Source organism: Aulonocara sp. 'chitande type north' Nkhata Bay, linkage group LG22 (genome assembly GCF_057382095.1).
Source record: "Aulonocara sp. 'chitande type north' Nkhata Bay isolate Kocher_YH1m ecotype deep benthic linkage group LG22, A_spYH_male_GT1.1, whole genome shotgun sequence".
Lineage (NCBI taxonomy): Eukaryota > Metazoa > Chordata > Actinopteri > Cichliformes > Cichlidae > Aulonocara > Aulonocara sp. 'chitande type north' Nkhata Bay.
Window position 1 is genome coordinate 21444342 of NC_141364.1, and position 102264 is coordinate 21546605.

A 102264-nucleotide genomic window follows, 5' to 3' on the forward strand; every position below is an offset into this window, starting at 1 on the left:
TGCATATTATTTAATAATGCAAACTGCACTATTATAATGCACAATATCGGTCTTACTTTTTGAATAACCTCGTTTTATTTTTATTTTATTTTTGTTGTTTATGTAAAACATGTGGCAGTGTCTCAGTATAAGGATCTATCTAACCACTCCCAAAGACCATTCGTTGCAATGTTTGCATTGTCCACAAGGGGGCAGCAGAGTACCTCATATTTCATGAACAGCCACCACACAGAAAGTTTCTCCATCTTCAGAAAACAGTACTGCATGATTTGTTGTATCCTATTTATTAAGGATTAGAAACACTGAAAAAGACACTCAAAACACCTATGAAAACATGAAAAAATACACATCGAATAGCAAAAGATTTGTATAAACCGCTGATAACACTAATACTAAGGCTATGAAACCTTTTATTGACAATATCGTCAGCTGTCGCTGATGTTGGCACCATGCTAAGATAGTGTTGTTCACATATAAGAGTTTATTCTGTGAGCAGAAACCTGAGCCTTGAGATGTTGGGCCTTTTTTTTTTACAGAGAGGTGTGAATATGCAGCTGCAGCAACCATGCAGTGATTTATTGGTGTATTTTTGGTCCATCCATGTTTCAATTTCAGTGAATGTGGTCTGTGCAGGGTTGTCCCAGTTATTTAGTTTCCTAGAACAGGTTTAGGTGCCTTCCTTATCCTAAGGGTATAAAAGTGGGGAAACAGGGTGCAAAGATGGACAGGTGGATGAAAAAACTATAAATAGCTAATTTAAAAAAAAAAAAGTTAGAGACATGATGGACACAGATCACTGGACAGAGTAAATCATGACAGATGTTTGTACGTTTAAAGGGCTGGACTGAGCAAAGGCCTGGTCAGGAGAGTGGTGGCAGGGATCGGGTACTGACCGGGCAGTACTTCCCCCTGGATGGTGATGGAGGAGGCTGGGTAAGATGTGGTGATGATGGGAATGGGCGGATGTGTCCTCCATAGTACTCTCGCCCAGTCTCTGAGGCCTCAGCTTCCGGATCCTGAGACCGACCTCTGGGCCTGCGTAGCTGAGGGGGAGTGGGTGAGCAGGTGGGCATGCACCGGAAATGAGAGGGAGAGTGGTGGGAAGACATACGGCAGATAGGGGAAGAATAACACCCGGGAGCTGAGTGGCGACTTGGTGATGGATGGCGACCGGGTGAGCGGTGCCGGCCAGGTGAAGAGTGCCTCCCTCTCAGCGGTTCCTTGGTCTGTTTGGGGGATTTGTTTGACTTAGGAACCTTGGATGTCTTAGGTGTATTGGGTGATCTGGGAATGGGATGAGTGGTGGGGTAAGAACTGGATGAGTGAGAGGTGAGGCCTTGGCTGGGAGAGGCAGGGTCTCCATTGTTGGCAATCTTGTAGAGGAAGACATCATACTGAAGGGGCGGGTTGTTCTCTGGGTGAAGCTTGGCCTCTTTGGGGAGAAGCACTTCCAGGCCAATAGTCACTCCATCCTGATGTTGAAATATGGTAAGTGGAGAAGATTGCAACAATGCAGGAAGAGTCATGAAGGCAAAAACATGAAATCAAATTACATTGACAAGCACAGGGGTGACAGTGGGCCCCTGGGATAGCTGAAAGCTACAGTATTGATTTTTAGATTCTTGGTGTAATTAGCTTTTGGGGGAAAATGATGAGAAATACCAAATAACAAATACTGTGCTGATTTACATGTCCGGCAACTACAGAGCAACATTCAATTAATATTCACTCTCAAACTCCTGTGGCTCTTGTTCTCGATAACTCCAGAATAAGATCAGTGTCTGTTTGCTGAAGAAGGATGTAAGAGGCAGTAGCTCCAAAGAGTTACAGACTAGCTAGCTAAGCAGCGAGCTGAGAGACGCTTTGAGCTTCGTGGAGTTAAGGGAAACTGCACAGTTAGGTAATAATTTCCATTAGATACATAATAGAAATATAATGATTATAGCTTAAACTGTAATAAAATTTGGGACTAAGTGGCTATAAATGTTGAGAATTTATTTTAAACTGTTCTGAATATCAATATTCTTTTTCATAATGATGACATATATACTCACTGGCCACTTTATACAGGTACACTGCAGCAGCTCAGTGCATTTATGCATGAAGACAAGGTCTGCTGAGTTTCAAACAGAGCATCAGAATGGGGATGAACAGAAGTTTAAGTGACTTTGAATGTGGCATTGTTTGTTGGTGAACTGGTCTGACTCTTTTACAAACTGATGATTTGCTGGGATTTTCACATACAACCATCCTTGTTGATGTTCTCGGATGTTGGAGGAGAATTGCGACACCGCTTTGAACTTACATGAAGATAAAAGTAATTCAAATAACCACCCGTTACCACCCATTATCTCTGAACTTTATGTTAAAGCTTGAAGCAGGTGGGTCAGCAGAAGACCACACTGGGTGCCACTCCTGTCACCTAAGAACAGGATACTGAAGCTACAATTCAAAGAGCTCACCATTATTGGACAACAGAAGATTAGACCAGCGTTGTCTGGTCTGATGAGTCTTTCTGGTGCGACATTCAGATTAGAGGGTCAAAATTTTGTGTAATCAACATGAAAGCATTGCTCTATCCTGCCTTGAATCAATAGCTGAGGCTGGTGGTGGTGCTGTAACAGTGTGGGAGATTTACTTTTGGTTGCTGACCATGTCCATCCTTGTTATCCTGAAGTGTAACACACCATGTCACAAAGCTCAATCATCTCTAACTGGTTTCTTGAACATGACATGAGTTCGCAAATAGTTGCCACAGTCACCAGATCTGAATACAACAGAGCACCTTAGGGATGCTGTCATTTCAATATGGACCAAAATCTCTGAGAAATGTTTCAGCACCTCGTTGAATCTATACGACGAAGAATTAAAGCAGGGGCTCCAACCTGGCACTAGCAAGGTGTACCTAAAAAACTGTCAGGTGAGTGTATATGATACTTAAAAACACTGCTGTCAGAAGAGGTGTTTAGCGTAGATGAATAAAAATAACTATGGCGAATTACATTCTCATCAGTGTAAGTACAGAGTGGAAGTTGGAATTTGGGGGGTATTCAAACAGGAACATGTGTACTTCTTAATACATGGAAAGTACAGATAAAGGAGCATACTACATCAAAAATTAAAAAAAACAAAAGAAAACTCAGAAATCCTGTTTCCCTCTGCCAGTCTGGTTAAAAAGCCTGCGTTAAATTTCTTCATATTGAACAAAACATGTTTCATTTGAACCTTTTATTGCGGTTTCTATTCATTTGAGGGAGCTGTCCATGGTTCTGAATGGGCAATCACTATTGTGTGTGCAGACGGTGCAATCTGTGAGGAGCCTACTGTAGCACAAAAGCAGGGTCAGCCGAGCATTCAGTTATTATTAGCGGGAGAGCAGCTGGGCAGTAGTTAGCTTCATCATAGGCAGACATGCAGAGAAAGAAAGAAAGAAAGAGAAGAAAAAGAAAGAGCTGGACAGAGAGATACAGTCTGGAGGAAAGCTCACAACAACACACGGGGACAAGCTGGGTAAATTAAAAAGATTTATTCCAACAACCGTGAACTGCAATCCTCCATGTATACCAAAAAAAGTACAAAAGAATAGCAAGGTACATTAAAGCATTATAAATCACACTGAAAATCAAGACACAGCGTGTGTAATATATCTATTGTATATAGTATATCAACTCCGAGCAGTTACTTTGACCTCATGTAATCTAGACATATCCACTTATTAGCAAAGATTAATATTTCGCAAATACAGATCCACTTAATTTCCACGTACTTCTTTTTATTTTATTTTTTGTTGCAAATATTATGTTTTCAGACACTTTTCATTGATAACACCAATGCATGCGGGCAGAGAGCGACAGTAAGGCGGGGCAAGCAGAGGTAAGGGGAAGGAGGGGCTGGGGAAATGTGAGAAAAGACAGCAAAGGATTTCATTGGCCAAAGACCAAGGCAGGGCATCAGCAGAAAGGAAAGTCAGTCAATAGTTGGTCCAAGCCAGAGGTTTTAGTCCAGCATAAGGGGCGGATATGAAAGGAAGGAGGAGGCGGCACCACTATGTGATCAGTGTTGGCATGGTAGCCTTGTAAACAAGACTATTGTGCTTTTCAAGTTGTATCTTTAATTCATGTTGTGCTTACTTTTTACATTAGGTCTCATCAGACTGCTAGAAATGCACAGTATGCACTTTGCATGGTGTAAACGATGTTAGCCTCGGCGCTATGTCGTTTGTGTGTGTGTGTGTGAGTGTGTGTGCACACTTTAACAGAAGGTGAAGCTTTATACCAGGTTGTTCTGGAGCATGTTTACCTCGGCTTTTTCCTCCGTGTTGTTAGGAGTGAGGCCGTGGTCGTGGACGGCGGAGGCCGGGCGGTTGTTCTCGTGCTTTGGGGAGTGAGAGTTGAGGATGTTCATAGACCCCTCCTCCTTGGGCTGCGGGGACTTGGCTTGGTTCTCCTGCTTCTGCGGCTCATCCTGCAGAGAAAGTTGGTTACGCTTCACAGATGCTTCATATGCAGAGAAAACGAAATTTTAATGACGAGGTACAAAACTATTCTGGGAAATACAACAACACTTCCATGGTGCCAGTCTTACAACTTACAACTCAAAGCTTTATCCATCTCACATCTGCACCTACAGGCACCTTAAAATCCCCAATTAACCTGACGCACATGTATTTGGACTGTGGGAGGACAATCCAGCATGCAAGGTGAGAACAAAAGCCTCTGGAAACTTCCAAACCAGACTTTTTCTTTGCTGTAAGAGAAAACCTTTACACCAGTGTGCAGCTAATATGCAAGACATGCACAGAGAGACTTACCAGAATGTAGTAAATGTGTTTTATCTAACTTAAATCATCAAGTAATTAGTGGAACCTTAAAAATCTACAAGTTCTTTTTATTTTGGGGGGAATTTGGTGAAACATTTGAACAATTTTGGAAGATTTGCTTTTAAAAAAGTTATGTCAAGTGGTTCCATACAACTCTTTTAGGTAGCTCCTAAGAAACTGTTTAAGTTTATCTGAGTCATTTGCTTGTGAAATACTTGTCTTATGTAGATACATTTTTTTGAGTGCACAGTATTTTGTTGAAAAATCACAAACACACTCAAGTACATTTTTTAAAAAACTATTTTGGTCAGTAAATCCAGCTAAACAGAATTCTTGTAAAATAATAATAGTGAGATTTCCTTTTTAAATTACTCTTTTTACTCTCTTAGCTGTGCAGATATGCATCTTTTACTGCTTGGGAATATAGATATGTGTACACTTTTTCCCCTGGCGAAGGTAAAGTTATGTTGAGGTCTAATAATCATCCTCAGGGGGGTCTATTTTGTGTAAGATTGCACCTTTAATTACAGAACTGAACTTTTACTGTACTGTTGTTTGCAAGAGTGTGCAATCACTTGCTCAGGCAGTCATTTAACAGGGAAAAACTGCTTAGTGTGTGCTGGGGAAAGATCTAATATAGTGGCGCATCGCTGTGCATTACGATTTTGCAGAGACAACTTAATCTGAACTGGCAGAAATACACTGCCAGACTAGGAGAGACAGACATCGCAGAGTAACTGGCCTAACTGAACTTAAAGATGACATTTATAACTGGTTAAAACAAAAAACACACAAAAAACCCTTCCAGAAAACCCTTCCCCTCTTGCTTGCTCAAGATAATCATTCTTGAAAATCACGGAAAAACCACCACCACCACCTTCACATCCAGGCCTTTATCTAATCAGCTAATCATACCGCAGCATAAAAAAAAAAACCTGTTGGACCTATGACATTTAAAAGAAATTGCAATACAGGACATGTACCTGCAGGGGCTTTTTAACCCCCCGACCTGACATTTAGAGGATCCGGAAGATACCGAAAAGTAGCTATAATCACTACACTGAAATGCCAGCACCGCTCTCAGAGCAGCAGCTTATTTTTAAAAAAAAAAATCCTAATTTGATCACTTCAGGTAGTTCAGCTAAGTGTCGCTAATGGACTGAGAATCAGAATTCATTTCTGCAGATCAAATGTGAAGTCAGTCCCAGAGACTTGTTTTTGTAAGATGCAAATCCATTGTGTTTCGTGTCCGTGTGTCAGGCTCGTAATTGTTCAAGCTATCCATTGATTGGCTTTTCACTAACATCTGAAGGTCAAAGTCACATCAGGCGGTAAGTAGGGCACAATCGATCAGTTTCACTGGCTACTGTTGTACGCAATTCGCCGAACGCCCTTTCACATCAAAACAGGTTCCGAAAATTTAAAGTCGTGCTGTTGCTGTTGATCTCCTACACCCCCTACGCCGTTTAGGTTATTCTCCTATTATATCCGTCTTTATTCACAAGAATCCACACTGAATTTTAAGTATGAATTTACTCATGCATCAGTAACCTTCTCTATTGCCTTAGTAACCCAGCAGGCGATTGATGGATGTAAACAGGGGAACAAACACATCTTCCTGCAAACACAACACCCCCACAACACACACGCACACACACACAAAAGAATTGTGGACAGAAATGAATGCATTACTGCATGCTACAGAATGCACAACCTGTGGAGGGGTACTGGGGAGAAAAGAGGAAACCTGCTGCAGGGGGACCCAAAATGGCTGTTTGAGCTGCATGAAGAGCAAGCAGCTGAGACAAAATGGTGGCTCAATTTCCTCAGCGAGCTTCTCAGGAAGCTGCAGAGGCGCAGGTAGGAGAGGCAGCAAATGTATGAACTCGCTGTTTCTCCACACAGCGATGCCTACATATCTGAACAACTGGCTGCAGGACGCCTGGCAGGGTGTGATTAATCATTACAGCTACATGGAATTCAGCTGATACGAGATCAGGTGCGGGAAGAGGTCGTGGAAGTGACAGCTTGCAGCGTATAAAGTGCAAAAGATTTACAGTACTGTGCAAAAGTCTTGAGCCGCATCTCTTTTCTTGATATTTTGCTGAGATAATGAGAAATAGATGTGGCGATTTATTAAAATGTGCAAGTATTCATGCATATAAGGCAAAAAAAGGAGTTTGTATAATTCTACCTTTAATCCACCTTTATTGTTCAACACAGCCTGAACTCTTTTAGTCAAGCGTTCTTGTAATTTCTTTAACTAATCTTCAGAAATAGTTCTCTAGGTTTCTTGAAGGACATTCAAAGCTTTTCTTTGGAAGAGAGTTATTTAGGGAGGCCAATCCATGACTGATAGTTCTTCACCGTGTGTTTGTCTATTTCAGGCATTTACTGCATTGGAAGTGTGGTCATTGTCATGGTAAAAAAAAAAAAATGAAGCTGTTGCCGATCTAATGCTTTCCAGATGGTTTTGCATGATGAATTCTGTGTTTGGAATTTCATCAGTTTTGACAACAATTCCAACACCACTGGCTGAAATTAATATGCAACCCCTGACGGAGCCTCCACCATGATTTACAGATGGCTGTAGACATTGTTGTACCTCTCTCCTGACCTACTCTGTACATGCTGATGAAGGTTTGAACCCCCCAAAAAATGCAATTGATCCAACATGATGGGTTTTGTGACAGGCTGCTAGTAACAAAGTGCTCATACAGATACAATTTAAAACTGGTTCTTTGCTAATTGTCTATGTGTTGAATCAGGTGTCTTTTTTACACTTGAATGCCTCTGAAAATGGTCAGATCCAAGGACTGGACTGAAAATGGGTGAAAACGCAGCCAAATGGAAAAACTCTGAATGACCCTCACAAAGCCTGAGGAACTATTGTTCAAGAAAACTTTAAAACACATGGGAATGTCTGGCTACTTGAAACAAAATATAAAGGAGTAATGGGTGGTTCGAGATTTTTGCACAATACTGTAAGTTTCTGGCAGTTTCACAGTTGGGGACTTTAAAGCAAAGCCAGGGAGGAAGACTAATGTAGGCAATGTGGGCATCTCCTTTGTGCTTACCTGGAGCTGATTATAAGAATTTCTGGGTTTATAGTCCCAGGTAAAGCTGGCTGTTGATGGCCTCTGAGGGGAATTGGTCAGGGTGAAAAACATTAAACACAGACATACGCTACATTTTCATCTATGTCTTGATATAACAGGACAACATTATGGTGTGTTTTGGTGTGCCTGCAAACTTCAGATGGCAGTTTAATAACAAGAACAGTGCAGCAGAAACATACAGTAGACTGAATCATCAAGCGAAGCTGGCAGGGAGACAACACAGGAGAGAACACAATGAGGTGGGAAGGGGGAAAAATATATAGAAAAATGAAATAAAACCTAAGAAAAAGGGGGGAAAGGGGCCAAACATGAGGAGAGCTGGGCATACCTGACAGATAATGTTGTCATAGTACGCCAGGTTGTGAGTATGAGCTTGGGGAGCGGGCGGAGGGGTGTCACACAGTTTCCTTACGTTTGGCTGTGAGCCGTCAGCTGTTGTGGAAACTGAGAGGCCGTCCGTCTGTGGCTCGCTGCTCTGTGGGCGGTACTTACTGCAGGATGGCAGAGAGAGAGATTTGTGTGGTAAATATTTGGAGTAATATGGTTGTTTTTTGCATTCATATCTTTAAGAGCTGCATTTTTTCTCCACTACGTATACCAGCTCGCACAAAACACATGTCACTTCTGTGAAAACCAAATAATTTAGCAGACTGACTATAGACTTCCTTTCACATGTGCTCTGCTTTGACTGCCATGTGCTTGTAATAAGGTTGTCACCTCGCTTTGCACCGACCAAACTGTGAGTCACAGCTCTCTTTTCAAAAATATTTTCTCACTTCCCGGTCAAACGCACACACCTGCGTTTGCGAAGGCGCTTGTTCTCGTTCTTGAGGTGGTGCAGCCTCTTGGCAAAGAATACGATGATCATAAAAAGCAGCAGGAGGACCACGGAGGACACGCCCACCACCACGCACAGCACCTGGAACTCGGTGACGGCCCAGTCGCAACGCGCACCTTTGTTCCACACGTAGTCCTGCACATTGCACCTGGATTAAGAAGGAATATAAAGAGACCATATTAATTTATTATTATTAACTTTCTGTCTTTCTTTCTATCCTCAAAATAAAAAAGCCAAATGCCCAAGAAGGTGTGTGCCTGTGTGCCAGAATTATGCCTACAATGTGTAAGTGTAAACTTGTACTCAGAGCTATTGACATGCTGTCCTGAGGTCTTTCCAGCAAAGCAGGGATTTGGCCTGCAGCCTAGCCCCTTAATGAGATCAAAGGATCAGAACACGTGTGTGTGTGTGTGTGTGTGTGTGTGCGTGCGTGCGTGCGTGCGTGCGTTTTCCATATTCCTGATCTTTTTCTGTCAAACTACTTACAACTTTTTCACTGCTGTTTGAGCATATGTAAGTGTGTGTGTCCATATGCATGTGTGTGTGTGTGTGTGTGTGCATATTACTCAGCAGGTATGATAAGATAAGCAACAGTTTGCCTCCAGGCTTACAGAGAGGCTGCAGGAGAGGGCAGATGGTGCCATCAAGGCGTGAATGAATGCTTGTGCATTTGCATGAGCAGTGTGCGAGCGCGCGAGTTTGTGTGACCTCAGTGTATTGTCATCTTTCTCGTACTTTCTATTTGTGCATGCTGTGTGTCTCCGTCAGCTGCCAGCAGCCTAACAACACACACACCCTCTTTTACGCCCTGCCTCCAAAACCCAAAACTGAGATTATCTCTTGGGGACCCTGCTGTGATCTTGACAAACCCTTGTGACACATCAGGCCAGCCTTCTGTTTCCGTGTTTGTGCGTGCGTGTGTGTGTCTGTGTTTCCAGTGTTCATGCTACATCTTTTCAATTGTGTGGGAGAACAAGCATATTGGAAATTATCCCAAGAAGACAAATTAAAAAGGGGAATATTTTAGCACCCAACGACCCTCTCGGGCACCCCTGCTGCCTTGCACATAATGTGCACACACAAATGCCAGTTGCTCACCAAAAAGTCACATCCTGCCTTTAAATTACTATGCATGATGGAAAAAGGAAGACTGTATGATCCTGTGTTTGCATAGCTCTCACCTGCAGAAGGCTCCCATTCCTGGCACTACGGTGCACACCCCTTGATTGAAGCAGAAATTGGGTTTGACGTCACACTGAGATACACACACCCCAGGCCCAGACTGCACAAAGCCCAGCCTGCAGCCACCCTCCCCCATGGCACCTCCTAAGCCTAGCCCCTCATCCTGGTCTTGCCCTGACATGGGAGGAGCTGGTAAGGGTGGCCTGCTGTCCACGTTAGGCTTGACCTTGTCGGGAACAGCAGGAGAACCAGACAGGAGCGGATTCTCATCCTCCATTTCTGCTGGAGGTGACGGGGAGGGTTCGGGTTCTGGGGTTGTATCGACTGCCGAGGGGTCGTCATCATCGGGGGATAGATAGTCGTAAAAATCAGAAAGGGTCCATGATGTAGGGTCGCCTGGCTTCTGCTTTTGGGGCTTGGGGGCTTTTGCCCATCCCAGAGCAGCATCGGAGGGCACGACGTCGGGGGCAGGACTGTGAAACTCCACGGTGATGACGTCATCGGATAAGGGGTTCCCGGGCTGATCTGGACCCCCACCTCCTGCGGTTAGCTCCTCCGCCACAGGTGGGTCCTCCTCTACAAAATCCAAGTGGACGCGCTTATGTGAGTGGTGGTGTTTGGTGGAGCTGAGTGGGAGTTTGGCACCAAACACAAGGCCTGCTCCAATCAGATGGTCTCTCTCTGCTGAGTCATCACTTAGCACCATCCTGGTGTTCAAGGCCTCCTTGTTGACAGATGAATGGTTGTGATGATGGTGGTGTTTGCCAATTGAATGCCTCCCTGTCAATCACACACAACAAGGGTTAAGAGCTCAACTTTTGACTTTTAACTCTGGAAACTGTGAAGCATGCAGTTCATGCTTTCCATTAAAATCTGTAGCCTCTAGACCCAAGCCATCGCAGCAGCCAAAGAAGACATTAAACAGCTGCTTTAAAAGCCTTTTATTGGGTGAACCTACTTTGATGTGTGAAACTGAGGAACCCTGACATATTTACAAATCATAACACCAAAGAATAACAGAAAACTGAATTGTTTTGGCTTTTATTTGCTGTGGTCTTACTCTTCACAAAAAGTACACACAAAGGTTTTTATAGATAGATTTAACCAGTCCGAAGGTGCTGAGTCTAGTTTTGTATGATAAAGACTGAGGCCCAAGGATAAAGTGTGAATGGCTTTGGTAGATCCACTGCAGTCTCCACCACAGCCTTGTGCAGAGGTGCTTTAGAGTTGTATTAGCCTGGTTTTCTAAGAGAATTCACCATCTCCCTGACTATTAACTCCTCTGAGCTTTAAAATATTATTCAATTATAAACCAAAAAATACAAAATCTATTCAGTGTGAGTGAAAGTGTTACTAAAAACTTGGCTCCACTTTCCCTTTGAAAAGCCAACTGATTACTTGTCAAAGAAATGTCAACAAGAGCTGAAGACTGCATGATGTAGGATTAGCGCCTGAGTCATGTGCTCTAGTGACCGAGACCGGGTGAGGATTAGATTAGGGGTTAGAGTTGTAGGTTAGAAGCCGCCTGGCTGGAAACTTCTCTTGCTTTTAGCAGTCTACAGAGAAAGACGCACACTCATAGGCAGAAAGGCGAAGATATCACCAGAAAAGTCTTAAAATCTTCCAGCAGGCAGCAGACTGCTAATTGGCCCCTCACTGCATGCTCATTCTCGGCAGCCACACATAATTAAAACCCACAGAACTCTCTTTTAAATTCAAGCGGAGACACGTATTTCCAAAAGAATTTGGTAACACTGCAAAAAAAATGCACTTGATATCTTGACAAATTTCCACTTGGTGAAATGGTGCAGCTATAAAACGCAGAGTCTCTGTGATTTAAGCCAGCGTGAGCATTATATCACCTCAGTAAATCTGGCAAATAGTTTAAGCAAGATAAGGAAATAACAGGATACTATCAAAGGCAGTTTCAGCCTCCTACTTTTGGGCATCTAGGAATAATAAGTGGGTAAAAAGGAAGGTAGGTGTAGTAATAGCTCAGAGGTTAGGAAAGCAGGCTTTTAGTTTGAAGATTAGAGGCCAGCTGCTGGGATCTCCTCCTGCCTGTGAGATTCAGTTTGGGGTTGGGGGTTTTTTGTACATGATGTCTGACTAGACTAAGGTTATTACACAAAAACTTAATTTAGACATTACAAGATTAATTTGTTTTATTCCATAAAAGTTGGAGTGATTTTTAGAGTGCAGTATGACTGTGTGTGGAGTCCACTTCAGAGCTGTCTTTCTAAAACACAGTGAAACTATAGGGTGGGCACTGGATGTGTGGAAGGTGGGTTGCAGGCTACCCAGTACTACTTCTTCTTTCTAAGTGATTCCCTGGCTCCTGCTAAGAAATTAGAAACAGCACGGTGCTATTTTTCCATTGGCTGAAAAAATTTCACTTTTTGATTGGGTGAGGAGCACACATGCCTGAGTGAGCTCAGCTACTCCCTGTCTGGCATATGATGCTGTGTTCATACATTTAGATTTTCTTTCTTGCCAGGACTCAAATGATACCCCTCCCACACTGAAGACACTCGGGCCAAATTTTAAGGATATCTGTTTAAACTGAAACATTTTTAAAGCATTATTTATACTAAATTGTAACGTTGTCAGCTTGGCATTCATTTGGGCACAGGGAGAGAAATCAAGCCTGACATCTAAACGCAAAAATTCCCCAAATGTGAAATTCACAAATTAGCACATAACAAGGAGGCGCTGCTGATTGCTGCTGGAAACACACCTGACCAAGAACTGTTTGAGCACTTTAAAAAAACACAACATATCGTTTTTACACATATGTTTTACTGCAATTAAACAAACGAGATACCGTAATTTGTTCCCAGAGTTCATAAATGTGTATTTTTTCTGCAGCTGAACAATAACAGATGAGCTGATGTTTATCATTTTTGTTCTGAGTTAAACTAAAAGCTTTAGCTTTTAAGTTTTAAACAGACATAAAAGAGCACTAAACGAATCCTGAAGCATATCAGAGGATTGTGCAACAGCATTAATGATGTAGAAGTATAACTTTTACAGAATTAAAAAAAAAACACTTTTCTGGATGTAAAGCAAAAAAACTTTTTAAGTGGTTTTCCTGAGATTTTACTGGTGATCCTGTATATAAAGTTTATATGTGTTGGACACAACTAAAGTTAATGTAGATGGTGGTTCAAAGTATTTCTTTCATTAAAGAAAGAAAGAAAGAACTGGCTGCAGTGTTCCCACAGTTCACTACATTTCAAGAAGCCACTTCTTCACACTTTTCCACTGGCTCGTACATCTGCAAATGGCCAAACATGGCTGGGCTGGACAGCTTCTCTCCCACCAGCACCCTGAGATCAACGTGTCCAATGAGATCCCTGCTTTCAGTGTCTGGCACTTCATTCGGGACTAATACAAAAACCATCTGAACGTGCCTCGAGTCACGGAGACTAGCGGTGGCTGAGGAACCATGAGATTCACCTCACACACACATACACACACACACACAGTGCAGTTGCCATGGTGAGATGTAAAGAGGTGCCAGGTTGAAAGGAGGAATGGAGCGAGGGAGTTGCAGTGGAAACAGAGAATCTAGTGTTGGTGCTCTCTCTTGTTTTTCGATCAATCAGCCAAGCAGTCACTCTGCGTTTTATGCCAGCTCCATCTCTGGGAAAACTCAGGTGGCAAGGATTGCAATGCCTCACACTTTGGAGGAGAGACAGGCTCCACCGGCTAAATCTGATTACAATGAATTCTGCTTTCATTTAAAGGTTCAGTCTGCCGATTTGTTCTCTGTTGAGATGCGGATGCTGCGTATCCTGTTAGCAGCTGGCAGTCTTCGTGGAGATTACAAGAGCAAAGGGGCACAGGAAGAGATTACAAGGGCAAGATGATCAAATTGAATGCACGAGCCCCAGCTTGCTTAGCAGTCTTAGAAACAGTGCGATTTGTGCCTTTAGCTGCCGCTCGGCTCTTAACCTCTGGCATCACACGGAGCATGTCACCATGGTAACAAGTTTTACCTGAGGTCACTGTGATTGGTTGGAGTGCAGACTCCCAGCGGCCTTACCATCAGGGCACAGTGGGAAGGAACCCTGCACACAAGTACATTGTAACCACCTTTGACCACCAATATAAACCTAAAAGATGCTGACTACAGCTATTATTTTCACAGTCAGCAGTCAGGTAAAGGTGCCTACTGAGCAAAACTGCAACATCCAAATGTAAGAATGTATTAATACTTGAGCCTTATTGATTTATTTTACAATCAAACATTCATTTATGATGAAAACCTGCAGCCTCCGCCCATTGATCCGTGGGCATTCAAGATTTTTTTCCTCCTCCCCATCTCTGCGAAGGAAAGAAAATCAAGGAGATGCTGATGATCTGATGTATTCTGACATATTATGAGCTTTCTGGGGCTACGGGGCAGATGGACCTCACATTATGTACTGGATACACAGAAGCACACACATACTCACATGGAGGAACACTGGGGTTCTGGATTCAGTCCACATTGTTTTACCGGCATGGCCAACAAGAGAAATCTATTCCCGCAGGAATGTTTGTGTGTGTGTGGATTGACTAGCTTTGAGCTCAAAATGATTAGCCAATTAATCAATCAGCTGACTGCAAGAATAATCTCCAGTTTATATTTGATAATTTATTAAAATCAAGTAAAAGTGACAGATTTTTTTGGGGTGTGACTTTGTATCTTATGATGGTAACTCACCACCACATCACCGTTAGACAAAAATACCTTGACTAAAGGCAGCACTGAACTTGTGAACATTTTATAGACTAAATAAATAAAAACCAATGAAGTCAAATTACCCAGTCATGAAAAAAAAAACGTATATTATAAAGACATTAGTCTGCTGAAGCAAACCTCTCTGCGTGAGTAAAAGAACGTATTAAATTTGAGCTGAAAATGACGTTATGACAGCAGGTGCTGCATGTTAAGGGACTCTGCAGGAATACTAAAGCAGTAGTGAATCACTTTACTTGTTTCTTCGTTTTATGTGATGAGCAGGTTACTGTTTAGTGAAAAGCAAAATATCTAAAAGATTTGCATCTCCCCAGGCAGCCAGTGAAATAAGAATCCCCTGTAGGCCCCTGCTACTCTTAATTAAACAAATATCCCCTGGCAAGTGGTCTGCGGGCTTTAAACATGGGGGACAGGATGCCAGGCATATATTTACCGGTCAGTAGATTAGATTAGATTAGATAGAACTTTATTAATCCCTCGGGTGGGTTCCTCTGGGTATGACATTAACGCCTCGCTATCCACTGAGGGCGCGAGACAAGGCTGATGCGCGTGCTCGTGTGAACCCCAACGACCCTCTGCGTGCACAACCCACCCTGTTGCTGGGCAGCGACAGCAGTAGCGCTCATTTTTTATATTTCCAGGATTTTTCACATTTCCACCACTCGGGGGGAGCACGCGGGCGCGTGTCTATGCCACACAGATACACAGACAGACACACGCACAGAGCAGGAACCGTCTGTGTCAGATTTGTGTTCCCACAAATCCCAGGGGATGGACAGTAAACGAGAAGGAGGAGAGGGGAGCGGGGTTGGCCTGTCCAGTCGTCTCGCCCCCCACCCCTCCTTCTCCTCAATGTCTAGAGGAATTCAGTCCTTTCAGCACCATGAATGGGCCTCCTGTAGCCCGGCCACGGTGCACCTAATCCCGCCTTTGTCTGGGGAACGCACCGGCACGGCGGGTCGCAGCTGCAGTGCTGAACTGTAAAATGTGTCTGTCGCTGTGATCGTCCACAGACATCTCATTATTTTTCATTAAAAAAAATGTGCAGCCGGGTAGTAGATCTTACATCTTTGAATTAACATAATTACAGGCAGGGGGAGGTCCGCCCCCCCTCCTACCCGCCTTTCACACGCTTAATGAACCTGATACTGGCTGAACCCTGCCCACAGCCACTGGTTCAAGTGTCACTAGTGATCAGTACATATAGCAGCCAATAGGATGAGAGACAAAAAATATAAGGTTTATCTGCAGAATGTAGTGATTGGTTGGACTGAGAATCCAATTTTGTTCGTGCTATAAAAATGTGGACATTTGGGCATTTCTAATGGCGAATGGCCAAACTAATCAATGCATTGATAAATGTGTCCTCACAAAACAGAATTACCAAGCAAAGGCTTAATAATCATAATGGATAATGCCAACAGTGCCCACATTTTAAATGGCATCTATATTTCCATGGCGCATGCACGGACAATTGGATTTGTCATTATTTCTAATCTATGCCAAAGCAAGTGTGATTTGGATTCACGCACGTGCGCGTGCTTCCTTACAGAAATAATTAAAGGCAGCACGCACGCACAGGGTGGGACACGGTAGATCCGCGGACTTACCGTGAGCAGACACAGGGAGGATGACCATTGAGATGGTCAGGAGCACCTGCCAGGTCCCCAAACGGCTGTCAGCGCGCGCCATAACGTGGGCTTATTCCCTTGGATACAGTGATGCAAACTCTGGTCCTCGTTTCGCCGGTCAGACCGTGGACTGTACAATAATCCTCACAGAACTTCAGAGCTTGTCTGTTTTCGCCATGTCGCCTTTATCCTTCCAAACGCCTGATCTCTCTCTCAGCTGCAGTGTGTGCGCGCGCGTGCGTGTGTGTCAACTGTTTAACGGCTAGGGTTCGGTTCCATTGTCCCGGGCGGGTGTCCTCTTCTCCACAGCTTTTGCGCGTGTGCCACTCCGTCGACAGCTGAAGCGTCACCGCGAGGAGTTGTAGTAGTAAAATGCGCGCGACCAGCGAAGGGTCTGCAGACTAGATTCTAATGAGACTGGGTCGTCGAACTGATACGCCTTTTCCCAGCTTTTGGTTACACCGGCGAAGAACGCGCGCGCACAGTGCGCCTCGGTGTCAGAGTGCCAGGCCGCACGCGCACAGACAATCACTCGAGCAAATGCTCCCGGTGTCCAGTCTCTCGTGCAGAATGGGGGTGAGTGGGGGATTTAAACAGCGTCTGCTGTCACTGGAAGTCAATATGCTCCAGTTTACGCCACAGCTAATGTGTGTGTGAGCTTCGGTCCAAGAGTCTCTCTCTCTCTCTCTCTCTCTCTCTCTCTCTCTCTCTCTCTCCCCGTGTGGTTTTTATATGTCACCGGGTTATTTGGGCACATAATGCCTTTGGCCAACAGACAGAGAGAGGTTTGCTCTTCTTTAAGAGTGTGCGTTTAGATAATCCTCTTAGTCTTATATTGAGATATAGACTCCAGACAATAGCAGCTGCTGGTGAACAGCCGCCCCCCCCCCCCCCCCCCCCCCCCCCAACACACACACACACTCTGACCAAGCCAACATACCCCCTTTGGATCTCCTAAAGTATGATTTTCATAATCCCTCCCCAATTGTATCGCTTTCCCCCTCTATCTTCCTAAATCAGTTGCTTCCTAAAACAGTGTAATCACTGCTCTGTCACACGAATCCCTTCTCCCATCTCTGTGTCTGCACTACAGTCACCAACAGCTCACGAAATGGCCTGCGGAGGGCAGAGTATCTGCTCTACTCCTAAATGGGATTATGTCAAATACATTATGAAATAATTAGGACCAAATGCTCTGTTCCTAGTGAACAAATTACACTTTTCCTCATTACTCATTAAATCAGGAGTGAATTGATCCCAGCCAACACTGTGCGCTCCCTCCTGCTGTTCACTATCAATTACCCTAAAAAACACTAAAATCTAAAGAGTCCAAACACAATCAGTCTACACTCCTGACAACAGAACAGTAGAGTTTTTTTTTTTGTTTATTTATTTTTATTTTTTTATTTTTTTATATGAGATGGTGCTAGCAGGGTGGAGGGACAGCCACACAAGAGGATGACAGAGAAAGAGAGAGACATGAGGATTCAGGGGCTGGACAGAGATGTGTGTGCATAGAAAAGGGGTGAACCTTTGGTGGTGGAAATCGAGAAACAGAAAAATGTTCACAGATGCACTGCCAAACAGAGCAGAACAAAATTGCTTCCGCACCCAACTACTGCCCCTGCAAACACACACACACACACACACACACACACACACACACACACACACACACACACACACACACACAGAGAGATAGATAGATAGATAGATAGATAGATAGATAGATAGATAGATAGATAGATAGATAGATAGATAGATAGATAGATAGATAGATAGATAGATAGATAGATAGATCAAAATAAATGTACACAAGCACATGCATGTCATCTTTCAGTTGTCCCTCTTTCTTTGGTGATTGAATTCATTCGACTGTTTGGATATTTGCAGGGAGAGCTGTTTGGGGACCAAAAGGAAAGGAGTGTATTACTGTGCAGGGTGAACAGATGGATCTTACTGAGAAACAGAATGGAAGAATAACACACCTTAGTCGACGCCAAGCTCTGTGCGTGCATGTTGCGTTCGCTCCACGTTGCTTTTTCCATCCTGTTCCTGGGCTGAACAGTGAGGGGTGAACAGGATGTCCAAAACACCCTCCAAGTGCATATTCTGCGTGTCACTGTAGATGCTGCAACAACCAGTCTACACAGGGTGAAGACAAGACTGCTTTTTGAATTGCATCCACACCCATAAAGCCTTGGGCTTGGTAAGTAACAGTGTGTGGTCCTTTCAGTGAAGCAGTGTTTTTGTCCTATAGAAACTCATCTATTCAAAAAAACTGGGACCTTCATTATATTACCAACACCTTTGTCATCCATGTTATGATCTGGCTCAAAGAAGTTTCACAAAGAAGAGGTTTTATTTTAAATTACATAATAAATTTGCTAAAACTGTTGGTACCGACAAGAGCATAATGAAAAAATCTGGTGTGCCTCTCCAAAGTCAGCCTCAGACATGCATTTATCTACGCCACACCAGGTGTGGTCAGTTTAGCCCAGTAACACCTGCAGACTCTTGCACTGCCACTGCAAAGAGAATAGGGGTTTCAGAGGGTTGTAAAATCCATAATCCATTAAATTGTATCACAAAAAGAAGAAAGCTCTAACTTTTACCACATTTCCAATGTTTATTGACCTTGACACGGATAGCCAGCTAAGTCATTCAATGCGAAATCAGTAAAATCTGACAGTTCCCACCTGAACTTTGCACACGTTGTGCATTTGTATAAGGCTCACTTGTTTTATTGTACAAAAATCAGCTGACTCTGCAGGGGCTAGGAAGGAGGCACTCATTTGTTTTGCTTGGAACATCCCAGCTCTGTAACCTGAATGCACTAATAACAATGCAGAGATACAGAAACGTGTCTCATGAATACCACCGAACGGGCAGTGAAGGCTGCCCAGCGACATCCTTTAATTGGGTGGCTTTCTTGCTAAGCTGGAGTCCTGGACTTTACATTTTGGCTTGCTTTTCATTTTTTATTTCTCCTACCTTGAGAAACAGCTTATGCCAAATCAAATCACGTCGCATACCCAGGAACTCATTAGCGCCCCTCCTTTTGCTCCAACAAATTGTTCTTCTGATGCATCGTGCTGAGCGTAAGGGGAATAGGAACATGAGGTGAACAAGCTACACATTTTACAGCTCAGTATGCAAAGCTTATAATTTGTGGCCCAGCATAACCGTCACAGTGTGATGAATATTGTTTGAAGGGATAAGAGATAATAAAGGGTAACAACAGGCGTAGTAAATAAAAAAGCACTCACTGACCTGGTTTCTGTGCATAATGATTGGCTTTAAACGACTTCTTAAACAATGTTGTCAAGAATTTATTAGAGATGAGTTTGAATAATATTGGAAAAATGATTTCTATCATGGCATAAACAGTGTACAACCGCTATAACCTTATAGATTTATCAAGATCTATAAAAATATACATACAAACCACTTCTGATGCTCATACTTAGTAACACAGGCCTCTTTCCCGCTGATGCAGTGCAGGTGCCAGTTCTGCCCTGTTGCCTGGCTCTGCCCTAGACTGGTTTTCTTCCTACTTATCAGACAGGACCTTCTCTGTTAGGACTGATAGGTTCTCCTCTAACACTGCTGCCCTGACCTGTGGTGTCCCACAGGGCTCAGTTTTAGGTCCATTACTATTTTCTTTTTATATGCTTCCTTTAGCTAGTATCATTCAATCTTTTAGCAACCTGTCTTATCATTTTTATGCTGATGACATTCAGCTCCATATGTCCTTTAAGCCTCATCAGCTGGATAGGCTGTCCACCCTAGTCCAGTGCTTAACCCAGGTTTCTGATTGGCTTTCAAGCAACTACCTTGTTCTAAATACTAACAAGACCGAGACCATGATCATAGCTCCTCCTGAGCTACATTCTAAAATCAGTCAGGTTCTTGCCTCTTTCTGTCCATCTGTCAAGTCAAATATTCGAAATCTTGGAGTAATATTTGACTCTTCTCTGGGCCTTGACTCTCATGTAAAATCTTTGTCTCGTTCCTGTTTCTATCATTTAAGAAACATATCTAAACTGCGACATATGGTTTCCTCAGCTGAACTGGAAAAACTCATTCATGCATTTGTGTCATCACGCTTAGATTACTGTAATTCCCTGTTTACTAGCTTGGATAAATCATCTCTCTCTCGCCTCCAGACAATACAAAACGCAGCAGCCAGATTACTAACTCGCTCTACCAAGCGTGTTCACATCACTCCCATCTTATATTCTTTACATTGGCTCCCAATAGAGTTTAGAATTCGCTTTAAAATTCTTGTTTTAACATACAGAGCACTAAATGGCCAGGCTCCAGATTACTTATCCAAGCTTCTTTTAAAATACACTGCTGCTCGTCATCTCCGCTCACAGACTCAGAGTCTCTTAGTTGTTCCCCGTACACGATTGAAGACAAAAGGGGACAGAGCCTTTCAGTCTGTTGCACCAAGGCTGTGGAACAGTTTACCACTACAATTACGTTTGCTTGACTCTGTGGATTCTTTTAAAAAACAGTTAAAAACTCTTCTGTTCAAACAAGCCTTTTGTTGATCTACATATTTTATTTTATTTTTTTTACATTATTTACATTTGATTTTTTACATTGTATATAATGTCTATTGATTTTATTGTTTATTTTAATATTTTAATATTTGTGTACAGCGCTTTGTGATTGCCTGTCTGCGAAAAGCGCTTAATAAATAAAGTTTACTTACTTACTTACTTACTTACTTACTTACTAATAATACATAAAGTATTTGTTCGCTTTAGTGTAAATGTTTATGATTTTGAAAGTATGTGGTTCTATGCATTATATGGGTTACATATGAAACTGATGTACAAGGTCATCCTGAGGCTTTTAATTAGGAAGATTCGGTTATACAACATTGCAGTGTTGTTGCTCATCTTGATTTTAGTAGCTTGCCATTTGTGTTGATGTGGCCTGTTTGGGTTCATTGGTGGAGTTCACTTGTTCCCTATTATTGGAATTTTTGTCCTGTATAAAATATTAAAATGAAATTTTATTTTAAAAAAAAAAGGCATGAGAAAGATTTGAAAGGTTTTTGTTAACACGATCTTTTTGAAACTTTGCTCTCGGTTTCTAGTTTAAAGGGATAACACAGGTGTAGCCTAAAATGAAATTAGGACACCTGATATGTCATATGTTTACAGACTAATAAGCAGTAAGCAAACTACAACTGTCACTAGTTCATGACCAAAGCTATCTACCAAGCAGCTGAAACATTTCTCAGAATAATGCAGTCAATTCAGCTGAGAGTTCAGTCACTTACGTCACTATTGTTACTGACATGAAGCTATTCTGTGTGTGGATAATAGCCTGCTGCCACAGTCTTAAATCTTTAAATGTTTTGTTTTTACTGCCTTGTGGGAATGCAAGTCTGAATTTATTATTATCTTTTGGTTGTTTTTTATGTTGTCATTTTTGGACAGTTATAGCTCTTACTTTTGGAGGCATGACTGTGGAAGTAGCATGTGAGACAGTTCCAACGTTTGAAGCTGTGGCCGTAACAGCAATAACCTCCCTGGTCTTCCTTGGTTACTGCGAGGTGACTGAAGGCATGAAGAGTGAGTCTACATCTGTACACATTTTTAACCATTTAGTTTAGTTTTTGTTTTTTCTCATTGACCCTCGTATGGGGTCAAAGGGCAGCCTCCCTCTGCCAATACCTTGCTGATCAGTTGTTATTTTCTTATTTTATAGAGTGATGACCTGATGCAGGTGTTAAACTGTAGTTTTCTTTCCCGTCTGCCTGAAAGGCCCTGTGATTTGCTTGTTATAAAATCTCCCCATGTAATCATTTTATCTTATTAGACATTTGAGTGAACATTTATTTAATTCACATAATCCCTCACTGGTGACTTTAGTATGTAGACCTCTTCAACTAATCGCCCAATGGCAGCAGCTCAGTGCATTTAGGCATGCAGACATGGTCAAGATGATCTCCTGAAGTTCAAACTGAGCATCAAAATGAGAAAGAAACTGAACTGAGTATTTCAGAAACTGCTGATCTGCTGGGATTGGGCTGATACGAAGACTATGGTCGCTCAAATAACCACTTGTTGCATACCATGCTATACAGAAGAGCAACTCTGAATGTGCAACATGTTGCACCTTGAAGCAGATGAGCTACAGCAGTAGAAAACCACACTGGGTGCTGCTGCTGTCAGCTAAAAACAGGAAACTGAGGCTATTTAATGTGGTTTATAATGCATTATAAAAACACAGAAAATAGAATTTAAAATTAATTCACTTTTTTAAAAAAATTGTCATGAAATTGTTAATAAAAATCTATGACAAGAAAATCTAAAGCATTAAATTCACCACTGATCTGAGCCTCTGACTCACATTTTTTTTACTGGGTCATGACTCAATCAGTTAACTTGAAATGATGAACGTACTCTTTGCCACAGGACAACAATCGTGTCAGTTAACATTAAGAATATTGCTTAAAGAAAAAGGAGAAAATGAGAATATAGAATTTCTTTCTCTTGCTACTTTGTAAAAAAAAAGATTTAGTCTGTGTGGGTTCTCTCCAGGTACTCCAGCTTCCTCCCACATTGCAAAGACCTACAGTTAGTGGGGTTAAGTTAAGGTCTGGTATAGGCTCCAGACCCACCGCGACCCTGAATAGGATAAGTGGAAGAGGATGGATATATCCTTTATTTAACCAGATAGAAGCCTCACTGAGATTACAAAATTCATTTTTCCAAGAGAGACCTGGCAGCAGAAATTACAAGTATACCACATAACAATATAAAAAGTAAACGAACAAATACACCTGACATATATTACAAATTACAAGGCAAGTGAATGCAAACATCCGACTCCTACGCACTAACAAAACATCGCAAGAGAAACAGCAAAAGCAGTTTCACTGATCGAGAGAATTATTTTCTCTAAATGCAAAGAGAGAAAAAAGGTCGCAGCCACTGCAGTGTTGTTAGAGAACTCCTATAGGCTGCATCATTTCTACCATGCAGATGCCTTTAATTGGAAGAGGACGTGTGCACTTTCTTTATGATACACATGAACACAGAACAGCCATCACTGACTCTCAAAGCTCTGCCAGGATTACGGGACTGTAGAATTCAGGTGATCAGGTTTAATTAATACACACATAATTTGATCCAGCTTTTTCATAATTATCAATCATATAAAAACATGTAACATATTTACCTAAGGGTTCCTGAAAAGGGTATGCATTCACTGGACACTTTAATAGGCACACCTTGCTAATGCCTGGGTTGGACCCGCTTTCACCTTCAGAACTGCTTAAATTCTTCATGGCAGATTCAACAAGGGGCTGGAAACATTCCTCAGGGATTTTGGTTCATGTTTATATGACAACATCACACAGTTGCTGCAGATTTGTTTGCTGCACATCCATAATGTGAGTCTCCTGTTCCACCACATCCACAAGGTGCTCTGTTAAACTGAAATCTGGTGCCTGTGGGGGCCGGTTGAGTGAACTGAACTGATTTTAGAAACCAGCTGAATTAAACTTTGTGATCTATCATATGTACAGTGGGGCAAAAAAGTATTTAGTCAGCCACCGATTGTGCAAGTTCCCCCACCTAAAATGATGACAGAGGTCAGTAATTTGCACCAGAGGTACACTTCAACTGTGAGAGACAGAATGTGGGAAAAAATAAAAAAAATAAAAAAAATAAAAAGAAAATCCATGAATCCACATGGTAGGATTTGTAAAGAATTTATTCGTAAATCAGGGTGGAAAATAAGTATTTGGTCAATAACAAAAATACAACTCAATACTTTGTAACATAACCTTTGTTGGCAATAACAGAGGTCAAACGTTTACTATAGGTCTTTACCAGGTTTGCACACACAGTAGCTGGTATTTTGGCCCATTCCTCCATGCAGATCTTCTCGAGAGCAGTGATGTTTTGGGGCTGTCGCCGAGCAACACGGACTTTCAACTCCCGCCACAGATTTTCTATGGGGTTGAGGTCTGGAGACTGGCTAGGCCACTCCAGGACTTTCAAATGCTTCTTACGGAGCCACTCCTTTGTTGCCCGGGCGGTGTGTTTTGGATCATTGTCATGTTGGAAGACCCAGCCTCGTTTCATCTTCAAAGTTCTCACTGATGGAAGGAGGTTTTGGCTCAAAATCTCACGATACATGGCCCCATTCATTCTGTCCTTAACACGGATCAGTCGTCCTGTCCCCTTGGCAGAAAAACAGCCCCATAGCATGATGTTTCCACCCCCATGCTTCACAGTAGGTATGGTGTTCTTGGGATGCAACTCAGTATTCTTCTTCCTCCAAACACGACGAGTTGAGTTTATACCAAAAAGTTATACTTTGGTTTCATCTGACCACATGACATTCTCCCAATCCTCTGCTGTATCATCCATGTGCTCTCTGGCAAACTTCAGACGGGCCTGGACATGCACTGGCTTCAGCAGCGGAACACGTCTGGCACTGCGGGATTTGATTCCCTGCCGTTGTAGTGTGTTACTGATGGTGACCTTTGTTACTTTGGTCCCAGCTCTCTGCAGGTCATTCACCAGGTCCCCCCGTGTGGTTCTGGGATCTTTGCTCACCGTTCTCATGATCATTTTGACCCCACGGGATGAGATCTTGCGTGGAGCCCCAGATCGAGGGAGATTATCAGTGGTCTTGTATGTCTTCCATTTTCTGATGATTGCTCCCACAGTTGATTTTTTCACACCAAGCTGCTTGCCTATTGTAGATTCACTCTTCCCAGTCTAGTGCAGGTCTACAATACTTTTCCTGGTGTCCTTCGAAAGCTCTTTGGTCTTGGCCATGGCGGAGTTTGGAGTCTGACTGTTTGAGGCTGTGGACAGGTGTCTTTTATACAGATGATGAGTTCAAACAGGTGCCATTCATACAGGTAACGAGTGGGGGACAGAAAAGCTTCTTACAGAAGACGTTACAGGTCTGTGAGAGCCAGAGATTTTCCTTGTTTGAGGTGACCAAATACTTATTTTCCACCCTAATTTACGAATAAATTCTTTACAAATCCTACCATGTGGATTCATCGATTTTTTTTTCACATTCTGTCTCTCACAGTTGAAGTGTACCTCTGGTGCAAATTACTGACCTCTGTCATCATTTTAAGTGGGGGAACTTGCACAATCGGTGGCTGACTACATCCAGAAATGCATATACTATTATATATTGTACATATATTTATTAGTTTCAGATGTAGCCATTCTTGTATCTTGCTTGTTTACATTATTGTATTTTCCACAACTCTGTTGCTTGTGAAGCTCGCACACAAGAATTTCACTCACATGTGCTGTACCAATGTACCTGCACATGTGATGTGACAATAAAAGTGATTTGATTTGATTTGATTTTGATTTGACTAAACACTTTTTTTGCCACATTGTAGCTTCAGTTTCCTGTTCTTGTCTGGCAGGAGTGGAACCTGGTGTGGTCTTCTGCTGCTGTAGCCCCTCTGCCTCAAGATTCAACATGTGTATTCAGTGACGCTCTTCTGTATAACTTTGTTGTAGTGAGTAATTTGAGCTGCATCCTTCCTGTAAGCTTGAATCAGTCTGGCCATTTTCTTCATTATTACCTCATTATTCAAAGCAGATGAGGCGTTTCCACCCAGAGAACTGCCACTCAATGGAATTTTTTTTTTTTAACCATTTTTTGTTAACTCTAGAGACGGCTGTGTGGGAAGACTACCGCCCCCCCCCCCCCAAATTCACTTTAAACTTCAGCAGATCCTCTTGACGATTAGGTGTTTGCGTTAACAAGCCATACACATAATGATAATGATTTCAAAGCTCAAATCACAGGCTGTAATTTAATTTGAAATGATATTCTGGCACATGTGTACCGCCAACATGCCAATCAATGGATTGGAAGGTGGACCCCTGCAAATAGCACAAAGTCACAAAGAAACCAGCTGAATGAGGATAAAAGCAACAAAACTGTTTCATAAAAAAGAACCTTTAATGAGCAGAGTTCAGTCTACAGATTTCTCAACTCTGACATCAGAGCACAAACAGTTCACAAAGAGTGGATGAGCTGCACTGTTGAACAAATACACATCAACTGTGTCTACCTGTTTGCGAATCCTTCAGTGTTGAAATGAAACTACTGAAGCGTTGCAGAGTTTAATTGTGAGCAGCTGTTCCAGATGCTTGGTTTAGATTGAAAGACGAGTGATGTATTCACACCTGCACGTGCTGTTTTCTGATTAGTTCAGCTGTGACTGGATGATGGAGGACCAGTGGGAGCTGGTGCTATCCCATCAGGTTGTGAGGGTGGATCTGAGATAGTGACAGAAGAACTTTGTGTCAGTACACTCCGAAATAATATAAAATAATAAATCTAGGACAACAGCGGAAAACACTCACACATGCCATTTGGAGCTCCAGGGTGTCGAGGAGCCATCGTTTGGGCATTTCCTCCTGCAGGCATCATTCGGTTAGGAATGGACTGGCCTAGGGAGGAAAAGGGATTAAAATTCATTGGCAGACTAACAAACAGCACTGAACCGATTTCTGTGACAGTGGATGCACCTTACAATGTGATCATGTTATGGGTTTTATATTAAGAATTGAAGGGTTAACCATATTTATAGACTGATAGGATGCTTTCAGTGTCCATGTTCAGACCTGAATGCTGCATTGTGTAACCCGGCTGCCCCTGCTGCTCCCTCTGCTGGCGAACCTTCATCTCCACCTGCTTCAGCTGCTCAGTGTGGAAAGTCTGTCTTTCCGTCAGCAGCTGTTGCCGCTGCTGCTCTAACTGCATGGGACACGCATATGCACAGGTGTTAAATACTGTTTTTGGTTTCTATGTGGACACAAACCTTTCAGAGATCTACTGGAGTGTGGAATTATAGCTCACAAATGAGCAACAAGACATGGAGTAGTTAAGTAAAGTTTCCCTGTATAATAGAAGACATCGTTATCACTCACAGCCTCTTTCTCGCGGTCCATGATGGTTTCAAGTTCTTCGAAGTGTCTCAACTTGATCTCCAGCTTCTTCATCTGGGTCTCCACCAGCAGAGCAACCAGCGACTTGATCTTTCTCTCTTCTACTGCTGCCAAATGCTTCAAATACAGAGTAAAAAAAGCCAGTGATAGAAGACAACAGTAGTTGGTATAGTGGTTGTAATAGCTAAGAATGTAGCACAGGTAAAACAACCACAGGAAGCGGAGACAAACACTGGGAAGTATACAGTATATTCTTCATATATCCCCAATCAATTATATGCAAAGTGGGAGAGTTTCCTTCAAGTAACCTTCAAGATATTTTACATCTGTTTTGGTTGCTAGGAAACCTGTGGAATAAATGGAGAAAAAAAAACCCCCAAACCCTCCACTTAAGCATTTCTTTAGTTTATATATGCGCGATTGGTTGGATTTTAAGCCAGTGGGTGGGCTTTACCTTGGCCTTCGTGGCAGCCGAGGACAGAGCTGCTGCTGCTGCCGTGGCAACGCTGCCCTCCACCAGCTCCAGCTCCATCACTCTCCTCCCGTCGTCCCCATCCCCCTCCCGCCGGCCTGCGTTCTCGTCGCCATCTCCCCTTACTGAAGCGCACACGAGAAAATTTCGTTATTAGAGCCGCTGATGCGTATATGCATACATACGATGCAAATTCACTGTAGCGCACATATTGATGTACCATCTCTCTCCTCAGCAAGTATATTTTCAGCATTTTCTCTTTTGACTCCCTCCACTTTTGGCAAGCTGGGTTCCACCTGGAGCCCGTCAGTCCTGACAGTAACCTGAAATGCAAACACACGCTCAAGTTAAGCAGCATACTCCACCAGCACACACAATAAACTCTCTGAGCTCCTACTGGTACATTACCTGATGAAGGTTAGAATTTGGCTCCAGTTTTTCTGCATCTACCGCTTCTATAAGATACAAAGCAATGAAATGTTAGATTATGACAGCACAGTGAGAGAGTAATGTGCAATTTTGCCTTTCTATATTTCAGCATTACCATTCTTTTCTGGCTGGTTCAACATTTCAGAGGCTTTTTCCGTCGATTCCTCCTGCACTTTAGAAAACTCCTCTGAAAGCAGAAAGCAACAGTCACAACACACATTTCCCCTGTTTTGCAAACATTGTGTATACGATATACTATCTCAGAGGTACTTAAAAACTTAGATTACACAGAAATGAACCTTCTTCCCTCTGTAGTCTTACCCAATGCTGCCTTAGCTGCGGCTGATGCTACACGAGGATCCACCACAGATGCCAGAAAGGCCACGGTGCTCATAACAGGGTTCTCTGATTGGCTGAAAGGCACAGGCTGAAATGCCAGTGGACCAAGAGAGGCCGAAGAGTCTTCTAGGTAAGGGTCTTCTATCGGCAGACGGAGGAAGTGGAGGATACATTCGTCCTGCGTTCTGGAGCCCACGTGCTCTGAAACTTTGTTCCAGTCATCTCGGTAAACCTCTAAGGCCTGAGAAACGTAGAGGTGGTAATAGAGAGACCAAGACGAACAAGGCTTAAGGGCTTGGGTAAAAGATCTCATTACATAAAAGATCTCATAAATAAAAAATGCAAAATGCATGTGACGATAAAGTTACTGGTCTTACCTCTAACAGCAAAAGAGTCTCCTGCTCTGTCCACTCTCTTCCTGCGCTCGCTCCTTTAGTCTGAGACAAGTATCACAAATATGACAATAATTTAAGAATAAAGCTTGTATGACACTGTTAAATAAAACACATTCTGGTCTATTCTATGAGACACAGTGGAAGAGTGTCTCTTTTAAGGAATTTTGAGACTTGCTGTTAAACAAACCTCTCAAATTAAGACGTATCTTCAAGATTCATAACACTCCGCAAAAGTCTTGAGCTACACTTTAATACTTTGCTAGAAAAAATGGGATGTGGATGCAGCGATTTATTAAAACATGTACACATGCATGGAAAAACTGACTTTGTACAATTATGATGAGCTTCGAAGTTTATATTCGGTATGACCACCTTTATTCTTTAACACACCCTGAACAGTGTGTGAATGTGAGAGTGAATGAATAGTGGAATTGTAAAGCACTTTGAATGTCTAGAAAAGCGCTATATAAATGCAATCCATTAACTCTCTTAGGCAGCTTTCTTGCAGTTTCTTTAAGTAGTCTTAAAGAATAATTCTCCAGGCTTCTTGAAGGACGTTTAAAGCTCTTCTTTGGATGTTTGCTGCATTTCATTCTGTTCTCTATCAGGCCTCCACTTGTCCGGTTTGCTCAATTTCTTTAAGGACACACTGCACACCATGCTTTGAAACGCCAATTCATCAGCTAAAAGCTCTTTCAGAATCACCTTGTTAGTGTAAAAACACTATTTTATGCCTGTCAAGCTGTGTTAACTTTAGCATTTTTCACAGATTCGACTAAAGAAATGAGAACAAATTCTGTATTTTTGCGTCAGGCTGCAAGACACAAAGTGCCTGAAGATACTGGTTGTGTCAGACACAACACTGGTTCATCCCATGAGTTTGGTGCCTTTTTATTATTCATATGTCAAGTGGTTTAAGTGCCTTAAAATGCTCTAAAAATAATCAGGTAAGAGGACTGGACTGAAAATTGTTGAAAAAGTATCCACTTTCCAAAGAGAACTTTGGACAGAAAGTCTGGAGAACTATTTCTCAAGACTTGGCACCATGGAAGCACAACATAAAGAAATGAAAACTGGATCAAGACTTGTACTGAGCTGTAGTTGCTCTTTACTGTAAGCACCATTATAAACTATTTTTTTAACTTTTTGTATTAACAGTGTAAGACCTTAGGGTGTTTCTTGGCATAGATGTCAGTACGCAGACCAAAGTTTTGGCAGTCTGAAGGTTTCTCTCTGCTCTTTTCTGGGAAATACAACATGTGCTGTGAAGCTGACACCTGCGGAAATAAGTAAGAGTTTGTCAGAAGATGTTTCACATGACAAAAACTGCGTTTTAAACTTGTCTGTGCTGAGAGCTTTGCGCAACAGCATCACGACAAACCTGTAGCGGTTTGTGTTGCAGGGGGGCCAGCCCAGATGGCGTGTCAGCGAGTACGTTGAAGTGAGGGGTGGGTGGAGGTCCCATAGGGAGAGGCCTGCTCTCTGCATCCACTTGGTAGTTAATCAAACCCCACTGCTCCAAGAATGCATGAACCCTGGACACAAACATTTGTTTCATATTAATTCTAATCTGCTGTAGCTGGAACAGCCCCCATAGCTCAAACACATGTAAATACATTAACAAACTCAACATGTTTTAGACACAAATACTTATTAACTACAGAATCATTAACGACACATATACCACCTACTGCTCCTTTCCAGCATTAACAGATTTCATTTACTAACACATTCACAGATAAACACCTACACACTAAACCTAATTTAGCAGATGCAGCAGACACACATGACAGCAAACACCCACACGCACAAAGTTATACCTTATGAGGGCACAAACGTCTCCAGTCAGGTTGCGTCTACAGGATGTTGAACTGAGGTATTCCTGGGGGTTCAGCCGGTATGTGTCGATCATGAAGTTACGATATGCCAGGTAGCTGCGAAGGTGTAAAGAAAGCTATACTGAGGCCTTCTCGATCATCTGTAATAGCGGTAAAGTCTAAACATCAGCAGTACTCACATTTCAGGAGTTTTTGACTTGTTCTTCCCATTGAAGAATTCAGGGAGTGCACGTTTCTCTATCGAGTGAATGCTGGACAAGATGCACAGGGAGCTTTTAGGTCTTTTGAATAAAATTAAGAGGTTCAGCATACAGGTAAATGCAAATACATATTCTTACCAGTTGTAATTGAACCATGATGTGTAGCTCGGTATTATTATGTGATGTGTTTGTTCTGTGATGTTTTCCTCTCCCTCTAATAGGCGTGGGATCTCTGCTCTTCCATCCTCATCTTCCTAAATAGAGATGAGCAATACACAGAGAAATATTACTTTTTGCAAATCTGGAAACTAAACCCAAAATTCCTACAATTAGAAAAGTTTTAAGTGAGAGAAATGACATCATATTTACCCGTCCTGGGAAATCATCCTCCTGGTCATCTGAAAAAAAGACAGTGGTTACAAGGATGTAAAAAAAACAAAAATCACACATAAACATACGAATGACATATTTAAAAAAATTTATTTTAATGTTTCGAGACTTCTCTGTATGCATTTACGATGGCACAAGCATGCCTACCTAGGTCAGCCATGATCCCTCCTTTCACTGGAGTGTTCTCACTGTCCTTCTTAAGGTTGACTACATAGATCGGATAAGAAAATATTAAACACATTTAAACACTTTAGAGGAAATGTACACATTTTTAATGAGTTTTGGACACTGTCTTCAAGAGTTTCACCATTCTTGGGTAGTATGACCTCCTCCATGTTAGGCACAGGAATCGGGTCTTCCATGTCTTTGGTCAGGTCCTCTTCTGGCTCCTCGTCCTGTTGTCCACGCCTTCTCCTGTGTGTGAGCACACAAATCAACAGTGATACCTTTTGTGACAACCCAAAAGCACAGCCCCGTATTAAAAGAAACACCTATGTCTTACCCTTTCTTTCCTTTCTTCCTGCCTTCAGAGGAGGGAGGGGACGGGGAGCGCCTTCTCTTTTTGGAGGGTGTAGACTTTGGATCCTGTAACAAAAAGTTAAAGGCAGATGGAGAAAAACTAAAAATGGAATAGAGACTATTTTGAAACAAAAGAGCAGGATTTGCAACTTTGTGTCTGACAGCTGTTTTTCATCTCTAGGAGAATTGTCTGAAATGGGAAAAGAAGCGTGTCTGCTTACAATTCTGAGAACAAAAGAATCACACAACAGGATCACACCTGCTTTTTGCAGTTGATTAAACTGTTAAAACGTAAGCATGCATTAATAACAGGGGAACTCCTTCCTAAGCCTACAGACCAGTGCCATTTTTTACTACTTCACACAAACCTGGTCGTCTTGGAGGTGAATACGCTGCCGGAGGATGACTGGCACATTCCTTTCGTCCACACAGTAGTCTTCCTCATTCATCCATTCGTTGAAAACATCCGTGTCCAGAATCCAACCAGCATGGACCTGGAGAACACGCACGCACACACACACACCCACACAAATTGAATATTAATGAGTGATGCATACTTCGGTATCTCATCAAGTGTAAGAAAGGAATACAGAGCATGCTAAATGAATAGGATTCAGTCAGCTGTAAAATTTCTGTAAATTTTTTAGACATTATATAAAATCATCTATTATTTATAGTACGCGTGGTTCCTTAATGTCCCCGCTGACAATCACATTCTGTCTGACAAAGAAAACTGAAGACAAACATCACTCAGTAACTGCAGCAGTAACTAACTCCTGACAGCGTGATGTATGTGGTGCCACACTAACCCTCCAGGGCCTTTCTGGATGTGGCAGCTCTTCAACCTCTCCCTCAACATCACTCGATGACAGCCAACTATCATAACTGTAAGAGACAAGAGACGTTGTCACTTCATGCTGGTCAAGTGTTGTGTGTGTGTTTGTGCTTGCTTTACCTGTCAGGGTGCATGCCCCAGTGTACCAAGACATGCTTGTCTTTCCGCATGACAGGACGCATCCATTCATCTAAAAACAGATGTGTATACAAAATGTATTTAAGCTAAGTGGTAGGCATCATAACATCAGCAAACACATATACACATACAAACTTTAACTAACCTTCCTCTGTCGAGGGAGGGCAGGGGTATATGTGATGACTGGCAAGCGTTCTGTCCTCTGTAACAGTACCCTGCAGGGGGACAAACTGTGAATCAGTAGCACTGAAATCCAACTACTGTATCAGAGCTACATACATTTAGTCTCACTCTGAGCTACAAATAATCTTCTACTTATTTGCAGTACTTTACCTGATGTTTGGTGATGATGCCAGTTAGTCTGCCGACCAGATCCTGATCCAGTGTAGGGTCCAGATATACGACAGGCAATGACATGCAGTTGTTCTGTTGTGACAAATATTCAAGTTCGTGAAGGAACAGTCCTTGGTGTGTATGTGTGTGCAGTTGTGTGTATTGAGATTTGCAGTTTTCACCTGGATCAGTGCTTTTTCAATTGTACCAAACATCTCCACGTTCCTCTCAGTCCTTGATGGATTCTGTAAGTCAAACCTTCGCCTGTGTGAAAATAGGTAGAGAACAAAGAGATATTAAGGACACAGGTGGAAGCAAATGAGATCTGTTAGGGATCATATTAGGAAACTACCCACCAGCCCTGATCAAACTTGAACTTGTAAGCTGTGCCAAGAATGTGGCAGAGTCCATCACCTGGTCGCAAGTCAAGGAAGCACTGTGCCTGTAGAGAAATCAACAAGGTTTTCTTGTGGGTTTGGGTCATGGACATGAACAACTTTCATTATTTGGGTGTTGTTGTTGTTTTTAATCCTCTTCACTATTAAGTGTCACGCATACTTAGAGGCAAGCATTTGCTTCCACAGTTTTAAACTCATCAATCAATAATCAGTCTACTACTACTTTAATAGTGAAAGTACACTACAAAGTGAGGCACTTACAGCGACTTACAAGCCAATTCTATCAGGCATTTTAAAGTCACTTGTGACGACAATTAGATAGACAGTGAGAGATAGACTCACAGGCAGCTTGGTGAGTGCAGGGCTGGTAGCTTGTCGGCCAAATGCATCCTCTTGGAACTGGAGAAGCTGCAGGGTGACTGCAGCCAGGACCTGGCAAGATGGGGCATCCGCCAGAACATACTAACAAATAGAGAGGGTTTGAAATTAGATAGGAGTAGAATTTTTATTTATCGTGCCACTCAATACTCTATTATATACACAAGCTTAGGGCTGTATTTACATGTGATACGACTGCGCTAGATTTGCACTTCACGTTTGTATATCTTTCCTTTTGTGCAGGGTCCGCTGACTTAATTTCTCTATATCTAGACAGCCAGTGTGAACACGTAACCGTATGTTTACGCTGTAACCCACTGGGCTTGCTAACAGGGAGGGGGAGCGGCTAGCATCTTGCTTAGCTTCCTGGTCGGCTAACTACCTTTTTGTAGTGCTTCCCGATCCACTGTCTCACCACTTCCAGCTGGGCTAAAGTATCCGGACTCTCCCAAAACCTAGCGGACGGGCTGCTGTCTTTTTTTCGGTGTGCAAATGCACCGGGGGTGGCTTGGCTTGTCCCGGGAATCCCGAGGTTTGTTCCTCCGGACATTGTGATCGTAATAAAACGTAATTATTTTTCAAACGTGAGAACAAAACTGGCTAGCGCCCTCGCTAGCGTTTGCGTTCTCGTGTTCCCTCGCGAGAACGCAAACGCAATTTAGCGTAAGGCTTTTCAAATTAATTAAAATTTAACTGTCATTATTCAGTGTTGTGGCTTTATTTGCGCGTGTTCTTTGCTGATTTTTTATATAGAGGAAAATTAGATATTATCGTGTTTACAGAGGAATACACACGTTTGTTACTAGCCGGGAACTTTATTTTGAAGTACAAGGACGGAACTGCGCAAGACAGAAAAACACTCGAGCAAGTAAAGAGAAGAAAGTGTCATTGGTTAGTAAAACTCGTAAACATTTACTGCTCTACTAAATACGGCTGATTCTGGATGTCATTTGTCGTCAGTTACTCATAGTTTTATGTTGCAATAACTTCCGATGAGTCTTAATTTTCCAGCCGACAGTCTCTGTGTCTCTTACTTCACATTGGAGCGAACTGTGACTCCTGTCATTTTCTGGCAGTTACCTTCCGTTTATTGCATGATTGCACAGAAACTGTCTTTCGTGCATTTTAACCATCGTGAGTACCATTATCTTATACATCATCTCACTCTAGGAACTCGTCCACGCCCTGAGATGTAATGGGTGTCCATGGTCTGACGACCTTTGTAGAGGGGAACAGACACTTCCTACAAGATGTGAAGTTTAGGGACAGTCGGCTCGTTATCGATGGCTGCAGTCTTTATTTCCGCCTGTACTTTAGCCACGGATTGGATCAGCTGCACGGAGGGGACTACGATGCCTTTGCTTCCCTGCTCGCCCAGTTCCTCACTGCACTGGCAACCTGTAACATCCAGCCATATGTGGTTCTGGATGGAGGTAAAGATGCTTTATACAAGGCCGTCAAGTTAGGATGTTTCAAGTATGTACTTTTCTAGACATTTAAAAAAGGGGACAGCTTACATTATTTCTTTTTCTTTTTATTCTTTTTCTTTTTTTTTTTTAAAGTTCTCTGTATTTGGGTACAACATCATCTAATATCTTCAATTTAAGTACTCACCTCATTTAGTAAACATTCCCCTTAATTTCAATAGGACATCTTAACTTCAGTCATCTTTATATTGCTTTTCATTGTAATAACAAATAGGTCTGCTTATTAAATCATTATATCATTGAACTATATTAGATTTTTTTATCCTTTACCTTTTCATGAATGCTTTTGTTGCTTATATCTTTAATCTGCACAAACCTAAAGCAAAAACCACTTTTCACATTAAATAATGCTATAACACCTGCAAACATCTGTTTTCCTATCTTTTTATTATTATTAGGGATGGACCCCAGTAACAAGAAGTTTGATACTCTACGCCAGCGCCTGCAGTCCAAGATAAAAGAGGCAGACAACCTCTCTCACGGCCGCAATGGCTCTGTTCTCCCCATTCTTACAAGAGACGTCTTCATTCAGGTCCTCATCCAGAGTGGAGTCCCGCTCATCCAGTGTCCAGCTGAGGCTGACTGGGAGATTGCGTGCTTGGCACAAGAGTGGAAATGCCCAGTGCTGACAAATGACAGTGACTTTTATATCTTTGACCTTCCAGGTGTGGATAGTCTCTGGACTTTAACATAGATGCAAAATAGCTCTTTGGTGGTAACAGTATTTTGCAGTATGTATTTTCTCATGTGGTATCTATCTCAATTGTTTTCTGATCTTAGGAGGTTATCTGCCATTCCGTTTTTTCCAGTGGACCAACCTTAACGGTAAAGCCTCGCAACGCTACATCTTAGCTCGCTGCTACACCACTGCAGGCCTGTGTCGCATGTTCGGGGGCATGAACCCCGAGTTGCTCCCTTTATGTGCTGTTCTGACTGGAAATGACTACGGAACTCCAAAAGATACTGAAACCCTTCTTTCTCTGTTAGATGCAAGTCTGTTAAGGAGAGGTGGCGGCAGGGGTAAAGGTAGATCACCCCCTTCTCGTATTGAAGGCCTCCTTCTTTGGCTGTCCTCTTTTAAAACTGTGACTGAGGCCTTAGAAGAAGTGAGCAGCCTAATGGGGGAGGAAGCTTGTAAGGGCAAAAGAGGGCAGAAGGGTGGTCTCGCATCCAGGCTGCTGGCATGTATGCAGGAGTACCATATCAAGGCTCCGAGCTCTGTGGCCCGCTGGTTTTCTGGAGGTAAGGCATTTCAGGGAGGGCAGACCTCTGGGCCGGCACAGCTGCCGGAGTGCCTGTCGACAGCAGCACTTCAGGGTCGGCTTCCTCCCTTGGTGCTTGATGCTTTGGTGATGCGCAGGGTCCTTCTCATCCCGCAGGTGGAGAACAGTAAACTAGCTAGCAGCCACTGTAGTTCTAGAGCCATTCGGCAGGCTGTATATGGGATATTACTGCACAGATCTCAAGATAATGTAACTGAAGGAAGAGTTGGTGGTACACAGTCAATGAAGGGGCCAGGAGGTGAAATACAAGATATGAGGATGCAAGAAAACAGACAGGGAATGAGAGGTGGGAGAGGACGAGGAGGAAGGGGGTGTGGAGGTAGGGGTCAGAGCATAAATGCAGCATTCAGCAAGGAACAAGCAGCTGGGTCATCAACAGTCCAGGCTCAGGGCGCTCCCATTTCTGTGGAAGAGTATGATCGCTTGGACCTGAACTTGAAGAAGATGGAAGTGGAGGCAGTCCCACTCAGAAACCATGTACACCTGGCTGGACTTGGTCAGGTAAACATTTTTCAGAATCAGTATTTGTTTTGCATTTGTCTGGAGTTAGAAGTTTTCCACATGATCTGATTGTATTTTTCAATATTTTTGTTCCAGGCTCCTGCAGCAGTCCGACTTGGTGCCCTGTTACAAGTTTTGGGCGTGAACCAGTCAGCCTTAGTTTCCGTTCCTTTCCACCTGCAGCTGCCTGTAGCTGTGACAGGATTCTGGTTTCGAGAGGCCACACCGACACCCTCACAGCCCCAGGTGCAAGCTTTGGTCCTAGGCATGGTTTATGGAGAGGTCTTCTTGAACACACAGCTTGGAGCTATCCACTATCAACACACTGGTTAGTTGGATTGTATCCCTCCTGGTTTCTTCGACATGGTTAAAAAGACTAATATGCCTTAGTAACATGCCAACCTTTCATTTTTCTTGCCATTACCTAAAAGCTTGTATTTGCTTTCAACACTGCAGTCCCGCAGCCAAACTGGGCTCTGGAACATAAAGTGTGTGCAGGGCTGGATCGACAACGTGTGAGACCAGGTGAGAGACGGGGAGTAGATATTGGAATGGCTCACAGTTTCAGCCAATGGCAGGCCTGCCTTTGGAGTGCACTTTGTCTAAATCAGCTACTGCTGCTGCCGCTGCCAGAACCTCATCTCTCATGGTAAGTACTGTATGTCAGGGACATACAGTAAAAGAAAATGGTACTCTGTATGCATTAGAACTAGAGGTGCAACCAACAAACAGGAGCTGGCAAGGAAAAAGAGAATTATCTCTAGATTTACATGTAGAAAGCTTTAATTACATTTGAAGTGAGTTTGGGGTTTTTCTGCTAAGCTTACACAAATGGGATGATAATAATTATATGTGATATCTGTCCACAGTTATACCACGATGGTAAAGAGTATTTTTTTAGAGTACATTTTTGCATCTTTGTTGCCTTGTTCTCACTCCCTCTGTCTCTCAGGTTGTTCAGTGGTACGCTGGTGCACGGCCTCGTCAGGTATCTGAAAGGAGGCCGAAATGCTGAGTCTCTGCTGCCTGGGGGATCTTTGTCTGCGCAGCTCTACTCCTCCCTGCTGAATGCTATGAGGAACTGCAGTTCCAAAGCCACTCACTCATCCTCAGAATCAGGAAGGAGGGGGAGAGGCAGAGGGCAGGGAGGGAGAGGAAGAGGAAGAGGAAGAAGAGGGAGAGGTGGAAGAGGAAGAGGAGCTCAGGGAGGGGGGAGAGATGCTAATGAGATAAACAACCGGTTTGCTCTCCTTATGAGCGAGGAAGAGTCTGATGATGACGATGAGGATTATTGATAGGGAGACAGAAAAATTAACAGATGGATAAAAAACACTTGCTCGGGGGCCAAATTAAGGAAGGCCAGTCAGTGGTTTACAACAGTTGCTCAGGGAAAAATGACAGCTCTTAATGTTTACCACTGTGTATGTTGCACTAATTTAACTTCCTCTAGTCATAATGTTTAATTGTGCATTGCCATCTTGAGTAATGTCTGTAAAGACATACGTTCATATCAGAACATCAGTTTTTCCACAAATTACACAATTTTAGCATCATTATGCATCATGAGCTTTTATCAAAGTAATCTTACTCTAATGAATGCACTTGTTTTCAGCTTCCCAGTTTTATTTACATATTCGAGCACAACATTTAAACAGTTGTCAGTAACATGAGCAGAAAGTTGTATGGCAGCTAATGAAAAAGTCTGGAGCATTTTATAAAATCTTACATTTTCTTCATTTCATTGCAGCTGCCTTATGTTTCACTAACTTGGTGCTCTTATATTTTTAATCATATTTGTATTTGAAAAGGAATGGAAACGTGTTTTGTAAACCATCACATTGAGCTATGTGTTTTAATTGTAACTGCTTATAGCTAAGAATAAAATGTTAACGCTTTCTCTTTAAAGGCACAACACAAAGCTACTGAACAGTAAGATGCTACACTAGTGTTAAATCAGCACACAGCCAAGAGTTAAGTACTTACAGATGCTGTATCTACACTTTGACACAGAATATTTTACAGCCTATAAAAAAATCTAATTTTACAGTGTTTTGTATAAGGACCAAACCAAATAAAATAAAATATAAACCCAGCCAATATTTGACTGGTTTTTCTTTCACAAACTGATTTACACACATTAAATTCAAACAGCAAAAAAGTTACATCGTAACAAGAAAATGACGTGAATATACAATATGAAATGCTCACACAGCAGTTCAATGGCTAGCACTGTCCCCTCACAGCAAGAAGGTCCTGGGTTTGAATTGACAGGACCTTCCTGTAAGCAGACAAACTACAGAAGTGATAAAAAGATAAGCGAACAGAGTAAACCACATAAACTAAGAAAAACATTAAAAAGCATAAGAACTTTTTTTTTCGATGAATTTGGGAAAACTTCCCGCTGGCCCTTGAAAATTTGCACATGTCCCTCAAATGCTATTTTCTGAGCACTGAAAAAGAAAGAAAAGTGTTTAAAATTACAGTTAGGTCCATAATTTGTTGGATAAAGAAACAATTTATGTACTTTTGCTCCTGCACACCACTACCACCACATAAATCAAATAATCAAGATGTGACTGAGGCTCAAGCCTTCAGGTTTAATTCAGGGGGTTTAACAAAAAGTTTGCATTAACTGTTTTGGTATTGCATTTTTTTTTTTTTTTTGCGCAGTCCCCCATTTTTTTAGAGGTTCAAAAAGTAATTGGACAATTGGCGATCATCTAGTTTCATCACTAGATGAGCCCTGTTCCATTTCAATTTCATGACATGTGACACAGTCATTATATCTAAAGTTGATTCAAAGTCTCAACATTTGTATTTTATAACTCTTCACTGTTTTTACATAATGAGGCCCAAAGAGATGTTCATACTAGTGAAGTATCCAGAAACACCAAAATACACCTATCAGAGAGATGGCAGAAACTTTAGGAGTAAAGTTTCTGCCATCTGCCATTTACGGTAACTAGCATTTGTTGCTGCTGTCACACCTGAAAAAGCATCACTAAAAGACGTTAATTACTTAGGCTGCCATTTTCAGAGGCTCCAATGTATGAAAATGTAAACCCCTCTGAATTATAGCTGCCAGTCTGATCATCTTGATTGTCTAATTCAAAAAATACTGGAGTTATGTACGGAGGCACGGTTACAGTTTGTCCAATGAATTACTGGATCCATCCATCCATACAACATCAAACAAAAATGACCTTACATAAACCCACGTATTTCAGCTACGTTTATATGTCAATTAAAACATTCAAAGACCAAAGTTAGAAGCAACATTTCTCTCATCCAGAACACAGAGCCTGTCTGGGCAACAAGATGCAAACAAAAACTACCCACAGCTCATCACCGAGTCCTGCTGCTCTCTCACTGTTGCTGCCATTCACTGAGCAGTAGGTAGAGACAGGTCAACAGTGTGACAGCAGTAGAGTTGTTGGCAGGCTTTTTAACAGGCCTTCAGATGAATATCTAAATCCCAAATTTTAAATCCTACTACCTATCCAGAGAATGGATAGATGAAACTAGTGTCCAGCCCAAAGAATTAGGACATAAAATTTTGGAGTAGCCAAAAGGAAACTGCCTACTTCACTGGTTAAAGAACATAACCACTTTACAGCCTAACCCTTACTATGAGCTCCTTTCTGAAAAACAAGCCCACAGAAATCAGTTGACTGGCTGTCAGAACTGTCGACAAGCATCACAACTCAATATACGAGTACGCTTAAACTACCTCTACTGCTATGAGGATGATGAGGCTGAGGAAGATGATGCGGCAGTGGCTGCAGCATGTGGCTGAGAGTCTATGAGGTCCATGTCTTCGTCTTCGTTGACTCCGCAGGTGTCGACCACACAAATCAGGCAGCTTGTGACGGGAAACGCTCGCACCTTGTTGCAAGTCACCCACCTGAGCGAAGAAGAAAATCAGAATATTTCGATTCAGCGTTTAAACAAGTTACTACTTAACTGTATAGATTTACAGCCTGCGTTGCCCAGGTGACTGAATTGAACAATGTTTTGTGAAGAAATGCAACTCAAATGGTTTGACAGCATGTTTATGAGTATTTTTTTACTAGTATGATTATTAGCTAATACGCTATTACACCTATTAGCAATATATACCCAGCTACAGTAACCACCAAAAACAACTAAGGAATTAATGAATGAAATAGCCAGACCTGAAAATTTAATGAAAATGTCAATGAAGAAGGTGGTCATGCGGTGTTCACATACTACTGATAAAGACTCTTCAGCAGTATCAATCAAATTGTATTATTTGGGTAGTATTCAGTTAATAACCCAACCTGTCAGTATCAGTGTGGTATTCCAGGGCGTGTCCAAGGCGTCCCACTCCTTGGAATCCTGCCAGCACATAGATGATATCACCAACTGCCGCACACTTCACAGTTACACCTCGCCACGGCATAGGTGAAGCGCCACGCCACTCGTTAGTTGCAATATCATAGTATTCAACCGAGTCCAGTCCACCTAGAAACACACACACAGACAGTTGTGCATATGATTGCATATTAGGGCCACTGAAGGTAGGAAAAAAATGACGGGGAGTGGATGGGCGGTATAAAAATCTGGGGGGACGATGAATTACCTATTGCTCCCTGCCCTCCAACAGCATATATCCTGTTGTTTACAACCACCAGTCCGTGGTTCTTCCTGGCCTCTCTCATCCCACATAACTCCCTCCATCTGTGAAAGGCAAAAATTGAGTGGAACAGGCCAATGGCACTTTAAATGGGCACATTAAGAAGCGTTGTATGTTAAATGTTTGTTGACTCACTGTTGCGTGTTGGGGTCGTAGACCTCACAGTTGTTGAGCACTCTGCCAGAGACATTGTTCCCCACCGTTCCTCCACAAACATAAATGAGCCCGTTGGCCTCCACGGATCCATGGCTGCAGCGCGCCATCAGCATACTTGTTTTAATCTGCCATGACTCTGTCCTGGTGTCGTAGCATTCGAAAAGGTCCAGGGCTGAGCTGCCTGTAGGCACATGTTGGTGGTCGGTCAACCGTGAAGAAATCATTATCTATGCTTTAACAAGACATCTTTACTATTTAAATGTTCCTACTTTTTTAGAGAATGTAATAATAGTAGCACAAACCAGCTTACTTTCCCCATCACATGTCTGCATCTCTTTGGGTAGTTGCACAAGATCCCAGAGTCTCTCATTTTTAAATCTTTTCTCCCCTCACTTCATGCTTACCTACTTCTGATCCCCCAGATGTATAGATCTTTCCCTGGGCAGCGCAGGCAGCCAGACTGTCGCGAGGTGTGGGTGGACCCAGCTTGGAGTACCAGCTGTCCTTCAGGACGTTGTAGCAGTCCATACGCTTGATGGGAAAGAGCTGTGAGCCACCCAAAATGTAAACCACATTGTCCCAGAAGATAGCTGTGGCGTCACGGCGCTTTTCAAAGGGGCAGCGGATGTCAGTCCAGCTAGAGTCCTGTATGGAAAACCATTGTAAACATTCCCAAATATGATTTCAACAGACCTGACTAAACTCAAGTCTCATAGAGTGTTTTGTGAACCAAAGAACAGATTAGGTGCCTGTAAAATTAAAACCTTAAAAAAAACAAAAACAAACAATCTTATCTTTAGCTTATTAATTATACTGTAATACTCAAGAGCACATATCTGCACTCCCTTTAATTGTTCTTTGGTGTGATTGCCCCTGTGACTATAACTCATTAGCATTTGCAGCCCGGTACCTTCGGGTTAAAGTAGCGGCAGGACTGAGGCTGTGAGCCGCCAAACAGAGCAATGCGGTAGTCGTGCTTCTTGCGTCGTGGCCGACTGCTCTCTCCCAGGTCTTCACGGTCTTCCAGGGAGAGCAAGTGGTAACGCATCCCACCTTGGAGAAAAGCACTGGTTATTTTGTTTTGTGTGCGTGCTCAAGTAAAGCGAGCAGCCCTTTGAGGTAATGAAATACCCAATATATGTTATACATCTATCTTTTGCTATCATAATAATGTCGAATGTAGATCATTTAGATTAAGATTCAGCACTTCTACGACTCCAGGGCAAGTCTTTCAAGTATTTCACATTTTGTTTTAGAGGGTGTTAGACTTGGATAAAATTGGAGTGAATTTATTTTCCACAATTAATCAAAATGCAATAATCCACAATGACAAAGTAAAAGGAAAGAGTTACGAAATTTCCCATTTACCGAAGTATTCAGATCCCGTATTATGAGCTCTGGTGCAATCTACCTGTTAGTGGTTTATACAGTTTAACTCGTCCCTCTACAACCAATATAATAATTGGACTGGACACAATTACTAAAGACTCACACCCATCTGAAAACAAAGAGGTGAAGTTGAGTTGAACTTTCCGCAGACCTGTGAGACAGGACTGTGCCAAAGTATAGATCTGGGGATGGATTACAAATATTTTTAAAGCACTAAAAGCAGCCTCAGCCATGCTTAAATTGAAGAAATTTGGAATAACTAACAGGCTTCCTGAGTAATGTGAAACAGAGCGTCTTAGTTAAACAGGTGGCTAAGACCTCAAGAGTAGGCCTGCAGGGAGTTCACCAAAAAGCACCAGATACAGTAAGTGCAGTGTTTTGGGGAAAGAAGTCACTGAGCAACTAACCTTCTGAACAATTCTGCTGAGAAAAATTAGAGAAACTTCCAAAAGCAAGGGCTCTAGGATAATTCCAAGTAGACTGGACCCAAGGGTGCCGCACGAGAAGTCTAAATACTTACATATAAATGAGATATTACTCCTTTAATGCATTTATAAAACATCCTTAAAACCTTTTTTTTGCCAGTGTGAACTGCTTGTGCTTTTTTTGTCCATCGACATGAACGAGACAGTTACCGGTAACTTTGTCTGCTCATTTTGTTCACTTGAAATGTAGAATTTGTACATGCGTGCACGTGTTTTTGACTCTTCCTGCTCACCGATGACCATCTTGAGGCACTGTGGATTGTCCTGGATGAGGGGCTCGGCCTGGACAGTCTTGGAGAGGAATGTTTTGGAAACCAGTGGAAAGCGAACACACCCCAACACCTCCACCATGTACTGCTTTCTGTTACACACATCATACTTCAGCCAGCGCACTGCAGCATCATAAATCTGAGCACAACGCAACAGAAGAACATGTTAACAAATTTTTGGTGACAGACGTCTTCTTTGGCACAAATATATTTAAAGGATGTATACACGCGTACCTGGGCCTCAGCACGGACGGTGAGTTTGTCCTGGTGCAGCAGATGTGTGAGCTGCGCAACATCCAGTTGCAGAAATTCATCCAATTTATAGACTTCAGTGAAGTGAATCTGAAAAAAATCATCTGCAGCCACCTTCAGCTCTGGACAGTCCATGCAGTCTGCAAGGGCTGAAATGCCTACAGGAGAACAGAACAAGAGTAAGTAAATATCATGTGTAACACAAATGGAAGGTCTGTATTTGTATTTGTGCAATCACCTAGGCAGTTTGTTGCATCAATCTGTCCTTTAAGGAATTCCACACACATCCTCTTCACAGGTTCAATCTGATACTGATTGGCTGCATCCAGCAGTGACTGGACATTACTGCTGTTCACGGAGATTCTGACACACACACAAACAAAAAACAAACATGCCTCTCTCAATAAAAATGCTTCTGTTTTTTTTATCTGTAATAATTAATTTGATACACAATTCTTACCTTGCAGTGTAGATAAATTCAATCAGCAGCTCAATAATCTCAGGCTCAGCACTCCTGAGCTCCACCTCGTGGGACATTGACTCCATCATTCTGGCTAGAAGTGAAGAAAATATAACAAACACAAATATAACAAGTGTACTAGCACTATATGACAACATCACTGTCGGTGTGTCAAGATGGGAAGCAGTAATAAATAGATTATGCATAAAAATACATAGTAATCGTTATAGGGGTGGTTATAAACTTTCAGCTTTTGTGCCATCTTTATTGAGAAACACACAATCAATGTAATTACTTAAATAGACTAATTCCTATGTTTGCCTTTATTAGATTAGGAGTGGGCAGATGACACTAAGTAAAATATTCAGTTTTTCTGCAGTGAGGACACAGCCTTTGGGGTGTGGAGATGCAGTACATGCTCGCCTGGCATATACTTTTACATTTAAATTTCTTTCCTTTTGCTCATTCAACTTTTAAAAGCCAAAAACAGGAATCCACAATTCTCATTATTTATGCAACATACATCTGCATCTACTACCTTCTAAAATATAATAAGAAATCACACTCTTGCTCCCCCAATATGCCGCCATTGGTCTTGATTTGTGTTTGTCAGACTTACTGGTGAACATGAGGCTAAAGAAGTGGCTGGCAGCAGCAAGCACCACTCGGTGGGCTGGGAAGTGCTTTCCCTGAACCACCAGGGTCACATCACAGAGAGTACCCTGCAAATCACACGCAGTAATCAGGTGTCAGAACAGAGGAAATGCCTAATGTAAAGCCCTCTTAAAGATATTCAGCCTGGTACTTTTGGTTCGTGTTCCCTCTCTCTCTCCCGCACACACACTCACACCTGTTTTCTCAAATTGTTCATGACTCCCATGATGCTGGACAGTTGCCTGTACTCCTCTTTGGTGGCACACTTTCTCTCGCCCTTCTTTTTTGAGCTTGACGCCTTCTCTGGAGAAGCCATCCCCGTCATGTCAGTCTGACTACTTGACGGAAAACGAAGGAAAAAATGAAGGATTTTGGCACCAACGCTAACAGTATGACTACAGCGTACAGCTGTAGTCTCTTTGTTGTCGCTTAGCTACAGGCAGTTTGCCTGCAAACCCCGACAGCAGCTTGTTGTGAATGTATGAATTTAAAGGCCGACAACTTCACGGCGGCTTCTACATATGGATAAATTAATTTGTCTGCCAGGGGTTAAAAAACAAAACAAATAAGCACAACGTGTTAGCTTAATTGTTCATTCGTGTAGCTAGAACTCAATTTTTTTCTGGTTGTTGTGATGCTCTTCTTCTGCTTCTTCTTTTTCCGTCTTTTTCGCCTTCTTCTGTGGTCTGCACAGAATGTCGTAATGCTGCCCCCTGTAGCCTGGACATAAATTGTATTACAACTCTGAGACCAAGAAGAGTTGTGAAATAAGCCCAGCAGTTCCCTTTGGTTTTCATAAACAGCAGGTGTGAATAAAACATAAAAGTTTCTCTATAGCTCTATAGTACAGTTGGGATACAGCTAATTTCACCTGGATGAATAATATGTCAGTGTCTCCGAGTGACTGTAGAAAAGGCTGTTTCTTACAGTCATCGGTGTCTCCAGAATAGGTGGGACGATATATATAGGTTATAATAGGTTGTGGACTAATTATAATATAGGGTTGTTTTTTTTTAGTCAGGGTGTTTGTTTACTGCACTAGTTATTGCTCTGGTTGGACTTTAGCTGTATATTAACTGTATATTTCTGCGAACTCTGTTATTCAGAACAAAACTGTAGTTTTATATCCTATCGGACAGGCATATCAAAGCTGCTTCAGCTTTGCGGCATGCAAAGCACCGCAAAGCGCATGCGCTGTAGTAGCTCACCTGTCTTTGCACCTGTTGAATTCTTATCTGTACAACAATGTAAAATACAAAACCAGGAAGCTTTTCTTTCCTCGACTCTCATGACGCTGACGTCACGGAGAATGCGGACTACAATTGCCTTGTTAGAAATAAGTGACCTGAAAACAAACTGAGAGGCCACAGAGCCGCAGAAAATGTTCCGTTTATGCTGTTGCTGCTTCTCTGGCGATAACTCCAACAACAATGAGGTATGTGTTTATGCGCTGCACTGGGTTTTATGGTGTCTTTATAAGAGCGTAAAGTGGCTTCCTTAGAGTTTAGCAAGGAAACTATACAGCTTCGCTTCGCTCGATTTTTCCATTGCAAGTAAAATGATGGGATCCTCTTAACTGCTGTAATGTAGCATTACTGGGTCTTCACCTAATAATCTACTTTTGTTGGGGATTTGAAACATAATTATTATAATATTGAAGCTGAGTTTATGATCACATCGTTGCACTGGTACACGTGATCAAATATGCCTAATATTTGTGGCACAAGAAGAAGAAAAGAAAAACACTATGTAAATAAAACCAACTTTCGCTGTTTCAGAGACGGCCTCTCCTGGATTCCCGACGCTCTGAAGTCAATAGTGCTGAATCCGCCAGGCTGAGCCGTTCATCAGCGGACAGCGGCAAGTCATCTCAGACTTTTTTTTAATACTTATAAAAATGACAGATGAATTTGATCCACCTGTTTTTCTTGCTGTGTTACTCGTGCTTTCTTTTTTTCTACTCAGATGCACAGACTGTGAGAAGGATTGGACGGCTGGTGATGAGGCGAGTGTGCGTGCCTGAGCTGGATCAGAGGTTTTTGGAGATGGCTGAGACCTTCAACAAGCAGCAGGAAGGCTACGAGGCCATGGTGCAGCATATAAGAAACCTCCAGCAGAGCTGTGACTGTTCCCATGATGACACCCTTGCTTTTGTTCAGTGTTTGGGGAAGATTAGAGAGGAGCAGGGTGAGTGACACATACTTTTTAACACACGCTTCATGGTAGCTGATGCCTCACTCCCTCCCCCATTTTTTAAAAACTCATGTACTTCCAGAACCAACATACCAGGTCTCTCTTAAGATGAAGGGCTACGACTTCTTCCTCAGTGCGGTTCCTGTGTGGTCTGAGGGCGCAGGTGAGGGGAAACCGCTTCCTCCACGTCTGCAGAGGGCTCAGAACGAACTGAAGGGTGCTTCTGACAGCACCAGGATGACCATTTCAAAGGGGACCACCCTTCAAGAGCTTATCGGCTGGTTGCTCCGTAGCCATGATAAAATGGCTGAGCAAGTGAAGAAGGCAGCAGAAACTTACCAAGAACAAGGGAGACTTAGTGAGAACCTGGAGGAGAACATGAGGGAAGTGAGGAGGGCCAAAGAGTTGTCTCAAGGATACAGACAACAGGCCACGGCAGTTCTCACTGAGGCTGCACAGATAGCAGGGGCTCAACTGTAGTGCACATATCTTTCTAAAAGTTTTGTTTTAACCGACAGCAATGCGGAAGTACAGCATTTCCATGGGTTATCTCCATAAATATCCCCACCAATCGTATCAAGACTGTCATATCTCCTTTTATTATTTGATTATAATAGAAACGTATTCTAACACTTTAAATAGGTTTAAAGTGGGTTTTTTTATTTTGCGTCATTACATTCTGTCATATGTATTGTTAGAGTGGTAGATGCTCATACTTAACCTGGTTTAAGGTTCTAATAATGAACTCTCGATGTGTGTAACTGTGTAAAAGCCAAAAGCTCAAGCTTCAAACTGTGTTAAATATTCCATTTTAGAATTTTTTTTCTTTTAGATTTAGCTTTGATGATGTTCTTCAATGTAAATTGTGAAGACTTTGAATATATCTGTGTATCTACAGTGCATAATGCCATCAAAGGTTTCAGAGAATCTGGACAAATCTCTGTGCACAAGAGACAAGGCTGAAAATCTGAATGCACGGGATTAAACGCACAGTCCTGTCATGGAAATCACTACATGGGCTCATGAAACACTTCTAGAAATTATTGTCTGTAAACATGCGTTGCCATGTCATTCACAAATTTAAGTTAAAGGCGTATCATGCAAAGAAGAAGCCATATGTGAACATGATCAAAAAACCCTGCTGTCTTCCCTGAGGCACTTAACCTGGACTGAGGCAATGTGGTCAGACAAATCAAATCAAAAACAGGAAAGCTCCATCCTCTGGACTAAAGAGACAATTGTTACCAGTGCTCAGTTCAAAAGTCTGCATCTCTGGTGGTATGAGGATGTATGAGTGCTGTGGAATTGGCAACTTGTGCAGTTGAAAATGAGCACTGCAGGTCCCCTTTTCTCGAATACATGTAATTTCCCTAGCCAACATTAGGGGGCAATGCCGCTTCACTTTTATCTAACAACCGCTCATCGTTTCATCCTCATCAGACTTTTAGAAATAGCACCGCAATGACAAAGCTTGTCTGAACTCCAGAATTAAATTTATAAACGTGCCACTACTTTGTGTGTGTGTGTGACTTTTACCAGAATAGGTTCACTGATTTCTGCGAAGCTTTCCCACAACTCTGCCTGGACTCTGCTTTAACAGATTGCGAACTTCATGGCTGGTATGTTTCCCAGACATGACAGAGCTGACATGATATGACATGAAAGCTCACTGCAACAGCAGCTGAAAACTAAACTGGAGGTTTGTCGTGATTGTGCGTGGGATGTTTTACTGTTTCAATATACAGACTTCTATTAACTGATTAAAAACCGCAACTTTCCCACTGTTATTAACCTAAAAGCCCACCAACACATGGTCATATGCCATGTTGATAATTAATTTCCAAAAATCCATTGTTCTAAAGGCTATTGTCACATGGTCATTTATTGTTTACCAGAGAGGGACAGTTTTGGAGCAGTGTTTCTGTCTTTGGCTTTGGATTAATTAGGTGTAAAGTGTGATGTAAAAGAGAAGCAACACCAACACTTCCTTTTTTATGAAAATACTCGGCAAATAAAAAGAACGAGGATCAAATAGAGCAAAATCTTGAATATAGGCCGTGGACCCAATTTTAGTGAAATATAATGGTTAAAAATGGTAACTGAATATTTTTATAGTTTACTCATTAACATTCATATATTTAGTAAATAATCAAAATCGATAATTAATATCCTGCAAACTGTATGTTTTCTTATACATACAAATCTTCATTAATAGCAGATTTGACAAATCACTTGACTGTCAGAGAGCGGCGACTGACTGGGACAACCTACCGTGATCGTGGAAATTATTAACTTGCGGTCCTCGTGTCTAATTTGATTGGATGGTTTAGTTGGGCGTGCGGCAATTGGATTATATACTTCTCTCTTATTGGCTGAGAAGCCTGGCATTCAGTGTAGAGCGCGTCCTCTTCTCTAAAAGGTAGTCTGAGTGGAGAAAGTAATGAAGATGGAAGGAGGTGATGTTGTTGAATTATTGAGGAGATTTATGGAGTAGCGAAGTGATAGCCGTTTACTCGTCCTAGCGGAACGACGGAGGACGGTGATAGCAGGAAGCTGACAGATAGCATGCCAGTAAGTAAACAGCAACTTCCTCAGTTTGCCTAGAGTCGCCCCTTAGCTGAGCCAGCTAACTAGCTAATCTGTAAGCAACCGTAGTGACAGCTCGAAGTCATTCAGCAAGGCGATATAGAGAGAGTGTGACGGCTCGGGATTAATTTTAGGTCTCTGGCTCATACGGGCTAAAAAATGCTCTGAAGTGAACGGCGGGAGAAAGCTAATGTAATTTTTCCATTGCGCTAACAGTTCACCGGGACAGAAATTCTCGGGGTTTTTTTGTTTTGTTTTTAAAAAAAAAAGAAGGTGTATAACCAGTATTGAGGGTGTGAGACTAGCTGGTTAGCAGCGCCCAGGAACAGGTAGGATCCTACTTAAATCAACTAAATAATATGATATGACACAGCAGGCGGGGGGGCTTTCCAACTTATCATAGTAACGACATATTCTTTGCTACCATTTTGCTTCTGTCCCATCAGTCGTGGAGGCAGACTTTGTACCTGTCTTTATCCTGTTTGGTAGCAGGTGTGTGCACTTGTTATTCCTCAGGTGATTTGTGTTCGTGACAGGGGAAGAGAAACCACCACAGACGGGCATATTGGATAATGCGTTGTTGGGATTTTTCTAATAGCTGTCATGTGATGCAGCTTTTCTCCACACCACTCGTCCTGTTCTGGGGCTTCCTGTATAGGGGGGGGGGGGGCTGGTGTGAAGCCACAGAGCCTTGCGAGTACGTGCTCGAAGTACTCGAAGTTTAAAGCTGCTCGTTTTACTTCTCTGTGACCTTCGCAAAAAAAGGCTTCTGCTGTTGTGGCAGTTTTTTGTTTTACCGTTTAATTCGTTGTTGTCCTTTGCTTACCATATGTGTGTGTGTGTTTACCTTTGACCTTAGGCGGAGGCTGTGCCTAGGGTTTGTTGGTTGGGTGCCCTGTCAGTGTAGTGTGTGTGTGTGTGTGTGTGTGTGTGTGTGTGTGTGTGTGTGTGCGCGCGCGCGCAGACACAAGTTTAGGCTTGTTGATGTGTGGCACCCATGGCTGCAAGTGTCTTAGGGCTCTTAATGCTTTTTGACAATGAAGCACAGCAGGTCATGGAGCAGAAAGATCGTGCAGGCTCTGCTGGCATCATGGACAGTCGTTTGTGCCAGAGGGCTCATGAAATTTCCTGGCAATTTGAGTGGTGAAAACTGTTGCAGTCTCTTCCATTTTTTTTTATTCTGTATCTTTTGCACACACAGGCATGGCATGGGTTAAGCTGTATTTTGTACTTATAAATGCCATTATATGTAGCACTTGAAAATCAAGCTAATTGTATGCAGGAGGCTACAAGTGAGTTGCCTAACTGTAACAGGATGAGCTGAAACAAAGCATGTGGTGGGAAAAGAAAAGGAAGTGTTAAAAATGGAAGGAAAAACAAAACCCTTATTTTAATCACTTGCTGCGGGAGGATGGAGAATTGGAGGGGCAAGATGAGGGATACATCACTAGCTTAGAGGCAAGAGAGGAGAGCGTAGGCTGCTATAAGAGGATTCCTCGCTGTTGGGTCTCTCTCTCTCTCCCTCAGCAGTGAAAACCACACACAAACCACACACTCTGTTGTCATTTCTACTTAGCTATATGTTTGCATGGATGAAAGAAAATAGAAGCAGAAAAACAGACCTCCGCCTATCCCCTTTCCCCCAAAGCTACACGAAACCTCCTATTGAAGAAGACTTTAGGGGGAGAGCAAGGTGGGAGTCAGTGATGCAACAGAGTTAAGGTAGTCCAAATAAAGAAGATGCCAACAGACAGTGTAAAAGAGAAGTGATATAAACTGAAGAGAGATGTCAAAATAAAATGTTAAAGTCTTCTGAATGGTGTAAATTACTCTTAGCGGGAGGTGGGGTCAAACTGTGAGCTCTGGGCATGATGGAGGCTCTTTCCTGTCTTCCCCTTTTTTGACCACAGTTGCACAACCCTGCCTTTAACTTTGCTTTTACAAACCACAGTGTAGATTAAAGTAGTTCCTTAATAACTTCTGTTTCTGTTCTTGTTTTTTAGTTCCTCTTTTTGATACTAGTTGCTTAGTATAACAGTTAAAGTGTATCTGAAGTCAGGTGTGGGTAATTTGCTACTGTAGGTTTTATTTTACTTTATTACATTCATTTTTATAGTTGTCTTTCATTCCTTTAGCTTTTCTTCCTTGGTGTAGCAGTGTAAGTAGGATTCTCATTGTTTTGCTAAGCAGCAGTTTCTGTAACTAAACCCTGTACCACAGGAAAAAGCAGCTGGGGCAGCTCAGTCACTCTTAAAACCACCCGCTTCGTCATTCTCTTTTCTTCTCCCTTCCATTTAAACGTCCACTCCCATTGGCCTAAACAACTTCCACCAAAAAAAAAGAAGAAAAAAAAAAAAGGAGGTTCCGATTCCGAAGTATGTGTGTAATGGGAAATGATGTAATCAACAGGCAGATATGTATACACGTGTGTGGGTGTCAGCCTAATTCATTCTCACACTTGGACATGCTTCATCTCTCTCACTCTCTCTGCTCCAGCTCTCCCAGACAGGGGGGGGGGGGGGGGGGGGTGTGTGTGTGTGTGTGTGTGTGTGTGTGTGTGTGTTCCTTTTCTTTTAAATGTGGCTTTTGTATGAAACCATGTGAAGGAAATACTGGGCTATTGTATGTCTGCCTCAGGTGTTGTGCATCAACGCTGTAAGATCATCAAGCTCACAGCAAGGATTAGAAATGTAAACTCAAAGCCTTTGTTTTGAAAGAAGTCCTTGGAAGGAGGAGTCACAAATAAGCTCATTTAGACTGGCAGCCCAGTGTGTGTCCGTGTGTGTGTTTGTTAGTTCAAGACAGTAGTGTAGGTGTAAAAATCACAGGGAATGAGCTGTCAACTTCTGCTAGCTCACAGGAACAGGTTTTGTCAAACCAGACTTTGAATAAACACACTTGCACAGGCACACTTGTACAATCCATGACACATCCTCTGCTGCTTTCTGCCATGTAGCTGGCTCTGTCAGCTTTTTGCATTTCTATGGTTAAACTACTTAACATGTAGGATATTCCTTGAGCTCGTCTAGGTCACAGGGACATAGCTGTGTATGTACCGTATGTGTGACAGTATCCTTCCTTATCTCATGTGTTTCTCAGAGGCTGAGAGGTTGCCAGGGGCAACAAACATCGACCCCTGATGAAATCTCTGCTTTTATAACCCCCACCAAGGAAGTTTGGCAGTTGGCATGACTGAGTAAAATCTAGCTGTTTCTTATGAAGCTTAGTGAGAAAACTTTCACTGGGTATATTATTTTTAGTTAGTCAGTTTGCAAATAATCCATTGCTGTGCCTCCACATTTCCATGTGAGGAAGTATTGTAATGTTGTAATGAGCATTGTTGTCACAGAGTAATATTTTAAATTACTAATGTTAGATCAGAGGTGTCTGCTCTCTGAATGTGCTTCTAGTGCACCCTGGTGTCGCACTTGTCTTGAGTTATTCACCCCTTGAGATTTCTTTCATACCAAATCACAGATGTCACTATCCCGCTTTTAATTTAGTCATTGATTTCTGCTCTATTTATCTTCCTGGACTGCCCATCTGCAACTCTTCTCCCTTTATCTCACATCTACTTCTTTAGCACATCATCGATTTGTTGCTGTTGCTTGTCAAGCCTGCTCTGCCGCCTTATCTTTGACGCTGGTTTATTCATGTGTTTACTGGTCAGCGTGATTGAGTTGCACAGAGAAAACTCATCAGCTACTGCATCATTTTTGTTCAAGGGTGCTCCCTCCAGTTTGTATTGATTTCTGTCTTGATTAGGGAGCCTGTAATGACACAGAGACCACTAACAAGTTAGCCAGACCTAGATGGAAGGTAAACACCTGCTTAATGACATAATTATGCTCAATAGTGTACTCCCAAGACAATTGCATTTCTATTTTCCTCCACCAGATGATTGAGTCTGCCTGCAGTTTGTCAATAGAGGCTAGAAGTCTTTGAAACAGGTTATTATTTCCTGTGTGCATCTCTGTCTCTTGTGGTTTTAACGTAGTTTCAGATTGAGTTATCATTATATCTGTGTGTGTGCGTCGCTATAGCATAATATTATATGTTGCTTTGCAATATTATATCAATAAAGGGACATCAAATATCAATATTTTATAAAATAAATAAAATTACTCTAAAAATACCCATCTCATGCCAACCATCCTGAGATAACATTAGCCAAGCAAAGTTGCATTAAGTCAGCTCAGCTGAAAAGTAGGGCTGAACGATTATGGAAAATAATCTAATTGCGATTTTTTTTTTGCCCCAATATTGCGATTGCGATGCGATATGCGATTATTTTTTTTAAGGTCTTTGTCTTCTGTATTATTAAACAAAGACAAGCAATACATCATATAGTATGGCCAATACTATATTACATTAATTTTAAACTGTTCTTTCCTGGAAGACAGACCTCTGTTATGATGACATGAGGTGATGCATGAATTGATGACTGACATTTTTATTTAACTTCTTCAATCACAACAGTATATTTGAACATACACAATAGTTTATTTTTAGCTTACAAACATCTGAGCATAAAGTGCTGACAAGGAACCCTGGTGTAAACATTAAAATGAAAGTCAGTACAATGTGCAGATTGCAGAAATATACATAAACAAAATCAGTGGCTTTACCACACTCAGTTTTTCGACATCTGTGAACTACTAGACAGTCATTCAATTAAAAAATAATATTAAATAAATAAAACTAATAAATAAAAAATACACACATCTTACTGATCTCTGCAGTCAGTAACATTACACATAAAGTGCAAACATAATAGCAATTGTATAAACACACACACAAACACGCCTTTAAAATTTAAAGGCGTGAAATTGGACGGTCTAGCCTTCTGATTAGCGTCACCGCTGTCTCGGTGGAGTTTAATAAACTCGGCCGTCTGCTTCTTGCTATCTAAAATATAACCAGACACTGGTGTAAATTCTCGACTGTCTCATACTTCTGTTTAATAAGTTTTCTGTTTGACGTTTAGTCAGCTGTGTGAAAACCAAGGAGGAACCCACCCGGGGGATTAATAAAGTTTTATTTTATCTAATCTAATAACTTTAATCTCAGCCAAACCGATTTACTCACGAACAAACAAAACACTGAAAAAAGCCCAACAATAAAATTTTTAGGTTGTCTAAGTGACTTATATATTACGTTTAACCCGAGCAGCGAAACTCCGCGGTGATCTGAAAATGATGTGCCGGGAGTTGTGCCGTTCTCGGCCGCATCAGTAACCCTCGAGCTCCCGGCTAGCTGTCGAGCTGGTGGGTAGCAGACGCCTCTGAAAACGTCGAAGCACTTTTGCAAATATGGGATATCTTGATAAACCGAGCAGATATTTGATGTTTACACAACTACTTTCTCGCCTGAAAATATGTTAAAAGTTTATTTTGTGACCCAGAAAGATTAGTATGAGTAATTTTAAAACTTAGTAGCGGCCGCCATTGCTGGAAACTGGAGTTTGGCTGGGCCGCGCTATGAATTCTGGGATATGGTAGTAATTTGGACAGCCTTCGGCGCGTCGCTGTGACGTAATCGGTCTACAAATGCGGCCTCAGGAGGATGCAGCCCATGAATTTGGACATGTCCAGAGTATAATCGCAGCCTTTGCGGTTAGAAAATTGCACTTGATCATGTCGCGATATTATCGCAAATGCGATATATCGTTCAGCCCTACTGAAAAGCCAACACACTTAACTTGACAAAGCTACCTCCTAATTCAGAGCAAGGTAATAGCTGAGTCACATGAGCAAAAGATAAGATGGCAACCTCTTTGCATCTAGAAAAACAATCTTGTCTTTGTTTTTGTTTTTCCCTATATTCTCCGACCTGTTGCAGTTTGTGTTAAGTAAACGGTTATCCAGAGCTTATGAGCGTTTCACATCCACTACCACTTATGATCGCAACTAGGGCAGGGCAATATGGCCAAAAATATTTATCACTATATATATTTGAAAATTTGCGATAATGATATAATTGATGCAAGACAAAATACTTTACAACTCCACAACTTTATTAGTGCAAAAAAAAACCCCATTAATTTATTTTCACTTAAACAAGCAGCTGTTTTTATGTGCATTAAAGCTGTATAAAAATGTAATGGTACAAATACAAATTCCTTGCTGACAGTTTAACCAAAAGGCATTTCCAGTGGAAATGGGCTGACATATCCTGAGCCTAACCATGTATAACAGGGGTGTCAAACTCAAATACACAGTGGGCCAAAATTCAAAACTAGAACAAGGTCGCAGGCTAAAATTAATATTTATTGAAAAATATCTTCCTCCAGATTTAAGAATGAATCTCTTCTTATGGACTCAAACAAGTTTTGCTGAAAAACTGAATGTGGAACAAGCAAAGCTTAATACTAAACAATGTATATATTAGCTGTATAATACCAGTAGGCCAGCTCTAATAGTAATTTGGTATGGCTTCGCGGGCCAAATGTAATTAGGCTGCGGGCCAAATTTGGCCCGCGGGCCAGAGTTTGACACCTATCATGTATAATATCCACAAAAGTTAAAAAGAGGTGCTTTGCAACATGAAACTCCACAGTGCCAAATAAATAAGTCAAATACATATCTTTCGGACCATAAGGTGCACGGGATTATAAGGCGCATTAAGCAAAATAAAGCAGTCAGATAAGTCTACCTTTACTCAACTCATTCTTCTTGCTTCCTCCACTTCTGTACCATTGACTCATTAATGCTGAATTCTCTCACAGCTGCTCTCTTCCCATGTTCTACTGCGTGACTGACTGATAGCCTTGTGTTTAAAATCGGCTTCATACGCATGTCTCTTAACAGGTGCCATTTTGGAGTCCTTATACACATACAATACGGTTATATTATGTTGAAGCGCAGTACGTATTACTCTGTGAGGCTCTTGACTATGGTAGCCGTAATGCTCCGACAATCCATCAAGCGGTGCAGCATTGTAGCTTACCAAAGTTGTACTAAAACATTTTTTGACAGATTTCTGAGCGCTGTGTACCACATAAAATCGGTTTGAGGTCAGTAAGCAAAACAGAATTCATACATAAAGCCCACCAGATTATAAGGTGCACTGTCAATTTTTGAGAAAATTAAAGGCTTTTAAGAGTGCCGTATAGTCCGGAAAATACGGTAATAGCGACGGTCCACTTGCATGTTCTACAAAAAAAATGTGCTTTGGTGGCTATCTGACGGACAAAAACCAAACCAGTTCCACGTATCTGAAGTTGCACGTTTTTACAAACCAATTCTGGTTCATCCGTTTCATTCACTGATCCGCTTTTTCACTTCTCATTCTCCGTAGCCGCTATGCTTTTTCCACCATGTGCGTACCAAAACAAAAGCACTGCGCATGTGCATTTTACCCATATTCTATCGTGATATTTAATTTTCTTGTCATTGTAGCTTGGCTGATAGGAGGCAACCTTTCTGCAAACAGTTGCTGTCTGACTTGGATTGACTAAAATCACTCTCAGAGAGATTGTTTAAGGTTTGAAAATAATTGCTGTCTAATGTATAAATGCAGATGGATATCCAACATGTTGTCATTAGTCTGAATGAGTCTTTGTTAGTGAGCACAACTTGAAGGGACTTGACGCAACAGGCTGTCAGCTGGTTGCATTCTGATTGTATTCCTATAGAACATTAAGGTTGTTGAGCACAAATGTAATCATTAAATATCAATGTCTGCCTACGCAGACAGCAACATATGTCTGATTTCTGATGATTTATCATAATTAATTGTTACATTATCAGAGAAATTGCATGTAATTGCCATCTTGACGCCATTTATTTGCATGATGATATCAGATTGATTTAGTGAAATGTTGGTATTCCTGGCAATCTCATTATATCGTGATAAATATTTTTGGTCATATCGCCCTGCTCTACTGATAGGTCAGTACTGTAGATTTCTGGATCACTGTTATAAAATGGCAAGAAATAATAAGCCATGTTGTGAACATGACCCATGTTCACGTTTGTGCATGAAGATGAGAGAAGCACAGGGAGGATTTTAAAGCACAGGCTTTTAATAAAAAAAAAAAAAAACAGACAAAGGGAGCTTGAAAAGGTCTTTCATATACAGTTTATGAAATAACTGAATTAAAAGCCTGTCACGTCTTCATCACACTGGTTAAATGACACAGACGCAACAGAAAAATGGTGATCAACAAGGCCGATATCGGCTGATGCCAATGTTCACCTGGCGCGTCCATGAGTCCTTGGTATGCTGATCCTATCTTGAACTACGTGAGTCATAAAGTTGAAAAGATTAACAATGTATGACTGATGCGTCATTTGACTGGAAAAAAAATTGACCTGAGTGTTGATTTGAACATGTTATTCATTCATGTTTTGTTTTGTTTTTTTCCAGCCTCCTGTTTTGTAACAGTTTCTGTCACATGTTTCTGCGAAGGCTACTTGTAAGTTGAGCTGGCTACTTCCTTATTTGGCTCTTTGGAAATTATAAATGGCCTCTGTTCTCCATTTCTAACTGGTTATTAGACATATTTATTGATGTGGTTTCAATGACAAGAATAATCTGCATATTAAGGGTGGTCTGACTTCTTCCTCTTAGTATTACTTAATTGCGTGTATCCTTCAATGTTGAGCTGATTTGACTCTTAACCCTTTTCCATTGTCTCTACATTATTATTCTTTCTGTGTATCTTGTTACTGACCATGCATCAAACTTTGTCACTGCAGTTTCTTCCTGCTGCTGGGATTGAAGGCAAATATATCACATAGATAGGCAGCAAGGCTGGCAGCTGGTGATTGTAGCTTTCACGTGTCTTTTTCTGGAGCCATATGATGCAGATGACATGCCCCAGACGCCAGTGTGGACACAGTAGTTGGGTTAAAAGTGATTCTGTAGGAGGAGGAAGAAGTCCTCTGACAAGTCTGACTCATCCTCAGTGTAATCACACTCTTTATTTTGTTACTCAAGTTAGTCTGCCATTAAACAGCATATGCTGGCTGTCCTCGTTGTCCTCATCAGTGTTAAAGAGCAGAACAACAGGCTACCACAAAGGACTAATTTCTGTAAATGGAGGCTATTCTGCGTTATAATCCTTCCACATTTTATGAGTCACTGGCTCCCCTCCCCCCTCGTCATCCCTGTCATTGGTGGAGTCCATAAATAGACACCTGGCTGCCATGAAGGGACCAAGCACTGAAGTAATACAAAAAGAAGCATTTGAATGGATGAAAAAGGCATCTGGAGGCAGAGAGCATGAGGAAAGAGAAATGATGTGTGGGAGGATAAGTGGATGGGTAAAAGAGGGACAGGGAAAGGAAGGCACAAAAATCAAATAACTATTTTTTTTAAATTACCATTTTATGCTATTTGTGCTTGTTGGGAGATTTTCTGATTAATATCTGTCCAATAATCTATAGAATGTGGGTTTTGTATTTATTTTAAAGAGTATTTTCTTTAACAGAATATGTTGCGTAATGTTACCTTTCAAAGCCAGCCTTCTACCTGAGGTGAAAGTAAAGACATTTTTAATAACCGCTTGTGTATCTTTTAATCTAAGAAGTGAAACATTGGAGTAGTGTTAAATTGAAAATATGCCATCTTCCCTGCACCAAATTTTAGCACATTTTTCTGTGTGACGGGTATGAGCATAAAAGGACTCTTTCCTTCCCTGTTTTTCTTTTTCCTCAGCCTCTTTCACCAGACATACCAAACATGGAATTTGAGTCTGCATTCAACAGTCAATTTAGCCTTGTACTTGCAGTCTCAGAGTGCGCACACAACACAGGCACCATTCACTGAAAACACAGGATTCATCAGAGAGGCACAGAGGTGGTATCTGGCCTGCCATGGTCTTACAGTGATAGTCACACTGTAGATTTGGTTAAGGGGTCGTCAACATGTACATATGTGTTGCTCCAGTGATACAAAAAAAATGTGACATTTAAGAAGTAAATATTTAAATGTGATTTATGCAGATGCCTCTAAAGAGGATGGTGTTAGGCAGACTCTCACTATTGGTTCATTAGAAAACTGCTGCAGGGATTTCCATCACATTAATGGTCATTGTTAAAATTGAGTTTTTCCTTCCCACTGTCACCAAGTGCTTGCTCAATGAGGCTATCTCATTGTTGGGGTTTCCTCTATTATTGGAGGGTCTTGAAGCAACTGACTGTTGAATTGAAGTCCATGATTTTCACTTACAATGCCCTACAGATATATCAGCGAATATTATGTATTTGTTGATAATAGGGCATCAGCATTTAGAACAGCCAATAAATGAAAATTCAAAGTAAAGAAGACGCATGTAATTAACAATGTTTTGAGTGCTTATGTTGAATAGTTTGTCCACCAAAGGGCATTCGGTGACTTCCCTGTTTGGCAGCACACGTTTGGAATGCCACAAACCTGCTGATCTGAACAGAGTTGGGCAGAGGCTAGACAAATTTGTGACACTAAAAGAAGTTTATTTTTTAAACTTCATTCTCATGTTTTTTTTTTTTTTTTTCACACAGACTCTTAAAAACATTTGTTATGTGCTGCTATTTATGGTTCATGTGTAAAGAGGAAAAAATATCTGCTGATTTATCAAATTTTTAATTGGCAGATATTGATTTTAGTCTTCTATTAGTCAGGGTCTACTTGAATAGATTGTGTGTTTGTTTGTGTGAACAACGATGCCAGTGATTTTAAAAAACAAACAAACAAAAAAAATCTAATTTATAGTAAAACTAACAATTAACCAGTTCCTACTGTATAAGCATGCACATGTGACTTTATTTATATAAAAAGTGAATTAAAACTGGTAATAGGATGTAGTTAGTTTGTGACAGTTCTCATTACTCTGACCTAAATTTACTTCTCTTGTATTGAAGCTTGTGTCTTTTGCATATGATTAGGTAGAGTGAAGATTTAAGATTGGATGGGCCCCATGGGATTTTCTGGTCTTTAAGTGGGCTGCAGTACTCTTGATTTTGGGGGTGGTTGTACTAAACTATTAATAGAACAACACAATCGGACTCACATGTACCTATGGAAGCATTAACATCTAGCATTCATAGTTAAATAGAGGTGTTTCTCCATAGAGACGTGTGTGTGTTAGACACACACACTGATGTAGATATGATCCTTGAGGAGTCTTATACACTTTTACTTTTCTTTTTCTTTTTCTTTTTTTTTTTTTTTAATTAAACTTAATTAAAATTTGTGAAATTGAGTGAACAAATACTACTGCGTTTTAATTACACCCAAACTGCAGTAGATTTAGAATTGTGGTTAAACTGTCTTTTTAATTTTTCTACAAGTGACTGCAGGTCTTATAGGATGAAAAGGCCATAAATAGGAGTGTGCAGTAGGAGCCATCTGCTACTGTTTCTCAACAAAGTGAGAATTAAAATGACAACAAAGGAGGCAATAAGTGAAGAAAGAAAAGGTGCCATTGGAGTTTCAATAGAAAAGAAGCCACATGCATGGCGTACAGGGTGCTCAGAGTGTGAATACTGTGATGGACTGGAACCGATATCAAAAATAACAAACAGGAATGGAGGAAGCGGAGATTTCATTGCATCATGAAAATGTCAGCTGAAGTAGGAGAGGAACCTGTCTGTCTGTTTATGGACATATAAACTGTAGCGCCTGTTCAGCAAGTATCTGCATTCAGCCATGCCATATTTCTTATTCTCGTCAGTGCTTGAAAAGAGAAGCCAGCCAGGTTTCTCTGTGTGGGTGATTTATGATTTTTATTTATTTATTTATTTCGATTTGTAAGCCTAAGTTGAGAAGGCGGCGCCTGCAGAGGTGTGCGTCTGGAGAGCAGTGAGCGGGAAGGAGAGACTTACTGTTTGATGTGTAACAGAATTTTTCTTTTTTTTTTTTTCTTTTTTTTTCTGAAAGTTACCAAAAATAAAAAAGAAGGCTGATAGATTTAGTGGAGCTTTGTTCAAGTGTGGACTGTTTGTATGTGTTCTGTATATTTGCGGTCATAAATGTTAACATTTATTATGCAGAGTGTGTGTTTTTGTTTGTTTTTGTTTTAATCAGGGTTTCTTTTTCCTTTTTATTTTATTTTCTTTTATTTTTTTTAGGTAGAGGTAACTCCACTGCAGATGAAGGAACATGTTGGCTATGGACCAAGGAGTGGTGGAGGAATGGCTGTCAGAATTTAAGGTAAAGCTTCATTTTCTGTATGAAAGTGTTTGTTTGGGCAGGGAAAAAAATACTAAAAAAGTCATTTACCTGTGATCTGTATACAGTACATACTCTGCTTCTTATTATTGACAGGATTTATTTCACACATAAACAAACACACTTTGAAGTGCTTCGCTACCAGAAAATTGCACGCTCCTACTCAAATATGAGCATTTGCTGTTAGGTGACCAGTACTAGAGCTGCGGCTTAGTGACGAATATTAATGAAGGAGCAGATGAGATTTTTTTTTTTTTTTTTCTCCTGTGTGAATGTGTGAGGACCAATCTGCTGTCATGTCTGTAAAGTTGACCTAATATAACCAGCTCAGTGTGACAGACAGTGATTGTGGTTAAAGAAGCTGTCAGGGTCTCTGCAGGATTTCACTGCTATTAAAACGTCATTTCAGAAGCAGCAAAACCAGACTATCAGTCTGCTTTGCTGCTAAATGGCAGATTTTATTAATAAAAATAAAAAAAGCAATGATATATATATTTTCTTTTTTTTGCAAATCAGTGTAAATAATATGAATTTGTGTTTGTCTTTTCAGTGTTTGCTTTTCAAACTGAAATGCTGTAAGACCTAAATGTGTAGCATGTTAAACTTTAGCTGGTTACATATGTGTTTCAGACCCTTCCTGACAGTGCCGTCTCCACCTATGCTGCCTCACTAAAAGACAAAGGTGCCCTGGTCCCTGCACTTTACAAGGTCATCAGAGAGAACTACAGTGACGTATGTAGATATAAATCTTTTATTAACTTGAAAATTAGATTGTAAAAGTTTGACCACCCAACCTTTAACCAGTACTTAGTATTTAGTCATGTGTTCAGTCCGACCATTTACCTGCTTTGTTTTTGTTATTGTTATATTTTTGCTCAGGCTTGATAATCTTGTGTTTATGGATGTGTCAGATTTGCAAACACACTGCGTCCCTCAAGCAGTGCTGTGTTTATACCCTGATCTTATCGTTGAACCGTAGATGCTAGTTGCAAAATTTGTTGCAAATGAGTTGGCAGTTCTTGTCTCGTGATTTTTACTTTGTTTTTTATTTTAAATGTTGTGGCCTAATTGTATGCCATGTGTTTTTTCTCTTTTGGATATGTGTCCCATGCAGTTACTAGAGCCAGTGTGTCACCAGTTGTTTGAGTTTTACCGGAGCGGTGAGCCGCAGCTGCAGCGTTTCACGCTACAGTTCCTGCCAGAGCTCCTGTGGAGCCTCCTGTCCGTCAGCGCAGCCAGAGACCCCCACACCTCCGGCTGCATCGAGGCCCTGCTGCTAGGCATTTACAACCTGGTGAGGGAGAGGGTGAAGCACTTGTTGCAGTTGTTTTCTAGTTGCAGAGATGAAGCTCACGGGTGATCGGTTTTATTTATTTTTTACTAGAGGTGAGCTGCTCTGGTTGACGGCAATAAAATGTATCTAGTGTTTTAAGTGCACAGTAAGGAAAAACACTAGAAAAGTCCTTGATCCTTACCAAGTGGAAATTATCATGCAATTTGCCAACAAAGAGGACTTAACTGCTCAACTATTTCAGGGATCTGCGTCATGAGTTTTGAAAGATTACTTTCTGCCATGTTAGACAGCCGTGACAGGAAATACGGGGGAGGAGTGGTGGAAACAGTGACTTTGCACATATACACTGATGGACAGCACCTTGCAAATGCCTTTTTTCATTTGCAGATAGATGGGAGTATTAGAAGTGATTAAAGTTTGAGTTGTATTTCATCCTTTTCAGCTCCGAGTGATCTATCAGCAAACTCCACTGTCTCCTCACTTCCTCTCTGAATACCAGAATAGGTCAGCTGTCACTCAACATACTGGCTGGTTCCCATTAATCTGTTTGACATTAACATGCACATAGAGGGGCACCAAAACCCCGCGGTTTGTGCCTGTGTGAGCACGCATGCATACATATGAGTGCACACCAACAAAGTGTCAGTAGGGAAATGAGACCCTCAGGTTTATACACAGCCACCCACACATGACGGATGACTGTGCTCGAAGAGATCAGCACACGCTCTTTAGAGGTTTGAGGGCAGACGCAGATGGAAAAAGGGCTTTTTTATTTTTGCTTTCGCCCACATAAGTTTTCCCTCTTCCTGTCTTTCTCTTTTACAGGAAATAGTTGATAAGGATGGACAGAGTAAGGTGTTATCTTTTACCGTCCCTTCCCTCTCCAAACCCTCAGTTTACCATGAGGTGAGTGTGTCCTTCATTCAAAGTTGTGCCAGGGTTGTTTCTGCAGAAATGTACTTACATAAACTGTATCCACCTCTAGCCTTCAACTATTGGCTCCATGGCCCTTACCGAAGGAGCTTTGGCTAACCATGGGCTGAGCAGAGTGGTGTACAGCGGGCCTCACCTCCAGAGAGAAACCTTCACAGCACAGAACAGGTAAGACAGTCATGTTGGTTTTAAAATGTGCTTTACCTGTAGCAGGATGGCAGTCTGTTCGTTTTCAAAGTGGCAGCAAACACCAGCTAATTAACAAAATAAGAATGCACATAAAGGAAGATGGAAAATCTGATCAAAAAAGGTACTTTTACTTATTCATTTGTGAATGCATGCTTTGTATTATAGCCTAAAAAGGACATATTACCTTTAATAACAAACTGGCTAAAACAGATTCATGATGACTTGTGTACTGATGGGGAATTAAGCTGCTGCCATGGTTTTTATTTTAGGGTAGCTTCAGCTGTGGCCTGTGGCAGTTGTCTCTGCCTTGTTACATTTAAACTTGTTATATTGCCATTAGGGTTTCTTAAATTATTCTAACTGAGATGAAAGACTGGCGGCCATGTTGGCCTGAACTGAACGTCCTCTGCCTTAACCATTTTTAATTTTAACAAATCGCTTGTTTTCCAGTAGGAGAATTCTTATTAGACAAAAAAGTGGTGCATTTAAAGATCCCACACAAATATTATGAATGTTTTGGTTCTTGTTATCCTAATCCTATCATATCCTGTACAGATGGAATTTCAGGTTTTAAGATTTTGGTGTGTCTTGCGTAACGTGCCATTTCAAGGGTTTGTTTGTGTTATTGAGATTTGAGGTGCTGACCTTCCTCCTGCTTTGCTACAACGCCGCTCTCAGCTACATGTCCTCCACCTCCCTGCAGTCCCTCTGCCAGCTCAGCTCCAGGTAAAATATATAAACACACACACGCCCACGAGCATTAGCATTTGTGGGTCACTACAGCTGGGTCAGACGCACACAAACTGCTTTCCAACTTTATAGCTTGTGTTGCTGAAGTTCTAGGTAATATTTTATGGAGGCAACTTACAAACACACACCCACACACGCATGCGCGCACACGCGCGCACACACATACACACACGTTTGCAAGTTGCTGCTTATCTGATCCTCTTATAGACTTTGCTGCCAGAGAGAGCCAAGATATCGCTATTTGGCAAAGAGCTGCAGTGTACACACATCCCAGCTCAGTAATCTGAGCATTGGTCTGCTGAGCTAAAGAGAAGTCATCGGCCTCGATTTCTGCCTAACTGTTTGCTGTGTTAGCAGCGCTGTACAATGCATAAAGCTTCTAATATACGGTACAGGTGTTACCTCATGCTTTTTGACTCCTCTGAAGCTTGTTAGATGCATGGTGTGTGGGGGTGTGGGTGTGGTTTAACTTAGAATCTTGCTTGGTGAGGTGCTGCAGCTAAGTGGCCCACTGGAGTGGTTTCTCTGCTTCCATTCTTACTCATCTAAACCTCTCTAATGTGTTTTTATTGGTTATCTACCAGGGTGTGTATTTGTGGTTACCCACGGCAACAGATGCGGCGGTACAAAGGCATTAACGCACGGCTCACAGTCACATCAGAGTTCCTGGTTCAGCTCATCACAGGGATCCACTACGCCTTGTGAGTACAAACGCACACGCCAGCACACAGTGAAAGTTCTCATGGCGTCACAATGTCAAAGTTGCGTTGTTAAAAAGATTCCACAGAGATTGGGTACAGGAAGCTCCTGATACTCGTTAAGATAATTAGTGCAGACAGTTTATGTTCCAAGCTTACATTTTATAAGTGATGTGAAAACGTAATTACAATCTTTTCTGTTGTCTCAGCTAATTTCTTTAAATTGTACTTATTTCAGCATGTCAGATTAAAATAAAATGATAATAACAATAATCCCTTAATCTGTTTTAGACTAACAAACTGTGTGTGTGTGCGTGTGCGCATGTGTGCGCACATTTCTGCTCCTGTGTAGGTGTAATGGTGAAGTTGACCTGGGATCCAAAGCACTGGATGACGTTCTGTATCGAGCCCAGCTAGAGTTGTTCCCCGAAGCCCTGTTGGTGGGTGCAATGATATTTTTCTGCCACTATCACACCTCCTCTAAGTGTGTGTCTGTGTCTTTAAGTGTAAGAGAGAGGGGAGAGCATGTGATGGTTGTGCACATGCTGGCTTCTGGTTTTGTTTCATGCACGGCACAGTATACGGCATTGTCTTGGTGTGTGTGTGTGTGTGTGTGTGTGTGTGTGTGTGTGTGTGTGTGTGTCAGTCAGAGTGCAAGCAGAGTGTAATCCCACGAGATTATTTACATGCTTTCCACTCTGCTCCGTTAAGCTATAATCCTTGCGGCCCAGGGAGTAGAGGATTGAACCCGCACTTACAGTATTACTACACAGTTCAAGGTGTGCTCCTTCACAACAATCAAAACAAACAGCATTTACACTCATATTAGTAACAGTGGTGATGGTTTATTTAATTTTTTTCCCGTGTAAAGGAGTTGCACATGTGATACTGTGGAAAGTTTAAAATGTCAATTTTGTGTTGTCGGTTTCTGTGTTGCAAGTGGAATACACCAGGTGGCTGCTAGCTTAGCGTGCCGTGGTGGCGTGTCCCTCATGAGACCAGTGTGCCGAAGCCTCACAGACAAAAGACATGTTGTGTTGTGATTATGAGTCTTTCTGCCGTGTGTTACGTGCTCGGCTGTTAGGAGATTATTAGTGCAAGTGCCCCGTGAGGAGCACTAGGAACAAAGATTATTGTATAAAGACTTGTGAAATCCATTTCAGTGTGACACACAAGTCTTTGTTTTCCTTCTTTTTATTTTGCTTCTTCCGTTACTTAATTCCTGCATGTCTACTATGTGCAAGTGAAATTATTGATGAGATGTTGTTGGATTAGCCACTTGACAGAACATCAGCGTGTACTTCATGTCCATCCTGTGCTTGGTTGATGGGGTCAATTTTCTAATGTGGTTGAAGCAGGGATGCTCTGACATAGTGTCTGAATATCATATGTTGGCTGATATTGGTCACCAGGAGCAGAGCTTCTCCTGTTTCACATCAGGTTTTTGTTGGCTAAGTGAAATACTTAAAACTGATTTATTATTATTATTATTATTATTATTATTATCATTATTATTACTATTATTATTATGTTAAGTAGAATAAGTTAGTATCAACATCAGCTATCAGCCCAATTGAAGGCTCGGTGTGTATACATCCTAAGTTGTGCTTGCTATACATTGGTACTGTTTTATTTTTTTGGTTTTTGGTTGTTGTTGTTGTTGTTGTTGTTTTGTTTTTTTTTGTTTTGTTTTTTTTTTGTTCCCAATAAGGGAAAAAAGATATGGAAATGAAAGTAGAAACTTTCTGTAATTTTTGGAGCTGTAAAATGGCATACACTTATAATATCGACAGCTTTGTAACTTAGCTTAAACTCTAAATTTGGCAGTGCACAGTAAATCCTCGGCACTTGATCTTGCATAAAAACATAATTATAGTAAACACTTTTAAAATGGTAAAAATTCTGCTTATGTTATTTTTGCACTAATGCAAATTCGCACTAGCTTTCGATAACAGTTAGTTGTAGTAAAGCTGCTTCAGAGTTTTATGCCACCTGAGCCTGAATGCAACATGAGACTGCTGTATTCTTCCATCAGTCTCAGTTCACTTCATACTAAGATTAGTGTGTGTAAAGATGTTGGGGCATAAATCCTTTTTTTTTTTTTTTTTTTTTTTTTTTTTTTTTTTTTTTTTTTTTTTATAATATAAAAAAATGTCTGAATATAGCTGGTGTTAAGTGTAACAGGTGTCTGACTAATGGTTAACCATGACCTGGGACATAAATTTACCATTGCCTTCATAAACCATAACTCTCTTTAAACCCAGAAATTTTAAACATTACCTAAAAATAAAACTTGAACTTTGAAACCTAAAAGAGCAAACATAGACAACAGGCTGTAGTTTGTCTATGAACTTTATTACATTGTTAGATGATTGTAATAATATAACGACATCTGCTGTGCAGCTAAGGAAGCTTTCTGGCAGAATTGGAATCAATTGAACTATAATTAAATTTAAATTTAAAATCTATAATAAAATTATTGGTTTTTGGGTTATTTTTCCATCTTGATGGGTGCATAATTTCAGTGTGGCCTTCATCTGTGTGCTGGCTTCTTGAACTATGCACTCAGTCATCAGAACTTTGAGAACCCCCATGATCTAAGGCTCAATGTCTTTCTCCTAAAATGTGTTACAGAGTAATAGACTGAACTGTGAAGCAGTAAATGTGTGATTCTTGTTATCTCCAGGTGGGTAACGCCATTAAGTCATCACTGCACAGTGCAGCACTGAAAAGCAACAATAAGGAGGGTGCGCGGAGTATTCAGGTGGAGATCACACCTACCTCCTCGAGGATCTCCCGCAACGCTGTTACCTCCCTCTCGATCAGGGGACACCGCTGGAAGAGACATGGTGAGACGCATACACAGGCCTAACGCAAACTTGCCAAACAAGAGTTCCTACACGCTTCTCTCATGTTTTAAAAGAAAAAGGTAAAACCAACAAATGAATTTAACACCAAAGGAGAGAGCAAGAGGTTTAGATCTCATCATGCGCTTTCCCCTTTTTCACTGTGTGACAGTCGACGTGTTGTTGTCATCCCTCATGGAGCCCCTCAATATCATAGATTGCCCATCCTCAGCTTTCTAACTAGTGCCGTCCCTCTCCGTCTTAGAATCTGCTCATTGAAAACCACCGCTTCCTGTCTGATTTCTGAGAATACTCTTGAGATGCTGGCAGCACAGGGACAGAACAGCCTGCCAGGCAGACAGATTCAGCATGCCACATAAATCAGATCAGACAGAGTGCAGGTAGTGTTTTTAAAGTAGGATACTGGTGGAAAATTTGTGTGTGCTTATCTTTTGTGCAGTTTCAGCCTTGTGCCGAAGACTTTTATTAATATTATAATGACCACAGAACAAATGAATCAGACTTCCATTACCCTCTAGAGTAAATGATGGCAGCCTCTTTGTGGTGCAGAATTAGGAGAGGGCTGTTCTCTTTTCCCAGTGTAGCTACGTCTGGGTAAATTACAGCCTTGAGCTAGTTTAATAAGTAGGTTTCACATTGAGTCTAACGCCTGCTTTTTCTGTCACAGATCGTACTTTTGTGAATATATATATATATATATATATATATATATATATATATATATATATATATATAAAAAAAAAATAAATAAAAGCTTTTGTTATGAGCAGATGGAGGAAAACGGTATTAAGTATTCATTTATTTGCGAGGATGCACAGTGATCTATGAACAGTATTATTTCATTTAAGTGCTGTGTTCGTATTCACTCCCATTTAGCATGTACGTTGACCATGTGTTATGTTCTGATCACTATGATTTGTTTTTTATTTTTATTTTTCTGCCATTACATTGATTACCTGTTTGTCTCTGTTTTTTCTGTTGTCTGTGATCTTTTTTTTTTTTTTTTTTTTTTTTTTTTTTTTGCAACCTTTTTTGTTTTTCATGTACCTCTGCATGAAATGTGCATGTGCGTGCATGTGTCTATATGTTTGTGTATTGTTTCACTACCCCGTCCATGCACCCACCCACCAGCAGAGAACCAGGAGGTGTGTGTAGACGGTGAAGCTGCGGTGGGGGGCGTGGCCATCCCAGAGATCAATGTAACGGGCGTGAGCGGTGATCGAATGCCCAACGGGGACTCCCTGCGGCCACGCCCCGATGGCCGTTCCCCGGCAGACGGCGACATGATGGGTGCCACCTCTGAGGTCAGCATGGACCCCCGAGGTCATGACTCCAGCATACGTCTGGAGGTCAGGAGGCAGAAGTCTGTGAGGCGAATGGTGGAGAATGAGGGGTCTGGGTCAGCCTCCACAGGGAGGAACCAGTACTAAGGTCCTACCCCTCCTTCCCCTTGCCCCACTCATGGGGTAACCTAGGTAACCAATTGTGGGGTCGTGGTCTAAAAAAGCTGCATGATCTTTTTTTTTTTTTCTTTTCCCCCCCTTTGTACCTGTTTGCGTTGGGTTCTACCCTCCTCTCACTGTGCTGCTCCTCTCATCTGTCTATTAAGCATCATTCATTTTTACTCTCTCCTTTGTGGCTAAAGCTTCTTCATAAAGATCTCCTGCTGGAATTTCTAAAGGGCAAATGAATTATTTAAGATGCCACTGAATAACAGATCGATAACCTAATAAAAAATGCATTAAAGTCAAAGGAATGACATGTGCTTATGATGAGCGAGTTGATGACATTAAAAGCAGAGCATTAATCAGAGAGGGGAATAGTAACGGTGTTAAAATGAGACTTTCCTGATCAGTGAAGGTCACCCCAAAAGCCTATACTCACTGTTAAGTCATGATGACCTTGAATAAAAAGACCTAGATATCTTTGTTAGCATATCGAGGAAACTCCTGTGTTTTCGCCGCAGTTATCAGAGACCTTCTTGGTCTGTTTGCCTCGACACATTACCCCAGGTTGCACCTGGTCACAGATTACTTCCTTCTGACTGGTAGGTAGGAACTGAGAAACGATACGTTGGTCTTGAATTATGTGCTTTCGCCATATTTAAATTTAGAATCCAATGAGTGCATATTTGTTTTGAAGAGGTTAAATCTGAGCACGAAAGTAAGTGTAACAAGACCTGCTTATCTGTTTTTCAGCTGTTCTGGTGTTTGTGTCACAGTGGTAGCATCAGATTAGAAATGTGTGTTTGTGAATGTGAAGGTGGTTGGAAGCTCACACACAGTTGTGGATGCATGAATTCAAGAAAACAGGAAAAGTTTTCTTGTGTATTTAGAGTTAGTGAAGAGAGAAAAAATATTTAGGGTGTGCCTTGGTTTGCTTCCCTTACTTTCCCTTCATGGTCTTTCATAGGTTTTGCTCTTAGATGCTGTCCTTTCCTGCTTTTGGGATCAAACATGCACTCCTCTGCCACTAAATTACTGACCGTTGTCTCACAGAGCTGCTGGGTCTCTCAACCTGTGTACTGTACCCGGACTTACTGTTTCTGGTCAGGTGGTGAAAGATTGCAGTGTGAGGTCGCCACCTGCTGGACAGTGATGGACCTCCTCTGTCATCCAGCAGCATGATATTGCGCAAAATTCAAACAAGCCTCTAAAGGATTGAATGGATTAGACTGGATGACAGATGAGGTTCTTCACTTTTGACACGTGTGCCGTTTTCTCATGTTTCTCTTGTTTCCTCTCCCCTTGTCTATCTCACAGACGCAGTGGATCTGGGTTCCCCGGATGAGCTGATGGATATTTCGGAGGTGGATGAAGGGGTTTGGCCAGGTGGCGCGGGGCCTGACATGACCCCACCCACCATCACTATCAGCAACAGTGTCACAACATTGAACCTGGGGGCCAAAGCCATGAAGAAGTGTCGGCTTGGCGGGCGGACCAGCAAGGACAAGGACAAGGAGGCGGGCCCTCTGATGCCAGGCCGGGCCGCCAGCGAGAACGCAGAGCTGTCTGTTAAGCGGCTAACGCTCACTTCCAGCCAATCGGTGCCCAAAGCGGGAGCCCTCACCAGCCTGACGCGCACCGCCAGCGCCGTTTTCTCACGCTCCTTTGAGCACGTGGCCAGCGGCAATGCCCCTCCCTCAAGCAACCACACCACCTCCGAAGCCGGCCGCTACTCCTGCAGCCTGCAGGAGGAAGGCTTGGCGTACTTGAGTCCAGCGCCAAATCACACACAGCGCTCCCCCAGCATTAGCGTTCATCTCGGCTCTGACCTTTGAACTCAAGTGTGACTCTTGACTCGTCTCTGATCCTGTGACCCCATACCTGTGACCTGGAACTCCAAGCCATGCTAACTGCAGTTGACTGCAAAAGAAACACTCCAGCTGTTTCCCCCTTGTCACTCCATTTTTTTTTTTTTTTTTTTTTATCCCCCCCTCCCCCCCCGGTGTCTTTAACTCTGTGCTGTGAAATGCCGAGCGCAGTCAGAGGCACGAGGACGCCGCTTACAGCTTTGTCTGACTTTTAGCAGTGCGCTCATGACCTGGACATAACTGTGGTCGTAAACGAGCGTGCTTAAAATTCAAAATCACTAAGAAACTATGTGGAAAAGTACTTCAAAAGTGATCTAATCTGTATTTGTTGCCCTCTGCATGGCTTTTCCATACATCCATCCTTACCGCCCAGGTTTGTTAAAGGGCACATGTTGAGTGCGTGAGCATGTTTGTGAGTGAGTGTGTGTGCGTTGACTTTATCTGTACGTACAACTGTTTTTAGATAAAAAGGCTGCTGATTGATGAAGTGAAATAGTTGATTCTCCTAGTTGGAACACTGTTTCTACTACTTTTATAAAAAAAATAATGATTATAATAATGGATTCCTTCCCATAGCAATACAAAACTGTTCTATTCAGTGGGGTTTTTTTTTTTTTTGGTTTTTTTTTTTAATATTTTGGGCTGTTTACTGAATCTTCCTTCTGTTGGCACTTATCAGAAGTTATGCCTGTGCTTTATTCGTCCTAAAGAGAAACAAAAAACCTACAACTAAAACATTAAAAATCAACCAGTATGATAAGAATCTGGTCTTTATGTTTACAATCACACAGTATTCTCATTAAAGATGGAGAAGCAATATTACCCCTGCCCCACCAACCCCCCCACCCCCCTCGCTCCTTCCTGAACTGCTGTGTATTTGATGGCAAAAATTTAAAACGAAGACAAAGAGGATTTGGGTTTTTAATGGATGATGGCTGTGTGTGCGTGCGTGTGTGATTTAAGTATTAAATTTTGCACATGGAAGAACAAATGAGTTGTGTTTTTTCAGCGCTGGTATTTTCTTATTCATGAGAAAGTTTTGACTCTCAAACATCGTCTTTCCCTGTAAGAGAAAAATGCTTTGGAACCTTTAAAAAAAGAGCAACAAAGTGATTAAAGAATTTGGTACTTCACAGTGAAGTTCCACTGACTCTACCTTAAATGTGGAAGATCGTCTGAAGCAACAGGGCATCTTTCCCGTCCTGTGATCCACTCACCATTCCAGCTGTTTGTAGTGCTTTAGTGACGTGTTTCCTGTGTCTCCTCTTGTCGTTCATCACTGCACAAGACATGGTGATATTCTCTTGTACCAGCAAACAAATAAAAACTCCAACCATCAGCTAATATTGATGTCTTAAATCAAGCGTTCATGCTGCTCGACCCCCAAGCAAACTTGTAGTCTGTTGTCTGTATACTAGAGCTGTGTGTCTGTAGCGTGGTGGGACAATAATCATGTTTTTCTGTGTGTGGTTTAACAGAATGTGAACGGGTAAGCTGTTGTTGTACATCATACTGTTGTACTCAAGACCGGTTATATTGGCCTTTCTACGTCTGAAAATAACTCACTGCTACAACTTCTGGGAATAAAGTGTTTCTATATTTCACTTTTCTGCTCTTGTGTTTGTTTTTTCTGCTCATCACTAAACATCACACTAAAGTCACCTGAAACCCTTTCAAGTTTTTATATAAAGCATGCACATACAGGACTGTGACAAGTCTGGAGTCACCCCTCACTTCTTATTTTTAAAGTGATCTTGAGCAGTAGCTCTCTAGCCATGCAGGGAGAAGGCATGCTGAGGTACACAAGAACTGGACTGAAAATCAGTAGATACTGATGACCCCAAACACACTGCCAGTGCAGTGGAAACATACCTGAATAGAAAAAGACACAACACAATGCTGCCAGTGATGGATTACTAAAGCAGTGTGGGATCATTTTGACAGCGAGCAGAACAAAATGTAGCCAACATCTGGAGAAGAGCTTTGAATGTTCTTCAAGAATCCTTAAGACTACTTCAAGAAAGGACAAGTAAGCTTGCCTCAGTGTCTAGGCTGTGTTAAAGAATAAAGGTCCTAGTACAAGATATTGACTTTCAAGCTCTGTTTGCCTGTCTTACTGTATTTCAGTGTGTCTTTAGGATTTTGTGCATCTGTCAATAAATAACTGCTCCCATTTTTTTCTAGCAAAACTGCTCCATAGGTACAGTATATAAGTTTAAACCATGTGTGTGATGTGATTTGCTTTCTGCTGATCTTTATGGTTGTCTACATCCACAGTGGAGAAGAACATTGCTCCAAACTATTGACTCTGGGAGGGCCTAATGTTAGTTAAACGGTCTTATTGACTTAATAAAGATTTGGCTTTAATTAAAGCCAAATCCGCTTAAAGAAAACTGGCATAATCAGTAAAATCATCTCATCGAGAACATGCTATCTGTTTCTAAACTTAAAGTGTGGCAGTTTAGCATGTAAACTCCAACCAGCCGCCGCCACACGCCCATCCACAAGGAGGCGTCCTATGACAGCTGGAGAAGGTAAGTGTTTAGCTCTTCAACGTCACTTCCTTTTTCCTGCCCTTGGAAGCAGCACGAGACTGTCTGTTCGGGATCATAACATGGCTAAACTGAGCAAAGAGAGCAAACAGCGGCTGCAGCAGCTGTTCCAGTGCGGCCAGTTTGTCATCCGATGGGGTTTTATTCCAACCGTGCTGTACCTCGGTCAGTATCCGAATAGGAGTGAGGGGTATGCGGTGAGATGATGCTAATGCTAACCGGTTAGCGCAGCTTCTTAGCATTAAACTGTATTTTCTTCTGTCCCGGTGAGGTTGACGTGTTGTATTGGGGCCCTCGTTAAAACAGCATATCAAACATAACATGATTAATAAAATGTTGCGAGCCCCAGTTTTATTTTTAAAAAACTGAAGTGTCTCTAGTCTATCAGCTATGGCTTTGCTGTACGTTGTAGAGGAACTCCTGTAGCATGAACTCATGCTATGGATTTGTATGGCTAATCAGTTTTGCCTCAGATAGACAGAAATATTATAATTCTGATCATTTATCAGTACTGATACATGTGAGACTTTATCAGAGGCGTGAGCATTAAAGCAGATACCTTTGTGTCAAAGTAACTGAGAATAAAACAGAAAAACATGAAGGAGATTTTCCTGGCCTGGATTTTTATAGCAGATAACCTTTAAAATATTCTGCAATATTACATAATTATAAAAAAATATGTCTCTCTTCAGTATTGAACATCAGAAATTAGGCTTTCTGGTACGAGGTGGGTAATAAGCAAATGAATAATGCCGAAAACAGAGATTTGAGATGGGAAGCTGTTCTTGAAGTACAGAGAGAGATTTTTATCGTGGTGGAAGCCAAATAGCAAAAGTCAGAGGGAATTAACTACGACATTTATCAAATTTGAAGCGTAGTTTAGTTTAATACTCAATTCCGATTTTTTTGATCAAATCCGATTTTTTTTTAGTCTGGTTGTTCACACTACAAATAAAATGTGACAGAAAACGTGCTCTAGTGTGAACCCTCAAGCGGCCCGCATGCGCAAAAGAAGACGTCACACACAACACGCTCTGTTTAGACCCAGACCAAACAGTATTGTTTGACTGATGGCCCTAAATATAAAGACTTGTTTCGGACTTTATGTTTCCTAATTTTGCTTTAAATTATAAAGTTATTTACATATGGCCTAATAATTATCCCTATTGCTGTTTTAGTGAGGAGCGGTGCTTCAAAGGATAGTTGCAGATTTCTGTCAGAATCTGCAGATTATACAGTACAAATAAAACAACGTTTCTCCAATGTTGTCTTCCCAACAGTTTCACTAACATCTACACTAGATGGTCAGGAAGTGTTCGGGCGCTTCTCCGGCGCCGATAATTGGCGTCTGTCTTGTGTCAGTGACGTAAAAGACGGATGTAATGTGACACGACCATTCAAGCAGCTTTCTAAAACATCAGATATGTATCGGATTCAGTACCACACACGAAAGTGACCTAGGTCGGATTTGAAAATATCAGATTTGTGCTGTTCAAACTATTATACCATGATCAGATATGGGTCCCATAGGGTCAAAAAGTCGAATTTGATGCGCTTTCGCCTGCAGTGTGAACGTAGCCTTTGGTGGGTTTTTTTGGTTTTTTTTTAAACCAGTGCTGATAAGGCAGGAAAAGTAGGTATGGAGATGTAGAGCTGCTCTAAACACGTGTAACATATATTCACATAGGCCGTATATAAATATAAATATAAATGTCTCTTCTGAATTTTAAAGCAAAGCAGGCCAAGAAAATATGAGCGATTTTTTATTTTATTTATTTTTTTTAAAAACAACAACCCAAAAGCCCTCAAGCAGTCAGCAACAAAACGGGGTCTGAATTTTAAAGGCGAAAGGTTATCTCTTTATCTTACAAGAAGACCCAAAACACATCGCTTGTCTGTATGTAAATCAATAAGATTTCAAAATTGCCCAAAACGGCAAGTTTACTGATATTGATATATCTGGTATAGGCCAATATTGGCTCTTATTTGTTGCCCACTCGCAAACATAACGCCAGCGGTGGAACCCTACTTGAGGTTTTTAGAAAAAGGGAAGGATGATGGTTTATCATGGCATTTACCACACATAGAGTTGATTGGGTGGCCTGCCCAAGTAAATTAACAGACCCCTGGTATATTTTCTGACTCATGTTTTTTTTTAATTTTTATTCTTTTAAATTTGTGGACAGTCCCTTCACTCTTATTTTGAAAGTTAAGTTTATGCTAACATGCTAGGATTCCCATGTTGTGCCCCCACCTCCGCCACAAATGCATATCATTCTGTTTGCAGCACTTTGCTGACTATGCGAGTTGAGTTCCCTTCTGCTTTAGTGATGTAAACTGTGACCTTGTGTGCCTTACGGGTAACACGTCCCTGTGGTAGTAGATTCAAAACAGTTTTTCTTCAGACATTTCTGTGATCCTGAAATAGCTGGCTGTGGTTTGAAGGAGTGTTGGGGAAGACCTGTGCATCACTGTATTTGGGAGCTTTGATGGAGAAGTTGAAACTTTTGCATGGCTGTGGTTTGGATTATGTGGGGGAAGTTGAGACTTGTGCATGTGTGACCATACGCCTTAAGAGATTCCTCTCAGTATATTGGAAACACCAACAGTGATGTCACACTTTCTCTCATTTCCCTCTTGCTGAGCCTTTTCTGCATGTGCAACTCATTTACTTGAGCTGTTGGGTTACCACCATTTTCTATATATTTCAAGCAAGTTAAACAACTAGTATATTAAATGATGAATGTTTTCACGCTATGGCTATACCACATATATTGTGTCAGATAATATTACGCAAGAGCAAGAGTTGTGCGTCAGCCTCTGATGACAATTTGGTGCCTAAACATGGGGCTACTTCAACAGCCTCCAACATCTTTGCAAAAGATACAAGAAAACTGAAAGAGGCAAACGTGTTTCACCACTTGAGGCAAAAACATAGTCGATATGCACTACGAGGCTACAAAGGAGATACTAGCAGCTGGTGATGTACCACCCAAATGGAAAACCATTTACAGCACTGCTGGAGCGATCACTAGTTAAGACAGGAAGAGCAAGTGGTGTTGTGAAACAAACTGAAGTAGTTACATGGTGGAAAAGCAGGACTTGACAGTGGGGGAGTCTGGCTAGGCCACTCCATGACCTTAATATGCGTCTTTAGCCCCTCCTTTGTTGCCTTGACAGAATGTTTTGGGTCATTGTCATGCTGGAAGACCCACCCACGACTCATCTTCAGTGTCCTGGCTGAGGGAAGGTGGTTCTTTTCCATGATTTTACAGTACATGGCCTTGTTCATTGGACCATCAATGAAGTGAAGTTGTCCTGTACCCTTGGCAGAAAAACATCCCCAAGCATAATGTTTCCACCTCTGTGCCTGACTGTGGGGATGGTGTTCTTTGCTTCATACTCAACATTTTTCTTCCTCCAAACACAGCAGGTCGAGTTGACGACCATACCACTTTCTCCTAAACCTTCTCTGAATAATTTAGATGTTCACTGGCAAACCTTAGACTGACCTTTAGATGTGGCCTCTTGATGCCAAGAGCGTCTGTAATTGATTGGCTGTGTGGCATACAGAAGACATTCTGTGGGAGCCCGAATTCTGGATGGGTTGTAGGGGATCAGCATCACGGGCTGCTTTTGTGCTTACATTTAACTTAGGCTGTGTCACTGGTGTTGCACCATAATACTGCTGCGGATGCTATCGGCACCTTCTTTTAATAAATTCACACTTCAGATTAGGAAGTGTGTCATCAATGACAGCTCAGTGGGAAATGTCTATCATATGCTTCCACTTGTGATTGCTGCTGCCTGCAAGCTGCAAGTGGAGCAAAAAAATTTTTTTCTACATTTCAGAAATCTTGTTACGGAAAACTTTCTTGAAATATCGTAATGTAATTTGAAGGCTACGTGGCCCATCCCGGTTTCACACACGAATGAATACCTTCCTGCACTTAGCTCAAATCAGGACACTCTGGATCAGAAACATTGGTTAAGGCGAGTGTGCTGAAGGGGTCGAAGCATACAGGAGCTGTAAAGTTGGTGACGATTTCACCGGACACCTACGTGTTCTGTTATCACATGGAAACAATCACTCTGACTTTGCACTGGATAAATGGCCTGTATTTATATAGCGCTTTACTAGTCCCTAAGGACCCAAAAGCGCTTTACACATCCAGTCATCCACCCATTCACACACACACACACACACACACACACACACACACACACACACACACACACACACACACACACACACACACACTGGTGATGGCAAGCTACGTTGTAGCCACAGCCACCTTGGGGCGCACTGACAGAGGCGAGGCTGCCGGACACTGGCGCCACCGGGCCCTCTGACCACCACCGGGCAACGGGTGAAGTGTCTTGCCCAAGAACACAACGACCGAAACTGTCCAAGCCGGGGCTCGAACCGGCAACCTTCCGATTACAAGGCGAACTCCCAACTCTTGAGCCACGATCGCCCCACGATAGATTCTGATACACCCGTATGTAATTAAACTTAGACACAGTGATCACCTGACGGGTCTAAACAAAACAGCCAAAGAAATCAGGTTTTACCCTTGATATTAGGAGAGTGGTAACAGGAGGCTATTTTTCGCCTTCTGGGATCCTCTTATCTTTTTTTTGGAGAATGTCTTGCGTCAGGCTCAACTACTTCCTTGACTTTAAATGAAGGCAGAAGTATTGATATCAGGGGATATGAATTTGTAGTCTTCTGCTGCTTGTGGAATGATCTGATCTAAGCTAGTTTAATGAAAGCAGGATGTTTTGCTGGGTCTGTTTGCATTCTGCTGACGCACTGTAATCACTGAAGTAGCAAATGATTTGCTTCATTAGTTCTCAACAGGACAGTATTTTTACTCATTGTGGCTCGAAACTAGTTATAAACCACAATATGAGTAAAACCGGTGCTCAAATTCATATCTCCAAATTTGAGGGACCACCCCCACCCCCAAAAAAATGCTTTCAATAAGGGGGATTTATGTTTAGATCTTGCCATCATCGTATTTCTTTTCTCATCTTTAAAGTTTCGGTATATTCTCTTTTCCTCTGTCATGTGTGCACCAGCGCTTCAGCACTAATCGAGCCCCACTCATTTGAGCTTTAACATTCAAGTGAAAATAAACCTAAATGGTATGGAGCTGAGCAGTAGAATAGTGCACTTTACATGAGTTATTTACACATTATAAAGTGTACAAAAGAAGTTATGTTCAAGGGGTACAATGTGGTTTTGTGTGGGGAAAAATATTGCACACGAGGACTGCACTGAAATTCAAAACTGTTAGTTGGTGTCTTGTACATTTGAGCGTGCCTTACAAGAATCACCTCGTAATTCTTATTTATGGTTTTGACTTACAGGTTTCAAACGAGGAGCAGATCCAGGGATGCCTGAACCTACTTTCTTAAGGTAAGACGAATCGGTCTGAGATGTGTGTAATAAAATAAAGCATCCTACTCCTAGATCCAAAGTCAAATAATACATCGGGGTTTTTTTTTTGGGGGGGGGGGGGGCGAACTCCTGACCAACAAGATTTATGTCCAGTCTCATGAAGTAGGGTCATTGTAGGGATTATTCATGTACACTTAGACCATGTACATAAGGATGAAAATACATTATATGTCAAAACAGTTCATTCTTTAAGTAAAACTGCCCATTTAACAAAGTCGAATGATAGCTTGAAGAGAAAAGGATGTGTGATGTCTTAATACCCGCCTTGGAATACTGATGTGAGGCTATTTTTAGTCCTGTAAGAATCTCTTATCTTTTTTATTTCTGTTTTTTTAATTTCTTTTTTTTTTTTTTTAAGAACCTATTGCATCATGTACTGTTATCTCAGTATAGATAAACAGGAAAAAAGGTAACCTATATTTACCAGAAACTGAGCTGCTTGTTGCGCCTCCTCCGCCTCCCCAGTCTCAACAGCCCGTTGCTAATAATATCAGTGTGTTTGTTTTTACTTTATATAGAGATTTGATTTTGTTTAAATATGAGAACAAGCAAATAATTCAATATGAAATTATGACTTTAGTTAAGCTGTGGTCATTGTTTTCAATATTTTAGAAATTAACATGTACATTTAGTGTCTTTTTTAGCATGTATGACGATGCTGGTCAGGTACAGGGATGGCACTGAGAATAAGTGAAAAAAGCAACCTATGTCCAAGGAAGACTTTAAAAGACTTTCAAAAAACTTGGAGAACTGTTGCTCTACACCACTTAAAAAAGTTACAAGAAAGTCAAATATAAAGAAATGAGAGTCGGCACAAGACTTTTGCACTGTTCTGCAAAGCATTTAAACATGATGTACAAGTGGTATGATAGCAAAATTCTCTATTTTGCATTTTAGTGGATTATCTTAAAATCATGAGATGTAAATTTTTTTTGTTTGTTTTCCAGGACTTTAAAGCCCCTTTTCCATCAGTACCTACTCGGATCGACTCGGCACCGTTCGCCATGGTTTACAGGGTTTTCCATTAGGTCATAATACCTGGGTTTTTTTTAAGTACCTGCTTGGCCCAGGTTCCAACGATCCAAACACATATTAAAATGTGACATCATCAGACTGTATACCACCGATTGGCTGGTCAGCAGCGTCACTCGATGGAGTCTGACAAAAAGCCACGGACCGAGCAGTAGGTTTATTCTTGCCTCGACATCCACCTTTTAAATAGCCTTTGTTTTGCATGTTAATTACATCGCGGGACGCTTTGATGCGTTGCTGTGATGACAACCACACACGCTGCGTAGTACTGAATATAAAGGAAAACCAGTCAAGTCGTGGCCGATCCATGGCGAGTCGATCCAAGTATGTACTAATGGAAAAGGGGGTTAACTGTTTCATCCCATGGGGGGATGTGGGGTTTTTTTTTGTTTGTTTGTTTGTTTTTTAAATGCACTGCATTCTGCTGAGCTGCGCTAAACAACATCCTGTACAACTCAAAATTGTTGTACAGGCCCATGTAACATAGTTACATAGTGATAGTTGTGATAACGTTTGTAAGCATGTTTTTTTTATACATATATATATATTTTGGCAATGCTGTTAATACATCACACTATTATTTCCTCACTATGTCAGTAACATATTTCCAAGGATGTTTTAATATTGATTTTCTTTGTTGTCTTCTAGCTTGCTCTGGGGCTGAGGAACATCTTCACACGACCAATCCCTAACCATCAACCAAACCATGTGACCCACCTGTGACTGGACGAAATGGACTTCTTTTGCTTTCCCCTCTAAAAATAATAATGATCAGATGACATTTGTACATTGTTTCTCACTATCTGTAAAGTATTGATTGGATGTTATCCATTTCCATGTAGTCTGTAACTATGGTACATGTACAGAGATGTGTGAACAGGTTTGTCCCTTGAAATACACGCTGATTGGACTATCAGTTGGAGGGTTATTTTTTGTTAATGCGAAGCACTGATGTTTGTTTCCTGTTTTTTTCTTAGTTTTTATTTGTAATTTAACATTTCTGAAAATAAATCCTCAAAGAAACGACTCTTTTCTTCCTTAATATAAACAATCCAGTCGCTTTCATGCAGAAGAAACTGATAGCAAATATTTTACTGAGCAATTATAAAGTTTTGATATATCAAATGTATCAATCTTACATGGTAATGATGAGTCATAGTCATAGATTAACGGGAACATTTTCCGTCCATCTTTAAATGTGTGTATATAAATGTGTTGAGTTGACTGATCTAAATCTAAGTGTCAAGATTCATGCATTTGCAGAATGCGCTGCTGCGTTGAAATGTGTGAAATGTTGGGGAAAGAATAAGTCCTTGCTTTTTATGCAAATGATTTTTTTTTTTTATTTCAGCATATGCAAAAAAATAAAGTCAGTTGTGTTACATAAGAGATCACTGTACTGTAAAATTCTTTAACAATAAATAGTAATCAGCACCAGAAATGCTAATTACAAGTACAGTGCAAATTGTATTTACACTGCATTTCTCCTGCACAATAGATTTTTCTCTAATAAATAATCTCTACCAATTATAAATAAGATAAATAAGAATAGCACAGCAGGTGATTCTACATACACAGTATGTTGCTGTGGGGCCTGCTGTACCCAGAGGAGGTTATGATCTTGAGAAAGTAGGAGTGTCAAAACCATCCAGTTTTCCCTGAGTTATTATTTCATAACTGAATGTAATTTGAGCATTATTCGTCTTTTTAACAACTGGTATCTGCTGATTGGTTCAGTTGCTTTTCCATTCTACAAACAGCTCTTTTCCCCTCACTCAGGAAGGCTTTGAGGGCTCTCAGGATGCTGTAGGCGTTCAACTTGCTGTGGTAAGGATCAGGGCTGTTGACCTCCTTGAGAAGCTGCTCCTCCTCACTGCTGGTCAGCGGTGTGACTTGATTGCTGTTTTTCATCTGTGGGTCAGAAGAGATGGTAGAATGAGGTGTTATTTAGGAACAGGACGCAGAAGTGAAAATGTGACAGTACTAAGACAACAGGCATTCTGGTGAAACAGTGATGTAGTATGAGAGGTGATGTATTTAATTGAGATTTTGTGCTACCTATCACTTCTGCTCCTCTCACATTTACAATAGAAATGTTGTTACTGGGCTTTGTGACAGCTAAAGGTAGAGAAGTCACCTTTTATTGTGAATTTTACTTTTAATATCTGTATGTAGTGGATTGTTTTTTTTTTCTGAAGTAAATCTACTTTATCTGTCTTCCTAACATTACTGACAGGAAATACCCAAGAGACTGCTGAAAAGTCAAATTTGACTTTTCCTCGGAGGATAGTTAAAGACGCGTGTCAAACCCACCTTTCCTTTGACCATGCCAGCCAGGTCGATCAGAGTGCCGATGTTTGACGGAGCGTCGGAGAAGTTCAAACTGCCGCGGTACTCCTTCTCTACGTGCTTGAGTAAAACCGAATAGATGAGCAGACCCTTGGCCAGCGTCTGGAGACAAGTCTCCTGCACAAAGGAGAGAAGAACAGCCCGAGTTATCGAACTAACCCCAACCCCTCCTTCCGACCTTTGTTAGTGACAGCATTAGAAAAAGAGAAAGGAGCTCTCACCTTTCTGAACTTGGTAATATTGCAGTGCTTCGGGATAGAGGCGGGGGTGTGGGAGTCCAAAGCTTGATCGCGATTCTCCAGAGTCTGGAAATGGTGCTCAAACTAATAGAAAAGAATTAAAATACAACTTAAATAGGCTGGAAGTATTTTAGAATCCCAGGGGTCCGAGGGAACCCCAATCGGACTTGATGACACCTGTTAATCATAGTTAATGAGCAGGCCCTTACCGCTTTCTCGTATTCTTGAGCTGAGTCAAAGAGTGACCTCCATATATTAAAAGGCTTGACAGTGGACATCTGCGCCTCCTCCGTCTCTTCACCTGAGAAGTCACCGGCCACACTTCCGTCTTCAATCGGAGCGCCGGAAGCGCAGAGAAGCAGAGCGGCCAGCATCACCGCAGAGAAAACGTGCACATCTGCTTGGGGAGACAGAACAAGAATGAACGAATGAATGAATGAAAAGAGGAAGATACGCAGGAAACTCGCGCACCACAGCCTGCAAATTACTTACTGAATATAGAGGGCATGGTGCGCTGCTGGGAAGCACTTGTCAAGTTTCCGCTGATGCTGAAGGCTGCCAGGGCCAGAAGGATTTGGCTTGTATCTGAGATGCGCTGTTTTTATACATTCCTCAGACGAATGGGATTTTCCAATCCCGACTTGCAAAACGGAATTAACAGTAACTGCGTCATGAAGATTTGATGAAGATTATGAGTGTCTTCAACAGGACCAGTTGATCCTTATTATTATCATTATTATTATTATAAAATTTTTTATAAATTACTGTTGTTATTATTATTACTGTTGTTGGTGGTGTGTGATTGCTATTATAATGTTGTGAGAATTTTTTTTATGTATTATATATTTTATATATACCGGTTAAATGGCACTTTTATAAATAATAATAAATACACAATAAATTACATATATATATATGTATATATATATATGTATATATACACACACACACACACACACACACACACACACACACACACACACACACACATATATATATATATATATATATATATATATATATATATACATATATACATATATATATATGTAATTTATTGTGTATTTATTATTATTTATAAAAGTGCCATTTGAATGTGAGAGTGAATGAATAATGGCATTGTAAAGTGCTTTGGGTGCCTTGAAAAGCACTATATAAATCCAATCCATTATTATTATTATTACTATTATTTAAGTAATTTTTTTAGCAAAGATTGGAGAAGTTATAAAGCACAGAGAATCATCATGTAAAAAAAATCCCTATGATATTTTCAGCTCAAGAATTTAAAGGGAAAATCCTTCTAAAACCAAACATTTGCATAGCAGCATTCCAGTGCATTTAGCTTGTAGCAACTTTATATATCAAATGATATAATGAATAAATAAATAAATAAATGAATAAACAATGCATAATTACATACACACATACATAAATACACTGCACAAGCAGATGAAATGATCAATAGATGTAACCCCATTCATTATCATGTACAGGAATTATACATTTATTTGCATCACATGAAAATGAGTCTAAACATATAAATGTACCGTTGTAACCAATGTAATGGGAGTTATCTGAAAAAAATACACACTCTCTTGTGTTAGATGTGTGAAAGCAAAAGGAAAGATTAGAGATTCACGAGGTAAAGCTATGATTTGGCAACTACTTAAGTACATTTTGACAATTGGTGTGACAAAACTGGGGTGTCACTGAACATAGTATTTATCAGACAATCAACTGAGTACTAACATGCATTTGAAGTTAAAAGGCGTTCTGCCTTATTTTCCCTATAGAATAATTGTGCCCTATATATCTGATAATATCATGCGTCATAATAAATCAGACAATTTACAGAACAGCAATTTTTCATACCTTTAATACAGTTTGCTTTACATGCTTTCAGCCATAATAATTTTAGCAAGACTTTAAACATTAGTAGTTTGCCATCTTTCATATGTACACATGTAGACTAATAAAATTGGTATTTATCTATTTCAAACATTAACATTTTATTTTGTATTACTATAAAATGGGGATTTCACATTTTCAGTGAAAATACACAGTAAAAATCCTGCGAAATAAAATTGCTTTCTGTCTCTAAGGAAGCTGTGCTAAGTCTAGAAATTTCAATAGAGTGACCTCAGTGAAGCAGCTCGTTAAAGGAAGAACTGCTGAGAGATTTTACTGTTATCACGGACAAGTGTGTAACTAGCATATCCTGAAAATGCAATGATAAAGCATGATGACCTAAATATCACAAATATTTCCCATCAGCAGAATATAAAGGTTGGAAAGTTTAAAACCCATTAAATCATTTAGTGCTTTGATAAGACATGTCATTGCTCAGTGATGTTCAAAAACGACAGCTTTTCAAGAAAGCCAAACCTTTTGAAGATAGTGGTGGGAAAGATTTGTAGCTATGCATCGAGTAGATTAGGCTGTGACTTCACAAAAGGCCACTCAGAGGTTATTAATGTTACATTAGACTCACATCCAAACTTTTAGGAAACCTTTTGATTTCAGCTTCTGCGGTAGAAACAGCAATCCAAGATAAATCTACTTCAAATTAAATATAAGCCTTATTTTACCGTCATATTGATATTACACTTTTATTAACTTTACCGAGTAAACAGTACTGTGGAGTGAAGAGAGAGTGTGGACCCAAATGCAGACACTGGCAATGGACTTAACTGAAACGTGCCTTTAATTGTGGCAGAATCAAAACACAAACAAAAGCGAAGAAAGACAAAGACTAAACTGTCAAAGCCTAAACTGGGAGGAAACTAGAAGCAAGTATAAAGAAACTAAAGACATGAGACATGTGACATGGGACATAGGAAATGCAGCGGTTGCAGAAGATCTGGCAACAAGCAGAGGATGACATATACGCACAGGGAGGACTAGGAAATGAGACACAGGAGGAGAGCACAGCTGGGAGAAATCACATACAATGAGACTAAAAACACTATCATAGCACGAGACCGTCAAAATAAAACAGGAAACATGAGACAGACTTGACACTGAAACCAGGAGAAGCACAGACATAAAATGATAACTAGATGAGACGTGACACAAGGAACACAGGGGAAGCACAGAGACAGAAATCAAGAGATGGAGTGATGAATCCAATTAAGAACTTTTTGGATCAAATATTCATCAATATATATAATAGTACAATGAGGTACAATAGTGAATGTCTACAGCCATCTGTAAAACATGGAGGCTCTGTCATGGTTTGGTACATATCAGACAGTAATGTTGGAGATCTTGTCAAAATTGATGATAAGAATGGATAAAAGTACCATCAGAGTTTGCATAACTGAACAGAAAACACGCAGTGGAGCACTATCAGTCATGGATTAGCCTCCCCAGAACCAAGACCTTAACATCACTGAAGTAGTGTGCGATCATCTTTACTGAGAATAGAATAAAAGGCAGCAGGCATCCAAAGAAGAGCTTTGAATGTCCTTCAACAAGCCCAAAGACCACTTAAAGAAATTACAAGAAAGCTTGCCTCAGTGTCCAGTCTGTGTTGAAGAATAAAGGGGTTCAAGGCAAATGCTGACTTTCAAGCTCATTAGAATTGTACAAACTCTACTGTTGCCTTACATAATGAATTCCCATTTTTCAAAAAAACCACTGCAACTATTTTCCAGTTTCCTCACAAATAATAAAGAAATGACCAATGGTTCAACTGTCTTCCACAGTACTGCATGAGCCTGTACTTACATCTTCACTTCAGAGCTTTGCTGGAGCAAAGTGCTCTAATGGGGTGATACAGTACTATAAGGTCATTAAAATAAGATGGGGCCTGATTATTCAGAACCTTGCATGTGATGAGAAGGATTTCAAATTTAATTCTGGATGTAACAGGAGCCATTGAAGAGATCGCAATATGCTCTCACTTTCTACTCCCTGTCAGTATTCTTTCTGTAGCATTTTGGATCAGCTGAAGTATTGTCAGGGAGGTTTCTTTTTTTAGGACATCCTAATAAGAAGTAATAAATGCATGAACTAGTTTTTCAGTGTCACTCTGAGCCAGGATATTTCTAAATTTTGAGATATTGTGGAAATGAAAAAAAGAAGCCCTACATATTTGTCTAATATGCAATTTGAAGGACATATCCTTAAAAAACAATGGCTCAAAGATTCCTCACACTGTTACTCGAGGACAAGGTAATGCTATCCAGAGTAAGCATCTGGTTAAATACCATATTCCCAAGGTTTTATGGCCAAGTACAATAACCTCAGTTTTATCAAAATTTAGAGACAGAAAATTAGAAGTCATAGAGGTCTTTATGTCTTTAAGACCTTCCTGCAGTTTACCTAATTGGTGTGCATTATCTGGGTTCATGGATAGATAGAGTTGGGTGTCATCTGCATAGCAGTGAAAATTACTTGTAATGATGCTGCCCAAGAAAAGCATATTACGTAAACAGAATTGGTCCCAGCATGGAACCCTGTGGAACTCCATAATTAACCTTAGTGTAGAGGACTCTCCATTTACAAGAACAAACTCTAATCGCTGTAATAAAATATTAGGTAATAAAATAAAATACTAGTATATAAAACACTGTTAAGAAGATCATTTGTAACCTTCACTGAAACTGTTTCTGTACAGTGATTCGCTCATAAACCTGACTGAAGCTCTTGAAAATAATTAAGTTGTTAATTAGCTGTTTTACAACTACCCTATTACGAATTCATGGTTTGGAGGAAATAATGGAGAATAATAGAGTCTATATAAATAATTGTGTTATTGAAAGTAACTGTACATAATGTTACACCAGCCTAAAATATGAGACTCATCATCTTATCAGTAGTTCTAATGTTTTTTAGTTGAAATTCTGTTTGTTTTAACACTTTGTTACCTTTTTTCCCACAGATGGATATCTGTTTAGCTGTGCCTTATAATAACATGAAAAACAGGACGTCTCTCTTTGAGGCCTCTGTAATATTTATCTTTCTTCACTTTCTCTCGTTGAGGTTCAATACAATTGAAAGATTTACTCTTTGTCGCAACAAGCTTACAACAACAGTTACCACTGTTCTCTGTGTTCAAATAAATTAATGTCAGAAAAATTGGTGAATTTTACATTTTTTGTATGTGAGTGTGTTTTATCCTTTGTTCTCTGTTCTTCGAGAATTTGGCCTGGAAGACAAAAGATTTTCAAATCTGTTCAGTACATTGAAACCTGGCTGGAATATGATGCTCATAACCCCAATCTAGACATGAGCTTTGTTCTTTACATGGAATGTGTGTCAAAATCAAAGATTTAATATTGGCCATATATGTCATTTCCTTTAAAGATCCCAACTTTATCCACCAGCGTTTGGTTTGTTTTTACAACTTTCTTGCTTTCTTAATCTTCTCTTTTCAAGGACCAATTACATGCAGATACATTTCTTGCATTCACCTCAGCAAGCTGTCTGGAGCGCTTCAGTTCACCAGCTCAGTGTGAGGTTTATAGTCAAAATATGTCATTCTTTCTAATTTTCCCCTGTTACTATATTTGGAATGAAACTTTCCCTCTGTCTGCTAGGATTACTCAGTGGAGAATCAAATGAGAGAACTCCTGAACTGGCTTAAAACCAAACAAACCTAAACAACAGAGTACATGTAACATGCCGCTACATGTTTTTGGCCAGAGATGTTGTAAGAATGGGTTTATTTCCACTTTTGATTTTGGTACTTTCAGTGGACATTCTGAGGCTTTATAATAGCTCAGTGGTTGTGGGGTCGTGGGTGTAGTTATTGGGAATTGCCAGTCTTGACATTTGCATCCCTAATTTCAAGACACGATTTCAGATTGTTAAATCTGTAAGGTTTGGGGAAAATATAACTGCCACAATTCTCAGATGCATTCACCGGGTTTAGTTTACATGTGATTATCCTGGTTGGTTTTCTCTGGAAAGAAAGTCTTGCAAGCTATTTCTCTCATTTCTGCTTTTTTGTAGTTGTGACCAAAGTCACTTATTTTCTACCACAAAAGTCCACAGCACACCACAGACATCTTCTACTTGGGAAATAAAAAAATCTACATTTTATTTTATCCTTTATCTAAATATTAAACAAGCGCTTATAATGCCACTTCTTGCTGTGTTGTAGCTGCCCAGTACATATTGAGATGATTTGTTTAGGATGTGTGTGTGTGTGTGTGTGTGTGTGTGTGTGTGTGTGTGTGTGTGTGTGTGTGTGTGTGTGTGTGTGTGTGTGTGTGTGTGTGTGCATTTGGAAGTTCTGTACCTTGTTACTTTGCATTTTATAAGGAGTTTACCATCTGCTACACTAAGCACCTTGGAGTACATTATGATTTAATGCATGCTTTTCCTGCTGCTCCAAGACAACCATTTCTTATATTTTCTTAGTTTGGCAGTCTAAATCTTATATCTATATATATAGATATATATATATCTATATATATAGATATATCATATATCTCTATATATCTCTATGTGCTAAATAAGGTAGTAGTTTTGAAGTAGTGTATGTCACGTTCAAGCTAAAGACATAGGGACTTCCTGTGTGGTTTGTACTGATTTACATGGAAAGAAAAACTACATCAGCAAAAAACAGGTAAGCATTGTGAGCTAAATTTAATTTAATGAAACAATCTTTGTATAAAACCTGCCGACTAAACCAACCAGGTGTCTGCTTTGAAGAAAAAAACTAAAACTAGAATCATATGTACATAAATTATAAGAAAATAGCAGAGAGCAAGTCTCGTGTAAAGGGAAGTGAAACTGTTAAATAATTTGAGACGCTGACTCAATGTTCGACATTCATGATTAAAAAAAAAGAAAAAAAGTCGGTCCTGGGGTCAAGTGGCCCATGGGTCATGCAACTGACGATGCAGTTGTACCTCCTCTTTACATCGTTAAGTCACATGTCATACGTCTAGTTTATGACAGAGGACAGAGGTTGCTAATCCTTGTCAGATTCTCAAAAAACAAAAACAAAAGTAAAAACAAAACAAACAAAAAAAATTTATTATCCAGAATATTTGCTGGCCATCATCTGCAAGAATCCTTTGGAAGTTTCCTGTCTCTGTCACACTTTGTCTAAAATCTAAAAAGATCAATAAAATGAAAGCAAGGAGTAATGAAATTGGTTGCAGCAAGCACTTTTTTTAACTTCCCATTTTTTCATTACAAAAAATAACAAGAAAGGATGTGACAACACAAAAGGAAATGAGCTTTCCTTCTCTCGAGTGCATCAATCTGTAAATGCGAAAATAAAATGAGTCAAATAAGCTGATCTTGGGAAAACTATGGCAGTGGAATGATTTAACTTGAAAATGATTTAACTTGAAAATTACTCATTCACACTCATAGTGGTTGCCAGATTTTCTTTCTTTTGACTAGTCTTAAACCTGCAGCTCCTTCTACTGAAACCACTTTGAGTCAATGCTGAGGTGAAGACTCAAGCTGAAGCTAATTACTAATTATGACGAAAAGAAACATGCATGGCTTATCGTAACATTTACAGTTAGGGACATAACCTTTTGAACTCTGCATCACCAAAGTGGATACTATTACGCTGTAACTGAAGTGCAGGCTTTAGTTCTTTAATAAAAGTACTGCATCAAATGAAGATGCAGCTATTTTTTTTATATACAATCTGCCATTTTCAGAGGCCAAGTGAGGGCTGTTCCCTTTTATGTCATGGCTAATAAAGATCTGGAGTTGATTCCAAGTGTTAAAGATCCAAATGGTAGCTGAACGAAGTCCCAAGACATGACGGTGTAAATCATGGGAGCCATCAGTAAGCTAAAAAAAAAAAGACGGAAAAAAAGAAAAACAAATTTTACCTATCAGAGAGAAACAAAACAACAACAAAGAAACAAAAAACTTCAGGAGCGACAAAATCAATCATCTGCTTCATCCATAAAAAGAATAAATGCACTGGCCAACTCAGCAACTCTAAAGGACCTGAATAACCACTGAAGATCACTTAGTTTAGTGATCTTCAGTGGTTATTGAGTGATGGCAGAATTATTTCCTTGACAAGAAACCCCCCACAGCAAGTCAAAAACCCCCAAAAAACTAACTGTTGAGAAGGCAGCTGTATCATTGTCAAAGTCTGAAAGAAAAACAAATCACAAATGGAAATACGGAGGGTTCAGAATAACATGCAAACTTCTGGTTACACTGAAGAATACTTGAGAACAAGAAGGCCAGATTAGACAGAAAAAATCCAAATAAGCCTACACAGGTCTGGGAAAAAACCAAGATGAACATGAGCTAGAGTCATAGTAGAGGAAAATGTGCAGAACCAGGGAATGGTGAAGCAGCAGGATGATTTGTGAAGTGTACAGGGCTATACTCTGCTCAGATTCAGTCAAATGCTGCAAAACTGATCTTACAGCACTTCACAGTGAAAACTGATAATGACCTGAAACAAAAACTGAAAAAAGCAAAAACCAAGAGTTTCTCAAGGCAAAGAAATTGGATTTTCTTCAATGGCCAAGTCGCCTGATCTCAACCCAACAGAGTGTGCTTTTCAGTAACTCAAAACAAAACTGGAAATAGAAACAAGCAGCAACTAAAGCTGTCTCCAGTAAAGGCCTGGCTGATCGTTTCGAGTGAAGGAACACAACATTTGATGATGTCTATTCGTTCTAGATTTCAAACAGTCAATGACTCCAAAAAAATATTTGTTCGAGTATTAAAAAAGATCTTTATGTTTGGAAATATGTTGCAATATGCAATATTTTTAACACTGTGAATTGAAGTTGAAACCCTTCATGTCGATCACATCATAGTTGCTCGATTACAAAAACTGCAGCATTGTGGAAATACTTGGATCTAACTATATAACATCCAGTATCTGTTCAGACAAGTCTATCCATGTTCCATAGAAATAAAATGTGTCTAAATTAGTAAGATCCCCTTTTTTTCCTTTCATTATCAATGAAACTTACATTCAGGGAAATTCAGTTCACTTTTCTTTTGCATTGGTTGTATTGGTTGTATGTGTAAAAAAGTCAAACTAGCAGTAATCTTTAAACAGAGGGGAATATCTGTTTTTGACTAATAATGTAATAGTGACACTGAAATCATCGACACTGAAATTCCAACATTACGGATCCTGTTCATTTTGATTGCCTCACAGTATACAGTATATGGTTGTATTGCCTTACAATAAACATAAAAGTAAGAGCTATGATTCTTTCTCTGCCTGTGAGTCGTGGCTTATTCACAGTAAATATGCCACAAATCTCATGGGTGTATTGGGACTAGTTCTAGCCCTCGAAAGTGCTCAGGAGATGAAAGAATCTAAATAAAAATATACAAAATACAGTTGTGGTCAAGTTTACGTGCACTCATCATGGGCATGAATGTTAAGGTAATTTGGAGCTGTTAACTCTTTGAACTGTGCTTTTTCCAGGGTTGAATGATTGTACACCATACATCTTTAATGACTTTCAAAAACAGGAATGGGGTGCACAAGACTGAAGTTTTATTAGGTAAAAAAGAAATTATACATGTAGGCTTAAATGTCTCTTAGGAATTTGCATCTCAAAAATATGCAATCAGCTGCCATAATTCTGCCTGGATATTTGACCAGTGTTCTTGGCATAATTGGCAGAATTTAGAGTTAATTCACATTGTTTGGTTTCATGGCATAGACCCAGGTTTTAAGGTTCACACTCCCTTGCTACCTACCAGAGTCCTCAAAGAGACAAAAGACTCTTCCTGTGGAGTTGTCTGCTTCCCCCAACTTCCTTACTACACCCCCACCATTTGTCTTACTGTATGAGTGTGAGACATGTTAAAATCCAGTGGCACCAAGGTATCATACAATAAAATAATGTGATTAAGCGTAGCCCATACATTTTCAATAGGGTTGATGTCAATGCTTTTGCAAACCCAGTTTTGATGTGTGTTTTGGATCATTATCCTGTTGCAACATCTAGCTTTGTTCAAGTTTCAGTTTGCTAGCTGCTGATTTGAAGTTGAGTTATGAGATTTTGGAGTCCTCCTCCTTCATTATTCCATCCACTTTGTGCAGCGTACCAGTGCCACTGTCAGCAAAACTGCTCAAGAACATGATACTACCACCACCATGCTTGACATCTGGTACAGTGTTCTTAGGTTTGAAAGCTCCACCTTTACTCCTCTTGTCATTGTGGTCAAATATATTAGTCTTTGTCTTGTTCATTGACCATCATGTGAGCAGCTGGAAAATTCAGTCTAGTTTGAAGGTGTTGAATTTGGAGCAAAGAAGCAGGGAAGCACGAAGTAAAGGCTGAGCTATGCCAAATTGCACAAGAAATGCAAATCAGCGGCAGCAGGGCTTATGGAGTGTTGAATTCAGTTAGGAAATTGTTGGGTCAAATCATTATCAGTATTTACAACAGTCATAGATTGGCCTCCCTGGATCTCAACATTATTGAAGCATTGTGGGATTATCTATGCTGAGAACAGAGAAATGACAAGAAAGCTTGCCTCAAAGAGTTGAGACTGTTGTAGAATAAAGGTGGTCATACCAAATATTGTCCTTTAAGCTATTTAGAATTGTACAAACTATATTGATGCCTTATGTAATGATTGCACGTTTCAACAAATCACTGCACCTTTTCACCATTTTTGTTCTTTGTAGGTTGGCACTCTCTCAGACCATGGTCATGTACATCTGGCTTCCCTGTGGATAGTGATGCTAGTGTGCTTTTAACACTGTGTAGATTCCAGAAAATCCAAACAGTTTTTGTTCCTTAAAGTCACTAAAGATGCATGCTGTACAATTATTCCACGCCAACATTGTTATAAACACAGTAGGTGGGAACAGTATAAAGTAAACTCATCAAACCCTCCAAAGTTTGACCCAGGGCTCTAAGGAGATGAATTATTTATACAGACAAGTTCATTACAGCTGGCCGAATGTGGAAATTAAGATAACAGATGTAACTGACATTCAGTGGTTGTAATTACTAAGTAATTATTATCTAATGCAAATCATGAAAAGAACAAACAATTTGGTCTTGTCATGATTTATAACATAGCTATAAATGGTCATTTTTAATAAATACATTTTTTTTGTTGGTTTACATTTTCACGCTTTGACTGCAGTGTAGAAATGCAGCCTGAAGTATCCTGCTCTTAAAAGCTAGACATTATCACATGCATACCTCTCAGATAAAACATTCTGGGCACGATATGTGAGTCCTGGTCAGGGTCAGGGTTTATACAGTACAGTACATGATGGCTGAGCCTGTAAGACTGAACTCTTTACTGCAGTACACTGGGGCTGCTGCTAGATGGCAATCATGTGTAGCTCTAAGGATTCACGCTCTGATCAGCTCTCTCTTGAAAGCTGACTTTCCTGAGGCTGAAGGTATGCAACGGACTGTTTGTTTTGTTATTTGCCCACGCTAATACTGCAGCAATATATGACCAAGCTTGAAATTATGTATATGTGAATCTGTTGTACATGTGTTATGTGTTTAATGCTTTCTGCTTCACTAAAATGTTCATGTAAGTGGTTCCTATGCATAAAACCATTCTAGTGTACATTACCTTTAGGAGATCTTGCTGTATTACTAAGTAGGATAATCTTGCCTCTCTAGATATTAACTACATAGTGCTTTGATATTTAAATTATAGAGATGGAGCCGACTAACTAAAAGGAGATCTGGGAATCTGTGGTCAGTTGTTGTTGTTGTTCTTTTTCTTCTTCTTCTTCTCCTTCTGCAAAGTGAAAGTCGAAGAATCTTCCATGGGGATCATACACAGTTTCAGAGCACCTGGATTGAATTCACTTTTACATTGATTAAAATTCTATTCCAAAAGAATGCATTTAATTTTAATATGATTTGTTTTATTGTAATTAATTAAGTTGGACAGTTCAAACATTGACAATTCACATAAGTGTTTCCTAGCATCAAAAAAATGCCCAATCACAATGTAGGATGAGGATGTTAGGTTGCTCAGTGACACGCCCCATTCTTGTAAAATTATATTGTTACGATATGGAGAAACATCTTTGTGTTTTCCTTTAAAATACTGCTTAAAATGACTTAAAATATTTTTTTAATCTTTTGTTGTTAACCAAAAAAACCCTGAATTTACTCACTACTTGAAAATACCATTATTATTTGCTTCTCCTTTTCCTTATATCTTCAGCTATTATCATCTTGCTCTACTGCACATCACACTTTAAATTCAGTAAACTTATATGGTAAACTTTGGGAAATGCCACCGTAAGTTAACGGCTGTTTTATGAGGTTCTACCCAAACTTCAGGGGAAATCTGTCTCACAGTCTTTGAGCTGTTTCACTCAGTTAGGCAGCAGAGTCAGAATTCCTGTTACATCTGTCATGCTGTAAAGGTCAGTGCAGTAACCAGAATGAAAGAACCAGTCTTTCAGGGTCCAAGCTTTGCTTCTGTTCTTGTATACATGACCTTGTCTGTCATTTTGTGTTTAGCTCAATGTAACAGTTCTCCCCTCACTCTCCTTTCCTTTGTGATTCTGCTCCATCCTCCATCTTCTCCTTTCCTGTCATTTTTTTTGTAATCGCAACCTTGTTGGCTCTTCTCCCTTTTCCCACCTCTCATCCTTTCCTCTCTCCCTTCCTCTTCCCTTTGTGCCTTTTCCTCATGCCGCTCTGTTCTTCCTTTGACTTTTTCTTCTTCCCTGGACGGAGAGCTCCACGAGAGACAGCAGAAATTGTATCTCTGCTCAGTTCGCCACAGGCCCTCTTCAATATTTAATCAAGAGTGCATTTGTTTGAAGAGAGCTCTGAATATGTGTGTGAGTGAGTGATAAAGAGAGCTGTCTATCCAGTGTGTGTAGACACTGCATTTGTATGCATGGAAGGTGGAGTAGAGATAGAAGTTGTATATTTTTGTGTGGTGACAGAGTTGGAATGAAAGGTTTTCTCCGGTCTTGGAGTAATTGGTTTACTATCTCTCCCTGCTCTCTCCCCCTCTTTCTTTTCCCCATCTCCTCCTTTACTCACCTTCCCCTCCCCCTATAATCCATTCTCCCCCTACTGCATCATCACATTATCATGTGCTGTGTAGTACAGTATATACACTACTGTGTGTGTTTTTCTAACACTATATAATCATTTGTATTTGATTTAGCTGCGTGTGCATATATGACCGCGTGCATGCATCAGTGGCTGGTCCCGGTGGTGTCCCCGAGGACGACAGAGAAGCATATTTCATCAGTCTTACCACGAGAAATCCCAAAGTCCTCTTTTCTTCTTTTTGCTTCCTCAGCACATTGAGCAAGCACAGAGTGTTTTCCTTATTTCCTTTTTTGTTGTTGTTTTTGTTTTGTTTTTTTACTTTTAGAGGAGAGCACGCTGATTAGCATGCTGTCACTGTGAAACGTACACTGTGGGATGCCACTCTGCAGGAATTTTTTTTTGTTTTTTGTTGTGGAAGGTTTTGATTTGATTGAGCGCAGGCTATTTCTTCCTATCAACTGTAATATCATCTTCTCGGAAACTGTAGTTTCAGAGCCTCTGTTTCAGTGTCCACAAAATGTCAGAAGGCAGCTATCTGAACAATGATCTAAACATGACTGATGGCTTTTCAGTAATTCTGTTTCGCTCGGCTTCTCAGCTTTTGGCTCATTGTGGCGCTCACAAGGCCCCTGATGAGGCGTTTCTTCTTCATTTCGAATCAGCGTTCTTTGTCCACGGAGAAGGGGATTTTACTAACAGATGTCGAAGCTGCTTTCCATTTTCGAGCTGTACTGTATGTTTATCTACAGACGGCAGCCTCTCCACAGAGTTCTCATGCAGCAGCCATGTGTTTTATCAAGCCTGTGTGAAAACGTGATATAGAGACTCCATCCTGTTCCTCAGTTTTCCTCAGGTCAAAGGTAACGCTTGATGCTAAAATTATTGCAGGCACAGCAGATTGAGTCGCATTAAACTTCTGAATTAAACTTCTGATGGTGAGCTCATACATGAACATTTTCTGCCAGAACTGACTATCCATAAAGTCTGACATTAATTCACATTAGTTTTTTTTTGCCATGTATTATTCTCATTACTTTATAGTGGAAAATTTCATTTAAAAAGACGATGTTCGTTTTCATGTATCCATTAGGATACCCTGTAAAAGAAGTGTGATGGTAAGTGTACTCTATCTGAGCATTCAAAGTGCTTTCTGCTATGAGACACATTCGCCCATTCACACACGCATTCATACAGCTCTTTATTCTATGCCCTAAAGCACTTTCTAACAGTCACAGACACACTAACAGTCTGATGGATGAATGGTGAGGGGGAAATTTAGGATTTGGTATTTTGTCCAGGACATGTGGACCAGAGGAGCCAGGGGCCGACTCAATGGGCTTTAAGTGCTACGTAGAAATAATGTGTCCTTTTCCATCCTTTGGCCCTGACATTATCACAGTAGCATGGTGGATATCATATACATGTCTTGATTATTTCTAGCAGGGTACAGGCCTATTGTCGTTATTAGTGTTCCTTGCTATTCCTACTGTTAAACACCTGCACTTGGGTCTATTGGTTTTAATTGACATGCAGTCATAAAGTAAAAGAAATTGTGACCAACATGCAAAAGTGAAAAGGTCTGTGTGGAGTTTACAGTTCATCATCTGCAAGTACGACGAGTGATGGAGACAGTTGATATACAGCATGTCATGACTGTGCGTCTGTAGGTTTGACATGTGAAGGACTGAAATGCTCCAGCGGGCTTTTGATCAAAAATAAAAATAGTTTTGATGTCTTTTTTTCTTTTTTCTCTGTGTGTGCTATTCAGCTGCCAAACATTATACACTGTCCCATTACCTCTAACAGCTATGGTGGTGGTATAATCTGAGTCCCAGAAAGGGGCCAATTATCCCAGATTACACGTTCTATCAAGAAGCAGCCTCGACATCTGAGTTGTACAACTGAAGCCGCAGCACTCGAGCTGAACTCTGCTTGGCTTTATGTCGTGTGGAGCATCGGGCTCAGATCCTCTCCTATCTGCTGTATTAATAAATTCATTCTCTTTCATGTCATGTTCAGTTGAATTTTTTAATCAGGTCATTGAACATTAAACAACTTCCCGAGAAGGCTGCACTTTTTAAATACATATAGTGAATTTACTCTTTTCCCCCATGACTCATAAACCCACAAAGAATATCCAGAAAGAAATGCATGGTGTGTAGTGCAAGTAGCAAAAACACATCCTTCTTATTATGATGCAAGTGGACAGCAAACAATATTTTACTGCTGGAATTATGAATAAGAAAAGCTTTATTGCCCCATATAATACCAATGAATTTTAAAATGTGTTGAATACATTACAGAGGGTATTACAGCCTTGTTGCTTAGGCCACTGCGCTCCTGTGCAGGCCAAGCCCCAGACTTTGTTTCTCATGTGCATGCCACAGAGCCAAACATATTTTCTTCAGAGATTAATACGCCTTACAATTCATAGTCTATTACAGTACTAGAAGGTACTGTCACCTGCTTACTTATTTCCCAAGGGGTCACCACAGTGGATGGATCCGCATGACTGATTTGGCACAGGTTTTATGCCGGATGTCCTTCCTGATGCAACCATCCCCCAAGTTTGGGTTTGTGTCTCCTCCCAGTCGCGAACTGCCGATCTTTTCCTGATTGTAGATCATGTGTGTGTATTTATGTATGTATAAAAGAAAATAAATAAGCATAATAAAATGTTATAGAAACAAACAGAGCGAGAGATCTTTCATTCATTCCTTGGATCTGAAATCGTACTGTTCCAGCAGTTCCGGAAATGTGTCAAAATCCTGTTTAATCCAGAAGCAGGCCGGATATTTCTTTAATCTGGATTTTGGTAAGAGTCTGTGACCCTCAGAGCAGCAGCTAATGTTGCAACCTCCTGGGTTAGGTCATAGACTCAGTGTAGTGTTCACCCTCTTGATTGGTGGATTGTTGAGCCCATTATTGTTACAATGGCATCCGGTTGATATAGGTCTACTGGCTCATGCTCTTTGTTTTTGGAGCCAAATGACACACAAAAAACTAACAAACAAACTGTAAAGAACAGTGATTATCATGTTCACATTTGAACGTATAACTCATTGGTGCTCTCTCCTGGTAAAACTATGTAATAACAAGCAGTAACTCATCGGGATAATATGGGGTGAGTGTCGCTACAGCTCACAATGTTTGTCTATTAAGACCTCAACAGTAAAACAGCCTCTGCACATCCATAATGTGAATTTTCCAAAGTCACCAGATCTCAAGGATACTCTACTGTATTGAGATCTGGTGACTTCGGATGCCATTTGAGTACAATGAGTTCATTGTCATGTTCAAGATGATCTGAACTTTGTGGCATCACTTCAAAAGATGGGTACGCTGTGGTTATAAAGAGGTGGACATGGTCAGCAACAGTACTCAGTTAACACTGTGCCAGATGGGCGCAAGAAAATATCCCCCACACCATTACATCAGTATCACCAGCCTGAACCATTGACACAAAGCAGGACTGATCCATGCCTTCATGATGTTTACACCAAAATCTGATCCCACAATCTGAATGTTACAGCAGAAATCTGATCCGATCGACAATGTTTTTCCAGTCTTCTACTGTCCAGTTTATGTGAGCTCCTGTGAATTGTAGTCTCGGCTTCCTGTTTTTAGCTGACAGGATTGGCACCTGCTGTGCTCCTCTGGTGCTGTAGCCCATCTGCTTCAAGGTTCAACATGTTGTGCGTTCAGAGATGCTCTTTTGCATACCTTGGTTGTAACAAGAGATTATATGAGTTATTGTTGCCTTATCAGCTCAAAGCAGTCTGGCTATTCTCTGTTGACCTCTGGTATCAGAAAGACATCTTTTGCTGCTCACTGGCTATTTTTTCTTTTTCAGACTGTTCTCCGTAAACACTAGAGTTGGCTATGTGGGAAAATCCCAGCAGATCAGCAGTTTCTGAACACTCAGACCAGGCGGTCTAGCACTAACAACCATGCCACATTCAAAGTCACTTAAATCACCTTTCTTCCCCATTCTGATGTTTAGTTTGAACTTCAGCAGGTCACCTTGACCAGATCTATATGACTAAATGCACTGAGTTGTTGACACGTGATTGATTTATTCATTGATTTCTTTTTTTTTAAATAGATTTTCATCAACGAGGTACTGACGGATGTACCTAATAAAGTGGCTGGTGAATGGAAGTTTTTGGGCATTTCTTTAGTGCTTTCTTCTTGAAATTTTCCATCAAACTCTTTTTTTTTGTTCATTTAACAGAAATATACACACCACTTATGCAATATCACTTCAAAGCCAAATGAAAAACTAACTGCTTAGATTTAGTCCAACAGAAACACAAGCTCCGCAGCTGGAACTCAGAAGACTTTACAAATCTTTTATTCTTTTAAAAGAATAAAACTTTAGTTTACTTTTATTGTTGATGACATACTTAATTCTCCTTGCCTTGGAGGAGACCAGTTTTAAAATGTTCTACCACTATTTATTCAGCTTCTCTTTGTTTAGTGTCTCTGTATCTAACTTAAAAATGCCTTGAAGATTTTCTATTGGATGTTTCTCCTGTAATTCTATTGGTTTGTTTAAATCACTCTTATACTGCACCGTTCCTCTCCTATCAGACTTCTGGAGACTCTGGGTGCTATTATCACATGTCCATCTATAAATTGACATCTTTACCATTCATTTAGCGTCATATGATCAGACTCTATCTCTATGCTTTACAGTCAGGGCCATGCAATCGCTGTGGCACCCAGATTTGTGCCATATATGCGGGAACCTGTCTGAGCTGGATAAATTTATCCTGGGCTCAATTGGATCAAAGATTGAGTTTACAATAGCTAACTTTCCATTTGATTTAGCAATGTTTTTTGTGTGGCACTTGCTGACGAATAGTTTTTGATTGTTCACAAGAGAATTTATAATGCTTGTCATGTATTATTCAAAAATAATAAGTGACATTATTAATGTGTTGCATGCTGTAATTAACGGTGATACACAAACACCATCTCGTTTTTCAGTCTAATAATTGCTATTATGGACTTCTATGGTAGGGCGAACCACATAAGAGACATCATGAGGCAAAAACTTACAACAAAGCTACATGGTGTACCCCTCTCGCACAGAGTGGT

The 102264-nt window shown here is 40.8% G+C and overlaps 8 protein-coding genes across 20 annotated transcripts; 4 read left to right on the forward strand and 4 right to left on the reverse strand.

Annotated features, from left to right (window-relative positions):
* Positions 1-282: 282 nt before the first annotated feature.
* On the reverse strand, positions 283-17000 carry cspg5b (chondroitin sulfate proteoglycan 5b). Of its 5 annotated transcripts, none has more exons than XM_086279841.1 (7): positions 16316-17000; positions 9958-10738; positions 8736-8924; positions 8351-8429; positions 7897-7959; positions 4300-4464; positions 283-1472 (listed from the first exon to the last, which is right to left on the reverse strand). In XM_086279841.1, exons 1-7 carry the CDS (start codon positions 16395-16397, stop codon positions 861-863), a joined length of 1971 nt encoding a protein of 656 aa, XP_086135967.1. In that variant the 5' UTR covers positions 16398-17000; the 3' UTR covers positions 283-860. The 5 variants fall into 5 exon arrangements, with proteins under 5 accessions (XP_086135967.1, XP_086135965.1, XP_086135968.1 ...); XM_086279839.1 differs by having other exon boundaries at positions 8267-8429; XM_086279842.1 differs by lacking the exon at positions 7897-7959 and having other exon boundaries at positions 284-1472; positions 16316-16999.
* Positions 17001-26296: 9296 nt separating this feature from the next.
* smarcc1b (SWI/SNF related BAF chromatin remodeling complex subunit C1b) lies at positions 26297-34609 on the reverse strand. The gene is made up of 28 exons (XM_086279226.1): positions 34356-34609; positions 33938-34057; positions 33554-33639; positions 33380-33461; positions 33198-33290; positions 33010-33079; positions 32847-32916; positions 32701-32776; positions 32260-32385; positions 31875-31957; positions 31680-31786; positions 31520-31579; positions 31352-31380; positions 31121-31236; positions 30962-31033; positions 30765-30878; positions 30326-30479; positions 30111-30221; positions 28927-28986; positions 28532-28790; positions 28326-28397; positions 28190-28236; positions 28002-28104; positions 27764-27906; positions 27292-27426; positions 26986-27118; positions 26725-26811; positions 26297-26637 (listed from the first exon to the last, which is right to left on the reverse strand). The coding sequence occupies exons 1-28, from the start codon at positions 34521-34523 to the stop codon at positions 26570-26572; spliced, it is 2844 nt and encodes a 947-aa protein (XP_086135352.1). The 5' UTR covers positions 34524-34609; the 3' UTR covers positions 26297-26569.
* On the forward strand, positions 34355-39356 carry aste1b (asteroid structure-specific endonuclease 1b). Of its 2 annotated transcripts, none has more exons than XM_086279227.1 (7): positions 34355-34864; positions 35144-35406; positions 35859-36125; positions 36241-37244; positions 37341-37572; positions 37701-37893; positions 38197-39356. In XM_086279227.1, the coding sequence occupies exons 2-7, from the start codon at positions 35169-35171 to the stop codon at positions 38537-38539; spliced, it is 2277 nt and encodes a 758-aa protein (XP_086135353.1). In that variant the 5' UTR covers positions 34355-34864; positions 35144-35168; the 3' UTR covers positions 38540-39356. The 2 variants fall into 2 exon arrangements, with proteins under 2 accessions (XP_086135353.1, XP_086135354.1); XM_086279228.1 differs by having other exon boundaries at positions 34361-34505.
* Positions 38309-46237, reverse strand: klhl7 (kelch-like family member 7). Of its 2 annotated transcripts, XM_086279230.1 has the most exons (13): positions 45763-46237; positions 45532-45634; positions 44913-45006; positions 44691-44815; positions 44435-44610; positions 44165-44339; positions 42968-43110; positions 42462-42702; positions 42037-42238; positions 41848-41945; positions 41546-41729; positions 40975-41148; positions 38828-39694 (listed from the first exon to the last, which is right to left on the reverse strand). In XM_086279230.1, the coding sequence occupies exons 1-12, from the start codon at positions 45889-45891 to the stop codon at positions 40983-40985; spliced, it is 1836 nt and encodes a 611-aa protein (XP_086135356.1). In that variant the 5' UTR covers positions 45892-46237; the 3' UTR covers positions 38828-39694; positions 40975-40982. The 2 variants fall into 2 exon arrangements, with proteins under 2 accessions (XP_086135355.1, XP_086135356.1); XM_086279229.1 differs by having other exon boundaries at positions 38309-41148.
* Positions 46238-46794: 557 nt separating this feature from the next.
* LOC147304135 (uncharacterized) lies at positions 46795-49258 on the forward strand. Its single transcript, XM_086280332.1, has 4 exons — positions 46795-47001; positions 47345-47426; positions 47532-47753; positions 47842-49258. The coding sequence occupies exons 1-4, from the start codon at positions 46948-46950 to the stop codon at positions 48237-48239; spliced, it is 756 nt and encodes a 251-aa protein (XP_086136458.1). The 5' UTR covers positions 46795-46947; the 3' UTR covers positions 48240-49258.
* A 900-nt stretch (positions 49259-50158) lies between these two features.
* On the forward strand, positions 50159-74149 carry hycc1 (hyccin PI4KA lipid kinase complex subunit 1). Of its 7 annotated transcripts, none has more exons than XM_086279687.1 (12): positions 50160-50330; positions 58716-58764; positions 62402-62483; positions 63132-63233; positions 63616-63795; positions 64621-64701; positions 64781-64896; positions 65548-65643; positions 66252-66368; positions 66718-66805; positions 69052-69214; positions 71995-74149. In XM_086279687.1, the coding sequence occupies exons 3-12, from the start codon at positions 62433-62435 to the stop codon at positions 72510-72512; spliced, it is 1512 nt and encodes a 503-aa protein (XP_086135813.1). In that variant the 5' UTR covers positions 50160-50330; positions 58716-58764; positions 62402-62432; the 3' UTR covers positions 72513-74149. The 7 variants fall into 7 exon arrangements, with proteins under 7 accessions (XP_086135818.1, XP_086135813.1, XP_086135817.1 ...); XM_086279691.1 differs by lacking the exon at positions 58716-58764 and adding an exon at positions 70364-70707 and having other exon boundaries at positions 71995-72133; XM_086279692.1 differs by lacking the exon at positions 58716-58764 and having other exon boundaries at positions 50159-50330; positions 70367-72133.
* Positions 74150-75110: 961 nt separating this feature from the next.
* Positions 75111-82985, forward strand: tomm7 (translocase of outer mitochondrial membrane 7 homolog (yeast)). Its single transcript, XM_086280749.1, has 3 exons — positions 75111-75262; positions 80474-80522; positions 82245-82985. The coding sequence occupies exons 1-3, from the start codon at positions 75160-75162 to the stop codon at positions 82258-82260; spliced, it is 168 nt and encodes a 55-aa protein (XP_086136875.1). The 5' UTR covers positions 75111-75159; the 3' UTR covers positions 82261-82985.
* Positions 82986-83303: 318 nt separating this feature from the next.
* Positions 83304-84570, reverse strand: LOC147304138 (interleukin-6-like). Its single transcript, XM_086280750.1, has 4 exons — positions 84394-84570; positions 84167-84268; positions 83910-84062; positions 83304-83507 (listed from the first exon to the last, which is right to left on the reverse strand). The coding sequence occupies exons 1-4, from the start codon at positions 84556-84558 to the stop codon at positions 83304-83306; spliced, it is 624 nt and encodes a 207-aa protein (XP_086136876.1). The 5' UTR covers positions 84559-84570.
* Positions 84571-102264: the final 17694 nt, after the last annotated feature.

Bases quoted from the DNA above. Each gene is read 5' to 3' on its own strand.
- cspg5b (XM_086279839.1), bottom strand. From the start codon at position 16,397: ATGGCGCGCGCTGACAGCCGTTTGGGGACCTGGCAGGTGCTCCTGACC. The intron at 10,739-16,315 runs GTAAGTCCGCGG...TGTGATTGACAG, and splicing joins CCTCCCTGTGTCTGCTCACG to GGAGGCATTCAATTGGCAAA. The intron at 1,473-4,299 runs GTAAACATGCTC...TTTCAACATCAG, and splicing joins ACACGGAGGAAAAAGCCGAG to GATGGAGTGACTATTGGCCT.
- smarcc1b (XM_086279226.1), bottom strand. From the start codon at position 34,523: ATGTCCGGAGGAACAAACCTCGGGATTCCCGGGACAAGCCAAGCCACC. The intron at 33,462-33,553 runs GTGGGTAGTTTC...ATTTTCACACAG, and splicing joins TTCAAGTTTGATCAGGGCTG to GCGAAGGTTTGACTTACAGA. The intron at 28,237-28,325 runs GTAATGCTGAAA...TGTATCTTATAG, and splicing joins GAACCAGCCAGAAAAGAATG to AAGCGGTAGATGCAGAAAAA.
- aste1b (XM_086279227.1), top strand. From the start codon at position 35,169: ATGGGTGTCCATGGTCTGACGACCTTTGTAGAGGGGAACAGACACTTC. The intron at 37,245-37,340 runs GTAAACATTTTT...TTTTTGTTCCAG, and splicing joins ACCTGGCTGGACTTGGTCAG to GCTCCTGCAGCAGTCCGACT. The intron at 37,894-38,196 runs GTAAGTACTGTA...TCTGTCTCTCAG, and splicing joins CCAGAACCTCATCTCTCATG to GTTGTTCAGTGGTACGCTGG.
- klhl7 (XM_086279229.1), bottom strand. From the start codon at position 45,891: ATGACGGGGATGGCTTCTCCAGAGAAGGCGTCAAGCTCAAAAAAGAAG. The intron at 44,611-44,690 runs GTGATTGCACAA...GTTCTCCTGTAG, and splicing joins TGATGCAACAAACTGCCTAG to GCATTTCAGCCCTTGCAGAC. The intron at 44,340-44,434 runs GTACGCGTGTAT...CGTTGTGCTCAG, and splicing joins CCGTCCGTGCTGAGGCCCAG to ATTTATGATGCTGCAGTGCG.
- LOC147304135 (XM_086280332.1), top strand. From the start codon at position 46,948: ATGTTCCGTTTATGCTGTTGCTGCTTCTCTGGCGATAACTCCAACAAC. The intron at 47,427-47,531 runs GCAAGTCATCTC...TTTTCTACTCAG, and splicing joins CCGTTCATCAGCGGACAGCG to ATGCACAGACTGTGAGAAGG. The intron at 47,754-47,841 runs GTGAGTGACACA...ATGTACTTCCAG, and splicing joins GAAGATTAGAGAGGAGCAGG to AACCAACATACCAGGTCTCT.
- hycc1 (XM_086279687.1), top strand. From the start codon at position 62,433: ATGTTGGCTATGGACCAAGGAGTGGTGGAGGAATGGCTGTCAGAATTT. The intron at 63,234-63,615 runs GTATGTAGATAT...TGTCCCATGCAG, and splicing joins TCAGAGAGAACTACAGTGAC to TTACTAGAGCCAGTGTGTCA. The intron at 69,215-71,994 runs GTGAGACGCATA...TCTATCTCACAG, and splicing joins ACACCGCTGGAAGAGACATG to ACGCAGTGGATCTGGGTTCC.
- tomm7 (XM_086280749.1), top strand. From the start codon at position 75,160: ATGGCTAAACTGAGCAAAGAGAGCAAACAGCGGCTGCAGCAGCTGTTC. The intron at 75,263-80,473 runs GTCAGTATCCGA...TTTGACTTACAG, and splicing joins TCCAACCGTGCTGTACCTCG to GTTTCAAACGAGGAGCAGAT.
- LOC147304138 (XM_086280750.1), bottom strand. From the start codon at position 84,558: ATGCTGGCCGCTCTGCTTCTCTGCGCTTCCGGCGCTCCGATTGAAGAC. The intron at 84,269-84,393 runs GTAAGGGCCTGC...CTTTTCTATTAG, and splicing joins CTCAAGAATACGAGAAAGCG to TTTGAGCACCATTTCCAGAC. The intron at 83,508-83,909 runs GTGGGTTTGACA...TCTGACCCACAG, and splicing joins CTGGCATGGTCAAAGGAAAG to ATGAAAAACAGCAATCAAGT.